This window comes from Callospermophilus lateralis, chromosome 2, assembly GCF_048772815.1.
Source record: "Callospermophilus lateralis isolate mCalLat2 chromosome 2, mCalLat2.hap1, whole genome shotgun sequence".
NCBI classification, from domain to species: Eukaryota; Metazoa; Chordata; class Mammalia; order Rodentia; family Sciuridae; genus Callospermophilus; species Callospermophilus lateralis.
The window spans coordinates 183,262,732-183,397,447 of NC_135306.1; the positions used below are offsets into that span (position 1 = coordinate 183,262,732).

The 134,716-nt window shown below is 47.8% G+C and overlaps 1 protein-coding gene across 1 annotated transcript; it reads left to right on the forward strand.

Annotated features, from left to right (window-relative positions):
- Positions 1–40,138: 40,138 nt before the first annotated feature.
- Positions 40,139–119,825, forward strand: Prr5l (proline rich 5 like). The gene is made up of 9 exons (XM_076844346.2): positions 40,139–40,293; positions 59,591–59,878; positions 61,246–61,326; positions 73,906–73,954; positions 87,190–87,247; positions 91,533–91,624; positions 102,194–102,337; positions 106,348–106,474; positions 117,235–119,825. Exons 2-9 carry the CDS (start codon positions 59,715–59,717, stop codon positions 117,627–117,629), a joined length of 1,110 nt encoding a protein of 369 aa, XP_076700461.2. The 5' UTR covers positions 40,139–40,293; positions 59,591–59,714; the 3' UTR covers positions 117,630–119,825.
- The last annotated feature ends 14,891 nt before the right edge of the window (positions 119,826–134,716 follow it).

Here is a 134,716-nt window from a genome sequence, read left to right on the forward strand (position 1 = left end):
CGAACCCAGTGCCTCACTTGAGGTAAGGCAAGCGCTCTAGCACTGAGCTACAACCTCAGTCCAAGACTCCACCTCTTAATACCACTGCACTGGTGATTGATCTTCATCATAAATTTTGGAGGGGACACAAATATTGCAATCAGAGCCGCAGAGTAGCCAATGGTGGAAAGGAAAAGTTGTCCTTCTTTCAGCTTTTGTTCTGTTCAGGCCCTCAATGGATTGGATGATGTCCACCCACATCAGAGAAAACATCTATTCCAATGTTAATCTCATCTGAAAACACAGTGACACGCCCAGAAATCATGTGTAGCCAGGTATCTCTGCACCTGTGATCAAGTCAAGTTGATACATAAAATTAACCATCACAGGACGCATATCCCTCTTAACCGGGGAAGGAAAGGGGGAAGAAGAACACCCATTAGGAAATGAATGACTTTTAGCAAAGATAAACAGACCCTATGAGAACAGATGGAAGATTTGATGGTTTTGTGACAACGCGTGGTTGGATGATTTCTAAACCCGTTGCCATCCCTGCTGATAGGGATGAATCTTCCCTGGTTGCAAAATTCTTGAGGGGATTTTGATGGTTGAATTCTTTTGAGAGGTTCTTATGATGGGGTAGATAAGAGAGTTCAGAAGAAAGAGTCTTCAAAATAATATATATTGAATGAAATAGAGGTATGGTATCTATCTGCACCTAAAAATATTTTTTTAAAATTTTTTGCTCTTACCTTTTTCTCCATTCACTCTTTTTTTGTGTGTGTGATTCTTGGTACTAAGGGTTGAACCCAGGGGCACTTAACCACTGAGCCACACCCCCAGACCTTTTTTGTTTTATTTTGAGACAGGTCTCCCTAAATTGCTTAGGGCCTCCCTAAGTTGCCAAGTCTGGCTTTGAACTCATGATCCTCCTGTCTCGGTCTCCAGAGTCAATGGGATTACAGGTGTGTGTCACCGCGCCTGGCTCCATTTGCTCTTACTCATAACCCAATAAAGGTTTTTTTTTTTTTTTCTTATTTTACAGGTTGGGAAACTAAGGCTTGGCAACACTAAGGAATTTACATGAAGTCACAAAGCTAGGAAGTGGGGTGCGGGTTTGTATCTTGGCCCCATGTGACTGTGGGTTCATCTTCCTACCAGGCTGGTTTGCAAATAGGTATGGACAGCCTGAGGATCCAACCAATCCTTCCTAGGCTGTTTAGTTTTAATCCTAGTGAGTAGTATTTCTTTATAAAAACAAGTATGGATAATTTGTGGAGGAGAATGCAACATGTACAAGAATTTTAAAGAAATTTTCCCATGGTTGAACCTGTGTTTGGGTTGATGGATGGTCATCTTGTATTCTTCCTACTTATCCTAATTCTAACATATCACTATATGTAATTCTCCATTTTGGAATAAAAGTTCCAAAATATCAGAAATACCACTTCTTACTAGCTGTGTGACCTTGGGAAAGTTACTTAATCTCTCTGAGTCTTAGTTTCCTTATCTGCAACATGCGAAAAACACAGGATTGCTTTGAATGAGATAGGAACCATTCACCTAAAGCCCTTAATTTAATTTTTGTTTTAGGTAGCTCATTCTTATTTCCTCGCCCCCCTTTTGCCCCCGCCCAGGGCAGAGGACAGAACTCAGTGCCTTGCACGTGCCAGGCAAGCGCTCTGCCACTGAGCTACATCCCCAACCCCCACATTCTTATTTAAGTGCTTTGATTCTACACCCCACACCTGCAATTAGAATTAGAAGAAGATAACCATCATTTCTTGAGTAGTAATAAAAGTAAAAATAGTATTATAAAAAAATTCCTCAGTGTTTGCTCATCTTCCTCACACACTGGCAACTGTACCATCCAAACCACAGGTTCACCAGGGCCAAAGGGGGTTCAATTTCCAGTTCTACATGTGACTCTGGCATTGGGGGGCAAAAAGCAGGGGTTGGGAGTATTCACCAGCCCTAAAGAAGCCTGAGTCGGAGGCCAACTCCTCTGCTGTGTGACCTGAGTGATTCTCTTAACCCTAATCCATTGCCAGACTCCAAATCCCTTCTTTCCTAAATACCTTGTCAATCTATCATTTCTCTGCATCCCACTGCCCTCCCCACTACAATCCACCATCACCTAATGGTCTTCTTCCTTCTGATCTTGTTTTCATTATTTTGCATGATCAACTTTGGGAGTGAAAGAAAATCCAAAACGACAAGGCTTAAACACAATTAAGAAGCCCCTCCCCTTCAATATAAAAAGGTAGGTAGCTCACTGAGAACTCATTAAAATATCTAAAATTCAAAAGACTGACAATACTATTGAGGGGTGAGGATGTGGTGCAACTGGCACTCTCGTTCAATTCCTGTGGGAGTGGAAAATTCTTACGTTGTTAAACAGACATATGTGTAATTTGTTATATTTTATCAATGACTGAGCCAGTTATTCTCAGGTATTTACCTACAAAAATAAAACATATGTCTACACCAAAGCTGTACATAGCTTTGTTCACAATACCCATCCACTGGTGAGTGGATTGAACAAACTGTGGTTATCTAGGCAACAGGGTAAGAGTACAATAAAAAGAAATTTAAAAATTTGACGGGACCCAGGGTTGGTAAAGCATCCCACAAGGTCGGGATCATGGAAGACAGTAAAGAGCGCCCTGGCTCCCTCCTGCCCAAGGCCTTAGAAGCCCCGCCCACCTGACAACTCTGCTTACCTGCCATTGGCCATGATTTAGTCGGGAGTAGGACCTAGTTGCAGAGGAGGCTGGGAATTGTAGTCCTTTCCCTGGATGGCTTCCCCAGAGGGGCAAATTTCGTGACTATGGAAGGGGAAGATGGAGATTTGTCTGCCTTTTGCACCTTGTTTCAAGATAAGCGTCTGATCATATTGTTTTCTCTGCTCAGAGCTCTTCTGTGGTTTCAGTTGCTCCCCAAACCTGCCCAATCTGGCCTCCGTTCCTTCTGCACCTCTATTTGGACCTTCTGCCAGCATTTACTGCCCTTAGCTCCACGCAGGCCAGAGGGGTGGTTCTGCTTCCCTCTGCTTGGAATTCCTCCCCTCCCTTCTGTCTGTCAACCGCTCTTCAGCTCTCAGGTCATCCCGACTCTTTGGCCTGAGTCAGATTCCTTTCCTTGTTTTGTTTTGTTTTAGATTTACCTTTCCTGCATGGCACTCCCGACGGTTTGTAATTTTATATTTGTGTGACAGTCTGACTAAGAGCTTTCTCACACGCTAGATTCATCTTTTTGTCCACCTTAGTGTTGCAGAACTGCACAAGGCAGCCAGGCAGCGGGAGCTAGAGGAGCCTTTGTTGAGTGAGGGAGCCAGAGAGCTAGCTCTCTAGGTAGCACTGCAACTGAAGGAAGGTTGCTGAGGCACAGCTCCCCGTTCCCCCAGACCTGGCCGCAAACACCGAACTCACTGATGGTCACCCTTAGGCGTCAGTTTTTAAAATGCTTCATAGTATTTCATTTGGTCATATTTGCCTTCCACTTGATGTCCACTTAAGTCACCATCTGTGCACTAAGCAGAGATCTTTGTAAGAATAGTACCTGTTTGAGAGCCAGGCATGGTTCTCAAAGTAATTTCATTTACTCTGGAGGCTGAGGAAGGAGGATAAAAAGTTCGAGGACAGCCTGGGCAACTTCTCTAGACCCTGTTTCAAAATTAATAATAATAATAATAATAATAATAATAATAATAATGCTGAGGATGTACCTTAGCGGTAGAGCATTCTTGGGTTCAATCCCCAGTACAGAGAGAGAGAGAGAGAGAGAGAGAGAGAGACAGAGAGACAGAGAGAAAGAGAGATAGCTTGAGTGTTGGATGGGTAATGTGAAATGAATTTATGGAAATAAAAGTCACCGTCTAGTTCCTTAACTCCTGTTCTCCTGTTTCCCTGTGGGAGGAGTCAAAAGCATTCAGGTAGAGCAGCAGCACATGGGGACACATATCCATTGTTCATTGAACTGCTGAGGCCAGGTGACATTGATATACAAATTGTTCTCAAATATGTGGCATTGATGTAGGATGCAGGAATGATGTGGCCTACTCACATGGGTGTTTTGACAGATAATTGTGGGATATCAGTAAATTCAAAACACTAGGCTCTCTGTAGTGCAACTCATGATTCGCCAACTGTATCATAAGAAAAAGTGAAAAAACACGTTCCTTCTAAATATTCTTTCTTCGAGATTTCCTGGATTCATGGATCTTTGCCTCTGCGATTTCTATTAGGAGGTCTCTTGTAATTGTGCAGTGGGCATCCTCTGATTTCCTGTGGGTAAGCCTCAAAACATAGTCAAAGAAAGAGACAGAGTCGAGATGGAAACTGGAAGGGGCCAGCAGAGGCCAGCAGATCCCAGAGGGAGGGAATGAGACAGCACCTGCAGACCCTCCTCCTCCTGCCATGCAGGGAGCTGTGTGGGCCCAGCACATCCTGCAACAGGCTCATGTTTTGTCACCATCAGCACTTGACCAAATCTGCCCACCAACCAGCACTGTTTGCTTAATGAGGAAGATTGCATTTTTCAAACTTAAGCTTATTTAAAAAGGAAAACTAGATTAACTGAAAAAGAAAATGCATAATGCCAGCTGCAGCAGAACGGGGTATTTTCTGCTTTGCTCTCTATTGTAGTCCCTCCATGCGTAATAGAGTGCCTGGCAGAGACTCAAGGAATGTTTGTTGAATGCATAAACGTCATTATTAGTCATAGAGATATGGCTATTTTTCTAAGTTTTAAATATGTACCTGTCACAAATAATGGAAAATGTCCTTTACTGCCAATGTAGAGGCCTCTTGCCTGCCAGCATGCTTTACCAAGTTGTATGACAGTCATCACTGCGGAATGAGCTCATTTCATTGTTTATTGTCTTTCTTGCTCCCTGGAGAGGTACTTCTGACCCTTAACAGTGTGTCCACCTCTGATTCCCTATCACCTAATTCGGTGTGGGGCCCATAACAGGTCTTCAGCAGACATCTAATACTCAGTGAGTGGCATGCCTACCTTAATCTTTATAGTCATCCTAGCATGGGAATTGTTATCTCCATTGTCTTATAAATGTAGAAGAAATGTGGACATCGAGGATTTAAGTGGCTTGACAAGGTCCCAGAGCTTATGGTTGGTTAATGATGTCAATTTTAAAGGCAGACAGTCTAACTCAAGAGTCCCCCTTTATATGTATTTTACTATGTTACATGGTAATCTCTGCTCCAGCCCAAGTCACCAAACATGTCAATTTAGATAGATCAATGAAAAAACAACAATTGTTTTCAACATTATTGAAGTGCATTACAGCAGCCGTAAGTCTGAATGTTGATTTTCCCCAAAATTCATATGTTGAAAGTTGTATGTTTTTCACAATCTAAGATGGCTGCTAAAGGTCCAGACATCACGTCCACATTCCAGCATTTTGCACAGAGGACTTTCCTTTAAATCCCATTTGTAAGATGGCCACACCTAGCCACTAGTGAATCTGAAAAATACAGTCCTCTCTGGGCAAATATATAGTTTAAAATGAAGAATGGGAGATATCTAGTGGTTTCTACCACAGCCTGGCATTGAAAGTCTTTTTCAAGCAAGTTTAGCCTCCCTCTCAAGGGTTCCTTCACCTTGTAGTTCTGAATTCCGTCCCCCTTGACCTCCTTTACTCACTGATCGTGAAACACGCCTGGCACCTGCCGCCTGCTTCCATGCCCTGGGCCCCCTGGAACGCGTCCATCCCAGTTCCCTGGTGAGTCTAAGAGGTTCTCCCTGACCCCTCCCTCCCACACCGAGCTCCTCTGGCGAGCAGCTTGGATGTGGTTCCTGAGATCCTCACACTCCCTGGCCTTGGGTTGCTCTTTTTTGAATGACCTGAGCAGCTGAACTCTTTCACTGTTAGTTTTTTACTCACTGAAGCCCTATCCCCATCCTGCTCTGGTTCCAGCTTCCCTGAGGACTGAGCCCCTTCCTCAATGAACACTTATTGGCCTCCTGTCTCACTTTCGGCATTGCGCTCTGTGTTGGGGACTTCATACTACAAAAGAAGCAAGACCTTTCCTCAAAACCTGATTTCCCACAGCATCTGGTTTTAAAGCTTGTGCCTGTCACTAAATACTCCATCAATTTCAGTTGCTTTATTGAGGAATAAAAGCTGACATTTATTTAAATAATTATTACTTACATTCATAGCACTTATTAAGTATTGACTGTGTGAGGCGCAGTGCTAGACTTTTCCTTTCTTTCTTTCTTTCAACAGCTATGAGGCAGGCACTGTTGATTTTTACAGTTGCAGAAGAGGCACAGAGAAGAGAAGTTACTTGACCAATGTCACATAAGCTAGTAAGGGGTGGAGCCAGGATTCAAGCCAGGGGACTTGATTCCCGAGCCCAGGCTCTTAGTCACTATGTTAAAAAGGTAATTGGAGACCAGGCACGGTGGTGCACACCTATAATCTCAGCGGCTCGGGAGGCTGAGGCAGGAGGATTGTGAGTTCAAAGCCAGTCTCAGCAAAAGTGAGGCTGCAAGCAACTCAGTGAGATCTTGTCTCTAAATGAAATACAAAAAGGGCTGGGGATGTGGCTCGGTGGTCGAGTGCCTCTGAGTTCAATCCCCAGTACCTCCCCCCAAAAAAGGGTAATTGGAAAGCAGGGTTAGCCTCATGATTCAAAGATGTAATGGCAACATGGACTGTGCTGCCACCCAGCCCCAACAGGAAGCTTTGCTGGGCTGAAATGCCCTTGGCCTGGGCACTGCCACCCTGTCACTCCCCATCCGAGTCTCAGCTGCCACTCTTCCCCTACCTTCCCTTTTGATGACCAAATCCCACTTGGAAGTGGTAAAAACCAATTTGTCTGCCTCTGTGTCCCGTGGAGGCTGAGTCGCTTGATCTCCTCTGGGGTGGCCGCAGGGTGGAGTGACTGAGCCAAGTCTACAGTCTGGGGGTCCCACCTGGATCCGGCTGCTGACACGTTTTACTTAGTCCTCCACAATGTTCAACACTGCATTTTAATTCACAGTCGGCATTTACAAATTAGAAGATGTCACATAGAGTCTGGATTTCGGGCATCTCTTGAAAAATCAAAGACTTTGGAAATGCTGGGTCTGTGCGCTGTGGGTCCAGGCTGCCAGTTGAGGAGGAGCTCTGCTGTGTGGGTTGGCACAGTCCCCTCCTCCCTACTGCACCACCCATAATAGCAATAAGATCAAGTTCACATGCATTTGACTCTGTGTCAGGAACGGTTTTAAGTGCTTTGCCTTTTTTAAAAAAAAATACTTTTTAGAATTTGTTCTTTTTAGTTATACATGACAGTATATATATTATGTATACATGGAATATAACTTCTCATTCTTGTGATTGTACATGATGTGGAGTTTCACTAGTTGTGGAGTCATATATGAGCCCAGGAAAGTTATGTCTGATTCATTCTACTGTCTTTCCTATTCTGTTCTCCACCCCGTTCCCTTCTTTCCCCTTTGTCTAATCCAATGAACTTCTACTCTTCCCCTACCCCTTACTGTGTGTTAGCATTGCATTTCAGAGAGAACACTCAGCCTTTGTTTTTTGGGGACTGGCTTATTTCACTTAGCATGGTAGTCTCCAGTTCCATGCATTTACTGACAAATGCCATCGTTTCATTTTTCTTTATGGTTGAGTAATAGTCTATTGTGTATATACCACATTTTCTTTATCCATTCGTTTGTTGAAGGGCACCTAGATTGGTTCCATAGCTTAACTATTGTGAATTGAATCTGCTATGAGCATTGATGTGGCTGTGTCACTGTAGTATGCTGATTTTAAGTCCTTTGGGTGTATGCTGAGGAGTGGGACAGCAGGGTCATATGGTGGTTCCATTCCAAGTTTTCTGAGGAATCTCCATACTGCTTTCCATAGTGGTGGCACCAATTTGCAGTCCTACCAGCAATGTGCAAGTGTCTTTTCCCCCACAATATTGTCAATATTTATTGTTGCTTGTATTCTTATTAATTGCCATTCTGACTGGAGTAAGATGGAATCTCAGTGTAGTTTCAATTTACATTTCTCTAATTGCTAATGATGTTGGACATTTTTCCACATGTTTGTTGACCATCCATATATCCTCCTCTGTGAAGTAGTGCTTGGCCTTTTAATTCACCACTGTCACCTTGGCAAGTTTCCCATGCTCTACAGATGAGGACACGGAGCCCGCATTAGTAAGTGGAAGGTCTGGGACCCACACCCACATTCTGGCTTCATAGCCTTTGTTTCTCAGTCCCTCACTGTCACCTTTCCATGCAGGCGTTGTGTCCCTGCTCTAAAAGGAGATGGGAACAGGGAGGGGACCTGCCCCTGTCCCTGTGCTGCCTAAAGCCAACACATTGAAAATATAAACCATGCTGCTGATTTCCTAGGCACAGAGCAGACAGGCAGGAAAAGGCGGTTTTTCCTTTTTGTGCTGAACAAAGTTGAACTTGCACTCGGGAGCAGGGTGCTGAGAGGACCCTGGTGAGCACTTGGCAGTGTCTCGGGGGCCATCTCAGAGCCAGCTGTGGTGGAGACAGCCTCCCCTTATCTTTCTTGGAAGGGAGAAAATTAATTAGTTCTGTTCGGCCTCCATCCAACCCTAGCTTGAAACATTAGCCCATAAACAAGTGTAATCCGTCTCAGTCCCCGAGTCTCTCCGGGGAGCTGGTGGGGTGGGAGGCAGGTGGGACTGTGATATCAGGCCAGGCAAGTATCTTGGTCCTCATCCTGGTGTCCACGGTGGTCGTCCCAGCCTGCCTGAGTCCCCCCTGGGCTGCCAAGTGCACAGCGTGATAAATGGAACCTGTCACACACGGAGAGATTAATTTGGTCCAGTTATTTGCCCGATGGCCTCGGGAAACTAAGCCCTGTTCCTATGCAGGTCAGGTAAGTTTCATTTGCAACGCTCCCTAATTCATAGGCAGCTGGAGTATGGCTGGTTCAGTGGGTGGTGGCTGTGCTGAGACCTTGAGCACTCACTTCCATGTGTCAGGAGCTCTGGATGCCACAGTGGGCCTGCCTGGAGCGTAGTTGGGGTGACCGTAAGATCCCAGACCAGGGAGCTTGGATGTGAAGAACACAGGCTGAACCCTGACTCTCCGGGGCTCACTGGGACTAGGGTCACAATAAACTGGGTCATTAAGACTACCCACATCCCTGGAGCTCCCAAGTCTGAACCTGGCAAGTGACTGTGGGCAAGTTAACCTCTGAGCCTGTTGTGTGATATGCAAAGTGGGGAGGTTAACATCCCAGAGTTTCTGCCTCTCGAGAATGTCCTGAAGAGTCTCTGAGATCAGGTGATGGCTGGAATTGGCCAGAACCCCTCTCCATGAGGTGGACTTGAAGCCAAGTGGCCTGGCTTTGTGGACTGCCCTGCCTTTTCTTGAGCTGAGAGTCTAGTGGGCTTAGCGGGGTGCTCTGGAAACTTGGGGTTCTTATAGAGGTTGAGGGTGGAGAAGAGAGCTCAAAGAGGGGAAGACACCTGGAAGAAGAAGGAAATATTGAATGATGTTGGGAGGAGTCAGTTAATAGGAAACGGTTTGAGTTACTGCTGTGCGGTCGACACTGTGGTTCCCTGTCTCCCTGTCCATCTCTGCTTCACATCTTCAGGAATGTCCCTGAGTGCCTGGGTAGAGGCAGATCTCTTGGGAGGATGCAGAAGACTCTGAGGACAGGCAGTGAATGCACTGTGCTGAGCCTAGTCCCAGTCCTAGGCTAGAGAGTCCCCATAATGATGGCTCCTGTTTTTCTTGTCATTTTCTTATCATTACCATTATCAGGCTGGTTTGGTCTGTATTGTGGTTTAGATCTGGAAGGTCACTCAAAGGCCCATGGGTTGAAGGCTTGTTTCCAAATGCAGCATTGTTTAGATGTGGGGATTTGGGAAGAGATTGGATCACGAGAGCTCTGGACACCTGGTCCCAGTGACCCAGAGAGCTTCTGGCTCACGTGATCCAATCTCTTCCCAAATCCCCACATCTAAACAATCAACTCATTGAGGGATTTGAAGCTGAGTGGGTCACTGGGAGGTAGTGGAAACTGTAGAAGGGAGAACCTGGTTGGAGGAGTATGTCCTTGGGGGCTATATCTTGTCCCTGGCCTCTCTCTTTCTCTGCTTCTGGCTTCCACAAACTGAGTAGCTTTCTTCTGTCAGACCGTTCTGCCATAATATTCTGCCTCAGCCCAGGCTCAGGACAATAAAGCCAGCGATCATGGACTGAAACCAGGAGCCAAAATATATCTTTGCTTTTCTAAGTTGATTTTCTCAAGTCTTTGTCACAATAACAAAAGATCTGTCAACACCAACCTGGAATCCCAAAGCTGAAAACCAGTGGGACAGTCGGCAGGGAAACATCTGCCCCATGAGAACAGAGAGGATGGTTGTTCCAGCACCCCGTGCCTGGAGATGCTCTGAGTTCAACAGAAAGAAATCACTTCAGGAAATGCCAGGCGAGCCTCCGGCAGCCCTCAGTGACCACCAGGCCTACCTCAGGAAGATGTGGCTGGTCCTCTGCCCTGTTCAGTTCCTTGCAGAATGCGAAGAATGTCAACCGTGTTATCTGAGCTGAATACTTTCTACTTTAATTTCTCGATAAATCCCCTGAATGGAGGCTTCTCAAACACCAAAGTAAGCTGCTTTCTGGAATTCCTCAGGGGTGGTGAGACTTACGGGGGCCAGAATGGGCATCCTTTCTTGTCCTCAGAACCTGAGGTGCAGTGCTGTGTCCTCTGTGTTTTCTGACTGGAGACCCTTTACCACCCTGTCTTTCCCCTATTTAACATGGCCACATACTGGAAGGAATGGAAAATAAAATAAATTCATGACACACAAAATAAACTCTTCTTCTAATATTGGGTCATTCCAGCACCTTGTTTTTTCCTATAGTCTCTCTTTAAAATCCTGCCGGTATTTTGTTTTAATGCCAATCATGCACCAGGGACTGAGGGGTGGGCACTGGTTACAGTGGCTTTAAAACAGAATTCAGAAAGTGAGGAACTGGGGGGGAAGGCAGAACAGTTTTATGTTTGGAGAGACAGAATGGTTTTGCAAAAGGGATTCCTAAAATGTCTGGCAGCTCACAACTAAGACTCACTGGTTCCCTTTGAAGGACTGATGACTTCAAAGGGGACCAGTCCCCAGGACAATTCCCTCCAGGTTGTGACCAGCTTGTATGACTTGGCTCAGAATGCCACATCCATCAGAAATAGATGTAGAAAGGAGGGAAGGGAGGAAGGAAAGAAAGAAATTCTAGTTCAAAAATCTATAAAGAAGTATGTGTAGGAAATGCAAAATTTAAAATATGAAGCTCCCTGTAATCTTATGTGCGTTGATTCTAAAGTCTTGTTCTTTCACCATGCAGAAATAAGTTTTGTGATTTTTTTCTTTTATTTTTAATTGATCTGCCACATAGTTGTTGAGTGCTTGCCTGTGACAAGACTGTCTTTCTTGCTTTACAGACATTATGTGTATATGACTTAGAAACAGCTCAACACAGACTGTTAAGTAGTAGTGAAGGTTATTTGAAATTGCACCCATGGGCAGCTCCCATTCTAAGCCCCAAGGTGGTCAGCTAGCATTGTCTGAGGAAAGCCTCACTCCAGAAGAGCCTAGTTTAAATTCTTCAGGGATTTTAACCTTCCAGAAAAATCTAATGCTTTGCTAATTAGCAAACCAAATGTCAGAAATGGTTTTTCATTGGTGAAATTAGTAGCAAGCTAATGGGATAAGAGATGTTAAAAGGGGGCTCTCAATCGCTATCTGTGAGTGATATTCAAGACTTGTATATTGGCTGATTTGTTTTATTACTGATACTTCCACTGGTGTGCGAAGTACTTGGGAAGTCTAGACCCCCACATGGCCCTCTAGATATTTAGAAAATCTCTTGGACCCTGAAGCCAAGGGTCTGCAATTCAGCTTCTGAAAAGTTCAATTGCCTTGAAGACTCTTCCATACAAGGAGGAGGTTGGTCTAAGCAGATAACAGGCAGTAAGTAAGGACTTCACTGAGCAAGCAGAACAGGCTGTAGAGACCCACATTATCCCTGCTCACTTAAAAAAAAAAATTAGCTGATGTTGGTAGAAGATTTTGTCCAAGGTTTGCTTCCTGGGGATATGAAAGCAGCTAACACCCGCCCATTAAACTTGAAAGTAGATTTTATCACTTACCAAAGTGAACCTAAAGATTGTACATGCATGTGACATGCATGATCCTCACAGTGACTCTGTGACGTAGGTATTATTAGTAGTATGTCCATTTGCTGTTGGGGAACCAGATCTGGAGAGCTTGAGTCACCTGTCCAAGGACACAGAATCAGGATGTAAATCTAAATCCTTCGATTCTAAAGCCTTGTTCTTTCACCATGCAGAAATAAGTTTTGTGATGTTTTTCATTTATTTTTAATTACTCTTTGTGAAGATTCAACCCAGGGCACTATACCTCTGAGCTACACCCCTGACCCTTTTTATTTTGAGACAAAGTTTCACAAAGTTGCTGAGGCTGGATTTGAACTTGTGATTCTCTTGCATCAGTTTCCCAAGTCATTGGTAATATAATTGTGCACCACTGCTGCCTGGCTTTTTCTTGATTTTAAATGTATCACATGCTCACAGGAACGTTGGAAGATGTGCAAACATATAAAATAGCCTAATTGCATTATTCCAGCAAGATCAAATGGAGCTTTGCTATGTTGCTTCCAGACTTATTTTCATGCATATGGAGTTGAGGTGGTTCAGCACTCATGGGGCTGAGTCTTGCTTACTTAACATATTATACTCATTTCTTCATATTGAAGCCAGAGTTAAAAGAGGCAGTCAGTAGAGATAGGTAAATCAGGTCAGTTCAGATCAAGGAGGCCAACTGGGGTCTGGGAAGTCGGAGAGGGATTGAAGTGTTAATGCTTTCAGAGCCCTTCCTCCACCCTGATCAAGAAAACCTGCCCCTGATGTAACCTGTCCCAAGGATTGTCCCTCCCTACAGGAGTTATAAAATTTGTTAGTGCACCCTGGGCCTCCTTTCCTGCCCGGATCACTCCACCTGGACCTTTGCTGTCCATCTGCTTCTCACCTTTTGGCCATCCCACCGGAAGCATCTCCTGGGCCTCCTCATATATGCAGGAAGGAGAGGATAAGGGGGAAGAGAGCAGGCGAACAAAGAAAATCTAGCATGTATAAAAGAGGCAGAATGTTCTCCCTTCTTGAGATACCAGGATTCCAGCTAAATGGCCCTCTTCTCCCTCCCAGGAGAAGTCTGCATTACCCTCTTTTAAATAAACCCTGCTTTATATGCTTGCCTTGGCGTGTAGCATTCTCTAATGTTATATACTTCAACATGTGAGGAAGCAGAACTCGTCACTGACAACCGGCGATGTCACTAGAACAAAAGATTCTTCATTAACGTCATTTTTAAGGTGAACATAATATTTCATCTGGTGACTACATCACGCCACCTGTTGTTGGACATTTTACCTCCTGATTTTTTTTGATATCTCCAGCAGCAACAAGGTGGTCATCTCTGAGGGTAGTTGTTTGTTTACTTGCTTCATCACATGAGAGAAGATTTTGGAAAGAATACTTACTGGGTCAAAGAGCAAGAACACTTTAATGGAATTTATGAGACATTAAACTAGAACACAGTGGATTCTGCCTTTGTAAATAACAGGATGAGCACGACTTTCCAGGACTGAGATCAAAAGTCAGCAAAAATTAAAACTATGAACATTTTGACCAAGAATGGACTGACCAGTAGTTGCTTTATATAGTACTAGCTTTCTAACCAGTAGGGGGCAGCACAAACACCAACGGAGTCCCTCCTTGGCCATTGGATTTATCAATTTTGTAGCATTTTTGCCAAGCTTGCATTGTTAAAATTTAGCAACAACAGAGTCATCAAACTTACCGGCAGGAGCTAGAAAGGAAAATCCAGTTTGCAGAGATTTACAGCTTTCAGAAACATTCCGGAAGACTGTTCCAGATGGCAAAGGGCTAGAGAGAAAGGGTCTTTCCAGTGTGCCTTGCACCGGAGGCTAGGAAAGCAGGTCAGGGTGAGAGCAGTGACAGGAAGAAATGTGTCTGCGGGTGGGATTGATGGCGGTGTCCTGTGCCCAGTGAGCGCTGGCCCAAGGGCTCGGAAGTGAGTTTAATTTCCCAAACAGGATGGCCAAGGAAAAAGGGGGCATGTGACTGCCAGCCTGGGGAAGACCTTTGGCACAGCAGGCACAAGGTCAATGATGCAAAGAAGGGAAGTATTAATGAATCACAGAGAAATATGCAGTGCCTTGAACTTGAGGGGCAGGAGAACCTCTGTAGGAAGCATGATGGCCGTGCACCTGGAGCTGGGCTTCTAACCAGGATTGTGCACCCCTGATCGCATCTTTGTGACATCTGTGTACATCCTGACTCAGGCAGAATTTATACAGAAAGACAGACATTTTATATGAAGGGAGAAGCTCTATAGTTGTCAGGAGTCTGTGACTCCCAAGAAAAATCACGCACAAGTGATGGTGTATTTTCTTTCTTTCTCCAGGAGCAAAAGTCTCTTCTCCCTGGAGCCTCACTTCTGTCTGTCTCAAGAGACCTTTGGTCCTGTCAGTGGCAGAAAACCCTTCTGGATACTCTGGTGGGTGGTGAAGTTGAACAGAGGCTCAGGAAAAGCTCTACAGCACAGCAGAACTGGGAAGCTTCCAAGTGCATCTGTGAGGACTTCCAGGTGGAGACCAACCCTCTTTCCTTAGGAGTCTGGCCACAGCCCGGGCCACCTATACAACTGCCTCTTGGAGAAGTTTATAGTGAGGGCAGCACATTTGTGATTCGGGCTGTATTTCTCTTTGGGGACCCAGGTGGCTTCATCATTCCACTTTCTTCCAAAGGATTCAAAAAATAGATGCATATTACAGCATTGTACGTAGTGGGATGAACTCTGAAAACAGCCTAGATGTTCATCAATAATGAAGTCATGGAATAAGTAGTAGTTCATTTATATTATAGGAGAGCATGCAGCTCTTAAAAGAGCTTGATCTGTATGTAGGGACCTCAAGGGTATCTATGATATTCCTGAAGTGAAAACTCAAGTTGAAGGGCAGTGTGTAGGACAGGGGTGGGCAACCATTTTCTATAAAGGGCCAAATGGTAAATATCTTAGGCTCTGAGTATCACATGGTTGTGATGTATGACTACTTACCTCTGCCATCGTACAAAAGCCGTACAGACAATATAAAAAGAATAGGAGTGGCTGTGTGCCAATAAAACTTTATTTACAAAAGCAGGCAGTGGACCAGATTAAATCTGCAGCCCATAATGTGCTGACACTTGGCATAGATTGTGATGTTTTTTGAAGAGAACCTTTGTATATTGTGGATGTTTTGTAAGGATAGGCTCCAAGCTGCTAATCTGGCTACCCTGGGGAGTAAGAGGGTGGGATGAGGAACCAGTGATGATTCATTTCTCTCTTTATTCATTTCTGATTTCTTTGATTTGAAATGGAACACATGTATGTATTGCTTTTGTATTTTCTTTTTCCAATTCCTAAAATGATGTCCTCCAGCCTCGGGAGTTCCCAGTCGTATAGACATGACTCTGCCCATGGAGTGGGGAAGTTTCAACTTGATTTAAGGGGGTTTTGGTTCACCACAAGCTCTAGAGAAACTAGATGTTGCTAAAAACCCAACCCAGTTTGAGAAGATGGTAACAGGTCACGATTTTCTGATTAAAAGGGACAGTCCCACTGAGTTCTGCACCATTCAAGCCACATCCAGGACTGTGTTTGGTGTTGGATGTGCTCTGAGCCCCTGCTGTCAGTGACCTTCCATTGAGCAGGTTACTGGAGGAAATAAGATCTGTGTATGGCCCCCTTTCTAGAATATTCCAGAAGGAGCTGGTTTCTGCAGGACTCAGGAGGTTCTGTTTATTTCACAGTTTCTATTTATTTCAAAGACAGAGCTTTGTTGTGAACAGACCTAAATCTGCACCTTAGGGAAAATTTCTGACTCCATTCATTTCTCTGCGTTTCCTCTGTGAAACGGAGATGATCAGAATAGGAAGATTGTGATGGTGATGGTGATGTTGGTGATGATGGTGATGATGAGTTGAGGCTGTAATTAGGTAGTACAGCACTTGCCTAGTGTGCTCTGGGCCTTTGGTTCTATCCCCAGCATGTCATATGTGAAAACAAAAACAATTAACAAGAACAAAAAAACTCTCATTACTTGGTTTTTATAAGAATCGAATGTATCACTACACATTTAGCATTTTTCATGATGCTTGAAACAAAGAATAAATGCTTCATAAAAGCTAAGTTTGTCACTGGGCTGGTTCTTACTGCGATGGCTACTGCAATGGCCACATTATCCTTTCATTTAACTCCCTACCTGTTTGGATAGGTTCATCCCCATAACCCAACAACATTTTGCTTCATGGTCTTGGATAAAACCAAGCTGATGCTGTGGCTGCATGGCTCACTCTGAACCTCAGTTTTCTCATCTGTAAACAGACTTCACCAATCTGTTGTTCCCACCTTCCAGGGCAGGATGCTGCCCCATGGACTCCACTAATATGTCCCTGGAGAGTAAACTGCAGCCTGCAAATTGGAGGTAACGCGAAACCCCAAACCTGGAGTTCTCGCCCCGCATTCTGCATGCATGTCTGGCTCCTTTTCCCATTAACTTGAGCCCCGCCTCTTTTGACCACATGATGTCTCTGCTCAGAACCTCGGGGTACTTCCATCTGCCTTGCCGGTTTGGGCTGGTGATTCTATGCTGTGTGGCTCTACATGGTAAATGGACCATTTTGCATATATGCATCATGGCCAAAATTGAAAGAAAGATCTTAGAGACATAGGATTTTGTCTTGTACATTTTCATGTGAATAAGTCATTCAAAGCTAGCAAGGAATACCCAGTTCAAGGAGATTTCTGCATGTCAGATATAGAGCTAGGCGTCCTCACATAGAATTAATATTTAATAATGTCAAAACATCCTATGAGATAGGTCACCATGTCCCCACTCTGCTGGTGAGCAGTGGGGCTCAGGAAAGGAACCAAGTAGCTCAGGACCACTCAACTATAGGGAGAGGACCATGTCAGCTCATGCTGAATTTAGGGTAAATATGAAGTAAAATACTGTTATCACTTCTCTTTCATGAACTGGAGGGTTTAAAAAATGTTATTTTTAAATGTGAATAAGTTTAAAAAAAAAAATCTATCTGAGCCCGCACTTACCCCTTTCTGGTGTCTGTTTACCAAACAGGCTGGACCTCACCTGGAACTGAACCAGGGCCGGCGAGGGAGGGGAAGCTGGAGGCCTAGTTGGACCCTGGCTTCCTGTGGGGAAGTCCTGGGGCTGAACGTCCCACTTCCTTCTGGTCGATTGTTCACGGGAAGGAAGGCAAGGGGGGCTTCTATTCTTTCTCTGGAGCCCTCGAGGTGCCCTCTTTGGAAGCAGGAAAAATGTGCTCTCCCCACCCCGACCCTAGCATGTTGAAGGCAGATCTCCCCCTTCTATGTGGATGAGGGGCCAGTAAGGGGTTTGGGGACTCCGGTGCAAGTTCATACAATTTCCTTTTCTCCTACTTGATGGTGAGGATGCACAGCTTCGGAACATCACTTTTTAAATTTTTACTTTTTAGCTATTTTTTGACTCCCTTTTTTACAGGGGACTCTCGGGTGGTCCAGATGGCAACAGGAGCACCACCCCCCCATGCCTCTAGGTTTCTGGGCTCACTCTTCCCTTTAATAACCAGAAAACTATTATGAGACCTGCCCATTCCCTCAAAGGATTCAGCAAAGGGGAGAGCCTGTCTCCATCCTGAACTCCTGCAGTCTGCTTTTCTCCATCACCTCGAGCCCCATCTTCACAGAGCTCTCTGGACCTCTTGCCCCCACCCCTTCCCTGGGCAAAGGGGAGAAATTGAGTTCCCATTTATGTCTGGGCTAATGAGATTGCACAGCAAGCTCCCTTGTGGTTGAAGCACAGACCTTCAAATTCGACTATCAAGGTTCAAGTCCCAACTGTGCCTCTTGCCCACTGTGTGACCTTAAGCAAGTCACTCAGCCTCTCTGTGCCTCAGTGTCTTCACCTGTAAATGGGAGATAATAAATAGTACCTGTCAATAGGGTTGTTGTGAGGATTAAACGACCTAACTTCCAAGGCATTAGAGGCACAGTGTAAGCATTAGATAATCAGCTATCCAGTGACACCACAGGGTCGTAGGTATCTCGGCCTTTGACCTGGCTGGCTTCCACATGGCTGGAGCCCATGACCACCCTTACCCCAGAGAGTAACTTCTTTCATTTCTCTTTTCTTTTGTGATTCCAGAGCTTTTCAATATGCCTATGGCATAAAGCTGAAAGGGGAAACATGGAAAATTCTTGTTACATTATTTTAGACAATACTTTTACCTTCTTTTATTTCTATGTCCTCATTCTGGTCTGAATCTGAGAACTATTCTTGCCTAAAAGCTTATCACTTCGTTTTACCAAACAAAAGACTGTGGCTCTCCTCCCCAGCCCAGGGGACAATTTGGTACCCCCTGCCATGTACACGCAATGTAGAAATGACTGTGGCCATTTTTTTTTTAATAATAGCATTCACTTTCTTACTACACAAAGATGAATCACAGCCACAGCCTTTAAAGAACTTCAGATGAAATGGGAGAGAGAAGGCACACACACTCCGTCAGGCATCAGACAGACGTGTTCTTGGTCGAAATAATATGGAAAGACAAGTCCTCAACTAGCTCACTCTGGGGAGGGGGTGTAGGTCATGAGGCCATCGAATGTGAACTCCATCCTTCTACGTCCAACCACCTGTCAGAGTTAGCATGGTGAAACACACAGACAGATGGACAGGCCCACACCTCCTCACCCCACTGCACCTCTGAGAAGCAATGCAAAAGCTTTCACTGTCACAGTCCTTGAAGTCCCCTTGGCCTGTGTGATGCTCAAACACACTGTACCCTTGGGGCTGGGGTTGTGGCTCAGTGGCAGAGCGCTCGCCTAGCATGCCCAAGGCACTGGGTTCAGTCCTCAGCACCGCATAAATGTAAAATAAAGATATTATGTCCACCTAAAACTTAAGAATAAATATTTTTTTAAAAACCCCACACTGTACCCTCACAGACATTTAGATTGTTTTTCTCTCCCTAAAACCTGTGGCCTGCTGGCTGACGGGAATCCAGGACTTGTAAACTGTACTAGTTAAATGCTGAGTGTCCGGGATAGTCCCCCAGGGCTAGCACCTCTCCTAGCTGCAGGGAAGGGGTGGTGGGAAAGTGTAACAGGAAACTGGGAGCCAGCACTGGTGGAAGCACAGAAGAGGCCCTGATGCCAACTTCAGAGAAACTTCCACAAGGAAGGACACCGCAGCGTGAGTTCTCCAAGACGATGGAGAGAAAACACACCTCGACCACATGTTAGGGGCTGTGGGAATCCACACCACGCTCCGGAATCTCTCAAGGCCCTGGCAAAACAGAAGTCATTGGGAATTTCTTACATTTGGGGTGGTAAGAGCGAGGGCCTGGGGCCCGGGGAGTTGGTGAGGAAATGAAAGGAGCAATCACTGGATATGATGCAGAAGAATGGGTTTACAAAGTAGTTCAAGTTTTAGAACCAGAAGGGCTTACAAGTCCCCTTTCTCTACCCCTTTTCCAGATGAAAAATTGAGCCCAGGGAGGTGAAGCAACCTGCCCGTAGAGGTAACTCATGTTAGTAGCTGGTTTCAGGGCCAGAAATCTGATCCTGGACCCCTGGTCCTTCCATTCAGCCAAGAGGGCAATGCTAACCCTGGGCTACAGAGCTTGGTTCTCAGTGGGGCTTATTCATCCCTGGTCTGCCTCAGCCACCAGGATACTAATTTCAGTGAGGAAAATAAACAAACTTACCTGAGCTTTCTCAACCTTAACATTACTGATGTTTGGGACCAGACAATTGTTTGTCATGAGTGATGGTCAGGAGCATGGTAGGATGTTTAGCTGATGGACATCTTCTCTCCCCGTCTCTGACACGACAAGTTGTGACATTTAAAAATGTTTCCAGCTAAATGTTCCTGGTAAGAGGGCATGAAACTGCCCTTAGTTGAAAACCCATGTCTTATGTCACCGTGCCTGTAGTGGGCCTCGGCATCCAGTGGGTGGAAGAAAACCCGAAAATTATAAAAATCACAGCTTTTTTGTCATTTGCTGAGAATTAAAATAATGAATATCTTTCCAAATAGTCTTCAGAAAGGTGATTTGTTTTTATTCCACAAATAGGTGGTGTTCGTGTACCACATGCAGAACAGCAGGAGATATTAAGGGGGACTGGAATAGATGACAGGGTCTCAACAGGGTCAGGTTCAGTGACACTGTGACAAGGAATGGCCAGGGCTTCTAGATTCCCACTGGGAAGGGAAGCGACCAGAGAAGACAGAGGATTCACCGTGGAAGTGACTACAAGACCAAGAGGGTTCTTTGCCATGGTCAGCCTAGGAACTGAGGGACCAAGCCCAGACCTTGGGGGTGAGGTGCACTTGTGGTGGGATTTAGGCTTACTGTGAGTTGGGCAAATCGCTTCTGACTCTCAGTTTCCTTGTCTGTTGAAGGGATTGTGACAACAGTCATCTCTTGATTGTTTGCTGGGGATTCAGTGAATGATGCGTGACACCATGCAGGGCCTAGGACCTGGTCTGTGCTCAACAAACCTGTAGAAACTTCTCTGGTTCTTAGCATTTTAAAACTAGGAGCAAAGTTTTGCTTTCAGCACAAGCACATCGATACCACCAAAGCTTGGAGCAGGTCACCGGATGGGGCAGTTCTTTGAGTTTTGGCCATCTGTTGTCCCTTATTAATGGCATGCGGATTGTGTCTGTGGTCAGTTTTAAAGTATCATAAATATTACTAAGCCTGTTATTTCCGGTATGTGCAAGGGCAGTGAGAGAAATGTGCCAGTTGAAAGAGAGGTTCTCTCATCCTGAGAGTGGAGGTCATTTTTTAAAATCAAAAGTGAGAAAACCCCTAAAGTTTCACGTGCCTTTAAGGGGGAAGCTTTGGATGTGGAGATGATCACACAAATAAAACGCTTAGAAATGAGCTGGTGCACGGTGAACACCCAAGAAAAGTCTCCTGTTATGATTATGATCATGAGAACAAAAAGGGTATGTCCAGTACATGAAGAGTCTGAGCTGAAGGCCAAGGTGGTTGTAAACACATTGCAAGGACTTTTACCAAGACCCCGTGAGCTGGACAGAGTTAGGTCCCCATTTTATAGATATGGAAGCTCAGACACAACTTCCTCTTGGGACCCAGCTAGTCAGGGGTGGAAGCAAGACTTGGGCCAGGAGTCTGGCTCCAGAGCCCGTCCTATTTTTAAGTGGAAAAAAAAAAAAGTTTCTGTATTATTTTACAATGACTTCACTGTTAGGGGAGTAGGTCCATTGGCCTGGAGGAGAATGACAACCAAGTGAAAGCTCTATGATTTAATGACAAGCACATCATTGACCTTTAATTGGATGGTTTCTGTGAAGCTGGGATGGCAGCCAGCAGGCAAGGGCTTCAGGGAGTGAATGGAGGTGAGAAAAGGGAAATCTCCAATGCATACATCACTCCCAATGCTGTAGTAACAGGTAAAAAAGAAAGAAAATCACCACTGCAAGGAGCAGCCTCTGTGTTGAAGGTTTGGCTTTTTCTTCTCCCCAAAGTGATGAATATGCATTGGAAGTAAGAAAATGGGGCTGGTGGGGGGAAGAGGTTGAAGATGTTGAAAAGGGAAGAAAGTTATTTCAACAGGCATTGGCTCACTGGTCCTGATTGGAGGATTTGGAGGAGCCATTTGGGGCTTTTCTTATTAATTGTCCCCAATAAGTTGGTGGTGATCTGGTAATCTGGAGCTGCACTGTCCAGCAGCCCCCCATTTTCTTGGTGTGGGTGGTCCATTATCTAGTTGTTAGGTTTGATCCCAGGGCTGCTATTCAAGAGCTGTGTGGTCTTAGGCAAAGAAATCATTTCATGTCTCTGAACCTATTTCCTCATCTGTAAAGTGGTGAATTTGAAATAAAATCATAGAGTATTTTGCATTTGCAGCAGTGTTAGCTTCTAATGTGGACAGAAGGCTGTCTTGCCATGTTAGGGGAAGGATTGATTAATCCTGTTGGGGAGATTTGTCTTAGAGTAGGAGAGCGGCCACATTGACTTTCCTCTGTGTAGGTGAGAGAGGTGATTTGACCACAACAGTAACAGAGTCTTATATTTATAAATGTGTATAAGGTTAATTGAAATGGATTCACTGGTTATCTGGGTTCTAAGGGCATTTTCCTCAATACTATAAAAACCTTACATCCTTTACATGTCACATACACGTCTGAGTCTCGGGGATGTCATGAAATGTGGCCAGCATGTTATTGCAGAGTCATGTATTGCTGTACTTTGAAAACACGCAGGTCTGTTACCAGTGGTATTTCTGATCTACCAAGTGCCTAGTTCCCAGGAAAGAGGGTCAAGTGTGCATTGGTGTTGCCTGCCATCAGCAGTTAATGGGGTTTAGTGGAATTTTCCCTCGCCACCAGATCTGTGCAGTTCAACTCAGCCAGTGCTCAGTGCCTGCCAAGGGTAAGGCACCAAACAGGAAAATGGGGAGTATAGATGTCAGTTTTGCTGATCAAAGCCTGTGACCACAAAAAAACCCAGAGCAGGAAACCGTGACAAATATCTGACTATCTGGTGTGCAGCCACTTGGAACCCAGTAGTGCAACTCATCAGCTTAAGAAGCGTGCATGTGTGCACGGGCGTGTGTATATGTGAGGTCTGTGTGGAGTAACAGGTTGAATAAGGGGAGAAGGTTTTATGGTAGACACCTGGGGGAAACCTGCCTAAGTTATGCTTTTATCTTCTTGTGTGTATGTTATCACTCAGGAACACTTAGGCCTAGTGGTCCAGCAGTGTGGGCTCTCTCCTCCTACCCCAACTTGTATCACCTTGTGAACACCAGTTGATTCAGGATGCAGGTAGAACTCTTCAGCAACAGTTTAGCTGTGGTCCGGGACTCCTAGGTGCCCCGTGGAAAGTGCAGTTACACAGGGCCCCCTGCTCAGAGCGTCTCTGGGTTCTTTAATGCTCTGCTATAGCCATCTTAAAATTCCTAGTGACTTTTGAGACTAGAACTTTACGTTTCTTCTTTGTATTGGTCCTCACACATAATGTAGCTGATCTGGGTTGCCTGAGACCCTTTCAAGGGGTCCATGAGCTCAGAACTATTTTAGTAAGAATAATAATGTTATTTGCCTTTTCCACTCTCATTCTCTCCCACTAGTATACAGTGGACTTTTCCAGAGGCTACCTGATTGCAACAGATTGAATGCAGAAGCTGCTGGGAATCCAGTTGTCCTTTCTGAAGTCAGACAGTCAAGAGATTTGCAGGAATGGAAAAACAGTGCTGTTCTTCTTGCTAGATATATTTTGCTTTTGGAAAGTCTAACTCTTTCTCATTTAAAAAACATCACTTATGCTGAAATGTGATGTGTTTTCAATTTTATTTTTAAATGAATTAATAAGTCACCATTTAAATTTTTTCTCCATCGGCTAGGGAGGTAGCATGTGAGAGAGGTCCTGGGTTAGATCCCAGCTCCAGAATAAATAAATAAGTGAATGAAGGAGTAAATAAGCATTTTCTTGATTTTAGTTTCTGATATGTTACATATTAATAGATACAACTCAGGAAAGCAGAAGCCTTCAGGCCTCCCCGTAATGTTTAAGACTGTAATGGAGTACAGTCAAGTTTGACAGTCATTGCTCTCCAGGTATTTATTATTTCTACTGGAGGAAAATTGGTTGTGGGAATGTGATTGAAAGATACAGTGTGTTTCTCTATATTTGTTTATTTGTGTAGAGAAACCAACATCTACTAAAGAAATGAGAGGAAGAGACAGCCTTGGCTGTAACCTTGAACTTGTGCAGGATTTCCCATGCTGTGGCCTAGCACAAATCTCGTTGTTACTTGCTTTTCTTTGCTGTAGAAGTTTCCGAGGGGCCAACTCTGGGTTCCACCAGCCCTTGGAGCTGTCCAGGATGGGAATTTGCTTGAGAGGTGTCTAGCTCTTCTTCTCTTCCCTCTAGAGCTTCTTGCTTCCTAGAGGGGTGGGGCGGTACGGGACCGAGGACTCCCCTGGCAGAGTTGGATAGGAGGTTTCTTCCACTTTGCGGATGCCAGAGGCTGGTAAAGAATCTTCCTTTACCAAGTCCAAAGGCACAGGGCTAAAGTCACAAGGAACAAGTACATAAAAGGAGTAAATAAGAAAGCATAATGGCTTCAGCCTGGAAGCAGGGAGCAGTCACTAGAGATTCCTGTCCTGTGCAGGAGAAGCAGCCCACCAGCCACAGCCTGAAAAGAGAACTTTCTCCCAGTGATGTCCACCAGGGAGGGGCTGCTTCCAACAGGGACGGCAGGGCAGGGTGGGAATGGGAATCACTTGTTCTCCTTCTCATGACTCTGACTCATTGAAACTGATCCTTCCCTTCCCTTTTTGGGGACACTTTATCCACTTTCAGCACCAAAGTGCTGACCTGACTTTCCCCCACTTATCTTTTGAAAACTCATCTTGTAAATGAATGAATGATAGTTGCGTGGCTGTTAATGGCACACCACATTGCCCTCGGAAAAGAAACGAGGAGACTCCAGAGACAAGACCTTGACCCAGGGAAATACATATCCAAGGCAGGACGTTTTAGATGCTGTGCAAATGGAACAGACATTTTAAGGAAAGCATGTTTTTCTAGCATTTCTCACACCATGCCTGTGATTTTAAAGGGGGAACCAATTAGATTCCTCTATTCATCTTTCCTTCTTCTTTCCCACTTTTCCTCCTTCCCACTGTAGAAGGCTTTCTGGGTCTTCTGTTATATCCCAGGGGTTGCCTAGTTATGTTATTGGGGATTCAAAGATAAATAATGTGGTATCATTAATTTTATAATCTGTGAGTGGAGACAGGAAAACTGATCGTTGAGACAGGCTGAGGCCAATACCGTGAGGGAGGGCATGCCAAGTACCTGAGCAGCCTCCCCGGGATGGAGGGGCAGGACTGGTCCTTTGACCTGGCTCATGGGGGGAATGTGGGTGTTTTAAAGTGGGAGCAAGAGGGCTGGGTGCAGTGGCACACACCTGTAATCCCAGCGGCTCGGGAGGCTGAGGCAGAAGGATTGTGAGTTCAAAGCCAGCCTCAGCAATTTAGCGAAGCCCAAAGCAATTCAGAGAGACCCTGTCTCTAAATAAAATATAAAAAAGGCTGTGGATGTGGCTCCATGGTTAAGCACCCCTGGGCTCAGTCCCTGGTACCAAAAACCAAAACAAAACAAAATTTGGGGTGGGGAGCAAGAGAACAAGATGCTGCAGGCCCAGAGAGGTTAAGCAACTGTGTGGTCCCCTTGGTGTTTGGGCATGACAGCCTAGAGGCACCTGGGACAAGTCGCAGCTGGGGCGGGAGTGGAGAAAGAGCAGCTGAGACGAGGCTGTGGTCAACTCCACTGGCCATTCCTATCCTCATCCCAGAAAACAGGAAAGGGAAGCAGACATCTATGGGCCAGGAGAAAAGCAAAGCCAGCTCTGAGCCATTAGCTTATATTCATGCTGCAAGTTCTGCAGCATGTGCTCATGGAGCACCTGTTGTGTGCCAAGACCGGCGTCTGGACAGACCATGCCGTGCAGGGTTCACTGATAACAGCTCCACGCATTTCTGCAGAGGCTGCACATGAAGGTCCTCTTTGCTTCCTTAGAGGCCCATCTGCTAATAAATGATCTGACTCAGGTCTTTCTCCTCTCCTTCCTCTTGCTCCCTCGGTCAAAGGTGCAAAAGAGCAGGGCACTGACCCCCAGGCAGGTTTCCTGCACAGAGAGAAGGGGCCCAGCTCCCAGATCAGAAGAATAAGCAGGAGCTGACCCATTTCCACCAAGAACAGGGGACCAAGGGATTGGGACCCCTAACTTGCCAGCCTTCCTTCACCTGCTGACAAAGGCTGAGTGCTTAGTCTTCCAGAAACAGCTGGGCCAAAGGAAAATGGCCCACCCACTCCTGCAAGAATGCCAAGAAACAATTGGCTATTAAATTCCGGTAGGATGAACAGGAACCCATTCAGCCAGGAAATCTAAATTGAACAGTGATTAAGTCATTCAGCTGGCTGGCCCCGATTAATGTCTAGGACTACAGAGGGCCCTGCTTTCCTCTTAGAGGCCATTTTTAGCCACTGGACTTTGGAGGGTATTTTACTTTTAAAGGAATCACCTGTATGTTCTTGTCAGGGATGAGTAAGCCACAGACAGGGAGGCAGGATGCCTGGGTTTGACTCAGCTTTGCCACTTGCTGTGTGGCTTTGGGCAAGTTGCTTAACTCTCAGTGCCTCCGTTTCTTCATCTATGGAATAGGAATAATAATAGCAATAGTAGTGGCCCGGTGGTGATGTTGATTATTTTAGGAGAAGAAAATGAGATGACATTTGTGATTAGAACTAGTGCTTAGAACTATGCATAGTAAGAATTTTTAAAAATTAAATTAATAAAATGTACATGTTTAATTTTCTAGATAGGGGTAGAGTACTTGCCTTCTGTCCTTCCCTTCTATCAGAATGTCTGCCATTGATCCAAAAGTGAAAAGCAGAACTGTGGGGTGGGGTGGGGGGTCAGATTGCCTCTGTTCAAAGCCTGATTCTACCACTTAGAGGCCAATTCCCCTGACCTCTCTGCTCCTTAGTTTCCTCATCTGGAATATAGGTTATAATTATTATCTGTTTCCTAGGATGGTTGTGGGGAAGGAGTGCTGTAAAGTTATTAGTGCATGCTTGGCACTTAGTGCTCAATACATTTTAGCAATTGTCATTGTTAGGCCCTCAAAAAAAAGTGTCACATAAACACAGCAATTTTCATTATGCAAGCTACACTCTGGCCAAAGTTAACCACTGAGACGTGCGGCCAGATCCTTGTGCTGTTTACCACAAAGCTTGGTGGCTAGTCAGGGTGCCAGGAGCTCGGCGGCTCTGGGTTTGAGGTCTACACTCCTTGCTGGAGGTGTGATGTTGGGTAAGTTAACATAGCCAAAATCTAATTGGTTTCCTGCTTCTCTGCCTTCCTTGCTTTCAGAAGCATTCATGGAGCAGCTACTTGGTGGAGTCATCGTGTGAGGTTCTGAATGTCCCTGATAGACAGCTCAGTCCTGCTGCATCATGGGTAGACTGTGAGAATTAAATGGGTTACTGTCTGCTGGTGCCTGGGCTGGTTGGTGCATTCAGTAAGCAATGGCTGCTCCTGCTGATTTACTCTCAAATGTCCTTTGATCACATCTAGATTAGGCCTTGTCTTTTCCTCTCCTGGAGGAGGTGGCTGATTCTTACCATGCAGTACTTGAGCAGGGCACAGGGAATAATTGTTCAAGGTCACTCATTCTGTTTCTGCAGTGCAAAGTGAAGCAGGAATATTTTTTTCCTCTGTAAATTTGGGATACTATCAGCAGACTAGTCATCCAGGAAATTAAAAAGCAGAAAGCAGAATCTACCAAGTAGACTCAATTAAGATCTCCCCTTGATCTTATACAGTCCTGAGTCTTTTTCAAAGCAAATTTCACTGACATGGAAGTCTTTTTGACTGAACACATTTCCCCAGGTTGTGGTCTACAGGATGCTGTTTTCTTAAGCTCATACTAGTATTCCATGAAAAAAAAAATTAACTAATGCAAGTTTGTTTTCAGCAGACTACCTCCAAGGTCTTAATATACTAATGCATATCATAATTTTGCATGCTGTATTTCTGAAAATTATTTGATGAGGGAGACTTTCTCCAGTAACACAAGCACCACCTTGCAGGATTATCCCATCTTAGAAATGTCCATCTAGAGGGCTAGCTGGATGTCACTGGTGAAAGCCAGGCCAAGACATTCAAACTCCAGGAACCTGAGTGGGATGCGGAGGAGCAGGAACAGAGCAGACGTTGAGTGATGGACGGGTCTGTGTCCCGGCCAGATGAGAACTGTCCCCAGTTAAAGCTAGAGAAAGAACAGAGAGTTCTTTGTGAAGGGTGGCCATGCGCTTGGCCAGCGTGGCTCACCTTGACCTGGTTGGTCACGCCAGCATTGCTGGGTACAGTCGTTCCCCAGGGAGGGGGCATCTTTGCTCTGCTCACTTTCTGCTCTTGCAAATTTTTCCTGATTTACAGTGGGTGGATTGAATGAGGAAATTTATCTTCCCCCAACAGTTTGGTAACTTCCTCTTCCTAAATTGAGAAGTCAAGATGACTGAAATTGGGAAAGTACTAACAATAGGAAATAAAGCTGTACAATTTGTGGTTATTTTTACCTATGAGAAGCTAGGTGACCTTGGAAAAGAACTGAACCGTGTATTTGAACCTCAACTTCTGCTTCTGTAAAATGGGGGTCTTGGCACATTGTCTGTCTGAGATTAATATTCATATCAATTGTAATTGTTGCATATGCATTTCATATTTGTGTGTGTGTGTGTGTGTGTGTGTGTGTGAGAGAGAGAGAGAGAGAGAGAGAGAGAGAGCGCAGGGGAGGGAGAGAAGAAAAAGGGACGGAGACATATGCAGTGCTTAAAGTATAATATAGATTCCACTTTGCAAAGAAAGATTTAGATTAAAATAGAAAAAGGATGCATTTCCTACGAATGGTTTCTCTTTCACTTAAAGAGATAATTTATAAATGTGATTCTAGGCAGAGATTTCTAGAAATCGATATCACTGATTATACAACATACATTAGTATCTTAATGTATACATATACATCAGTCTCTAAAGAATTTAGCTAGCAAAGCTTACTTGGTATGGGATGTATCTGGTGGGTGTATTTTGGTACCCAAGACACTAAATCAGTGTTCAGAGGGTTGTGTGGTGGGCTTTGACTCTGAGATAAGAGATCTATATTACCTGAGAGATTTTTGATCAGGGTCCTTGACCATAGCCCTTAGTGGATTAAAAAAAAAAAAAAAAAGGTGGTGGAGGGGAGAAGATCAGTAAAACTATGTGCTTGAATGCCCTCTTTTTGTCCCTCAAACCTAGCCAAGTTAAGGGAACAAGGAGAGCAAGTCTGGATTGGAATGTCCAGGTACGCATTATCTCAAAGGACGCTGGGACCTGGGACAAGTCCGTGTTATCTGTAGAAAGCTACATTCTTGCATGTATACCGGGACAGTTAGTTGCTCCTTGGGATGCTGGTCAGACAAGCAAACTAAGCAAGCTAATTCTGATCATGTCACATTTCTGTCACTTGTCTGGAGCCTAACATATGAAACCCCTGTCTCAGAGGCGATTGGCATGGAATTGAGGGCACTGTGGAAAGGATCCAGGTCACCCATACAGCCAGCTGCCACTGGACTAAGGGCACTGAGGGAAAGGGGCACTGGTTGGCAGAGCAGGGCGAGGGCTGGACCTCACCCATAAGCATTTCTCGATAAAGCCTTGAGTTTGTGGTGTGCCATCTCTGGGTATTTTCTCTGGTTTGTCAGCAACCTGTCCCATTGCCCTGGCCCAGCTGGACTGTGATTGTGACACTTTCACAGTGGATTTCAGAACTCCTCCTTATTTTCTTCTTCCTTTCTCCCTTCTTTCACAGATAGTAAATATAGATGCATTCTTACTTATTCTTGTTTACCCCGTCTACATGTGTATGCATCCAGTGCAGATTTGCATCTTCTGTCATGGTTCATGCTATATTTGTGTGATTATTCCCCTTATTCTCCCCCAGTAGGCAGGTACAAGTGCTAAGCTTTACTTTCATGATTACATTTTATTTTCATATTTGTGGTCTACTTACTGAAGTCTCTTTTATATTCAATGGTATACAGTATTACAACTCATGTGAGAGTATGAAGAAAGGCTAAAATATATGTTAACCAAATTAAGAATAGGGTGTATTAATAGGCTTTTCCATAAAGGAATTGAGGTTATTCATCAGGGGAAACAACATTATGGGCAATAAACATACAAAGATTTCTTGTTTTGAATGTTTCTCTTAATTATTTTTCTTTTGCTACCTAAAAAACAACAACAACAAAAAATGAACTACCATGTGCCAAGCACCATGCCATATTATATTACAAAAGCTTTCATAAGGCCTCATTTAGGTCTCTCAAAATCACCAAGAGACAGGTTGTTTCTGCAGGCAAGATTAGAATGAGTCCAATGGAGAGGAACTGCTCCTGAATGCAGATCTCAATTGAAAGCTGAGGCTTGGTCCCTACAGGAAACCATTATTAACTCTAAGGTCTGGTTCATGCAAAAAGAGTTGACTGCTATGGTCAAAATATATGGGTTTTGAAGGTCAACCTTACCTGGACCCTGGGTCCTACCACCTCACATAAAATGGGCTTTTCAGACCTCACGGGAGCTGAGCCCAGGAACTTCTTTCTCCTCTCCCAGTCTCTATCTCTGTGTGTGTGTGTGTGTGTGTGCACACCTGGGGGTATGGCTTTTGCTGTAGGATCCTCACTATCTGAGAATTCTTTCATGGAAAGAGCAAAGAAAGAAAAAGAAAGAGAAATTGGGGGTAAAGACCATGGCTAGCTCAGGTATTTTGCTTTACGCACACTGATAGGGTAGAGTGAGACTCCTGCATGCCCCACATGGGAAGGAAAGAGAGGACAGGACAGGATCTGGTGACAATGGAAGGCTGGCCTCAGATTTGGCCCAGTGGCAGGAGGGAGGCAGAGGGGAGCTCCAAGTTCAGTGGCAGCCCATTTGTGGTGAGATGGTCTTATATTCTCAGGAAAACAGGTAAGGGAAGGGTCTCAAGTGAAAGTGAGGATGTGGGAGAAAATTTGAATGGTATAAAATAGATGATGTGAAAGGGGAGTGTGGACTAGATACATAAGGTGGTGTTGAGGGACACTGGGCCCAGGAGAGTGTGAGTTGATTTTTTTTGTTGGGGGTGCCGTACTGGGGACTGAACTCAGGGGCACTCAACCACTGAGCCACATCCCCAGCCCTAGTTTGTATTTTATTTACAGACAGGGTCTCACTGAGTTGCTTAGTGCTTCACTGTTGCTGAGACTGGCTTTGAACCCGTGAGCCTCCTGCCTCAGCCTCCTGAGCTGCTGGGATTACAGGCATGGGCTACTGCACCCGGCCATGTGAGTTGAATTTAAAGTAAAATTAGGTAGTGTGTTTTATGAATGTTTTCAGTTATGTCTGTACCAGGGTGTATACGGGATGGAATAGGAGGAGAACCTGTCTGAGCAAGGCTTTGACTTAGCAAAGCAAACACAACCGAGTGAACTAAGGGGCAAGGGAACCCAGCGCACATGTGAGGGTGTTCATGTCATAGTGGAGTCTCATCCAGGTGAGGCGGGAAGTGAGACCAGGAGTGGGGTGAGCAGCTGTGGGCTAAGGTAGGGTACCCCAGGGGAAAGGAGGTTAATGGGGTTCAGAGTACTAGAGGGAGCAACCTGGAGAAGGGAGGTGTGGTTCGAGAGTGGGAGAGGGTGTCAATAGGAAATGACAATGTCAGGCCCCACCATTAGAGTAAGCCGTGACTGTAGATGAGATCAGATCATTGGGGCTGAGGTCCAGGATCTCAGCGGCCAGGGCATTGGGAAGATTTTTCCATGGATATTGAAACCACCAGGAATTATGGCAGGAGCAATATCTGAGACACTGACCATGAAACAAGAGTGACCACGCAGGGATCTCCAGTGACCACAAGGGGAGGTAGTGAGTAGCAGACCCTGATGGTTTCCTGGGAATCTCTAAGGAGGGACTGTGGAAGACAAGGAAGACAAACACTCTACTCTCCATTTCAGGGAAACAAGGAATATAGAGGAGAAATTCCCACCATCTGAGCGGACCTTGGGAGATGGGTCCTCAGGGCAGAGCAGAGTTCAATTAGAACTGTGCTTCTCAAGGTGTGGTTCAGGGGCCATAGGGAGTCTCTGGAACCCCAATCAGAGGTCCACCAACCCCAAAACTGTCTCATAGAAATATTAAAATAATATTCGTCTTTTCCCATAAGTATTCAGTCCTTCCTTAGGTGACATGAAACATGATAATGCAATGGACTGAATGCAGAAATAGAAAGGAGAATTCAACTGTCTTCTTACTTAATCATTGAGCCACATCCCCAGCCCTTTTTATTTTTCACTTTGAGACAGGGCCTCACGAAGTTGCTTAGGGCCTTGCTAAGTTGCTGAGACTGGCTTTGAACTTGGCCACCTTCCTGCCCCAGCCTCCTGAGCCACTGGGATTCTAAGACTGTGCCACTGTGCCCGGATCACCTCATTTTTGAGTGTTATGAGATCCAACTGTTTGAGAACTGAGTTAGGGCACAAGGCCAAGGAAATGTTCCAATAAGAAGCTGAAGTATGGACTGAGGTTGTAGCTAAGTGGTAGAGGGCTTGTCTAGGTGTGTGAGGCCCTGGGTTCGATCCCCAGCACCATATAAAACTAAATAAACAAAATAAAGGTGTTGTGTCCATCGACAACTAAAAATATTAAAAAGAAGAAGCAGCAGCAGCTGAAGTCTAGGGACTTTTGCTGGTGGTGGACTTTAGGTTCCAGAGAACACAGTAGAATGTTTTTTTGAGAATGGGTATGGACTGAGAGGCAGGTCAGAATGGATATAGAAGAGAAGCCCACCATGATGACAATCTAGGGAGATCGAGAGATCTGTTTACTCTGGGGTTTTTTTTTTTGTTTGTTTGTTTGTTTTTTGGGTTTTTTTTGCGTTGATTGACCGCAACAGAGAGGAAGGTCACAAGGGGTTAGTTCTGATGACCTCATGGCAGAGAGGTGATGAGACTATGAGTGTTCCAGGAATCATGTGGAACCACTTCTGCTGGGGCAGGATAAAGCCAGGAGGCCACTCATCTTGCACACTCTTTGAGTCCCTTTGCTTCAGTTCTTTAAGGGGATTCTGATGGGCAAACTTGACACAAGTCATGGGACGATCCGCTGCTCCACCCTGAAGAGTCAGAGAAATGTGATCATTCCTGGAGAAGGGGATATGATGAAGGAAGTTATGCCCAAATGCCTTCTGTAATGATTGAGAAAGATTAAAACACGTCTTTTGGATAACTTTCTTATTTATTTGGAATAGTTTCCATTCAGTCCAGTGCGGAGATGAATTAAGTATGTGCTGACCTGACATTGTAACAATCCACTGTTGCTCCAGCAAAAACCAAACAAACAAACAAACAAACAAACAAACAAAAAAACAAAACAGAACAACTGAAGCATCACCCAAGCCTACTTACCTTTCCTTGCCCACCCAATCCATCATGTAGTCCTAGCATTTCCAATTCTATAATGGATCAAAGTCATCATTGCTCCAAAGCTAGCTATGCATCACGATGTTATCCCTGGTCTACCATAACCACCCCCTTAAAGAGATCCATGGTCCTCATGGCTGCCTTTTTTCTAGCTCATCTAGCACACACATCAGTCACTGGGGTCTTTCTAATGCAGAAATCAGGTTGCATTAGAGTAGTCCCCCATTATTTGCAGGGGACATATTCCAAGACACCAGAAGATCCTGGAAAGTCCTGATAGTACTGAACCCTGTGGTTTTGTCATAATTGAAGACTAGCTATGGATGGTTCCTTTTCTCCTTACTCAACTCTTCATCTCTGCCAGAAATGTGGCCACAGCTTCTTTACTGGCAGATACAGCCTCTCACATAATTATTATATTTTTCAGCCCAAAGCTATTCTTGAATCTTTGAGATCAGCCGTTACTTGCAGTAAATAGCTTAGTGTCACTCAATTTAGGGATCCCTTGCCAAAGTCACTTATGGGCTTAATGCTTTCTGGTCACACACTGTTGTCAGTTGGGACTTGTTTTCTATTCTTGTCTTCTACCTACAAACTCAATCACTTTTCCATCTTAACTAAGCATTTAACATATACCATGGCCATAACTTTTTTGGTTTGAGGTACAACAGCATATGAAAACAATTTTTGCCCTTTTCTTCAGAAGTTCACAGAGAGAAGATTCATATTTACTATGGATCTTGGCAACCTCATCATACAATTTTTTTTTCTTTCCCTATTAAGGTTGAGAACTTCTATCTTTTCACTTCAAGAAAGCACTTTATGACTTCGCTTTGGCATATCCAAATAGCCAGGATCCCTAATCTTGTGCTTTGGTCAAGGGTTTCTTGAAAACAAGCATTGACTGTCCATTTCATAACAGAGCCAGCTGCTAAACGACTAGCGGGCGGGTAGTACATACAGAATGTATCCTTTGCTATGCAAAGGGACGGTTCATGTCCTGGGTGCAATGGAGCAGGAGAATTCTACATTTCATTACGTTACTAAAAATAATATGTGCAACCCAAAATTTATGACTCGTTTATTTCTGGAATTTTCCAATTAATGTTTTTGGACCTTGGTTCACTGAAACCGTGGAAAGAGAAACCACACATAAGGATCACTGTACTTCCTACCTGTGTTAGTCACTGTTCTGTGACTATAACAAATGCCTGGAACAGTTGACTTATAGAGAAAAAAGATTTATTTTGGCTCATGGTTTCCTTGGTTGACACCATTGCTTTTGGGCTTGTGGTAAGGTAAGGTATCAGATCATGGCGGCGGCATACGGCAGGGCAAAAGTGCTCACTTCATGGTTGGGGTATGAAAAGAGAAAGAGGAAGGGACTGAAGTCCAACAGTCCCCTGTAAGGGCATGTCCCCAGTTTCCCAAGGACCTACCCTTAAGCCCTACCTCTTAGCATCACACGAAGCCCAATAGCACCACACTGGGTGCCAACCTTAACCACATGGACTTTGGGGAACACTCAAGATCCAAACCATAGCATCACCCAAAACCCACCATGACCTGCAGGGTCCTCTCTGATCTGCCCTTGATCTGTTCCTCAGACCTCATCTGTTTGCTCTGCTCCAACCACATGGTCCTTCCTCCTCCCACTCTAACTTGCCCAACTTCTTCCTGACTCAGGGACCCTCTGTCCCCCTTCCTGTCTCATCATTTAAGTCTCACCCCAAAGTCGCCTTCTAGGGAGACCACCCCTGATGATGCCAGGCGGAGCGCTTCTCTGTTTCTTCCCCTCTAGCCTTCACTTTATCCTCTTCATAGCACGTATCTGTGCTTCACATGATCTCCTTTGTGTATTTCCTTCCATGTCAATTGTTTTGACTTCTGTTCCTTGAAGGTAGGGAACTTGTCCTTTGCTGTTGGCATCTGTAGTATTTGACACAAATAAGTAACCAGCCAATATTTGCTGACCACTTACCAAATTTGCAACTGTGGAAAGGGGTAATTAAATTTTGGATTTTCCAAGGAAAGTTCATGTTAAGACCACCAAATTTCTTTTCACTTTAAGATTGCTTAGTCAAGTTATTCTCAAAATACATGCTGATTGGGCTGGGGATGTGGCTCAAGTGGTAGCGAGCTCGCCTGGCATGCACGGGGTGCTGGGTTCGATCCTCAGCACCACATAAAAATAAAGATGTCGTGTCTACCGAAAACTAAAAAATAAATATTAAAAAATTCTCTCTCTCTTAAAAAAAATACATGCTGATTTAATTAAATACCAATTCCTTTAGAATGGAGGGAAGATAGTCCTCAATACCAAAAGGCAAGAAGGATAGTAAAAACCAACATACTGCAAAGACCCCATTGCTATCAAGAAAAGAATAAGAGGGACCAAAATAATTCTGTTTTTGTTTAAGTCACCTAAATGACTCCCCTTTAAAAAAAAAAAAAAAGGCACTCAGTTTTTCTACTAGATATTGGAAGGAGGGCAGAAGGAAGGAAAGTTTTTTCCAGTTGTGTGCTAGATCTTCTTGCTGTACCAAAGGTCACTGATTTCACACCCCGGTGTTAGATCAGACGCTGAACTTGTTTCTCCGATGGTCCTGTTTTTATGGCTGGTGCTGTGCTGTGGATGTGTATTGAATGCTGATGCAAGTTCTGTATCTAGATTGGCATGTATCATGAGTCACCATATTAACTTCGTTTATCACTGGGCTCTGAGGACCTGAACAACTGTGTTCTCGAGTGCTCATGCCTAGGAGCCCTCCCAGTGCTCCTCGTGAACGCTGACTTAGGCTGCAACAGAGGCTCTTGGATTTTCAAGGTCTCCTGTTTCCCATCTATAGAAAGACAAACATGTAGGGGTGGCTATAATGCCTTGGTGTTGGAATAATTTTATGACATGGCATGAGACATCGAGGACATTGAGGCTTCGTGGAAGCTGGTCTGAATGGGACATCAGATCTTCAATACATAAACTTGGCAGATAGTTTCACTCCTATGTGATGCCAGACCCTAAGGTATTGAATGACACCATAATTCTGTAATCTGAAGTCATTTGCATTATTATTCAGAGAGGGAAGCAGTTAATCAGTTCAGTGTCAGAGAAGGACACCGAATCGTTAGCAGGGGTCCCCTGTCCTGCTCTTTCTTGCCTGTGTACAACTTTGGTCAAGTCACTCACCCCTTCTGAACTTGATCTGGTTAAGCTCCTTGGGGGTGGAAATGAGTAATGGGGATGAGGAGCGAGGCCTTGTTAAGGGAACAAAGGAGAAGTGGAGCAACAGGCCTCCGAAAGAGCAAGCCCTGAAAGGTGGTTCTGCCTCCAAGGCCGCTGCAGAGCCCCCGCTTCTCCCTCTCCTGACTGATGCCCAGCTGCCCCCTGGTCTGCCCTGTGGCTTCCTTGACCTCTGAGGTGCTCAAACTGTAGGACTCCAACAAAGTTTTGGTTGAAAACTGGGTTCTCTTGCTAGGAGAAAAAATTGGTTTGAGCCCATGCCATTCCGTTGCATAATTTCTGATTGCTCATAGCTCCAGCCCCTCCTAACATTGGCCAGCACCCCTCTCTAGCTGCATCGGGAGTGGCAGGGAAATGGTGGGCTGGCCCGAAACAAGAGAAGCAGGGAGGGGCCGGAATTGTGGCAAGCTGGAAACCGAGTGTCCTCCCTAAAAGGGAAAAGAGCATTGCTGACTTAGCCCACTCTGGTCCTGAAGCCCGCAGTGAGAGGATGCCAGGTCTTTCCGAGTTTTCAAGGCAAGCTGAAAATTCATTGTTTTTTTTTTTTAAAGTTATTTTTGCATGAAGCTTTCTGATATTTGAATATTGGCAAGACATTCAAAAAATGTTCAACATAGGTCTCAAGTAATACACATCTTTCTGGTCCACAGGCAGCCAGCCTGAAGCTTCTAGAATCTAGAATTCAGATAAAATCATGACTTTGCTTTGTTCTACATATGAGTGTGCTCCCTCCCATCCCTGCCACCTCTTTCTCCCTCTCTTTCTTTCACTGTCTTTATACATATATTCACATTCCTGAAGTGGAATCTGATTTACTCAGTACATTTGGGGGTCAGTGTATGTCATAGGACAACTCTGTGGATTGGCTACTTAGGTCAGGTATCTTATCCTTAGTTCTAAAAGGGCTGCCTAAAGCTTACCCTTTCAACAGCAGCCTTGATTGGGCCAACTTTCATTTTAGAGACTGGACATGGCAAGCTGTGTACTTCATACGTCAAATATTAAGATCTAAAATTTCCTCCTCCATAATTGACTATTTAGTAAGAATTATCTATATTGGTTTCTTCTAATAAGATTCTGTTCCTTAATAAGAAAAGTCAATGTTCTATTGGTATTTAGTTAGAGTTGTGGTCAAAATTTGAGTGGTGACAAGCATACTATATTCATATCAGAGAAGCTCTAATTTACACCAAAGTATTGGCTATTTCTCACTTTAAGAATATTATGTTTACTAAATCAGTGACCCTTAGTGTTAGAGAAGGTTTTAACTTCTTTTTATTTGAGGGAGGTGCTAGGAATTGAATCCAGGGCCTCACACATGCCAGGCAAAAACTCTACATCTCCAGCTCTTTTTAAAATTTTGAGACAAGGTCTCATTTGTCCAGGGTGGCTTCAAACTTGCAATCCTCTCACCTCAGCCTCCAAAATACTGGGATTACAGGACTGTGTCACTGTGCCCAGCTGACTTAAGTTTTTCAAACCTCCCTTCCAGGCTTTGAATATTCTTGAATGGTGCTCCAACTAAGTTGGCTCCGCCCACATTGTGAATATTTTCATTACCAGGAAGTACCCTTTGTCCAGAGGGAGCCTTCTTCATCCTGGGCTAGCTTAGTGATTATTACATTTTCTTATTGCATAAAACCCACCCACTGCAGGTGGTCTTATGGAATAAATTTGCTAAGTGAATTTATTCATGGATTCACTCATATAATTTTTAGTGGGTGCATGCTATGCTAATACCTGACACTAGAAACTTGGGACACATCAGTGGATATCTGTCGACAAAATGAATCTGTGCCTTATAGAGCCAAATGGGTATATCCTGGAACTAGGAGGTAGTGAGAGAGAGAGAGAGAGAGAGAGAGAGAGAGAGAGAGAGAGACAATATGTTAAGAACAACAACAAAAAAAGTATTTCATGTTACAAGCTGACAGATACTACAGAAAAAAAAGAAAATGTAGAATACAAGGGGGATTTGGAAGGAAGAATGAATTACAATTCTAAGTAGATAGAATGTGGAAGGCCTCATTGAACAAAGACTTGAAGGAGAAAAGAGAGTTAGCAAAGTGAAATGGATGTTCTCAAATGGATTTCCCTGCAACCCTGCAGAACTAGCTCTCTTTTTACTTCCCAGACCCCAGGGATAATAATAAAAATCATATTGGCTTACTATCTTTTGACTCACAGCAGAAGTCCTATGAATTCCTTAAATATAACAAAAACCCTAAGGAATACTTTTTTTTTTTTTTTTTTTTTTTTTTGGTGGTGGTGGTGCTGAGGATTGAGCCCAGGGTCTTGTGCATGTGAGGCAAGCACTCTACCAACTGAGCTATATCCCCAGCCCCTAGGGAATACTTTTGTCCCCATTTTTATATGCGTAAACTGAGGCACCGCAGTCTTAAGTTAACTGGCTACTATCTGGAGATTGGGAAGAAGAAGAGGCATATCTAAACCTTGCCCTTAGGGCTGCAGACTTTGGCTCTCCTCCTCTAAGACCTCCCTTAAACCACCTGCCTGCCTTGCACTGTATGAGATTCCTGGAGTGAGATTCAAAGGCACTTCATTCTAGAGATTGTTTTGAGAATCCTTTAGCTTTATCTAATATCCCTGGGCAAGTGAGCCGCTCAGACACTCATCCACCGCAGCACCCCCAGAGCAACCCCAAAGCATTGGTTTTGTAAGGTCACAGTGCCCAAAACTAAATCAAATTATGCTCAGTTTTGGCCAAAAAAGAAACATACATCCTTTCCTCAGCAAATGTCACTGTGGTTTCAAAGCCTAAGTGTGATATGAGATCGGGGCAGCATTTTAAAAGTATTTCCTGCTCAACCATAGGGTGAAATTGTGCAAGCCATTGAGTCCTGCGAACAGCTGCATCAAATTCTTAACACCTGCCAAAGAGAAAAACATTTTGAAAATAGTTTTACATTGTTTTTAATTTTCAGATTGGTTGGTTTTCTGTTGATTTCAGCGTCTGACGAATTCGTTACAAAGTCAGCTGGAGATTTGGGAGCTTGAAACGAATTTTGCAAACCTAAGGGAGAGACTTCTCTTGAATTATATATTTCACTAATGCACTTAAAACAACTTCTGGAGTGGGTCTGGGAACATCTCCTTTAAATAAGAAAAAGAAAGAAAAAATAAGGAAGGAAGGAAGCAGGAGAAAGTGTGTGTGTGTGTGTGTGTGTGTGTGTGTGTGTGTGTGTGAGTTCCAGTCTGTAGTCCTCTGTTCTGCTGGGCCCTGCTCCAAAAGCGAGCCCCAGAATCACCTCTCGGCTTCTTGGCAGTCTCTCATCCTGGGGTAGAGGCGGGAGGCAGAGCTGCTCTGGGGTGAAAGAAACGCAGCCCAGAGCTGCCTTGATGTGCTGCATCCTCCCGGGCTTTTTAAGTCAAAGAACTTGGATTTCCTGAAATTGTTGAATTGCATCTAAGCGCAGGGGCCCCCTCGCGCCCTTTACCCAGCAGGGTGAGAGTCGCTGCTAGAGGAGTGGAATGGGGTGAAGTGGGGCGGGGGTCGCTGGAGAGAGAATAAAGCCTTGTGAACAGGACAGGAAAAGTGGGAGGAGGGACGGCGGGGAGGAGGCGGCCGTAAGCTGAGCGAGGAGGGAAACGTGTCACCAGCCCGGCGCTGGGAGCTCCGCGCCCGCAGCGTTTGCGGACTGGGCGCGGGAGAGGAGCCGAGGCTGGCTGCGCGGCAGAGGAGGGCAGGACTGGGAGAGGAGGGAGGGAGCGCGGGAGGTCGGGCAGAGCAGGCAGAGCGCGGCGCCCAGAACCGTCCCGGTCGCGCGTCTCTCTCCAGTGAGAAAACGTCCTTCCTAACACCGGAAACTTTTTCCCGGGCGCGCGGAGTCCGGGACCGAGGCGAGCGGTGGGTATGCGCGGCCGCGGGTGACTCACGCCGGGTACCCCAAGGGGTGAGTGGGGAAGTCCCCGGGAGGGGCCGCAGTCCTAGGCTCAGAAACGGCCCAGGATTGAGAAGACAATCGCCGCGCACTCTCAGGCGGGGGACGCGGGTGGAAGGAGTAGGGGAAAGCGTCCTTTGGGGGCAACAGTGTGGGGACCCCGCATGGTTAAGAATCCCTCGATCGGACGCTGCAGGTGGGCGTAGGGGACCAGACTTGCGACCACCGAGGTGTGGGCGGGGACGGGGGAGACCGCGATCGGCGCCTGCGGGTGGCGAGGGACCGCTGTGAGTGGGACTGGGGGATGCTGCTGCTCGTGGGACTCAGACCGAGTCAAAAGGTCGAAAGAGAAAGTTTTCTTGGTTGCTGGGTCCCCTCGGCCGGCGGGGCCCATCTAGTGAGCCGCCTCTGCTCAGGCCCTGGAGACTGAGAGCCCCCGAAACAGCCCTTTTCAGGCAGTCCCCTATTTTCTGGAAGGTGGCATGGAAGCAGAGGGAAGGCAGCCACTTTGTCCCGCGCCGCTGGGCGCTCACGCTTCGCAGTGGGCGGACAGGAGAGCAGCCCGAGGGAGACGGAGCCGGGGAGGACTGCGGGAAGGACCCAGGGCCGGCCGACCGACGCGCGGTGGTCTGCTCCCTGGTGTCCGGTTTTGACTTGGTCTTTCGCGCTCCCACCACTTTGGCCAGACTTTCCTCTCGCGCCTGCTGTGCGCGCACGGCATGCTTCTGCGCGTAGGGGGCGCTCGGGAGCCCCAGCCCGCCGGCGCGGACCTTCCCTTCCTAGGACTGCCGCCCGGGGTTGACCCAAACAGCTTCAGAAACAGGGTGCCTCCCTGGTTGGCAGTAGGGGTTTCCCCAGCTCTACCAGTCCCCTGTCCTAGATCACATGCCGCCGCTTCTTCCCCCGCGGTGCCGGGAGCCCGCGTTTTGTTTGTCAGCAGTAAGGCAGTGAGTATTTATAGACGCCACTGCAATCCTGCGGTGTGCAAGGTTTCAATTACAGCAGTGAGATGCGCCCCACAAGACGGGAGGTTCAAGCGAGGCGGTCCAGCAGACTGTCTGCTCCAGAGACCCGCATGGACAAAGCTCTGGGCTCGGCTAGTCTCCGGGCATTCCTATTCGCGCGGAGCTCTGGACCTGTTGCCCAGGCAATATGTGCAGAATCAGATGACTCCTGTTAAGGACCACAGCAGTCCACGGAAGGCCACGGTCCTGATTGCCTCCATCCTTCCATCGCACCCCCATTATACAGATAGATGAGTTGGAGACTGCCCCCGCTCCCCCGACGCTTTTACCTCCCTTCGGCGATTCTGATCACTGCAGGTTTGCAGCCCTCACATTTCATTGCCCTAAATACTGCAAAATGTTATAGTGCTGAGCTCTGGTAAATGTCTTTCGAGGTGGAAGGTGCTTTGCTGACAATGCGGAGCACCAAGTGGGTCAGGAGGGGAAACGGAGCTCACAGAAACAAACTTGGCCACATTCTAAAGTTAGTCCCTGCTGGGATTCCCAGTGCACTTGAGCGAGGTTCCTCTCAGTGGAACCTGGCAGATGGGTCTTCTCTGGTGGCCATATTGAGCCCTAGAATTGATTAACGGAGCTGTTGAGAATGGTTTCTATCGAATGTAACCTTGCAGGTAAGGAAGGGATGCTTGGTCATCCTCAAAGTTGTCTTCAGTTTTTCCATCTTCAGACACAGTCTTTTCAGGTTTGTGTGTGTGTGTGTGTGTGTGTGTGTGTGTGTGTGTGTGTGTGAGAGAGAGAGAGAGAGAGAGAGAGAGAGAGAGAGAGAGAAAGAGAGATGTTGCCAACAGCTGGAACTATTCATGTATAAAGGAAGAAAGGCACCAGAAATAGGTCAGTTAGACTAGCTCTTACCTCAGTCTAGGGTGTTTCTCAAGAGTGGAGCCTCATTTCTTTCAGGTCCAGAGAGCCAGGGTGTATATTTATTTCAAAGGGTGTGATTTCAATAATGTTCTGTGTTGGAGCATTACAAAAATATTTCCCTTCTTAAAAAAAGGGGGGGGGGGTGTTACGAACACCTCTCCAAATCTTACTATACCAAACTTTGCACTTTGATAACCTATGATCCACACTGAAAAACTGATGTAAGCACTATCACATCTCTGTTCTATAGGTGAGCTCACTGAGGCTCAGGGAATTTAAATAATTTGTCTAAGACTCCACACACAGGCATGGAACTCAAAATGGATTTCGAGTTGTTACTCCAGGCTTAGAGACTGGAGATGTCTTGATTCCCCGGTTGTTGATTAGATCATCTTATAGGTGATTGCATTGGTGGGCTTTTATTTATTTTTTTAATATCAAGAAATATCACAAAGTGGCACAATTATTGAAAAAGCCCCCAATCTTGTCTTTAGAATAGTTACACTGAGTATCTGAAAATTTCATGCTGACGGTTCAGACCTAAATGTCATATTACTTAGCTTTCTTGTTGACTTAAAGTATGTTCACTAAGTTAACCTATTTTTTCCAGATTTCTCCATCCTAATGATTTGTAGGTGTGTATGTGGTTACCTATTTCCCTGGCTTCATTCTTTTTGTACTACCCTCATACAGATAAAATATGCAGGAATCTTTCTTAAATTGTGAACTTTTTTCCTAATCCTTTTTTTTCAGGGCTAGATTTTGAGAAATAGCATAGAGGTTCCTCTGAAAGGGCCCTATGATGTCTATCATGAAAGGTTTGTTCCCAGAGTTGCCTGTCTATATGCAAAAATGTAAATACTTGTTAAAGGCAATGCTTATAGATATGATCATCTGTCAATAAGCCAGTGTGTGAATTGATATCTCACTTGATGAAATTCTGGAGCATGATACTTTGTGGATTTTGTACAGGACATGAGGTTTGGAATTTGGAACAGAGAGAGCAGAATAGACCTGATAAGCAGAAGGCACTGTTTTGTAAGGGGAGATTCCACATTGGAGCCAAGAAGGAGGCTGTTGGTCTAGAGGATGCAAGACAGTAATAGGCCATCAGAGGCCACCTTGAGTTAATTCACATTTTCAGTAGGGCCTGGGGATCCAAGGTTTCCTTTAAACTTGAATGATTAGAGCAAAAGAGCTAATTTATTGAGTAATTACAGTGAACCAGGTATAGCTATAGTAATGGTATTTTAGCCTCCCAACAATCCGGGAAGGTAGATATTATTTTATCTGCATTAGGATAGGAAAACAGCCTCAGAGAGGTTTGTTACTTTCCCAGTGTCACACAGTCATTACCTTAAGCCTCTCATTCTTCTTAACATAGTTGTTTGTTCTAATCCTGGGGATACAACCTAGGGCCCTTTACCACTGATCTATATTCCCAGCCCTTTTAATTTTGAATTTTGAGACAGGGTCTCACTAGTTGCCCAGGCTGGCCTCAGACTTGAGATCCTCTTGCCTCAGCCTCCCAAGTAGTTGGGATTATGGCAAGTACCACCATACCAGTCTCCAGTCCATTTTGACATATACCTTTGAAAGCCTTTCATGAAGAACCCAGTGTCCTAAGTTCTCAAGAAGGTCCTAATGATTCACATGGAAGTTTCTAGATCAGAAGTCAAAGCCAGAGCAGTGTGGAAAGTCTAAAATGAGGGGATAGGAGGTGGTGGAACAATGGGGGCTGAAGCAACGGTCTGGATAATTCTTGCAGCAGTTCCATAAAAGGAGACACTAAGCCTGAAGATACTGTGAATACAGAGAGTTATTAGCACTGGTCTGGGAAGGGACAGTGGTCACACTGCAGAGCAAGACCTGTTGATCAATGTGCTGAATGAGGCTCCCAGTGAGGAAAAATCAGGAGTACCTCCTCTTTCCTCAGAAGACCTCCTATTATTTGATGCCAGCTTATAGTCCACCTAAATTAGAGAGCCTGTGGGACCTGTTTCCGTGTTAATTGGACTTGGCCCTTTGAGGTAAGAGTCATTCCAATCTCTCTCTTTAAATATTCTTTTCTTATGCTTTGCCAGTTTATGGCCTTTGTAGATCAATCCTTGGATTTCATTGAAGGGTGAGAGAAAGAGAGAGACGAAAAAGCAAAGGTTAGTGATTACCTAAATTGGATTAAGTTCTCTCTAGCAGAGTTTAAAGAAATACTTTTTGCTCTCTAATTACTGTCAACTAGGAATTTTAAAGTCTATTAAACTTAAGCTGACTTTTATTTTAACTGCGATATTTCCAGCTGTAACAGAGTCAAGAATTTTTAGAGATCCTTACTTATTCTTCAAATGTATAGAGGACAGTCTCTGTCCCCCCATTTAAAAATATTACATTTCTAGAGCAGGAAAATACATGACATTATTATACATTATTCACTGGCTTCGTTAAGAAACAGAGGCTCATGGGTATGTTCAGCCAGCTCCGGCAGCCTCTGCAGAGCTCTGATGGAATCCAGAAGGGCTGTGAAGAGGGATGGGACACATCAGATTGCTCTTCCTCTTTTGACCATGGACTGTGGGAAGAATGATGCCCACTATCTGCCGCTATCTGACCTATCATAATTATTTGTGCAGCTTATTTTGCATGGAATTATGTGGTACATAAGCTCATGTATTTACTCGTGTATCTCTCTCTCTGGGTTTTCATCCTCCTTCCCTTTCTTCAATTTTGAGTATAGAGAGTTACTAGCACTGGCCTGGGAAGGGACAGTGGTCACACTGTCACTCAATCTCTCACCTACCCATCAGTATTGTTGCCAAACACAGCAAACACCTCCAATTTCTTGCTTCTCTGCTTGCTTCCCGCCTTACAGAACTTTCTCCAACTTTGCTGGTTCTTTTCAACACTGATTGAGTTCTGTGTTTGGTTTAGGGCAGTTGGGTTCCTTGCAAATACAAGGATTAAGGGACTGGTTTGGGCTCCTTTGGAGGTTGGTTTAGGGCCCTGGAGTTATGTCAATGTAAGTGGATCCTGGAAGAATAGCTCAGAGAATTTGTTTTTGTCTTCTTCCCAAGGGCCAGGGGCAGAAATCTCCCCCTGGCTCTGATGTGTGTCTGTATTAGTCTGAGCTAAGCTGCTTCAGACCCTGTCACAACCTGCTCATGACCTCAGCTGCGTAAATCCTGGGGGTAAACCGTTTTACGCTTGCTGTTTAATTCTAAAGCCTCCTTTGGAACTGGTTCAGCATCATTCTCCAGATGTCTTTGGGGGAGACCGCACTGGCTGCTGCCGTCATTTTGGAGAGCTTTGGCTGCATCTTGCTGACTGCTGGCCCCCCCACTGGGGAGCCATAAGGCTGTTTTCCTTGTAAAGTATCTGGAGGCAAAATTAGTGGGTAAACATGGTAATCCTCCATGGTGTTTGAGATAATTTTTTTTTTTTTTTTTAATTCTTCACCAGCAGGACAATAGATTTCTTTCAGGCATCAAAAAAAAAAAAAAAAAAAAAAAAAATCCTCGTCCTTCACCCACTTCTCTCTCTCTCTCTCACACACACACACACACACACACACCTTCCAAGGTCAGCATCAGCTTTCCAGGGGAGCAGAGTTGTTGAATGAGCCCATGTTGGGTCCCAGTTAACATCTGGGAGATAACACAGGTCAGAGAGTTGAGACCTGGACTCCGATTCAGCTCTGATATGAGCTAGCTCCAGGCCCGTGGGCAGCTTGCTCAATTACTTTAGACCTCAGTTTTTCTATCTATAAAACGGTGAGACCAGCCTGCCATTGAGGATCCTTTCCACCACGGCTAAGGAAGCATGCTCTGGACCCATGCTTCTCAAAATGCCCACCAATCATCTGGAGGTCCTACTACACCACAGAATACCAGTCACTGGGGCTGGGCTGGGGCCTGAACATCTAACACACTCCCAGGTGATGTTGATTGGGCCGATTCTCAGCCTCCAGTGTGAGTTCCCAGTCACAAGGGTTTTAATGCAGGTTCTCAGCCTTGGCTCTTTTGACATTTGGAGCTGAAGAATTCTTTGTTGTGAGACCGTCCTGTACACTGTAGGATGTTTAGCAGCAGCCTTGGTAACTACCCACTAGACACCTATAGCTCTTTCCGCCCTTACCCCCAACAGGGGTGACAATCAAAAATGTATTCATACGTGCTGAACATCTCCTGGGGAATGGGGAACAAAATTACCCATGGTTGAGAACATTGATCTAGACCAGAATTATTTAGCTTGGTTGTACATCAGATTTTCAGGAAGAAATTTGGTACATATTTCTGTACCAAACCTCAGGCCTTATGTGTCAGAATCACCAGAGGAAGGGCCTAGGAATCTATCCAGTATCTCTCTCCCCCTTATCTGTGGTTTTACTTTCCTCAGTTTCAGTTAACCACAATCAATCATGGTTGGAAAGTATTAAATAGAAAATTCCAGAAATAAAATATTCATGTTTTATATCATGCACCCCTCTGAGCAGTGTGGTATAATCTTGTGCTGTTCTGGCCAGTCCTGCTCAAGATCAAATCATCTCTTCGTCCAGTGGATCCTTGCTGTATATACTACCTGCCTATTAATCACCCAGTAGCCATTAAGATTATTGGATGGGCTGTCACAGCATTGCTGTTCTTGTGTTCAATTTTAACCCTTATTTTACTTAATGGCCCCAATGTGCAAACTTTTATTACAGTATATTGTTGCACTTATGTTTTATTGTTAATGTCTTACTTTGTTTGCTTCATAAGTTAAACTTTATCATATGTATGTACGCATAGGAAAAAGTATAGTGCATACAGGGTTTGCCACTACCTGCGGTTTCAGGCATCCACTGGGGTTTTGGAATGTGTCCTCTAGGGACACTACTTGTTCACTAAGAAGTTGACAGAGATATCCCAGAGTGCTCCCTTTTGAGATTCTGAAAAAGTACAGGTCCTAGACTGGAGTTCTGGTGCTATAGCTGTGGTACCACAGGTAAGTTGCTTAAATGCTCTGATTAGAATTTCTTCCCTTCTAAAATAGAGGTGACAGCAACACCTATCTCTTGGACTGTTGAGAGGAAGAGCTATAGAAACTCTAAAGTGCTGTGCAGATGTTTGTGGTGAGTGGAATGCCCTGGGCCTCTGGAGATCATTTTATTGATTCATTCACTTTATTTATTTTTCCAAGTACTTCATTCATTTACCCCCAGGCCTCAGTCAGAAGCCTTCACAACATCTGTCTTTACTGTTCCTTTAGCCTTCAAGGTCACCAACTGTTTACATTTTTTTCCACCCACCCTAACATGAGGGTCTCAAACTGGTAGCCTGTGGGCCAGACTTTGGCACGAGACATATGTTCATCTATTGCTTGGCTTGCATCCTATTTTGAAGAGAAACAAAAGAAAAATATTTTCAGTTTTTAAAAGTTGGGAGAGTCAGATTGTAAACTTGGTTTCTCACCTTTTTCTTTAAAAAAACAAAGACTGGGGATGCTCCTGGGTTTGCCCCAGACCCCACCGGGCCCTTTAATCTCGGTCACGTTCTTGACCTTGGCCCTTGTAGACATTGAGGAGTTTGCCATCCTTTCTTTGGGCTTTCCTGTCTTTTTAATTCTTGTTTTTAAGATAATTAATTTAAGATAACTCCCCCTTTTCTCCCCCTTTTATCATTATTTTTAGGAGTCAAATCTTCACTCCTCCAGCCAATACAAGTAGGTGCTTCCTAGGTGTTAAAATGAGATGTTTTCATCCTACCCTGGACTCTCATGAAGACCTTGTGTACTCCTCACCTTTTTCTAAATATTTATTTTTTAGTTGTAATTGGAAACAAAACCTTTATTTTACTTATTTTTGTGTGGTTCTGAGGATGGACCCAGGGCCTCGCATGGGCTAGGTGAGTGCTCTACCACTGAGCCACAACCCCAGCCTCACTGCTTAGTTCTTAAATCTCTTGCCTACTAAAGTTTGCTTTTCCTTCTAGAAATTTCCTTTGCAGGCCCCAGTGCCTGTGTTCTGTAGAGTCACTGGCAAGGAAACGGAGAACCCAAGAAGAGTTGACCTTTCATTAGCTTTGCCTTGTAATTCTAGAATGTGATTTAATCTTTCTGCCTCGGTCCTGTCTCAACGGCCCGTCTTCAGTTATAGCCCTGGGTGTGGAGTTGCATTTTCAGTATGACTTCTGGATATTGCTGTGAGACTCTGAGCTCCCTGGAAGCAGGTACTTCCTTCCTCTGAGGTTTTCTTTACTCGGATCCTGGCACTCGCTGGACCTTCATGCCTTTGGTTGAGTGGATTTGCACGGGACTCGCGGCCTTCAGGAAGTGATCTGTGTTGGGTTAGCCCTCTTTAAACACTCTACACCTGGCTACACCACCTGGGGGGAATTTTCCTTTCCTTCACTCCTTCTCTCACGGAAAAGCATTTCTGCAATGAGAGAGTAAAGCTGATTTTTAACAAAATGGAACATTTTAATCTAGAGCCCGTTTTTCCCACACTTGAAACTCTTACTGGCTGGCCACCATGGTGTTAACTCTCTTACCCACCAGGGTTTTGTATGCGTGATGTGTCAAAAATGTAATTTCCCCACAATGGTCAGTCTTAGCTAGCACTTGTGTCTAGACATTCTGGCTTATCATCTGGTAGGCACAGCAGAATCACTTGAGATGGTACTTATGGGCCACACCCAAACAATTTGCACTCCGAGAAACTTGATACTTAAAGTGGGGCTTATGGGGAGTAAATAAGATGTGTGGCATTTCCCACAGTTTTGCTTAACTTGTTCCAAAGAAGGGGATGTTTTTGTTGATTATACAGTGGTTTGCAGATCCAAATGGTGATGTGATCATATAATTACTTCTAGGTGAAGATAAATCGTTCTGAATCCTGGGGACACTTAGTGAATGCTGTTGAGCAGAGATAAACCTCGGACTTGCATCCTGTTTGCTGTGATATTTACTGCTGCCCAAATTTGGACTCCCAGACTCTTCTGTCTGCGTTTGGTTTCCAGGGGAGTGCTGAGAAAGTTGTCTCATGCTTCCTGTCGAGCCTTTTCCATGGTCCACACTTGACCCTTAACATTTATTTGTTTGGAAGAGTCAGTATTTGTCCCTTGGCTGGCTTTTGTCTCCTAAGACTTGTGAAGTTTGCTCCTTAATAAAAATAAACGGGCCCTGTGAGGCAGCCCACTCCTCTGCCCTGCTGTGTTTGTAGGTTCTGCAAAACAGACCTGGGGTTCCTTGCCCGTGTGACTTAGGTCCACATCCCTGCATGCAATAGTGTCTAGGTGGACCTGAGCTAGGTGGGCCCTGAAGATTATTCTTTTGGTCCTTCAGAAATGAAGGCTGCTCTTCCTGAGGCTTGAAAGACCACTTTTCTTCCCATCATTTAAAAATATTTGTCAGGTGCTTTTTATGTGCACCGCTGTGCTCAGCATCAGGATACAGTAGCAGACAAGACAGGCCAAGCCTTTGTTTTTGAAGAGTGAGTAAACAAACCCAGTGACCTCAGCCTCTTGGGTAAGTGCCCTGCAGAAACAAAGCCTCCTTCCTGGAAGGGACAATGTGCTGCCCCAGAGAGGTAAGGGGCTGTTGGTGATGCTCATGAAGAGAAGCAGTGCTCAGTGCCCAGTCTCTGGCCTCAGTGTGTGGCAGACCTGAGTGTTGTGTAAAGCAGGGGCGTTGGGAGCTCAGACTCTGGAATCACATAGGATGTGACTCTTGGTCCCTCTTCGTGGTTTTCTGCCTTTGGAATCACGGTGCTTCAGTTTCTTTATCTGAAAAATGGGAATAATAAAACTTACTACGTTGGTTTGGAGTAGAAATTAACTGAGATAATAAATGCAAATAGAGGATGGGCCCAATCCTGCTCATCGTCACCAGCCTCTGGTGGCAGTGGATATGATGCTGATCAGCTATAATGATGTCAAAGAAACAGCCATGAGAGGCAGTTGATTTGACCAGGTGGCCCACTGCTCTTTGAACCTACTTCGACCTGGTGTCCATCCAGTGGGGCTGGGGGGTGTGCAAGGAGTCCAGATCTGGTTTCCTGTATTGGCGTGGAGGGCTGTGCTTGGCGTGAGTGTCTGATGCCTGTACCTTGGGTGCTGCTGGCCTGTCTCTTGGTTGTATGGTTGACTGGATGTGTGTGTGTATGTGTGTGTGTGTGAATAAGAGGGGTGTCTGGGGCTCTGTGGAAGAGCCAGCGATGGGGTGAGGGTGAGCTTTGAGTCAAGAGGTGAGTCAGCTAGGTGATGGGAGGTGGAGTGGAAGCATTGTCTGGGTGCTGGGTCTGGGTTAGTGCTGTGTTAGGGTCCAAGGGCCCCACCCAGTCTCAGAGGTGACCAGTGTGCCCAGTTGGCAATGCTGATTGTCATCCTGGCCATCCGCTAGGCCAAGTCCTTAATTAACTGATTAGTCCACAGACCCAGGGAAGTGAACTGACTTCCCCTGGCCACAGAGGCTGGTGAGTTCAGGCTTACGCCTGGCTTAGGCTCTGGGTCAATGGTCCGAGAAGCCTACGTGTCATAGCTGTGATGCGATAGAATAAAAGTCACAAACCTATATGTTTGTTTCCAAAAGTGGCAACCCGCTGGCTGAACCAGTTACCAACACTTACAGACCAGGAGGTTTCACATTTTAAAAAAAAATATGAATTTGAATCGTCTCAGGAAAAAATCAGGTCTGGCAAAAATGGGCTTGTAACCTGAGATGGCAGCAGCCAGCTTGGATTGAGTATTGGTGCCTGGTTTAGGCTGGGGAGGGGCTGGTGACAAAGGTATCGTCCATTCCCTCACTGTGAGGCTCAAACCCAGTTTCTCTGGCCCCTTCGTGGTGTATGCTGCCCAAAAGGGGGAAAGAAATTAGTTCTTCCTTTCATCTTCTTTTCCACCAATCTTTATTTCCTGGCTCCTGTGTCCCTACACAAGTCAGCCCTGTTGTGGAGTAAGTGCTGAGTAAGTACGTTTGTATTAAGTATATGAATGAACGAGTGATGGGCTGTAATCGATAGCCCTGTTTTGGGATCAAAAATCAAGTTTCAGTCCTGACCCTCCTGAATTTGAGTAAATCCTAGAGGCTTATTTATTTTTGTCTTTCTTTTTTTTTTTTTTATTTGGTTGGGGGGGAGCACTGTTGTCTTTATTTATTTATTTGAATAGTAATGCAGGTTCGAAATTCAGAAGGCACAGAAGGGCTTGCAGAGAAAGGCTCTCTCCTCAGTGGCCCTGCCACCCAGCTGCCTGCTGGGGGAAACCAGTGTTCCCAGTGTTACCAGTTTGTCCTCCTGGAGATCCCTGTGTGCGTGCAGTAGAGTTTGTAAATGGTCTTTCTTGTGTTTTACGTAGGTGGCAGCATCAGATACACTTGGCTTATCCTGTTTCTTTGCTCAAAGTCTCCCCTGAAAAACACCCCAGCTGATGCACACAGAGCTTTCTCTTCTCTAGAGCTCCTGGGGTTCCAGCTTTTGGATCTCTGGGGTATCATGGCCAGCCTCCGTTAGTGAGCATTAATGTCATTGCCAGTCCACTGCTTGCGTAAGGAAGGCTGCAGTGGAAACCCTTGTTCCATAAGCCGCTCGACATGCCTGGGGTAATATTCCTGGAAGTAGCAGAGGTGGGTCAGAGGGTATGGCCTTTGTCATTTTGGTAGCGCCTGTCAAATTTTCCTCCCTCTGTGGCAATTGCCCCAGACTGCAGCAGAGCGCCCATCTCCCCACACCCTGCCCACACACCACCTTTTGGAGCCTGAGAGGGTTTTGTGAAGAATACAGTGTTGAACACAAATAATAATGCTAGTTACAACATCGCTGGCCCTTATTCTGCGCCAGGCCATGATCTAAGGGATCTCGTTTTTAATCTGAATGACACTGAGATAAGTGTAATGGGTATAGGGCTCATCTGACAGAGGAGAAAAGTGAACTTACCCAGGTCCCCAGCTGAGAAGTTGTAGACCTGGACTTGAACCAGGGTTGGACAGATTTCAACAGCACGGTGTTTGGGTATTTGTATGTGTAACGTTATGTGTGGATATTCTGAGCTGACACTGGCTTACGGTTCCTGGGCACCCAGCAGGAGTGCCTCATGTAGCTGGCTCATCCCCTCCTTAGTGACCACTTGCTACACTCAGTGCTATAGTCAGACCTGGGGATGTACCTGAGAACAAGACAGACATAGTGCCTGCCTGTGGGCCTTGCAAACACTATGACCAATAATTCTGTTGTTCTTGGGTGAGATAGTTTGTGATAAGACTACAAACAAGGTGGGGATGGGAACTAATCAAAATTGAAAGGAAAGGAGGGCTTTTCTGAACAAGAAGAAGATGAATGATAAACAGTGTGTGGGTTTGAGCACTGAGAATTGGGTGGAAAATATTTCATGCAAAGGGTATGGCATATGTAAATGTCCTGGGGCAGGGAAGGAGGAGGTCGTGGTGCAGGAAAGGAAGGCCAACAAGCTGGCATGCAGAGGGGTGGGAGGCCAGGGTGCTAGGCTGGGGCTTGGGGATTCTTTCTAAGAGCTGGGGGAGCCCTGGAGAGTCCTGGAGCGACAGAGTGGTGGGAGTGTTGTGGGCCCTGGACTGTTGGACTTTTGCTCCAGCACCCTCCCTCACAAACCCTTAGGCAAGTTAACGTCTAGGGACTGGTAGCTGCAGCCAGCCTGGGTGGTGGCAAGGGTGAGACCCAGGGGCCTCGGTGGAGTTTGAAGCGCTACAGGCTATAGCTTTGACTGAAAGTAAACCTGGGCGCACACTCCATGCGCGATTTCCCTGAAATGCCAGGCACTTTGCCACCTTGTTCTCTTCTGTTTCGTTACAGGTCACGGTGCCCTTGGTCTGTTTTTAGAGTACTGAGGGAATTCGTGTCACATGTCTGCTGTGCAGTGCTGCGGTGGTCATCGTCCTTAGAAAGACCCTTCTGGCTGTCATTAAGTAGGTAGCTAGGGCCTGCCCGAGGGTGCAGAAGGACGTCTGGGCCTCACCTCTGGGCTCAGGACCCTGGGAAGCCTCCCTGCACAGGCCCTGGCTGCGGAGCTCCCGAGGGGCGGGTGTCCATGGCCATCTCGCTCATTTCCCTGGGAACTGTCCTCTCCCCGGGTTCTGGGCAGTCACTTCAGGCCGCGTGGCTCAGTTTTCTCTGTTATTTACACTCAGAATGGCCTTTTCCTGGAAGCCTCAGGGTTATTCTAAGCCGCCCACTTCTTGATTTCATGTTGTTGTGCCATGACTCTACTTCCCTTTTCAGAGTCAGAGGTTGGAGCCTTAGTGGAATTAATTTGCATTTTCCACTGAGGGCACCATTGTCCTCCTCTACCCCAGGCTGGGCAGGCCAGGCTGTGCCCCCGTGCCCTGCCCGCTCCCTGGCAGCTGTGAGGAGAAACTGAGACAACAGCCTTTTTCTCCAACAAACACATCCTGGATCCCGAGTGCAGAGATTTTCCAAGAAACCCATGGGAGGTGAGTCTCTCGAGCTGGGTCAGGAACCCCCAGGAACCCTGCAGCCACCTCGGAGCTCCGTGGATCCAGGACCCTGCTGTCCACATAACCTCAGCAAACCCTTCAGCACCCAAACCAACCACCTCAACTCTCTAGAAGGACATTCTCGCCTTTCAGGAGAGAATTCCCACCTATATTCTAATTTCTTGAAGGCACAGAAAGACCGTAGGCCTCAAATATATTGGGATGGTGGTGACGGTGGCCCTGGGCTGAACCGTGCCCCCCTCCAGATTCCTATGTTGAAGCTTAACTCCCACCACCTTTGAATGTGATTGTATTGAGGAAGGGGCCTTTAGAGAGGGGAGTAAGGTGAACCGAGGTTGTGAGGGTGGCCCTAATCCAATCTGACTAGTGTCCTTGGAAGAAGAGGCCATTTGGGCACAAAGACACCAGGGCTGTGAATGCACAGAGCAAAGAACAAGAAGAGAGAGTTGTCTGTCAGTCAAGGAGGGAGGCCCAGAAGGAACCAGACCTGCTGGCACCTGACCTTGCGCTTCCAGCCTCCAGAACTGTGAGAATATGTATTTCTGTCATGTTAGCCACCTGGGCCATGGTATTTTGTTATTTTGGCTCCGACAGACCAGTACAGTGGTGGTAGGGGTGGTGGCAATAAAAACAAATATTAGGCAGTGTTTATCAAACCCCTACTGTGTGCCTTTGTTGAATCTAATCCTCATACCAATCTCAAGTCACTGGTTCAGGGACCTCACAGGAAGTGATGACACAGGCTGGCTTTGGTACCTATACCCTGAAACTCCACAGTACCTGGCCTAGCACTTGTACAGTCTCAGGAATTAAGACAGACACCTCACAGCCAGTCTTTCCGGTCTTTGCAACTCTAAAGATAACTCCCCCTTTTTCCACTTCTTTGATATAGAAACTGTAGTTCAGAGTGGTCCAAGGCTACTTAGTGAGTGAATAAGTTTCTGGTAGCTGCTGTAACAAATTATCACAACTGTTATGGCTTAAAACAACAGAAATGTATTCTCTCAGAGTTCTGGAGGTCCAAAGTCCAGAACCAAGGTGTTTTAGGGCTGTTCATCCTCTGGAGATTATAGGGGAAAGATCTTCCCTCTTCATCTTCTGGTGGTTGCTAGCATTCCTGGGCTTGGATCTGCATTGTCCTAGTTTCACCTGCCTTTACATTGCCTCCCCTCCCCCCATGCTTGTTTCTTTTCTCTGCTGTCCTTCTATAGCCCCATCCCCCAGGGGGTGTATTTGATTGCATTCTGGAGCTTACTTGGACAATCCAAGGCTCAAGGTCTTTAACTTTGTCACGTGTTTTTGCCATATAAGGTAAAATTCACTGGTGTGGGGGGGTTAAGAAGTGAAGGATTTCTTAGGACACTTATTCTGCCTATCACAGTGAGTCAGTGACAGAGCAAGCCTGATGCCTGAGTGACAGCCAGTGCTGCCTCTCTTGGGAGCTAGGGGCCTAGCCTCTCAACCTCTTTCCTGCGGTGCTACATCTGGGCTGTGGTGGGGGCAGGGATCAGAGCCACAAAGTGAAGAGCGACTGGCCCTTTGACCCACTGCTGAGTACATACTCTGCAAAAACAGTCACCGGTCCTTAAGACATTCAGATGTGCGTGTTCTTTGCCATAACAAACAACTGAACACTTCCTAAACATGCGTCCAGAGGGGACTGGCTAAATAAACATACATTCCCTAGGTGGAATAGTTAGGCTACCGTTCAAAATAATGAAATTGATTGATCTATACTGATGCGAGAAGATAGTCCTGATGTATTATAAAAAGGGAAGGAAAAAATAGCCCACCCTGGCCACAGTATTGTATGTGCCCAGGTGTGTGGCTGTTCAAAATTAAATATAAAGTGGAAATTCCGTCTCAGTGGCACCAGCCACACTTCAGGTACTTGTTCCTCGAGGGGCCGGTGGCCATGGCATTGGTGAGCCCAGCTGAGGATCACTGCCGTCCTCTCAGAAAGGACTCCTGGGCCCAGCTGTACTCTCTGCTGTTAAGTGGCTCTACAGAGGCCTTTCACATGATGTGATAGACTTGGGTGAATATTTGCATTTTTTATAATAAATAAGCACGTGTGCAATTATCCCAACAGGAGCACACGGGGTTGCCAAGGTAGCAGTCTATTTCTGAAGCTGGTGGTGATTTATTGTCATTCTTTAAATGTGTGTTTATGTGTGCATATGCTTTCCAAGTATGTTTTATAATGGAAATATTTTTTAAATATTCCAGGAAAAAAGACAAAAGGAATCTCTTGGTTAGGTTGGAGCTTCTCAGCTGGGCTGGGTCCTTGACCAACTGGCTTTCCAGGCTTGGCCAGGTCACCTCGCCTGCTTGGGCCTCATCTGTGGGAGGTTGCCTGCTCTGCCTGCCTTACAGGGTTGGAGTGAGATATAGAAGCTCCCAGAGGTATGGGCCTTAGGACATGCTACTAGAATAAAGTCCTGAGGTACCTCAGGCCTGAGAGGCTAGCTGTGAATGTGCTGGGACCACCGCAGGGCTCGGAGGCCTCACCTGCTCCCCAGGCACCAGAAGCAGACGGAAGTGTTTCCCTACCATGGTCAGGTCTTGGCGATTTAGAAACAACAAAAATGTTATTTATTTAGCCAGAGCTTATGAGCACTTGCTATTTGCCTGATACTGAGAGATATATTTGTATATCTACAATCCCAAGGCAGTCATTATCAGCATGCTTATTTCATGTGGAAGAAAATCAGACCTCAGAGAGATCAAGTAACTTGCCCAGGGCCACCCAGCCAGTAATAAATGATTGTTTAACTAAAGCAGTCTGAGCTTTCTCCTGTCATTCTTTTTCCTCACTGTTCTCAATTGTGGCCATAGAATTCCTTATACCAGTTTATTTATCTCAGGGGCGTGATATGTAGTTTTGATATGAACTTTTTGACTGATGTTCCTAACTTACTAGCTTTGATTCTGGTTGGATGAGTTTGACAGCATTGCCAAGTGGGAATGGTCTGGAGAGTTGGGCTGATCCTGGCCCCCGTCAATGATTCACCGCCTATTAGCTGTGCCACTGCAGGGAATTTACTTAACTGCTCTCATCTTCAAATGGCATGTTGTGAGGGCGAGTAAGTTCACCTGTTGCCACAGCACCTGGCATCATGTCAGGCAGGCAGCTGAAGCTGTCTTCTTATCTTTCTTTTAGGAAGTGAGTTCAGGCTTGGGGTCAGAGGTAAATAAACCCATCTGATCTCTTAGAATTTACAGAGTGGCCTCCAAGGGGCCTGGGGAACTTTCTGGATCAGGCATTAGGGAACCTGAGTTCTCTACACCTTGGAGATCTTGGACAAGTTTCTTTCCTCCTTCGCTCCACTTCTGTCCTGTGTAAGTGGGGCCTGACCAGGCTGGACTCTTGGCATTTCCCGATTTGTCATATTTGCTTGGGACCAGCAACAGGTCCGTTCCTTAGCCCTCCTTGCCTGCGCTCCCAGCGCCCTCCTCTGGGGGGCGCTCTGGTGATGCCGCGTGGCTCGGTCCTCAGCTAGGAACCCCCGGCCGCCACCTCCATCCCCCCACCTCCGCCGGCGCCGTCACTCTTCAAACAGTTGGGATCTGAGAAACAAGTCAGAGGTCACTCGTGCTGTGTGGGGCTCTTGTCTCCAAGCGTGGGAGCTGCGGCCATCGTCCTTTGGGCTGAGGATCACCTTGTTTGCAAGGTGGCCCTGTGGACCTGCCACCAGGTGCTTTGCTGGGTCCTGGGAAGGCTGGGAGGAGCCCGCGGTGCGCGATCCGATCGTGGAGGGGGTCAGGATTCTCAGAGACCCTCAGAGTCTCAGTGTCCCCGGGCAAGTGGGTGTTGGGCGGGAAGGTGGAAGGTGAACATAGAGATGTCCATTCTGCCCACCATCTGCTTCCCTGTGCTAGGACCTTGGAGAGGCTCCTCCCACACCTGGGGTTTAAGATCCTTGTAAAGGGAGTTAATGTCCTATGATTCCACAGATGAGCCACATCCACAGGCCCCTTGAAAGAAGGACATCCAGACGAGTCCTGTCTTGACAAAGGGACTTTGCTGGCAAATGAAATCCCCAGAGGGACCCGCTTAAGGATCCTGAAGGAGAATCTGCTTTTTTTTTCATCCTGTCTCTGTGGGCGTAGGTCTTGACGAATTCTGTGGCACTTGGGGCATTACTGAGACCTTCTCAGAAGCTCACAGGCCTATCATGACTACCCCTGCATCTCTTGATCAATTTTACTAACCACTGACTCATTCTGAGCTTGGGGTGAAGGGGTGAAGACAATCAGAGAAAATGGTACACAAGACTCCTGTCCCTCAAGAAAAAAGTTAAAAGGCTGGAGCAGCCATGCCTCTTTTGGCCCTTGCTATGATAGGTGCTTTGTCACTGTGTCCACTGTGTACAGACGGCCACTAGTACCTCTCTGCCCTTCCAGTTGTCTCACCCTGGGGCCTGCTCCAGCCGCCTAGCTCCTCTGCCAACCCCAGTGCCTTGTTTGATTTGGACCTGGCCACGTCTGTTCTCTTTCTTCAAAGGCTACAGCTGGGGCTGCAAAACTGTCTCCCCCTGCCAACCTGAAGCTTGACACTGTCGGCTGGATCTCGCTTTCATCATTAGTTTCTGGAGCATCCTCAGAGTTAGCTGATGAGAAGGGCGGCTGACACTAAGCCGACTACCTTAAGAGAAAAGCAACTACAGATAGAACCTCACAGCGTCTGCTTTTGTCTTTCACTCAGATTCTTTCAAGTCATGAACTCAGACTTTGGCTTCATTAAACAGTGATGTGGAAATTATAGATCTGAAAGTGCCAAGGAGAGGAAGATAGGTCTGGGGGAAATGGCCAGCCCTTGAGGCCCTTGGGTCTGCTGGGCATGACACCTGATCTCATTTCATCTCTCCCCCAAGTCCTGTGAGGTTGGCACTGTCAACGCCTGCGGACTTTAGATTCTGTGTGTCCAAAGTCACACAACTTGGGAGCGGCCAAGTTAAGACTTGAACCCAGGGTCATACCCTCTAACCACAAAACCATAAAAATCTCTCCTGGGCTGCTACAGGGAAACAGTATTCTGGGACCCAGCCCTGCAGAACAAGTTGGATTTAGATAAGCAAAGAGCAAAAGAAAGACAATTCTGGGCCAGGGGTGGGGGGTGGGGGGTGGTGATAGATAAGATCTAGAGCCAGGAAGCAGGAGTAAGTGTGGAACAATTCCTGGTGGCGGAAAGCTCACGGGGCAGGCACGTGGTCTCAGGGCCATCCTTGTATCTCCCAGTGCCCGAGCGAGTGCCTGGTACATATGGAGGCTCAATAAATCTTCATTGCAGGAGGAGCACACAGATAGATATACGTGGATATCTTTTCCATGGACCATGAGTAGAGGCAGGAACTAGGTCTTAAGAGACCTTTGGATCTTCCCATCTTACCGTGGTTAATCAAGAGTAAGCACTCGGTAGCTCTATCCTGATGAGGAGACGGGTGTGAAGGAGGAGGCCCTGGTACTTTGGGAAATACTGAACAATACCTGTAGACCGACAGGACACGTCAAGGAAGGTTTTCCGTGCTGGGATGTGAGCTCTTGTGTTCTCCTGAACTCCTTGTCTTCAAAGCCATCACTTAGTGCATGACACTGTGGGGTCTGCAGAAACCCGGGTGGTGCTCAGACTGATCCACATGCGTGGGAACCAGAGTCAGGCACAGCGAGGGGTTTCCTCGGGACTGCTATCATGGGCCCTGGGATCACTGCTTTCCCACCCTGGGGTGACCACATGGTTATCGCCAAAATAAATAAAGGCTGTAAAAACTTGTGAATGGGAACAAGAGGCAAATAGAGGCTCTTTCTGGGTCTCCTATTTGTTTTCGGGAGAGTTTGGCGGGACAGTCCCGGCCAGTGTCCCGTTGAGATGTGGTCTCCTCGGCCCCAGGAGTTCTGGATAAAGGCTGCCCTCTCTTTCCAGGTGTTGGCCGAGTCTGTGGTGTTAAGGAAGACTGAGGGCCAGGAGGCAGCCCTGGCAGAAGCCCTTCTGTGGGCAGCTGGAACGCTCTGGTCCTACAGGTGAAGCTGACCCCTCACCAGGACTTATGACCCGTGGCCTCACTCCCATCCTGCCCCTCGAGTTCCACAAGATGGGCTCCTTCCGCAGGCCAAGACCGCGCTTCATGAGCTCCCCAGTGCTCAGCGACCTGCCCCGGTTCCAAGCTGCCCGGCAGGCCCTGCAGCTGAGCTCCAACTCGGCCTGGAACAGGTAAAGAGCGCAGGGAGGGCCGGAGGGCAGGCCAGGACCAGGGGACCTTTGGGGACTGTGTGAGTTTCTGCTGCTTCTGGATCTCTGCTCTGGAAGGTGGTGGTGATGGATGGGACAAATGACAAAGAGGACGAGCTTCCTGGCGTTTCACGCATCTGTGAGCTTGCTTTGTTTGAGGTGATAAAGTAGACTCCTGCAAGCCCTGGCCTGTCAGAGTCAGTTGACCAGCCAGGACAGTTGGATTGGAATTTACAGTTACTGTCCACATCCCTCAGTCACACCTAGACGGAGTCACATGTGAGTCAACCTGCTACCCATTGGTGAAGATTGGACGTGTGTCTGTGAAAAGCTGAGTGATGGCATGAGACAAAGGTGGTCATACCTACGAGCCACAGGTGCCCAGGAGAGGGGACACTGAGAGCTTTTAGCAGGTGTCCAGCTGACCTTGCACACCAAGCAGGGTTCACCAGTACTGTCTTATGTGTCTGTGGGCTGCTTAGTATCCACACCTATACAGATACTCTTTGGAGAAATTAAATGCATTGGTCTTTCAGCACATTACTAAAGTCTACATAGTTTGGGTCTGTGTGGAGTTTTTTAATGAGTGGACACAGGAAGTTCGGCTCCACAGATGGGGGTAAAGTGGGGGATCAGCAATGTTTTGGTGCCAAGTGGCCCCCTGTGCTTTAAAACAGGCCCGGATCTCCTGGCACAGACGAGATTACAATCAGCTCCTGGCTGTCAGAGTAGGCTGTGGTCCCTGAGAATGTGGCCTCAAGCCCTAACTGTGGCCCTCAAGGACCTACCTCTAGTGCCTTCTCACCTCGAGGGGACAGTGACGGGCAAGAAGGCTAGCACACAGGAAATTCTCCCAGAGAAAGACAGGGAACCTTCATTTCACATTAACCTCAGGCCACCAAGCTGCCCTGGGGAGACAGGGGCCCCCTGGCTGAAAGCACCCCGGCTCGGGACAGCTCCTGCTGGCCTCAGGTGCCACTTTGGACTCTCCCAGGCCTAGTGGTGCTGTCCACAGTTTCCTGAGTACAGACCCCACTGCCTGCCCTTTGCCTTTGCTGCTCACCAGCAGGCTCTCAGTGGGGCGAGGAAGGAAGACCCACTTGTCCTGCAAGAAGGTGACGACTGCTCTTGAGTCCTCTGGGCTTCAGTCATCCTTCCTCCCCAAGGACCCTGAGAAGGACCCTGGGAAGGACCCTGGGAAGGAAGTGCTGGATTCCAGAGAGAGAAGGCATAGCCCTGTTAGTGCATGGGCTCCCTGGCCCTGCCACCTGCCTTCGGCTCCCAGCCACTTGTGGAAATGGCCCCAGGAAACAGATTATCTAACCAGGAGTTGTCTCTGTTTCTTGCAGTGTCCAGACAGCCGTGATCAACGTTTTCAAAGGGGGCGGCTTGCAAAGCAACGAGCTGTATGTCCTGAATGAGAACATCAGGTACGTGGCCGGACACACCCAGGCCTTGTGGACCTGAGCTGGGGCCTTCGCTTGTATTTCTTGTTTTGTTTTATTTCCTGTTTGGTTCTTGTTGGTTTTTCTCTCAGCTATTATCTTGCTCCCATGGCAATCAAGTTCTGAGACCCTTATCTGTCTAGACTTATGATGCAGAGAAGGTTCATGCATCTAGCGTGTTTTGGGGGGCTGGGGTTAGAGTCTGGTAGATGGTAGCTGTGATTTATAGCTGTGAGCACTTTCTGTGCTCTGAGCCCTTAGGCACCGTAGTAGGCCATGTGACTTGGTGGTTGGAACCAGACTGCTCGGAATTTATTGCCATTCCTCCTTTCAATAAGGAAGTCATTTGAGTGCCCCACTGATGGCCAGGTACGATAGAGCAAAGACAGATGTGAACCCTGCTTTCCTTTATGTTCAGTTGGGGAGATAATCATTAGTGTCAACTAATCACACATGTAAAATGTAAATATGTAACAATGAAAGCTGCTACAACAGGGCTGATGTGATCTTGCCAGGGAGTCCAGGGATGGTGGAGGTGATGTTTATGCTGTGATCTGAGGGTCAGCAGCAGTTCACTAGGAAAACAGGGTTCCAGGTGGTGGATACCAGAGATGCAAAGGTCCTGTGGTTGCAGTGAGCAAGGAACTGAAAGAGGGCCCATGTGCAGAAAGCACAAGAAGTTGGGTAGTGTGGTTGGGTTTGTGTCTTGAAGTGGGGGCAGAAAATCAGGTGGGGCTCATCAGACTCTGCTAAAGATAGAAGGTTGAACCAGTTGGTCTTTATTTTTATATCATTTTATTTTTGAGACGGGGCTCTCTCTATGTTGCCCAGGCTGGCCTTGAACTCATGATCCTGCCACTTCAGCTCTCAGGTAGCTGGGATTACAGGCGTGTGACATTGCGCCTGGCTTCCAGCCCATCTTTTAATGCCCTGGTGCCCATTTCCCTCTGGGTATGTTAAGCCTAGAACGTCAAGGGTAATGACCCAACCCCGGAGTGGGCACAGCAGTAGACAGACTCCTGTGGGGGCCTGATTCCATTTAGTTCAGGCCTGTGTCCAGGTCCTCTCATGAAAACCTTCGAAGCTCATCAGTGAACAGAGTTGTTTTACATTTCTATCCATGTGCTTGAATCTCAAGTCATAATTACATAAATGTGAAAAGAGACAGAGGAAAGAGAATCCAGCCCCAAGGCCTCATTTTATTGGGGAGGAAACTGAGACCTGAGAAGGTAAGTGACAGGGGCAGAGCTGGTCACCAACCCCTGTTGCAAGAGCTCATTTTACTCCAAGGACTGAGAGTCTGGCCTTTCCTAAGCTTCTTCAGCTCCCAATAGAAGTATAAATAAATAAAACAGCGACTTAGGAATGTGCTAATTGTTCCTCACTTTGGGAGACTGATCCTGAAATTGTACTTAAAAGCTCTATTTATGAGCTGCAAGGAAAAGTCCAGGTCACGCCAGATTTCACCAGCCCTGGGATCTCTTGAGGTGCCAAGCATGTCTTGTAAGTGGGTGGAGCTGGCCTGGGTGCATGGAGCGGGGTCCTGCCCTTGGTCCAGAGGGGATTCTCCTGTGGGAACCTAGGTCCAGTGATGTTTCATCTTATTTCTCAAGAAGAACCGGAAATTGAGATTTTTATGTGAAATTTCCTGACTTTCAAGTGTTCGTAAATAGTCCAAACTTCTCCAAACATTGATGCAGGCCAAACAAAATACATCTGTGGGCTGAGTGTGGCCAACAAGCTACCCGTTGCATAAGGTGCCAGGGGCGGCTTTGCTGGTGGGGGTGCTGCGTCCCGGACAGCTCCAGACACCAGCACATCCAGCCCTTTGCTATCAGTGGTTTACAGACAAGAAGATTGTGGATGACAGAAATGAAATAGCTTGTCCAGGGTCACACAGCTGTAGAGCTGGGGTCGGGATGTGGTCACCTGCCTGACGTCGGCACCTGTATGAGTGTCTCATTCTGCTACAACATATTCCGAAGACCAGGTGGATGACGCAGCGGAAGTTTTTTCTTGATGTTCTGAGGCTGGGAAGTCCAAGGTCAAGTTGCTGGCCAATTCGGGACCTGGGAGAGGGTCCACTTTCTGTCTCTTGGGTGGCTACCATCTCACTGGAGAGAGAGGAAGTTCTTTGGTGTCCCTTCCTATAAGGACACTAGTCCAGCATGATGGCCGTGCACTCAGGACCCTCCTATGAACCCAATCACTTCCCAAGGTGATTTGGAGGCAGGGACCTCTAGATGCCATTCCACTGGGAATCAGGGCTTCAACACAGGAATCTGAGGGGAACATGGTTCAGTCCATGGCCCCACTCTTGTAGAGTCGGTGGGAAGCTGGTTAAGCTGATGGTTCCTGGTCTTTCTTTCTGCCATCATTCCTTTTATGAGGCCTCTGTGAGCCCGTCTCTCGCTGTGTGCTGATTCTTAACTCCCCACCGAGGAGTGGTCCTCCTCCAGCCCTCCTGTTATGGTTTAGATATGACGTGTCCCCCCAAACCTCCAGTGTTAAGGCAGGAATACTCAGAGGTAAATGATTGGATTAGAAGAGCTGATTCAGTCCATCCTAGTTTGAATGGACTCACACGGTGGTCATTGTAGGCAGGTGGGGCACGGCCAGAGGTGGTGAGTCACTGGGGCTATGACCTGCAAGGGTTCATCTTCCCTGTGGCCCCTGCTCACCTCTTCTCTGCCTCCTGACTTCTCCATTGAGCTTTCTTCTGCCAAAACCCTCACACCATGATGTTCTGCCTCACCCTGGGCCCCGAGCAATGGAATCGGCTGACCACAGACTGAACCTCTGAAACCATGAACCGAAATAAACTTTTCCTCCTCTAAGTTGTTCTCATTGGGTATTTTGATCACAGTGGCAAAAACCTGACTAATGCTTCTCCTTTCCAGTGTTGGGGTACCACTGGATGCACCTCTGTGTTTTCATTTTCAGACTGGTGGGAACTACGGATGGTTGGGTTGATGCTATCTGGCCATATGGGAATTGAGCTCAGAATAAGTCATTGCCTTTAGAAACCAGGGCTTGGGCTTCCTTTGCATCTGGGCCTTCCATCCTCTGGCCTTCTCTTCCTGAGTGGCTCAAGTAGAGACAGGTTTTACATCACAGGGCCTCAGAGTATAACTGGGAACCTGCCTATATGGGACCTGGATGTCTCAGGATGCATACAGCAACCTGAACCACATGTGCCCCCACATCTGCAAGTACTTCTGTGGGAACAAACACAGCTGCCCGCATTTCAGGATCTAAAACACTGAAGCGAACATGCTCTCCGGCCATATTATAATGGATGCTTTGGTTTGGGCTTGTCCTTTTGCAGAATAGATCCATAATCAGGCTGAAGCATGAGGACAGAGACACAGGACAGTGGGAAAGTCTGAAAATGTGGGAGGAGCGAAGGCTAAGTTGTTCCTGAGCTTATTTTTCAATCCATTGTGACAGCCCTGCTATGTGCCAGAAGGTCTCTTCAGTAGAATGTTTTCATTGAAGAGAGCAGTTTCTGACTCAGATCCTGGGGCTCAATAGTGGTTTATCCATGTGACCTTGGACAAATTGCTTCATTTTCCTGTCTTTTTTTTTTCCCCCTCTGGAAAAATGAGGAGGATAAAAAAAAATGGCACCAACCTCATGGTGGGGGGGGGGGAGAATTGAGACACTGAAGTGTCCTTAGGAGAGGACCCAGTGCAAAATAAATGGTTACTCAATGCTAGTCATTATTATTCTTATTATTGGGAACACTTAGGAACAGTAAAGTGACACACAATACTCATGTGGGCACAATTAGTGTGACTAATTGCCTCATGAATAGCACCACATAAAGACTTTCCCAGCAGTTTGGATGAGGTGAGCTCACTTTGAACTGGGGAGTCAGACGGGCTCCATCGAGGGTGTTCTTGGAATTGAAGATTGGGTGAGGCAAGGTTCTTACAAGGAGAGCAGCGGCTTCTCCCTTCTGCAGAGACAAGAGGAAATGCCTCTCTCAGTTCTTGGTGCTACTCAAGCCAGACGGTAATAAACTTCTTGATGGTTTATCCAAGTCCAGTGTCAAAGCTGAATCATCTTCTCCCATCACCTGTCCCAGCCAGCCCTTCTAACTGCGGACTTGGGATGGACCAGGGAGTGTGAATTTATGTAAAGGTTAGCCCAGGCAGAGGACAGCTGGGAAGGCAGATGTTTTGTGTAACTGGGTCTTATACTGTATTCATTACAAAAATGGACCTTTTCTCTTCAAATGTGTCATTGAGAATGAACTCTGATTTGTATTTTAGCAGATAACCTTCAAGGTAGCTATGAGGAAGAGCTCTGGACTGAGGATAGTTAACTTCTGGAATGGAATATTGAATTTAGAGACAAGTGTTTCCACACTTGGAGAATAAGTCCATCAGAAACCTCACCCCTCAACAACAGGGTGGCCAGTTTTCCCCAAATAAAAATCAAGGCACATGGTCTGTCGATATGAAAACCATAAATTAGAATATTTTCTACTGAAACTACCTTAGGAAGCAGAGTTTGCTTGTGTTATGTCCCTAAAGTCAAGCAAGTGACCTTTCCAAGTAGACACGTTCTGTGAAATCGCCAGTCATCACAATCCACAACTCTGGCTCCCCCGAGTTCCATCAGCCTGGACTTGGGCTGGTCCTGGGCACTCCTGTGTGGATTCTCTTTGGGCCTTGATGTGGTTCCTAACACCCCTCTGCAGCCTCACCTCTGATGTGGCTACTGTTGGCTGGGGCCAGGTCTGGCTTCGAGGTGGGGCCTTCAGTTAACTGGGGGTGGCTGAACTTTGACACAGGGACCTCGCTCTTCCTAAACTGGCACCTCTGCTGCTGACTGATGTGACCAGGAAGAGTTAGAAAAGCATGGAAAGATCTATGCTAACTGGTTCTAGTGAGGACCTCTGCACATAGATGGTTAGGGGTGCCTTCCCTTTTTGATTGGTTGACGGTGTGGAAGGAAGGGTGATTGATTCTGTTACTGAGTCACTTAATGACATGCGCTGCCAGGTCCTGGGCTGTGATCTGGGGTAGCCATTGAGGCAGATGGTTCTTGCTCTGGGAGCTTACGGCAGTGAGGGAGGGCGACTGAGCAGGCAGCCACGTCTGATGTTTGAAATGGGGTGGCAGCAGAATCTGGAATGCTGAGGTGTGCAGAGATTGGGCACATGCTTAGATTTAGGGGGACATGATCCCTAAGTTGAAATCTGAAGGATGCGCAGATAGGAATCAGGGGGAAAGGCAGCTGAGGATAGAGCTGTCTTGCTACCACTAGCTCCGTGCCCTCGACTCCCTAGAAGGGCTTTTCCCTGCAGAAATAAAAGCTCAGAGGTGAGGTTTCTGGGAAGTCAGAGATGAGTTATCTACAGCTGGCCTGAGGCAGGAAACACACATTTTCCTTTCCTCTCCAACCACCCTGCTTCTGTTCTTGGGGGAGGGAGAGGTGCTGTGAAGGAAACCCCAGAGATTTTCAAGGAAAGAGGAGGTTCCAGGAATTTTGCTTGATCTCTGACAGGGCTGAGGTGGAACATCCTCCTCCTGACTCAGCTGGCTGCCGGAACCCCAAAGGGAAATCCACCCCAGGTTTTTCCATGTCTCTCTTAGGGTCTGTCCACTGGGGTGGGAGCCATAGCTACGGAGGAGCTGGGGGAAGATGAGAAGGGCTGGCAGAGGACGTCAACTCATGTGGGGCACGGTGGAGCCATGAGGTCATGGTCACAGCAGACACTTGGCATGGGCCGCGAGCCTGGCTCTCCTGGGGGCTTGGTGTGTATAACTCTGTAGGACTCCCCACAGCCCCCAGGAGATATTCGACGTCCCCATTTACGGAGGAGAAGGTGCGGCCCATGGAAGTGGAATGGCCCACTGGGAGTCATCTGGCCTGGGCTGGGATTGGAACCGGAACCTTCTGGTCTTGAGCAGGCTTCAGGAGGAACACAGGGCTCGCCTTGGGAGCACCCGGGCATGAGTTCCCAACAGACCTTGAGGGGAGTGGAGGCATCGTCTTCAGAGGACCCCAAGTGGGCAGGAGTTAAGATGTGGTCTTCTGCAGGGTTTTATTCTGATAGGCTCTGCCTGCTGTGGTTGAGAAACAGACCTGCCTTGGAAGGGAAGAAGGGTAACCGGAAGAGGGAAGTGGCAACCGGAAACCTATGGGGTCAGCCCAAGTGGGGCATGGCCTACGTGTTTAGAAATCTGGACACCCCCAAAACTCCAGGTTTCTGGCCTCTCTGGAAAGTTCGGATCTGGCCACACTGGCTTGGACTTGACCATGGACCCCAGGCCTGGCTGCTGGCACTAGAGGGGTTTTCACTGTTTATATACCACTTCCCCAGACTCATCTTCCTGGCCTGCCCCATGGGCCTGGGACACCACTGCCTAACGTTCAGGGAGGCCTCCATTTGAACACTGAGCACCATTCTCCTCATTTGCAAAGCGAGAATCAACTCTTGGAGAATTCAGGATATTATGTGCAAACTGCGCAGCACAGCATGAGCCACAGAGCTAGGAGCTCAGTATATCCCCACTTGAGGCTTTGTCCCCGTTTCCCACTGTCCCTACTAGGGTGCAGACAGCAGAGAGCTGGGGCAGCTAGTGTCACACCTGACTGCAAGGGAATGGGCCAAGGGAGTAAAGGCGTATTTTCATGGGTCACTGCCTAAAAGATGCTGCCGCCTTGAACCCCCTGCTGCTGCTGAAGTGAGGAGGGGCATCTTCAGAGAGTGGAGCCATCAGGTTGGTTGGCCACCACCCGGCTGTTGGGCATGCCCCCCACCCGCCACAGGGACCCCCTGCTGTTCCTAGATTTTTTTTGAGGTGGTCTGAGTGGATCCCATAAAGGAGCCGTACTTAGAGGGTCCTGGGACCCCCCTACTTGTTAACAGACAGATACATTGATATAGCCGTCAATACTGCTGTCCCTCCTCATCCCGGACGACCATCCACACTGCCTCATCCTCTTAACCTGCCAGGAGCAGCACAGCCAGTGGAGAGATTTGCTGCCTTGGATCTTCCCTTATGTGCAAGGGGGATTGCAGCTGGTGCCTGAGGTGGTTTCTAAGTCCTCTCTGTCCCCGCCCAGCTCAGCCTGTGTCCCTGCACCTTTCCACCCTCTGGAATCCAACGTCGGTCGGGCCTCCTTGACCTTCGATGGCAAGGAGTGAAATGATGTTTCCGTATAAATAACAGGAAATCCCATCAACTGGGGTGGCGACGTGGCTGGTCAGTCTGGGGGCAGCAGCGGTGAGATGATACAGGCCAGTGAGTCATTACCCCTTTTTTCCCTCGTGTGGCTCCTTTTCACTTCTGACTGAACTTCAGGCCGTTTCCCTTTTTGGTTGGGTCCCATCCCATGAGTCTCAGTTCCCCAGCTTCCTTCTCCTTCTAGCTCGGTGGCTTGTGGTAGGGCTGGTGTTAGCAGAATTCTGTTTTCAAATGAAACTAGGTATGGAAGTTCAACGTGTCGTTTCACCGACCGCAGGGAGCAGCCTGGGCCCAAGGGGTTACTCTCATGTCAGCCCCAACCCCAGCAACCCTTTTCTCCAGCGCTGTCTCCAGTGTTCCACCTTTGAACCCTTTGGTCAGGATGGTCTGGCCCCGCTAGACTTCCTCCTTTATGATTTTCTCCACCGTCCTTCATTCCAAGCTCAGGAAATGCTGGTCTGGCTGTACTGGGAAGAAAACGCTGAGGAGCTGGAGGAGGGTGGAGTCCTTAGGGATGTGGGCTTTGGAGTGCAGCAGACCCGTGTAGAACGCCGGGGCCCATGCTTGCTGAGCCTTGCTATGTGCCAGGTGCCGTTCTAGGAACTTTGTGGGATGTAACTCATTTGGCCCTTGCGGTAATCCTGTGGAGTAAGTTTCCTTATTATCCCCACATTCTGACTGGGGAAATGGAGGTGGGAAGGAGCAAAATGTTTGCTCAGGTTATTGCTCACGACAGCTATGAAGCAGCTGTGGGGGTTCAGACCCAGGTAAGCTGCCTCCAGGCTTCTTGCACTCAGCAAGATGCTGGGGTCAGTGTCCTTGCATATTGAAAGCAGAGGTATCACTGTGGTTCAGGCTAAATGTAGAAACACATGTTATTGACCTTGGTGCCTGGTGCCTAGCGAGTGCTCAGTAAACTTGAACTGGAAAAAAAAGTCAGGCTCCACCCTAGGAGGAATCTGTTTCTTATGCCTTATTATTTTATTTTTTATTTTTGGTAAGTAATTGCTTTTCTGCTCACAGGGAAGAAACCCTAGGAAAGAGTGGAAAAAGTAGACGGGAGGCAGCTGAATTCTAGGCCTCTGAGCCTCGAGGGAACCTAGGTGCTCAGAAATGGGAATCAGAATTTTCATCTTTTTCCACATCTGGGGAACTATAAACCATGCTCTTTTAAATTTGTCTTTCTCCTGCTTTTCTCTTCTTTCTTGTGCTTTTCAAATGAAGTGGGCAAACTTAGTGAGCCAGATTACGATGCGGGAAAAGTATCCCTCTGTGATTCGGGTCTGTGTGTCTCTGATGCCTTGATACTTTTTACTCTCAACTTCTGAGGGTAATCGTTGATAAGATGAACCTCCTGTGCCCTGGGGAGGAGAAAGTCATTGAGTTCTGTCTCGTCCTTGTCTCCTTGCATCAAACTCCACGTCTAACCCATAGCAGGTTTCCAAAGAATTAACTAGTGGGGTTCCTGCTCTCAGTTACTCTTTCCTTTTTTTCCTGGTGAGGGGTTTTGTGGAGAAGTGTCTGCCAAGTTCCCCTGGAGATGGCATCATCAAGACAGAGGTGTGGGGACCCCTTCCTCTCAGTTCAGCTGAGGCAAGAGTAGGGTTGTCCAAACTTGGTTTCCTTGTACACCAAGTACAAGCAGAATGGATTAGATGGGGAGTGTGGAAGTGGCCCTGGCCCCCTTTCCTCACCTCCTCCTGTTCTCTGTCACCTTAGGACAAAGGTTCTCAGGTGACCAGCCTGGATGGGCGGGTTCCCAGGGCTTTCTGAATTCTCTGTCACCCTGACCCCAGCCTACTTCCTGATGTGCCCTGCTGGGGACTCCCTCCTGCCATTCCTTCTCAGGCTTCAGGCCATCCATGGTGACCTTGGCAGTGGTTATTGTTCATGTTAGAATCTTTGGGACTTGTTTTTGAATAGGACTCTATTCATGTGGTTCCAACCGTTAAACCTCTAACAAGGTACACAGTGGATAATCTCTCGCCCGCTTCCCAGAAGCCCAGTTCCCATAACCTCCTCCTCAAACATAAGTATTGTAACAGTGGCTAATAATTCCAGAGTTTCTTCCTGCCCTTGTGAGGAGTTCATCTGGAAACACAGCTGACAACATGGGTCCCTATATATGAGGTCCCCGGCCTGGACTGGGGTCTGATGGGGTGGGATATCTGTGGGCCAGCATCTCCCTCTAACTTCAGGAAATACCGTTTGCTAAAGTGTTGCCTTGTTTAAATTTCAGTGACAGCTTCAACCTTCTCCAATTCCTTGCCTGGGGGCACCGAGAGGACACACGATCCAGTGCTTTTATATGTGATTTTTAAAAACACATGTGTTTTTTGTGTTAAAAAAAAAAATCAAAGTGTCATCTATTTTGGTTTGAAGGGCCTACTGGAAACCAAATTATACAGCTCATCCAGACTCAAACAGCAGGTTGTAAGAGCAGAATTAACCAATGAATTTCCAGGTATTATGTAAATAAAAATACATATTCTTGTTTTTATCCTCTCTTTCCACAAGGCCCCTTGGTGTACACACTGTTCTACATCTTATTGTCTTTATGCTTAATATAAATTACATATTTTCATATTGTTGCTTACAGTACTTCTTGTTTTTTTTTTTTTTTAACAATTGCAAAGAATTGCAAAGAATGTGTGTATGGATAAACCATGATTTTTAAATTAGCTCTTTACTTGATTCCTATTTGGCTACAGTGAAAGCTGTATATATATATGCGGTGACCCTGCCTCATAACCTGCTCAGACAGAAGATAGGGTTTTGTAAGGGACAGAGAAACTGGGCATATTGATTTGCCACCCAGGAAAGTAAAGTCTTGACATAGGTTCTCAGATGGGTCTTTTCTGCTCAGACAACTCTATCCATCACTCTGGAGAGGGTCTTGAACTCAGGGTTGGTTAATAGGATGAGCATGTGGTTCTACTGTAGTCCACTACATTTCAAGTGTCTAAAGCAGGTCCCCACCTCTGTGTCTGGCTCTGGAGTAGTAAAGAAGTAATTGTCACAGTATCCGGGTGGCGGAGAAGTTCTCTTCCCACTCCACTGTGTTCTTGTCCACCATCCCTTCGCCCCTGGGACAGCTGATTCTAGCTCCAGGGCCCTTTGACTAAGTCTGTCTTGGCAGTTGTATCAAATCCATTCTTGACTTCTTTCCTGTATCAGCGGATCTGACCTACAGCTTGGCCTTCCTGTGGCGCTCTGTGGCTTGCTGCAGCCCTGGCAACCGTGAGTGGGTGCTGCACCCACACCCCCCCACAGGGAGCAGCTTCTTCTGCTCTCCCTGGAGGGAGCCAGGGAGGCCGCTGGGGATCTTCAACTGGGTGGCATCACACACTCCCTGAGTACCACTGTGCATGTCCCAGGACAGCTGTCACTTATGAAGCCATGTCCAGCTCCAAGTCACAATCATCATGCCAGCCAAGATCCTGCCGCCCTGTTGCTCCAAGAAGTGCCCCCATTCTGGATCTTGAAGGTCTCTCCTTCTCCTCGACCGCCTTCTCTTTCCGTCTTCCCCACAGCATCAGGGGCACAGTGCTTTCTGAGCCCAGGTTCCAGGACCCCGGTTCCACAGTGTGCCCTTAGCATGGTGAGCGCCCAAACCAACCTTGGAAACCTCCACGGCAAGGGGCCATTACTAGGACTTGTTTTTCCACTTTTTCATGAGCTTGGCTTCTTTGTGGTTTTGGGACTTCCCAGTAGCCACCATGGCTTTGTTAGGAGGCGTTTCTCTCTCCTGTGGTCAGAAGCAGACTCCTTATCTCTTCTTCCTCCCTCTCTGTGGGGCTGTTTCCTAGGGTGCTGGTTCCTGTCCTAGCCTCAGCCTGGAAGACCAGCAGGGACCCACGGGCTCTTAGTGCAGTGACTTTGGATGACGATTTCCCCATCCCTGACCAGATCCGGGAGAACCCCTGGGGTGTGTCAAGAGGGTAGCTCTCTAGGGACCTGCCATTAACTTGAATCTCAAAGTGTTCCATCTTCCATGGGACATATTTTCCGCTGAGGCAAAAGGAAGATATTTTTCTTGTTCAACACGTGTTTGCATCTTTCCGGGGCTCACTCTTAAAATTTTAGATCATGAGTGTGTCTCTCTTTTCTCAGTATTCTTTTGCTTGTTTTCTGCACATAACAACTTCTGGCTGTAACAACCTCCCGTTCAGCCTTCAGTGACATGTGCCAGCATGTTTTGGGGGAGTTAGTTCATACTCAGGGTTGTCAGAAGTTTGAGCATTTGCTCTTCAAGACCCAGAGCTGGTGGGGTGAGCAAAGGAAATCATTTGAAGTCGTGATGATCTGATTCCCACAAGAACACATTGGACCTTGGGAACCAGTTATTCTTGTTTTTAGCTTCTTCATCTTCTCTGGATTGATGTATCGACGCAATAGTAGGATGATCCCTTTATTTGTCATAGGGAAATGAGATCGGATGCCAAACTCCCAATTTTTTATTTTCATATTTTAGCACTTAAGATTTTGGAAATACCTTGTGAGTATATTTATTGAAATGCTATTTATCTCTACCCCTCTCCACACACCCATGAATAGAAACAGAAACTCCACGGGGGTCTTGTCTGTCTTGTTTACCTTTGGTGCCATGATGTTATGTGGCAAATACAGGACAGCACAGTAAATGTTTTGCCTGGGTCAGTAGAATCTCTGTTCTTTCCTTTGTGGTCCATTTTGAAAACTGCCTCAGACCCTCTGTGATCAGTGGTGAAACTGCCCGAACCATGGTGCCCAGTTGAATGTCAAGTCTGGGTATCTCTGGTGGATTTGGAGGAGAGACGATGGGGTTTTGGGAAAAGATGTTGCAGAAGGTCTGGGCTCCAGTTTTGGCTCTGCCCCTATCTGGGGCATGTCTCTGAGGCCCAATTTCCTTATGGGTACAGAGGAATAATAATTACACCCTCCCACATACACACCAAATCATCGGTTGAAGAATGTGTGAAGAGCACGTCTTACACTATGAAGGGCTCTATAAACGTGGAAGGTTGCAAAATGCTGTGTCTGTCTTCTTGCTTTTTTCTTTTTTCTTTTTTTCACCAAAGTCAGGTGTCCTGGCCTTTCCCAGGCAGCTCTGTTAGAATTAGGGCTTCCTGCAGCTGCCCTCTGCTGACGGTCACCCTTACAGAGCAAACTAAGGAGCAAATCTCCTTCTAAGATTTCACAGCTGTGATGACCTTGGGGGTGGAGGGCATTACTGGGACCCAGGAAAGTGCCCTCCCTGCTCAGGCTGGGCCTCAGCCCTTATGCCACTGGTGAGCACATTGTCATGGCCCTGCATTGGGAACTGGTCACTGTGAGCTGTGTCACCAAGGCCTGCTTGACCGTGTTTCTCTCTCCCCAGGCGCTTGCTGAAGAGTGAACTTGGGTCGTTCATTACAGACTATTTCCAGGTAAGCTGGGTGCGTCGGAGCATGCATCACTATCACACATGTGGGGCCATGCAGCTGAAGGGCCACGTACTGTACACCTGGGTGTTCTTCAACACCCACACCCACACCCACATACACACCACGTCATGCAGGGCACCAGGTGGCCGCTGCAGGTAATGGAGACTCCAGCCACCCCCCTTCAGTTGTACTCGGGCTATTTGGTCCCAGAACCCCTTTATGCTCTTAGAAATTGCTGCTTATTCAGGTTATATCTGTCAATCTTTACCATACTGGAAATTAAGCCCAAGAAGCTTTAAAATAGGTCTTAATTCATTGAAACTGATTACAATTGTCATATAAATATCACTTTTATGAAAAATAGCTTTTTCAGGATTAAAAAATAGTGAGAGGATGGACACCATTTTCTGTGTTGGGAAATCTCAGTGCCATCTGGCTTCCTGGAAGATGGATGGATTCTCCTGTCTGCTTCCCCTTCAGTCTGTTGGGATAGCGCAGGTCACGTAGTCTCCGGGAAACTCCACTGTGCCGGCAGGGAGACGCAAAGGCAGCTAATAGCTGTGACCATGTGGGTCCCTTGAAAGGGTCTGGAGGAGCCCCCCAGGGTCCCCAACCACACCCTGAGAATCTCTGCTCTCAGGGTATCCCCTCCCACTCCTGTGGGTGACAGCTAGTTGGGTGTAAGAGCATGTGCCCTTCAGCCAGCCATTTCCTGTCACAGCCTCCTGGGCTGCTCTGTTGAAGGCAGGATTGGATTAGATGTCAATCTTCCCCCCTGCCTACACAGTCTTGTGAGGCTAATGAGTTAAAGGTTCCAGATCCACTTAGAGGATCATTTTTAATCCACAGACACAAGCTGCTTTCCTGAATAACCCAAGGCAAGTATGGGGGGCGGGGCGCAGTGGTGGAGACATGAACAACAGTGACTGAGTGGGTGACACTTCAGTGAAGTTGGAGTCCCCACCTCTCACTGTGTGCTGAGTGGGCTGGAAAAGCTGCTTTATCTCTCTGTGCCCCAGTTTCCTCATCTGTGAAACAGGAATAAAATACAGCTTACCTCATAAGGTTACTGCATGGTTTGCATGCAATGACACACTTGAAGCGCTGGGCACCTAGCATGTCAGGAGCTGAAGCTAGTGATCAAGATTATGGACCTTTGAGGCAGACTACATGAGTTCAGAGCCCAGCATAATTGTTCACTAGCTGTGTGGCCCTGAGCAGGTTGCTTCACCTCTCTGTGTTTTAGTTTCCTTTTCTGTAAAAAAAGGGGTAATAGGACCTAACCTTATAGGGTTGTGATAAAGACTAAAGATAAGTTATTTATAAAGTGCTTAGTTACTGCCAAAAAGCAGGAGAGAGAGTAATCATGTTTATTATATGAGTCGTGTGTGTGTGTGTGTGTGTGTGTGTGTGTGTGTGTGTATGTGTTTTGTACCAGGGATTGAACTCAGGGGCACTTAACCACTGAGCCACATCCCCAATCCTTTTTAAAAATATTTTATTTAGAGACAGAGTCTTGTTGAGTTACTTAGGACCTCACTAAATTGTCGAAGCTGGCTTTGAACTCGCGATCCTCCTGCCTCAGTCACCAAAGCTGTTGGGATTCTGGGAGTGTGCCAATGTGCCCAGGTTAACGCCTTCTTTTTAGTGGAAAAATAAGAGCAGTGCTTAAGGATCTTGGTTTCAGGTGGGTTCCAAGTGGAGCATACTTTTTAAGAAAGTTTAAAGACATTTCAAATTTTAAAAAACAGTGCAGTCTCCATTATATTATTTTTCTTTCCAAGATTCAGGAAGCTTAAACTTTTATGTACGCTTCAAAAGAATGACAAATATCAGCCAAAAAATGCCTCCTCTAAATGGAGACAAACCAGGACCCAACAGAAGCCTGGAATTTGATGGGGTCAGACTCCTGTGCAGGGGGAGAGAGGCATGAAGAGGAAGAACCAGACAGAGAATTAGTTGCAGATGTGAATCATTTTTGCCCTTGACCCGAAGGTCAGCCTTGGGCTCACTGCCTGCTGCCTCTGTGGATTGACTTCTCGTCCAGTTACAGAGAGTGGTTTTTCACAGTCTTGGAGGGGCCCTCTGGGCTGGGCTGCCTTCCTCCTTGACCTTTGAAGGAGACGGGTTTGGTGTGGTTTCAATCAGGTTTTAAATGTCAGCGTCTCTTGGCGTTGGGGGCTACCCTGGTTCGGGTGGGGAGGGATGTTTGGGTGGGGACTTTATCTGGGAAGCCCTGAGGTTTTTGGGGGCGGTTAATACTGCTTACAAAGCATGCCAGGCATTGAAAAACTAATAACCACTTGTGACTTCCTATCAGGGGCTTAATCAGAGAGGCTGCTTGGTGAATATCTACCGAATCTCTTTCTGGGTGTGGGGGTTGGGGGCTGGGTTTAGTAGGGTTTTAAAAAAAAAAAATTATAATTTTGGGTACCAGAAATTGAACTTAGGGGCACTCAACCACTGAGCCACATCCCCAGCCCTATGTTTTATATTTTATTTAGAGACAGGGTCTCACTGAATTGCTTAGTGCTTTGCTTTTGCTGAGGCTGGCTTTGAACTCACGATCCTCCTGTCTCCGCCTCCCAACCCTCTAGGATTAGGTGTGCACCATTGTACTCAGCATGGGTTTTGTAATTTTGAATCTGAGATTTTTCTTATTTAAGGAAAGAAGGCTCTTGAAGACAAGGTTTCTCAAAATGTGGGTGCAGAACCTTTGGTTGCTTTTTAAATATTTGGTTCCCCACTCTCTGAAGAGTGCATAATAGATTCTTAGAAGAGAAGGGAGGGGCTGTTTACCAGAGATACCCAAAATGATTACAGGTGACACAACACACAGTGGCACTGGATAATGTTAGAGCTTGTGTTTCAAAATTATTCCCATTTTTAAATTTTCCTTTAGCCCTTATGATTGTGCCGGAGATTCTTGGGCCATGTCATGTGTCTTGTGCCCTTCTCTGGGACTCCGCAATCTCCTGTGTTTAAGGAGGGAGCAGGAGCAGGCCTCAAATGTGGTGCCTGTGCTAGGGACATGGTCTAGTTAGGATTTTGTAACATTATTTGTTTGCATTAAGTTGATCATTGAATGATACTGTGCTTATGGTAAATGACGTGCCTACAATTTCCTTTTTAAACACAGTGACATTTAAAAAATGGCTTGATGGTGCACACCTGTAATCCCAGCTTTGTAGGAGACTGAGGCAGGAGGATTCCAAGTTTGAGGTCAGCCTGGGCAACTTAATGAGACCCTGTCTCAAAATAAAATAAAAAGGGCTGGGGAAGTAGCTTAGAGATAGACTGTTCCTGGGTTCCATCCCCGGTAACAACACACACACACACACACACACACACACACACACACACACACCCATGCACCCACATACAAAGTGACTGGATTTAAGAAAAACAGTATGCAAAGAATAATAGGCCCCGACTACAGCCCCATCTGCGAAAGTGGTTCAAGAGAGTTGGGTTAGAGCCCAGTGCCAGGTGCTACTTGAAAAGGAGCTGGTTCAAAGCCATTCCCATTTCAGGAGAAATCTCCATGTGAGGAGGGCAATCCAGGCTCATAGGGGCAAGCTGGCCTTCAGCTACCATTGAGAGTGTCAGGAAGGAAAGCTAATAAGGGCTCAGGAAAGAACTTCCCCCAGCAAGAGGCAAGAGGAAGGTGTAGGGCAGAGGAGCAGCAGAGCCCAGGGTGGGCAGGGGAGTCACCCCAGCTGTGGATATGGCTTCGTGGGAAGGTGAAGAGTGGGTGCTGGGCTCCTCAGTGCAGATGGGCGCCCCCCAGGCTCATGCATTCAGCAGTGAGGTCTGTCCCCCTCGGGGACCCGCCTTCCAGCTCAGCTCACCACCTGCAGAGCCACAGAGAGGCTCTGCGCATTTTCATTTTGCAGTTTTTAAGAAAGATTCATAGAAAGAATATCCGCGTGTGAAGAATAATGAAAATGACCCGAGGTGAGAGCACGGGAAGCAGGTAAAAAAAATGGTACTTATCTTGGGTCCGCACACAGAGAAGTCAGGCTGTTTGATCCACAGAAGCCTGGAAAGATTTCCACGAGACACTGGCTGGAAAAATCTCTGACATTTCCAGTATCGATTTTTTCTTTTCCTTCTGTCTGTTTTGAATTGTGCCCGGAAGGAAAATTAGGGCTTCCAAGTGGAACTCTATATCCGAGCGCCAGCTCCGGAGGATAATTGGTCCCTTATAACTTTTGAAACTGATGATGTGAAACGTTCTGCATTATTTTATTTTATTTTTTTTAATTTCCTAGCTGGGTATCTTGGTGCTTCAGGCATGAGGGGTGGGCCTGGGCGACACAGAACACTGGCTGCCGTCAGCAGGCTGCGTTGTTTGTTAAAGGCCTCTCTTCTGCCCCAGAAAGTTCCATCCCTTTTGTTGAAACTAGAGTTTTGTTGGTACAGAAACTTGTGTAGAGTCTGAGTGAGCTAGTTCTAGGAAGAAGAGAAATTTAGTCACCCATTTGCCAGTAGGTCATAGGTGCCATGTGGTGTGTGGTATATATATATGTGTGTGTGTGTGTGTGTGTGTGCGCCTATGTGTGCATATATAACCCATACACAAACACATAGTATTTTTTTCAATTTGCTTCTCACATCTGCAAGAGTCCCAGGAAGCCATCACCAAAGAATATTAAGGACATATGGCACCTGGCATGGAGCTAAAGGAGGAGACCCCTAGGAAGCATCCTGGTGACCATGGAGTTAAAATTGGAGACAGCACAGGGGTAAAGATGCACCTTCATGGGTAACGCACAGCACAGCCTGAATTGAAGAGCAGATTGGGTGGCAAAGATGTAAAAACAGGTCCAGCAAAACCCTGGCTACAAAGCCTCCCTGTTCACGGAGGAGGAGGCAAGCAGTACAGGCAGGATCTAATCAGGGAGCTAGAAATACTGAATTCTACCTCAGAGGACACAGCCGCCTCCGATGGCTGTGACTCAGGCCCCCATTGTGACACTCTGGCGGAGGGGAGAGCCTGTGGTTGTTGGTGGCCAGGTGGAGGGGTGAGACGGGCTGGAGAGGCTGCTCGAAGACAGTGCTACCTGGAGGAGGAGGTGTTGGAGCACAGCTGCGACCCACTGGTCTAGTGGAACCTCAAGCGGTCATCCTGGCCTGGGCTGTCCACTTTGGCCGTCAGATTTTTTGGCCCTCAGAAGTCACCATCCCTTCGGAAAAGCTGTTCAGCACGCCCACGGAGAATGGCAGCCTTGGCCAGCCCCGGCTCATGATGGAGCATTTTGAAAAACTTATCTTTTTGAAAGTGAATCTTCCCTTGATCTACTTTCAGTATTGAACTCACTCTCGGCAGTGCTGGCTGGCTGTCGTACCAGGGCTGTGACCTGCCCAACAGGGCCATGTGGGACACCAAGCCAGCAGCCGGGGCCACCTGCCAGCTTGCACCGTAATGTCACACGTGCCTTACTCCTGTTGGGCCAGGTCACAGCATGTTGGGGAGCCCACTAGAAGCAACTCGTTGGTTATGAAGTGGGGTGATTAAAAAGTGGGGTGATTTTTTAAAAGTTAGAGATCAGAAATGAGTTTTCCTTGAATGGAGACAAGATGTAAACAGTTTTATCCTGTAGGCTTTTTGTTCAATTGTGTAAAAACCATGAACCAGGTACTGTTTTTTAGTTAAATATTGCTTTAATTGCAACAAAACAGCTTTTGTGGCTGTGAAATGAAACCTGTAAATAGGAGGTGGAGCCTAAGCCATCCTGATGGGGCAGGCTCTTAAATGTGTTGAGGAGTGGAGAGAATATTCTGGAAGCTAAGTGTTTACCCAGAGACAAAGTGTTTGAAAACAAAATTGTACTTGGGTGAGTCATGGAGTGTGCAGTTGCAGTGACGTGGTCACAGACATGTTCCATTTCAGGTCTTTGCATTCTGAGTTGCACAGTCCGTTCATCCACTCAGAGGTCCCTAACTGTCTGTCCTGACTCCTGGAGATCGGAGTCCCGTGTGTGTCTATGCTGAGGATTCAGCCGGTGCAGAGTGTGGCAGTTGACCTCGTCTGGCGCCTCTGACCAAGCGTCCCTGAGCAGTGGAGCTCTGTGTGTGCTGACCCAGGTGCTGGGACCACAGCTGGGCCCTGGAGGCTGTAGTGACCAACGGGGGCATCTGGCAGGCTACAGCGGTGAGACTAGCCTTAGGCATTTAGATTTTTCTTTTTTTATAATAAGGGAAGATTCAACCATCACTGGGGTATTTTAGAATCCCGAGGACATCAGAGTGAAATTATCAGTTGTCAGATTCTTCTAAGTGTTTGCTTTAACATCTGAAAAAGGTTCCTGCTCTACGTCATTTCAGACCATTAGGTGCTGTGGGTGAGGTGACTGGCTCCTCTGCCATGGCCCCCTAGGAGACTGCCCTTCTATTCTATTAATACTATAACTACGCTCGCTCTCAATTTGAGTAGACTTTGCTTTAGTGTATTTACAAATGATGGTTTCAGTTTCTAAAATTAAACTTTTTATTTGCAGTTAAAAAAAAAACAAAAAACAGGTCCAGCATAAGTGGACATTTCTTGTAGGGACACAGATAGGACTCAGGGCACATGGGGTGGAGAGCGGACAGAGTGGCCAAAGTAATTTCCGAACACAAGTTGAACAAGGGAGAAAAATGTTGGCTCTTCTTTGATCAACTTGGGAAGCCTTCTCTAATAAGCAGGATTCCCCCAGTGGAGGGAGGTCATTTGGTGGACTCAAGGAGTGAAGGGAATTCCACATTTGCTCTGCTTGGAAGATAGAATTGGGGCCCATTTACAATGGGGCTGTGGATGCACAGAGCTGGGCTCCAGCGAGAGGACGGGGATGGGTGAGCCTTGTGTTCTGTTTGGGTGGGAAGGTCATGAAGGTTGCATTGTGGATTTGGACAGTACTTGGAACCAAGGTCGGTGGAGGCTGTAAACTTTGAGGTGGCCCAGAAAGTTCCCATTGGCCACTGGAGGGAGAAAATGGGATTGAGCTCACCAGGGCTGAGAGGGAGCTTACCCTGCTTGCTGGTGGCCCCCATCCCCTAGAGGCTGCCCACCAGCCAGCGGTCACTCAGAGGTGGCTTCACTGTGCTTAGTCTCCTCAGCAGTTACTTGAATTTGAGCAATTATTTGCAACTTTTATTGCGATTTTCTCATCCTTGATGAAGCTAAGTGGGAAAATGGGTTTTGAAATGGACAGCCACGGCCTTAACATGTTTGAGACAAAGGTGAAAATCAATAGGCACGCCGAAATGTCAAATCTTCCGCCTCACTGCGTTGAGGTTATCGCACATTCAATTGTGAGAGAAAGGAGTGTATAGGTACGAAACGCTGAGATGCCATCCAGAGATGGGCGCCGGAGACAGGTGATGAGGGAGTTTACTGTGCTCTGTGGAAAGGACTTGCCCTGTGTCAGGTGAGTGTGTTCTTCCATATCAGGATGCATTTCAGAAACCCACTATATATGAAATTGGCTGATTTATTGTACACCAGGCAAGGGATGGTAAGATCCAGGTCTAGGGCATCAAGGGAGAGAGAGGCCTAGAAGGTGGGGGGAGATATTGCAAATCTAGTCCTAAAAAAAGAGTAGATCTGCATGAGGAGCAAAGGCTGCCCTGGGAACCTTTGCTCACTCTGGAGAGCCCTTTCTCTGAAGTCCTTTCAGAGCTGCAGGGAGGAGAAAGTCACAGCAGTGATGTCAGCCCGTGTTTTCAAGTAGTCCTGTGCCAGGTGCCGGGCTGAGACCACGGTTCTCAAAGTGTGGTCCCCGGTCCAGCAGCTGCAGCATCACCTGTGAACATGTGGAAAAGCAGAATCTCAGGCCCTCCCTCAGACCACCTGAGTGAGGAACGCAGGGTTGGGACCCAGCATTGTGGGCTTTCATGAGCGTCCGGGATCCTGGTGCATCTTGAGTATGTCAACCCGCTTCCTGAGTCACCTCCGTTATCCCTCCTGACGACCCAGGACGGAGAGATCCTGTTATTATATATACCCCCTTCTTATAGCCGTTTACTAAGGCTCAGGGAGGCGGGAGGTTCTTTGAGATCATAGTCAATTACAGAGCAGAGATCCAGCCCAGGTCGTCTGACCACAGGAGAAAAGCCTCTTTCTAAATGTAAAAATGCCCTCCAGGCATCCCTTGAGAAAAGACCCTGGGGGAGGAGGCTCAGGGATTTGGCTGGTTTGTTTGAGTGTCTGACAAATCAGATATGGTCTGTTTTCCTGATTCCTGATTAAAAAATAATAATTTTTAGAAGCCCCACTTCCCCGTTTCATGGTGGCTGAAACGGTACTCAGTGGAGAACCAGGACTACTGCTGAGTGACTGATCTTCCCAGTCTCTGTCTTGGGTTTTCGCTCCACCTCATCCCACCCGCCCACACCAGGACTGGTTTATTAAGAACTCTCTGGGCCTGGGGGTGATGTGTTTGTGAGACTTTTATTGCTTGCTCAGGAGGGCGACCAGGTTCACAGGAAATGCAGACGACATCAGAGATCACGCTGGCCTTTCCAAGTCGTGCCGGCTAGAAATGGGGGTGACCTGTGATTTCCATCCCTGGGTCCTCGCCAATAGCAGGAGCCTTTGAAGACACGGATATCACCGGAAACACATGCCTGGGTGGAACTGTTGGCTCACATATGTTCTCCGTAGGCAGAGCAGCACAGCCACCAGGCCCCTCTGGGGTGGGAAGGAATGTCTTGTTTGGGAATGGGATCCACCTGGGCTGGACACGGAATGTGGTAGTGGAGAGGAGGGCCCTGGAAGAGTCCTTTCGGAGAGATGGGAGTTGGAAAGCTGATAGCAAGACTGGGCTGCAGAAGAACCCAGGTGGATGGAAGGCCTGGGGTAGAATCTAGTTACGTGGCCTGCGATGGCTGGGCCAGCTGTCCCCAGGGTCTAGACCTGAAGCGGATTCCATCTGCTTCTTCTGTGGGCAAGGACACAAGAAAGCTCTTCAGGGCAGACAGCATGATGGCAAAAAGCACCAACCCTTCTGCCAGGTGGGTCTGGAGTCCAATCCACTGTGTGAACTTAGGCTTGTTTCTTAACCTATTTGAGCCTCGTTTCCCTTAGCAATAACCTAGTTGTGATCATGGTACCCACTTCATAAGGTTGATGTGGTCACTAAGGGAGGTGACAGACACAAAGTGCTTGGTACATAGTGAGCCGACAACACAGCATGGCTATGCATCTTAGCTTTTATCTATTTATTTTTTGCTTTGTTTTGCTAAGGTAAGCCAGAGGAATATGCTGTAATGGGGGAAATACATGGATTTGGGGTTCAGAGCCATCTGGGTAGAAATTCTGACCCCACATTTGCTGCCTGCTTCTCTGAGTCTCAGTTTCTTTTGTTAAAAGGGAATAGGTGCATGGTAGAGGTAAGATGAGGTAATGCATGAGAGACATTTGGAGCCTGATAGTGAAAACAGTCAATGACCCCACGGCCATTCTTACTGTGGTCACCATCAGGGCTGAGGCAGGGGACACTGCAGTTGCCGGCAGCCGCAGCATGCAGAGTCCCTGCTCTGTGTTGAAAGTCCCTCCTGCAAGAAGAGGTGGTTGGGGCTACCCTCACCCCTCTGTGCTCCCTGGTTGTGGGGGTGTCTGCTTCACAGGAGGTGCACGAGGCCGAGGAGCCCCACCCTGCTCTCCTGGTCTCCTCCCCGCCTCGGCTTCCCCGGATGGGCTGGGTTTTCTCTCCTCCTGCAGGCCGGGTGGTGGTGGCCGGGGCGTTCCCAAGGCGACTTTGTTTGCATTTTTCTAACTGAGCCTCATGTCTCTGTTTACAGCCCACTTTTTTAGGTCTTAGAAAAAATGCCAGTCATTTCTTCCCTTCCGGACCACTCTGCCTCTTCATTAGAGGGCTGTTTAGTCCATGCCTGAGTTCACTGAGGGGCAGGAGGAGGGTGCCCTAAGCAACGCGGGCCCTTCCAGAGGCCCAAGGTGTTTCCGAGGTGGCCGCTGTATAACGTGACCGCTTCTGGGCTGAGGGCTCTCTGGCTGGGGAGGTGATGGGTCTGCAGTTTCACTAGGGAAAAGGGGGTCTTGTCTCACTCTGTGGCTATGGGCTCCCTCACCCCTGCTCAGAACCTTCTGGAATCAGCACTCGACAGGGGTGAGAGTACTGAGAAGTGGGATCTGGAAAGAACAGGCACTTAGACTGAATATGCAGGACTGGTGCCTGCCCGAGGCCAGGCTTCCTTCCTCCCCTCTCTCTGTCTCAGGACCTGTGAGCAGGCTTAAGCCCCTTAGAGGCCTCTGCCCTAGGCACACAGCCAACCCTGAGCCTCCCTGCACCAGCAGCTGGGCCAACATGACCCTGTCACCACCCAGGAGGAGAGGGACATGGGTGGTAGGATGGAGAGGGGGGTGACGAGCAGGCCCAGGGAGGTCGAGGGAGGCAGGACCACCAGGAGCTGAGGCCCAGCCACAGTGCTCGTCGCAGGGTCTCCTCAGACTTCGCTTAGAAAGCACAGACTGAAAGTCAACTTGTGGAGTGGGCAGTGGGCAGTGCTAGGCCCCAGCTGGGGGTCCTTCAGAGCACAAGGCCTTTGGAAGGAGGACCCTTTGGCCACAGGAAACTGTGAGACTGGGCTCCTAGGAGGAGAGCCAGGCAGCTCAGCTTAAGGGCCAGGATGGGGTAGGGTGGGAGGGGGCCCCTCAGGCAGCCAGAGCTGCACCTGTGGGTGCGCTGGTGTGAGGACAGGCAGGGGCAGCTCGGTCGGGTTGTTGTACAGGTCTGCAGAAAAAGGGGTTGCGGGAAGCCGACTGAAGGTCCTTACTCCTGATAGCCTGTACTGAAATGAAGGCCAAGTCGGGGAGGCTGAGCCTCACCTCCACGTGTTAGAATCTGAGGGAGGGAGACCCTACTTCTATGGCTAGGGATGTGACTCAGTGGTACCAAACAACAACAACAACAACAACAACAAAACCTGTGTGTGTGTGACCACAGGACTGGGGAGAGGGGAGGATGACTAAATGACACCTAAGGCCCCTTCAACCCTAAGCAGAGACTCCAGACCACAACTGGGACTGTGTCAGAAACGTTTGGACAGAGCGATTGACATCACTGGACCCCTGAGCAATCCTGGCACATCCTGCTCAGCTGTCACAAGGTCCTGCCAGTCTGATTTTGTTGCTGCGGAGTTTTCTTGCTTTCTGACCCGGAAGCTGCCAGGATTCATTTGCTTAGCTGGGGACTAGGGCACGGATTAGGGCTACATCCTAATCCTATCTCTTCTTTTAATTCTTGGTGAAGGAATTGGTTTTTGTTTGCCTTAGCAAAGTCCTCCTACACCGTGTGCTTCCAACTTTGATCTGGGATTCCAGCCGCCATCTTGAAACCAACTGGTGGCCAAATCACTTCTCCAAATTTAGGTCATATCTTGCAAATCTTGATAGGATTATGAAGTTCAGTTTATGTGTCCCAGCCACAAAAAGGGCATGGTGTCTTTGATAAACTCTAAGCACATGTGATAAGGTCCATTCATTACTGACTCTCTTTACCTCCCACTTCTTTTGTGAAGTGGTTGGGCTGAGATAGTAACTATTACCATCACCACCACCACCACTGATTACTGAAGACATGAGATACTGTGTGTGTGTATTTATAATCATTGGTTTGCAAGAACTTTATGACATTGCTGATATTGTGCCATTTTATAGATGAGGAACTTATTACTCAGGGAAATTAAGCTCCAACTCACAAAGCTAGAAATAGCCAAGCCATAGGGGTACCGCTAGATTGGAGGGCTAGCTTCTAACGTTCTGTAGCTCTGTAGAGTGACTATGGTTGAAAACAACTAACTGTACCCTTTAAAATAGCTAGTAGAGAGGATGTGCAATGTTCCTTGCACAAAGTCATGGTAAATATCTGAGGTGACAGGTAGGCTAGTTACCCTCATCTGATCATTACACATTGTACACAGGTATTGGAATGTCACTGTTCTCCAAAAGTAGGTCCCACTAGTATGTGTCAATTAAAAATACAAATATATAGTTGAGTGCAGTGGTGCATGTCTGTAATCCCGGCAGCTCAGGAGGCTGACGGAGGAGGATCCCAAATTCAAAGTCAGTCTCAGCAAAAGCAAGGCGTTAAGCCACTCAGTGAGACCCTGTCTCCAAATAAAATACAAAATAGGGCTGGTGATGTGGCTCAGTGGTCGAGTGCCCCTGAGTTCAATCCCTGGTACCCTCCCCCCAAAATACAAATTAAAAACAGAATAAAGTAATACAGTAAGTGGGGGGAAAAAAAGTAGTTGAGCTGGAACTTGAACTTTCTGGTGTCCAGGCTCTTTCCACTGTGCTATGTTCTCATCACTGTTGTGGGAGGGCCTTAGGGTTTTGTAAAGGCCAGTGTTAAAGACTACACTGTTTTTTTCATAAGCATGCACGCCCTCGTTGTTCACCTCCCCACAAGCACAGGCCTCCAGTAATCTCAGGAGAGGTGAGTGGAGAGGCACCAGCTATCACTGAGCCTTGAGCATCTGTGACTCACAGAGGGACCAGCTGTAGCCCTGGGAGGGTAGGAGGGGGTCTGGGTGGGAAGACGTGCTGGAACACGGAGAAGCAGAGTGGGAAGAGCCTATCTCCCAGAAGCAGGAAGGTCCGCCGTGTCCTGTGGGCCCAGCTGGCTGACCACCAGTAGGTGAGGCTAATAGTTCACTCATTCAGCCTCGCAGGATGGAATGAAATGACTTGAAAGAGCCTGGGATAGATGCAGGACCTTCGCCCATGGCCAGCTGCCATGGCAGGAGGACTTGGCCATCTGTCCACAGCTTCCCCAGGCCCTGGGGCACTCACGACCCCCACTTGCTGCTGCGCAGGATTTTGCCTGTGATCTCTTTTGTGCTAGTGTGACAGTCTTTTTTAAAGGTCTATTTCAGCATATTTTCCCATGGCCTCAAAGCTCCCTTTTGTGAGTTTAGATCATTGGGGATCTCAGGACATGGGGTGGCAGCAGTAGTGACTTCAGCAGAGGCTGTGCCGTCTCTCTTCCCACGGTGGAGGGGTGGCGGCTGCGTTCGGCTCTGGCTCCCTTGCTCGCTTGCTCACTGCTCTGGCTCTGGGGTGTCTCCTGGTTCTCCCAGGCCTCGGCCTTCCAAGAGGACAGAAGCCTCCTTGGCCTTGAAGGCAGGACTTGCGCCCAGGCAGGGCCAGGCCTCTGTTGGAGGTGGAGGAGGGCTGCTTGCTGGTTGCTCCAGAGTCTCCAATTCTTGTGTCCTTTGTTCTCTTTTGGCAGAACCAGCTGCTTGCAAAGGGACTGTCGTTTGTGGAGGAGAAGATCAAGCTGTGCGAAGGCAAGTACAAGGCGGCCCTGGTGGAGTGGGGCCCCTGTGACTCAGCCTTTGATGTTGGGACAGCTGAGACGCTTCTGTCCAAAAGGAGCAGGCTGCACGCGAGTGAGTCACCCTGTCCCCCGGCTCTGCTGTGGCACTTGGGTCTGAGTCAGCCGCTCATGCAGTGCAATCAGAAGGTGTTTTGAAGAGCGAGGGGACACGGGTGGCGGCTCTGGAGACCTTGTTAAGGGATTTCACGGGGCACATCCTGATGGTCTCCCTGGAAGGGCTGCGGTTGTCTGTGGACTCCGCCATGCTAGTCCCTTGGCTCTGCCTCTGGCTGTTTCCTGTTGGCCTTTGTAATATTTCTTGGGATCCTGGTAGACAGCAGTGTCCCCCTTATTTGGAGGACATTAGGGTGAGCAGGCGCACACTCAATGGGGTGGGATTTGATAGATAATGGAATGTCCTGGTCTATGCTGATTTTAGAAGCCAGCTGACAGGATTAAGAAGAACCGGGTTGAGCTGGCATGAGAGGCAGGGAAGGCCCGCCCTGTGCCTGTCCTGGGGGCTGGCCTGGGCTCCCCCGACCCGGGGCCTGATCTGAGCTCTGACTTCTCGGGCAACTTGACAAGTTGCCAGGTTCTTGAGTTTGTTTTCATCCTATTTAAAGCGATGACGTGGGTTGAGGGCTTGCAGGGAGTACAAGGCCCATAACTGGAGTAGCACTGTATGTGGCGCATAGTAGGATGTCTACTGGGGCTTTTTTCCCCCCTGCTCAAGTCTAAGGACCTTGATCTTGACTTACAGTCAAGCTGGTTTCTGGACCCAGACCCAATAGGCATCATATTGTCCCTTTTTTCTTCTATTTTTTTAAAGGCCAAATACTACTCCAGCACAGCTGCACTGTGCTGCCTTTATCCGTTCTCCCGTCAGTGGAGGCTAGACTTTGAGGTGGCTCTGACCAGGAACCTGTGCGGTTGTGCATCTTGAGTCTCATGAATGCATAGGTAGAGGAGGCAGCTACCCAGACAAGAAGCATGGTCCCTGGCCACATTCCTCATCTGTCAGACACTGAGGGAGTTACTCCAAGCTCTTGGAAATGCAGGGAACCATATGAAAGAGGTACTCAGTAAAACTTGGATGTTCACAGGAAGTTGACGTCCCTCCTCCAGGTCATCCTCAATGTAGAGCCAAAATCCAGAAATGGATGGAGGCAGAGTAAAAAGATCATCCTGGATCCTGGCCTGCACCCCAAGGCGTAGCCAGAGTGCACCGGCCAGGGCGTCCCCTGGGATCTCCTCTAGTTCCAGGGTTCTGGGCGCCAGGGGCCTCTCTGCACAAGGAATGGGCTCCTGGGAACTTCAAGGGACTTTCCCATCTCCAACTAGAACATCTCTACTTTTATGCATTAGAACCCCCAAGAAAGATTTTGTCTGGATAAAAGAATTCTCTGGCTATCCAGCGAAGTTTGGGAAAAACAAATATGATCTCTCCGGTTGCCCCATGAACCTTACTTTATTGCACACCCCTGCTGGATGGCTGCAGAAAGGACAGGTGGCCCTCCGTGTCCATTGGTGGCACTTTTGTAGCAGGAGACAGGTGCTCCCGGTGGGTGATCTTTTCTAGAGTTTCGTGACCTTGACCTTAGGAAGCTTCTTGTACCTTCCTATAATCTTCTGGGATCTCAGCTCTGGTGGTCCGTTAGCGGAGACACTTAGGACCTTCCACTGCAAACCCCCTTCCCCTTTACAGGGAACTAGGTCCTTGGCTCCTGGGTCTTTCCCCTCAGTCCCTGTTTCCTCTAACTCTTTCTTCCCCAGGGCCTTCCTGTCCTGCTGGCCTGTGTGGTCCTAAGCCTTCATTATTCTCTGAAGTTTGCAGCCAGCAGCTAGGGAGCTGCTTGCTACTCCCTGGCCCAGCTTCCCCCGTGGGCTCAAGGCTCCCCTCACATGCCAGGCACGGAAGCAGGCACAGCTGAGCCCCGGGGGTCTGCTCCTGCCCATCCAAAGTCAGGAGCGTGTCTTTGTTGTGGAGGGCTCAAGAGAAGGCCCATCAACGGAGGAGCCTCTTGTCCTGTGGGGTACACCCTTTAGGTGCTGGAGTTCACCTTGGTTTTAGGAGTAGTGGTGACCTGACGTTTATATGGCTCTTTTGACTTCCTGCCTCCTCCTGAGGTGAGTGTGCCCAACCTACATTTGAAAGAGGGTGGTATTTGAGTCAATCAGACATTTATTGATGACGTACTAGATACCGGGTTCTTTGCTAGGTTCTGTGGACACTGTGATGAATGAAACCTCATAGACTCCCATGGAGCTCATAAACAGGTAGTGGAGACAGGTATTAATCAAGTCGTCACCAAATATAGAATTGTGACTAGATCGTAGAGGGATTGGAACCAGGGGGAAAGAGTTTTCTGTAGAAGTAAAATTTCACTTGAAACAGAAAGATAAACAGAAGTAGGTGAGGCAAGAGAAACTGGCATGTGTAAAGGCCCTGTGGCATGAGGAAGCACAGTGACAGTGAACGGCTAAGATAAAATCCACAAGGAGCCCAAAGGCTAAGGTATTCCAAAGGATGAAGATACAGAGAGTAGGCCACACGTAGACATTTTCTTTATCCGAGGAGCATTTTATTTCCACTGTGACTAAGTCCCTCTCCGTATTGCCTCGTATTTGGGCTAATGGTCCCTGCTTCCACTCACGGGGCCAAGCGCCTGCACAGACCTTTACACCTGGCACTCGCCTCAGTCCCGAGGAGGTTTCTAGAATAGATTTGTCCGTGTATCTGGCACTGTGCCCAACACTGTTGGTACAGCAGTACAGTGTGGCCTGCCAGCTCTAGGGGAGGGGACAGGGAGTGACAAAGTGAGGATTCCAAGTGGCCAGGGGAGTGGAGGCTCCCGGGCTGCCCCTCCACCACCGTGTGTCACCTGACCTCAGAGGTCTGCAGTCTCCGGGCCCCTGAGCCACTCCTCAGCCCCCGCTCTCTTCCTTCTCCACAGCGACGGCTTTTATTGTCCATTAAATTAATAGACGCGGGAGGCTCCATCGGCCTTTCAGGACTTGCCCCGAGAAACGAGCGGGGTTTTGCCAAACGGTGTCTGGTCTTGGCTGACCCAGTTTCTCTGCGGGGACGAGCAGACAGTGCCCAGTCAGCTCTGATATCTAGGTCATTTGCAGCCACCGCCAAGCCGGCTGCTTCTGCCAGCGCCTGCCTCTCCCGCAGGTGCAAATTCCTCTCTCTGTCCCCACCCCGTGGCATCAGGTGACAGGTGTGCCCCAGCCTGCAGGTGGCACTCAGCCACAGCCTAGGCTGCCTGGCCCCGGGGTGAGTGGGCACAGAATCAGGAGAGGGGACCCGTGTTTCCCAGGTGACCTCTGAGAAATGCTGCCCTCTGACTGTGAAGCCGTGGGCGGAGTCCACAGTTTCCAGAATCCTCTTTCCACCTCTCACAACTGACAGCTCAATCCCAGAATAAGGCCAGTGTGTTGGTGACTAATAAAACAAAACAATACATGGCTGTACATGTGATTACCCAGGTGAGGGTGGTAAAGAGCATGGCTTCTGGAGTTATAGCTCTGCCTTCAAGCTGTATGACTTTACACCGGGTACTTGGCCTCTCTGAACCTGTGAAACAGGGGTAACAGAGTCTATTCATGAGATAGCTTGTTAATAAGCAACTTAACACACTGTCTGATAATGTAACCATTCACATGATGATAGCAATTATTATGTGATTTTAAATTTTCAGCCACCTATTTTGAATCCAGGGATAGAAAGTCATGTTTACATAGTTTGAGTTGATTCTTCCCACCAGTATCAATCCATTTTCCATTGCTACGACAAAGTGTCCAGGATTGGGTACTTTATAATGAAAAAAGGTCATTTAGCTCACTGTTTCAGAGGCTGGAAATCCAAACTCTGGTGGGCCCGTTGGTTCAGCCTCTGGTAAGGGCTTTCTGGTGGGTGGCATCACAACAGCAGAAGAGATCACCAGCCAGGACAGGAGGCAGGATTCAGGAGTCTGACTCACTCTTAGGATAATCCACTCTGCCCCGCCAGCCTGAATCCCTTCCAAGGGCAAAGCCTGCCATGACCTGGCCATGACCTTCCACGAGGCCCCACCTCCTAGGCCAGGGGCCCAGACCCTGCAGCCCCACAGCTCTGGCCTCCGGGTCCCAACGGCTCCGGCTGCAAGTCGTCCAGCACTTGGGACTTCCCCTGGGAGGTGGGGCTGTCTCTGGCCTCTGTGGGACTAACCCCAGCTCTGCCTTCCCCCCCTCCCGTCTTCTCGCCCCTGCAGGTGAGAGCCTCGTGCAGGCTCTGGCTGACGTCTGGGACCACTTCTTCACTGAGACCCTGCCCACCCTGCAGGCCATCTTCCACCCAGTTCAGGTCAGTGTCTCCGCCCTCGGCCTCCTGCCGGCCTCTGACTTGTCCTTTGGAAGCTGGGGGCAGGTGACCGGGGGAGACCCGGAGGTGGCTGCTTGAGTTGGCCGAGGGCCGTGGGGCCCTTTGAGAGCCCTGTGGGGCCACCTTCAGCCCTTGGAGCAGGTGTCCGCAGGCTCCTGTTGCCCTCCTGGCGTTGAGGGTGCTTTCCTGCTTTGGAGGAGTTTGCTTTCCACTTTCCCAAAGTAGAGGAGCCGGGTGGGGAAGGGCTTTTCTGTTTTCTTCCCTTTCTTCCCTCCCATCCCTGCTGCTTTTCTTTCCTCTCCCTCCTCCCTTCCTTTCTTTCTCCCTTTCTTCCGTCCTTACTTTTCTTTTTGAAGCATAATTTCTAAGCAAGTTTGCTGTTGTCCCCGGATGGTGGGGAAGAAGTACTGCTCCCTGTCCTCGTAAGGAGCCATAGGATGGGCGCGCAGGGTGGGCAAAGATCGAGGATGGGCAGACCTGGGTTCAGGATGGCTTGAGCCGTCGTGAACTTCCGCTTGCGCAACTCCCCCCACCTCCTGCAAAATGAAGAATCTGGAGTAAAAGGAACACTCTCTCCTTTGTGTTCTAATTGTAGGACCTCAGCTCATTTGACCACTTGTATCAGTTTCCTTCCTCTTTCTTTGTTTGGTTTTTGGTCCTGGGGATTGAACCCAGGAGTGCTTAACCCCTGAGCCTCTTCCCAGCCCTTTTTATATTTTATTTATCTCACCGAGTTGCTCAGGGCCTCGCTAAGTAGCTGAGGCTGGCTTTGAACTCGCGATCCTCCTGCCTCAGCCTCCCAAGCCCCTGGGATTATAGATATTCACCACGGCCCTGGGCTTTCTTCCTCTTTCTACAGAGGTTAATACCACTGCTGATGGTGCCAGGTCAGAGCAGTGCCCCACCCCAGGAAGCCTGGCACAGCTGTCCCTCTCCCCGGCACCCTCTCTCACATAGGTGGCACCGAGCTCACCGGTACTCTCACTCCTGGGATTGGGGCTTCTTACACAGTCTGGCTGTGTTGAAGTGTATAATACGCAGAGTCGGAACAGAGCCATGAGCAATGATGGAGGGTTTCCTCCTACCAGGGGAAAGGCCCACGGAGACTGTTTGGTCTGATGGTATTTTAAAGGAACTTGGAAGTGCATCTAATATTTAAAACCTGGGAGGCTGTGCTTGCAGATTTCATTACCCATTTGAGTCCCGTCCCTGATGTTTCTAGTAAAACAGAAGAGCCAGGAGCCCCTAGCCCACAGCTCGCCCCTCTCTCTCAACCCGTCCCCAGCCAGTGCAGTGCTGTGTCTGCTTCCTTTTCTGCAACCGTCGCCCAACTGCCATCAGTGAATCCTATACTAGGAAGACAGACCTGGGGGTCAGGGTTGCCTGATTTAGCAAATAAAAACACAAGATGCCAAGTTATATTTGAATTTCATATAAACAAGTAACACAGCACTCGGGGCATAGTTATATTTTTAAAAGATTCGGATTTAGCTGGACATTCTGTATTTATCTGGCAACTCTGCAGGAGAGGGCGTGCAGACCTGGGTCTCTGTAAGGGCCATTGGGCAGGGAACTGGCGTGGTTCTAGAATGGGGACTGTGGGATCCGGGAGGACATGGCCCCGGTGCAGTCAGAGGTGGGCAGCGAGGGGCCTCTGAGTCCTTCAGGTCCAACGCTGGCTGCCCTGATTCGCTTGAAAACCTGTAAGGTCTGGCGATCGTCGTCTTGGCTGTTCTCCCTTCTCCTCTCCTGACCAGACTTGAAGTCTGCTTCTGCTCTGGTTTGCCCCAGTCTCCCCTGGCAGGCTGCTCCCCTGCCGGCCAGCCTCTGCGGACATTTGCGCGTGCCGGCCCTTCTTCTTCAGTTCGCTGAGACTGGGCAGGGCACTGACAGAGTCACCCTGTGGACTGGGGAGATGGGAGCCAAGGGGCACCCGGGTAGGGGTCCCGGGAAGGAGGGAGCTGTGCTTCCTGCCCACTTTTTGGTCTCAGCTGACCCAGGGTCACATAGGCATGGCTTTCTGGAATGGTGTGCCTTCAGGTTGGTTAAGCCCAGACAAAAAGGATGGAACCTTGGTTACCGTGGACATGAGTCTTGTTTGTCCTCTGTTGGTGGAGGACAGTGGTTAGGAGGAGAGAGGCCTGGATTGGGCGCTCTCCCACCCCAACCTAAAACAAGAAGGGGAAAGAGAATTCTGGGCGAGCATGACTTCCCTCTAATTCATGACGAACTGAAGTCAGTGTCCCCAATGGTCCTCTAAGAAAGCAGTGACTAACTTGTTTACAGGACAGGGTCTTCCACATGGCCCCATAAACACATTTTGTGCCCGTGTCAGAGGCCAGATCTTAGATGCAGAAAAGGCCTTTGTGGCTTTGGGCACCAGTGAGGTTCTCAGGGAAAAAAAAAAAGCCCCCTATTTGGGGCAGGCAGCAGCCATGGCATGGGATGTTGGAGCCCTGGCCATGTCAATGGTGGCACCGCGTAGCTGTCCTGAGCCTGCTTCAGTTTGCCTTTTAACACGGGAGGTGTCCCGCTGGTCATTTTGAATCTGGGCTGTTCTTCCCGCATATGGAGGTTCCCCCAGGCTGGGAAGCCCTGAAGGCGGAATCTTTCACCTTCTGCAGACAGATGCTCTAACTCCATGCTCCACGATTGTGGGTGTTGTAGAAGAGGTGGCAGAGCTCACTGGGGAGGACGCGGGGCAGGGGGTCAGCCAAGAGGAGTGGTTCAGGTCCTGAGCAACGGCGCCCCGGCCGCCCTGTGCTCAGTCCTCAGCCCACCAGGCACATGTCCATCTCCTGGAAGGTAGCCTCACCTCTCTGAGCCTCCGGGTTCTTCTATAAAACAATAAAGCCGACTCCAGAGGGGTGAGGAGGGGGAGAGTGATGATAGGGAAGCAGCTGGGTTAGCATAGGACGACCGTCAGGGCTTCAGAACAGCCGCTGTGGCCATCGGCCTGGCTAGTATTCTCTGTCCATCAAAAGGTGTCAGAGTCTTAGCTGGTAGGCCCAAGTATCTGGACCTACTTCTCACATGTCATGGACTAAGCTAACGAGTTTGGAATGGGTGCGTCTTTTTTGTTTGTTTGCTTTTGGAACATATTATTTTTGAATGTCCATGTAATCGTCATTCTTTCTAAAAAACCCCATCCTTTTCTTCATTGCTGTGACACAGTAGGCTCTCATCCATTGTCAGCAGGTGTGTGAATCAGTGCAGTCTTTTCAGAAGACAACATGGAGGTATCTGTAAGACTTTGGGGGGGATACCAGGGATTGAACTCAGGGGCACTCAACCACTGAGGCACATCCCCAGCTCTATTTTGGATTTTATTTAGAGACAGGCTTTCACTGAGTTGCCTAGCACCTCACCGTTGCTGAGGTTGGCTTTAAACTCTTGATCCTCTGGTCTCAGCCTCCAGAGCTGCTGGGATTAAGAATTTTTAAAGGTATATTTTGATCACACAACTTTGTTTTGAATTGCTAATCTGAATACACTGATAAAAGTGCTCAGAGAGACATGGATGAACGTGTTTATTATAGCATTGTTTGTCGGCAAAAAAAAAAAAAAAAGCCTTTTGGTGTAGGTGATGTCAGTTAAATACAGCCTGTTCATGCAGTGGATTACTATGCAGCCTTGAAAAGGGGGTGAGGAGAAGAAGCAATATGTGCTGGTATGAAAAGATGTCCAACATATACTACATTAAACAAAAGCAGGTGGCAGAACAGTAGAAAGCATACAATCCCCATGTGTGTTTAAAGATTATATATGTAATTTCACAGATGTAGAAACTTTCTGGAAAAATAAGAGACTATAAGAAAAGTTCTTCTGTTCAGTCTTTGCCCATAAATATCTATGACCTTGATGAGAATGAAACAAAAAATGAAAAGGCAAAGGAAACAGAAGTTGTCTCTATTGGGGTGCAGCACTAGGGGTGAAAGGCCTCTGAGCACCCGGCTGGCCTTGGAGGGACCGTCTGGGAAACCATTCTGTGAAGTTTTCTGGCAGTTGCTGGGTGGGGCTCTTGGAATCGCCTCCTCTTACCCTGCAGTCTTTCCACCAGATTGCTGTTCCCGAGTAGTTCCTAGAACCTGACCTGCCTGGTCTGCCTTCTGCTCTTCCCTGTGTTCTTTCATTTGAATCACAGAGTTCTATTGTTCACAGGAGGGCGGGGAATAAGTGGATAGATCCTATCACCTCCCGGCATCGTAGGGCCTGAACAGAATAATGGGGTCTGGTACTAGTTCCTTTGCACCCCTGTCCATCAATCCATCATACAGAGATAATACCAACCGTCCAACTTTTCAGAGATATGAGAATAATAAAATAAAGCAAAAGTGCTTTGCAATTAAGACCACTTATTTGAAACATGCAACATAGTGTTTGCTCTATTTGAAGTTATTATTTTAATGTTAACAGAAAAAAAAACTGTAAAGATATGAAATAGATATTGTTCTAGTCAACTTTTTCACTTCTGTGACCAAAAAACCTGATAAGAACAATTTTAGAGGAGGAGAAGTTGACTTGGGGGTCACAGTTTTGGAGGTCTTGGTCCACAGATGGCCGACTCCAGGCCTTGGGGCCTGAGGTGAGGCAGAACATCGTAGAAGAAGAGTGTGGCAAAAACAAGCAGCTGAGAACACGGCACCAGGAAACAGAGTTCTAGTCAACAAGGACAAAATACATACCCCAATGGCACCCCCCCAGGGACCCACCTCCTCCAGCCACACCCTTGCTGTCCAGTAACCACCCAGTTAATCCGCATCAGGGGATTAATGCACTGATTAGGTTCAGGCTCTCAGAACCCCAGAACCTGATCACTTCACCTCTAAACCTTCGTGCATTGTCTCATGCATGAGCTTTTGGGGGACGCCTAATATTTAAACCATAACATTTCGCTCTTAGTCCCCCAAATCTCATGCCTACCTCACAATGCAAAAATACCTTTAGTTGTTTTCCAAGAATCCCCAGGTCGTAACGGTTCCAGGACTTCTGAAAAGTCCAAGTTCAAAGTCTCATTCTGAGACTCAGGGCAAACTTTAAGCACGAGCCTCTGTAAAAATTAAAAACAAGCTCCATACATACATCCAGGGTATAAAGGCACAGAGTAAGTATTTTCACGAGAAGAAATAGGTGACATGGAAAGAAGGGATGGGGCCAAAGCAAGACAGAAATCTAACTGGTCCTGTAGCTCCACGTCCAGCATCTGGGCATGTGGCATCCTGAAGCTCTCTCCAAAGGGCTTTGGTAGCTCCACCCCTGTGGCCTTGCCGGTTGCAGCCTGTGTGGCCTCTCCGCTGGCTTGTCACTGCCCGTTCCTGCAGCCTTCCTCAGAGATGTCACAGTACGGGCATTTCTTAATCTCGGGGGTCTCCACGGCTGCTGTGGCTTCCTGCTCACATCTCCACACATCTCCCTCTCAGGGAGAGCCTGCAGGGACCCTGCCTTACCTCGCTTGGCTTCCGAGGCCTTCCTTGGACATCTCCGTGGAAGCCTCCATGCACCCCTGGCTCCGGCATCCTGCATTCCTGCAGAACCGGTAGTATGTGGTCCCCACCAAGTTCTCCATCTCGACAGTAGCCCAGCCTCGGGGACCTGGCTGCAGCAGCCTCTGAGTGCTTGGGGCTCAGCACGTTGAAAAACTTCCTAGGCCCCCTGTGCAAGCAGCTTGCCCCACTGGTTTCTTCTCAAGGGAATATCTACTTCTACATCCTGGAGCCTGAGATGGGCGTGGTCTTGCCAACTCCTGATGCCCTCGAACCATCTTTCCTGTGGTTTCCGAGGAGAGCGTTCACTTCTTTACTGACTGTAATAGCTTTAACCACCACACTTTCCTTAGTCCCAGTTTTACTCACAGTCTTCTGGCCCAAAGACACATTTTTCGGATTTTTCTGCTTGGCTCTCCGCTTCAGATTATCACAATAAACTTGGCAAAAAGCCCCCATTAATATTCATGCCACCGCCTGAATGTCACACTGCCTGGCAGTTTCTTCTGCTAGACTAAGGAGTCCATTGCCGTCAACTTAGCCCCACAGAGAGTCTCGGTTCAGGGCAAAATGCAGACAGCTTCTCAGTCAGGACATAATGAATGGCCTCTGGTCCACTTTCCCGTAGAGTCCTCCTCCCCTGAGACCTCATGAGCCCTGTCACAGCCTCCTTGTCATCTGGTCTCTGCCGCCCGCCAGAATTGCCCGTTCAGCTCCGCTTACCACAACCTACAGATTTTCCAGCTTGTCGCTTTAAACTTTCCAAAAAATTCCTCCCACAATTTCCAAAAAGCTCCCCAAGCTTCTGAGCCACATGGTCAGGGTTGTCACAGCAATGACCCCACCTCTCCCTACCAATTGCTGTTTTATTCATATTTAGTTTTTTCATTGCTATGATTTAAAAAAAAGAACAATTTTCCAGGGGGGTGGAATTTATTTGGGGGCTCATGGTTTCAGAAGTCTTAGTCCATAGACAGCCAGCTCCATTCCTTGGGGCTCGAGGTGAGACTGGACATCATGGCAGAAGAATGTGGAGGAGGAGAGCAGCTGAGAACAGGGAACCAGGAAGCAGAGAGAGAGCTCTGCTCAACAGGAACAGAATAAATACCCCCAAAGCACACCCCCAGGGACCCGTCTCCTCTTGCACACCCTACCTGCCTATAGTTACCACCCAGTTATCCCTGCCAGGGGATTAACACCCTGATTAGTGCATTCATTAGTGCATTAGTGCATTCATGACCTTTCTTGCATTGGCTCATACATGAACTGTGGTGGAACGCCTTACATCTAAACCATGGCAGATATAAAACTATAAAATATAGCTATGGTACCTCGGGACGCTTTACAGATATGGATGTTTATAATGCCTGAACGTGTTACTTTCATAACAGGACGTGATAAAGCTTCACTAAAACATGCTCTTGGGCTGGGGTTGTGGCTTAGTGGTAGAGCACTTGCCTAGCGAGTGTGATGCACTGGGTTTGATTCTCAGCACCACATATAAATAAATAAATAGATAAATAAATAAGATCCATCAACAACTAAAAAAATATTTAAAAAAAACCATGCTCTTGAAGAGAACAAATGTGTCTAAGTCAGCACTATTTATTGAGCACATACAGTATGCCGGGCTCTGTGCCCCTTCGCTTCATCCGCAGGATTCCTTCCAGCAGTCTCCCATGCAGCAGGCATTACAGTGTCCGGTCTCCACAGAAGGTGCTGAAGAAGTGGCTGGTTGTCCTTCTCAGAGCCCACTTAGGTTAGTCAGCTTTTTGCTGCTGTGACCAAAATACTTGCAAGAACAACTTAGAGGAGGAAAAGTGCATTTTGGCTCCCAGTTCCAGAGGTCTCGGTTTGTGATTGGTTGACTCGATTGCCCAGGGCCTGGGTCAGGCAGTACACCTCGGAGGGAGGGTGTGGAGGAAGAGAGCAGCTCAGCTCGGCTGATAGGAAGGGGGACGGGAGAGAAGGAGGAAGGAGCCAGGGGACAGATATAATCCAGGCCATAATCCCCAGTGACCTGCTTCCTCCAACCACACCCACCTGCCTACAGTAACCACCCAGGAGCCCTTTCAAATGATTAAGCCATCAAATGGCTTAATCCGCGGATGGGCTTCCAGCCCTCACAGTCCAGTGTTTTCACCCCTGAACATTTCTTCCTTGCCTAATGCCTGAGCTTTTGCAGGGATCCTTCAAGATTCAAACCCTAATGCTGTGTATTATTATTGCTAAATAATTTTTATCCAAATCCAGAATGACTTCATCCTGGGGCCTTCATCACATGACTTGATCAGAGCCAGGAAGAGCATCAGAGTAACCTGGAAGGCTCCTTTAAACCCAGATTCCTGCAGAGTCTCTGCTCTAGTGTATCTAGAGGGGAGCCTGAGAGTTCTGCATTTTTACCAGCTTTCCCAGCAACAGTGATGCTGCTGATTCAGGCTTTGGTAGGCGTTCTCCAGAGAAACAGAACCAGTAGTGTGTGTGTGTGTGTGTGTGTGTGTGTGTGTGTGTGCACGTGTGTGTGTGTGCAGGCACGCACACACACACTCCTGAGAAACATTTCAGTCAACAACAAACTGCATGTACTGTGGCAGGTCCGGTGAGATGGTATCACCTGGGGACAGGCCACCTTAGTCTGTGTAAGTACACTGTGATATTTGCACAGTGATGAAATTGCCTGACTCACTTCTCAGAAGCACCCTTGTCAGTAGGTGACGTTGGGTATCATGAAGTATTGGCTGCTGTGGCTGTGGAGGCCATGTGAGCTTTCCATTTCTGTGACAAAATACCTTCAATAATCAACTTTCTTAAAAGGGGGAAAGATTGTTTGTTTCAGAGGTTTTGGTCCATGCTGTCTTTGGGACGGTGGGGGCACAGTATATCGTGGCAGCAGGAGCAGTGGGAGAGGTGGCCTGTTCACCTCAGGGTGGCCAAGAAGCCAAGAGGAGACAGAAAGTGCTGGGGTCCCAATATTCCCTCGTGGGCGTGCCCCCCAATGGCCTAACTTCCTTCTATTGGGCTCTGCCTCCTCCCAGTCATGCCCCAAGCTGATGACCAAGCCCTCAACTCGTGGCCTTTGGAAGCTTTCCAGATCCACACTATGGCGGAGGCTGAGCCCCACAGTCTGCTTCTGCAAATGGGAGACCCAGAAAGCCAGGGGTGTATTCAGTCTGAGTCCAGAGGCCTGAGGACCCGGGGCTGCTGGTGTCAGTCTATCCAAGGGCTGGGGGTGAGGCCAGATGCCTTGTTCCCACTCAGGCCAGAAGCAAGAGGGCCAGGGCCTCCTTCCTCCTCCTTTTGTTCTATTCGGCACCTCAACTAATTGGACGGGGCCCACCCAGGTGGGCGAGAGCAGCCTGCTTTCTCTCTCCAGCATTTACCAAACACCCTCCAGACACACCAGAAACCATGCTTCATCTGGGCACCCATGGCCAGTCAAGTTTATACCAAAATTAACAGCAATTCAGACCCCGACTCTGTGAACACCAAGTCAGGACTCGTGGTGTGCATGTGTGTCTGTGTGAGGCCTGCTTCCTGCCTGGATGGGACTTGGCCCTCATTCTCCTACCTTGGCACAGGGAAAGGAGTCCTGGAAATGAAGCAAGGCACAAGTAACTGTGAGTGCTGGGACGTAGTTTGAGAAATGGAAACTCTAAGACATGGGGGACGCGGCCACTGGGGGTGATCAGGAAGGCAATCCCAGGTGGTTGAATTGAGCCCATGGGAGGGGGTCGTGTGTGTTCCTTGGGGGAGGGGGCTGCAGCGATGGCAAGGGTTCCTATAAACCCCAAGGGTTACAGGGAATATAAAATTTCCTTAAGCCTTGGGGCATGGACTACACATCCTGTTTGGAATGATACCTCTGGCTTATTCAGGAGCAAGACATTTTTGACATGTGCTGTGTGAGAGCGTGTGTGTGTGTGTGTGTGTGTGTGTGTGCGCGCGCGCGCGTGCATGAGCATGAGTATGAGAGGGAGAATCTAAGAAATAAGCTCCTTTCCTCTTTGTCTTGGCAGTTTTCAGGAGCTCTTAAAATCAAATAATTTCAATTTGAATCTATCATTTTTTTATCTATGAAATGGATTTTATAATAGTACCTATCTCTGTGGGCGATTTTCTTAGTCTGTTCAGGCTGCTACAACAAAACACTACAGACTAGGTCGATTGTTAACCACAGAAGTGCATTCCTCACAGTTCTGGAGGCTGGAAGTCCAACTCAAGGTGCAGGCAGAGTACGTGTCTGTGAGGGCCTCCTTGCTGTGCCTCGCTTGGTGAAAGGGGTTCGGGGCTTTTCTGCAGCCTCTTTTCATAAAGATACTAATCCTGTGCCTAAGGGGCTCCACCCTCACGATCCTATCACCTCCCAAAAGTCCCCCCTCCAAACACCTGGACCTTGGGGTTAGGATTTCAACCTATGATTTGGGGGCGACACAAACCACACAGGTGGCCATGGGGATTAAATGTGTTCCTTCCACCTAAAGTGTCCATTCTCACACCCACCATGTAGTCGGAGGTTGCCAAAGGCCAGCTCTGGTGCGATGATCACTGTCATCCCTGGCCTGCCCCTCGCACAGATCCCTTCTACTTTTCCAATTATTTTTCTTCCTCCTTTACTTGGGTTTCCGTAAGAAACCTAGTATCTTATGGAAGCATCTGAGGACTGCTGTTTCCTTTGCCTGGCACCTGGTGGGCACCTCGGCGCTTAGCAGACGAGGTTTGGGAAGCAGCCTTGGACTGGGGAAGTGGATTTGAGCTTTGGTGTCTCCCCCCACTTCCTGGGTCCTCCCTCCTAACCATTGACGGCGGCGTTGACGGCGTGGCCCTGCTCCAGGTGTCTGTGTGGTCTTGGGGACATTTAAACGGGACGGACCCTGTCCTGACTTAAACAAAGCGTTAGTTCCCGGGGACAGGAGCTGGGTCTTCACCTCTGGTGGCCCCGCTGGATCTTGCAGACGTCTGGTCCTGTCCAGTCCCAGGTGCTGCGTAAGCACGTGCCCTCCACGGCACGTGGCTGGGGGCAGATGCAGCAAGTCGTCACCCCTCACCCTCCCTCCTCCCTCCTCTCCAGGGACAGGAGCTGACCATCCGCCAGATCTCCCTCCTGGGCTTCCGAGACCTGGTCCTGCTGAAGGTGAAGCTGGGCGACTTGCTGCTGCTGGGGCCGCCATCCAAGCTGCCCTCTTCCATCGTCCAGATGCTGCTCATCCTGCAGGTGAGGCCCCGGGGGAGGCCGAGGGAGGAGACAGCGCTGTGGGACTAACAGGAAGGGACCAAGTGACAAGCACCTGAGCTTAGTTGAGAATTGTTCTGAGCTTGTTTGGCCACGTCCCTGAGTTCATTTGTTTGATGTGCATTCACGGGGTCCCTGCTAGGTCCCTGGTCCTGTGCTCACTGCCGGAATTGTAGAGGGGCATGAAAAGAAGCGTGGTCCTTCATTCAGGAAGTGGACCCTCCCCAGTTATGTCAGGGAGCCGTGGGCTGCAGGGGACAACAAGGAATCCATTTTTGCCTAGCACAAGCCAGACCAGGTCCTCAACGGAAGGCTCACAAGGCAGATGGGTTTGTGACAAGGTGACACTGGTCAAGTTGCAAAGCCACCAGCGTTTCTTCACTTCCTGGCCTCTAGTTGTACCTGGTCTGCGCGTTTCTCTCTGATGCTCCCTGGCCTTGCAGACTCTCTTGGTCTTACTTGATCTGTGGGGTCGCGTCCAGTGCTTTGGTTCCCGCCTGATCCATGTGGCAGGCTGAAGTAAGAGACTAACCACCCAGATGGCTGCCCTGTGTCTCTTGATCCCAACTCTCAGTCAGTAACAGGACAGTGAGCCAACACTGTTGGTCCCTGGTGTTCGCAGCCTCAGGCCAAGGAATCAACCACCTCATGAGGTTGGCATTGTGTGTCACTCCCATCACAGACCAGGAAACTGAAACCTAGGAAGTTCACCAACATGTCTATTACCCGGTTAGTAAGGGGTAATAAAATTGAGAACTGCACACCCTGGTTCCTCTCCAAAGGAAAGAATCTGATTGGCTGGCCTTGGGCTAGATGACCTCTTTGCCTAGTGGACTTTGACCTTGAGTGGGATCAAGTAGTCCAAACCTGGCCTCAGCAAGCCCATTCCAGTGGGTGGGCACACACTTCTCCCAGAGCAGCACTGTTCTCCCAGGTTCCATCCTCCCTCAGGCTGAAGGGGACCCTAGGCTGCCCTCATAGCAGGCATGGAGCATCCAGCCAGGGGCCCCGACCTGCCTCCCCCAGCTGCTGTTCTCTTTCCCTTCTCTAAGCTGGAACATCCTTCTGGGTGTTGTCCCCTTCCCTGTAATCCCAGAGGAGGAAGGGCTGCCAATAGGAAGAGGGAGAGTGGAATTGGCTGGAATGCAGGTGTGCAGCTCGCACCTGATTGAACTTGACCTCTGCATAAGGAGTGAGCAGGACCTTTGTGCCCACTGTTCCCTGTGCCCACAGCCCCCTTCCATCAAGGCAGATCCTTGGGCTTCCATCTCACCCGGTGTCCCAGCACCCAGCCCAGTCCTTGGCACATAGTAGGTGCTAATTAAACACTCTTCACTGAGTGGTAACACCAACTAGCAAGAGACTGAGTGAGACTGACCCCAGGTCCCTGGCCCCAAAGATTACGATGGCTTGTGACCATCACACAGGGCTGAGAGAAGTGTGGCTGGAGCAGGTCCAGGGGCTCCGCAGTTTTCTGGAAAGCTGGGCGAGGAAATGGTCCCTCCTGTGACTACCCCATTGTTTGTTCCGTTTCAAGCAGAGAGGGAGGATGAGAGAAGCTGGCTCAGGGGCTCAGGACCACATACTAATTTGTAACCAGCTGACTGCTCGGCAGCTCCGGGGCCCCTGCTTTCTGCCTTGTCCTGCAGCCCCACCCCCCATGCTCAGAACCCCCTCAGCACCACCCTTCAGTTCCCTTAGGGCTTCCTGGAGTAGCTTACTCAGGAGCCTCAGGGCAGGGATGGTGACTGAAGGCAGGCCTTTCCCTCCTCCTGAGCAGCAGCCTGGGTCTGGGTGGCACTTCAGGTGGCGCTGCCCTGGGGCCATTCCTGTTGCGGGAACCCTGGCTCTCTGTACTTAGAATTGTCATTCTCTCCACAGGCCCCTACTTTCCCCAGGGTCATGAGGCCTGGGGCTGATTTTTCCAAAGCCACCTGACTGCTAGGAAAGAGCCCTTTCTCAGACTTCAACTCTCCCTTCTCCAAAATATTTTGGAGCCAACCCTTCCCCTCCTTCAATACACAGGGTGTTCTGCCAGCCGAGGGGTCTGTGCTCAGGCTGGCCTGGCCAGTGGCGGAACCAGAGACTTTAGCCATGTGCTGGACCCTGGAGGCCCGCCTTGCCGGGCAGGGTGTGTGACCTGTGCTTCGAGGACCCTGCGCCTGGCTCCATTGTCTCCCGTCACCCACTCGGCATTCGTGATAGCTTTTGGAGGAAGGGACCTTTATCTTCCCTTTGCTCTGGGTGACAAAATGGTCACAGCCAGTCTGCTGACCAACGGAGGGCAGAGAGCGGCACCCTGGCAGAGGGCACCTGCCAGCCCAGCTCTCGAGGCTGTGTCCTGGGAGAACCACCTGCCAGCTCCACGTCACGGGCCCCTGGCCCACTCTCTCCCACCTGTAGGCCTCTCCTTTTCCTGTCACCTCTTCCCAGTTAGTGCTCAGGAATTCTAGGGGGGAAGGGGCCATGAAGAACCCAGATGAGAACTCTCAGGGACAAAACAAGAGAGAGAGGATGGGAAAGCTTCCTGGACTCTGAGGCCCAGTCCAGGTGGTTTTGTGGCTGAAACCGCTCGGCTCTTGAGGCCTGGTGTGGTTCCTGGGGCGCCTGAACACAGGGCTCCCCTTTTTCCTTCTGCTGCCGCAAGGACTCCCTCCACCTGGGGCAGCTGAGCAGCTCGTTCGCTTTCCCTGTTCATTTCCACTGTGGAGTCTCCGGGTGCTTCTGTCTAGTATGGGTGGACTGGAGCAGAGGGTGTGGAGCACCCTGGCTGCCAGGCCCGGTGTGTGTCAGGCCCACCTATTTTCTGTCAGGACCCCTTCCCAGGCCCAACCTCCAAATCCTCTGCCCCTCCTCAACTGCCTTCTATTTTCTTAGGCAGCCCCTCCCTGCACCACTCCCAACACCCCCCCCCCACACCCCATCTCTGTGGGATGCAGGTGAGAAGGGCCAGGACCAGCTGTTTCTCTGGAAGGACCCCCCAGCCTATAGGAGTCGGCTCTTCCTGCCTCATTGCCTGGCCGTCTTCTTACATTTAGGTGAAAGTAATTGAAAATCTGTTTTGAGAATTTGACATGATAACCTTTCAGGCTGAGCACAGCCCCCCAGAACCTGGCTTCTTCCTGCTTAGGACTCTGTCCCTTGCTAGGTGGCCTCTACTTCCTCCCAGTCCCTCCAGGGAGAGCGTGCCTTCCCCTCTTTTGCAGGGAGAAGCTGAATTCCCAAGGAGTTTGCTGGGCTTCTAGAAAGTGCTGGTTACAGGCTTCTCTGTGGGTTTGGCCCTTGGAGTTATTAGGGTTGGTGTTTATTCGGGGTTCGATTGTGAGGACTCCTGACCTGCCAGGCTTTTGAACAGGCTCATCCTCTTGCTGCAAAACATCTGCCTGCTTCTAGAACCAGTCTTCCTTTCTTGTGCTGTTCTGGGCTTTTCCATATTCTTTTCCCCTTTTCTAGCCTGTTAACAAGTGATAGTAGGATAGGCTCAGAGACAGATAGCCTGGGTTCTGGCTCGGAGCTTTATCCACCAGCTGTGCTTGGCTAGGCAACTGACTTCAGCTCTCTGGGTCTGTAGAAGGGGGTTGATGGGGGCGCCTCCCCCGTGGTTGTCAGGAGACCTCTGCATTAATACATGTGAAGCGCTTATATAAAATGCATGTGCGCTGTAGGCAAACTGTCACGCCATTGTGGGTGGGGTTATCACGGGACCAGTGAGACTTTGGCCTTGGAGCTGGAGCTGGGTCTGTCCCACCCATGCTGCCTTGGAAGGGCCCCCTGGGAGAGGCCACCATGTATTCACCAGGTGCTGTTCTGACCCCTGTGATCTGAGACAAGTGATGAGGGCGCCAGGCCTCAGTTTCCTTTATTCTAATCTAAGAGGGTGCCTGCTGGCCACACTGCCTGTGCACGGCAGGAGGGCAGGGGGATGTGTTGACACGCGTCCACTGGCCAGTTTTCACTGACTGACCTTTGTGTGTCTCCGATGTTCTTTCCAGAGTGTTCATGAGCCCACTGGTCCAAGTGAGGGTTATCTGCAGCTGGAGGAGCTGGTGAAGCAAGTGGTTTCTCCTTTCCTGGGCATCAGTGGGGACCGAAGTTTCTCAGGACCCACGTACTCACTGGGTAAGGGCACAGCTGCCACATTGCCAGGGGCCTGGGCAGCATGGATGCCAGTGACCTTGTACCGTGCACTGACTGCACGCTGAGCACTTTGCTTTCAGTGTGGGTCAGTGCAAACCTGTGTATCTGAATCTCTCATGTCCCCAGCCTGGGTGGCAGTGACCTCCCCCCGGGTGATTCCTCCCCCAAGACTGAGCCAGCCTCCTCTGTGGTGGAGCCTGTCTGATCCACATCTTTGATCAGTGACTTTGATCTTTTTCATGACACAAAAAAAGACATGAATGTCTCTCTCGGATGTCAGAAACCCTGCCTTATTCCACCCTCCCAGGCTTGAGTGGGAAACCCACTGATGAAAGCACTCAGATGTGGAGCCAGATTGTCACATGCATAGCCAGGTGCTCTGGAGCTGCTGTCCCCCGCTCTGTTTCTGTGAGCACTACCAGGCCTGCACTGCAAGGAAAGGGGTTCCTGGGTGTGGGCACAAATCCTGGCTATTGATGGCTCTGAAGCTATATCGGCATCAGGCCCTGTACTAGGTCCCTTGGAGAACCTAGAGATGAATCAGGTCTGTTCCTTCTCAAACCACAGTCTAGATGGTCTCAGGAGAAATTGCTGGGTAATAGAATCTCGGGTAGCTCTCAGTGAAACCACCGTCGTGGTAGAAACAGCTCTGTGATAAGATTTGTAATAAAAGACATTCCTTAGTGACTGCCTGAAATGCAAACCCTTAAGATGCAGGAACTTGTTCAGTGTTCTGTCCCAGCAACTGGAATTGTGCCTGGCTGTACCCAAGCCCAGGCACTTGGCACCCACAGAGAGGTGTGGAAAAGGAAGCAGTACCTGTATCTGGAAACTGTTGCTCCTCTTTTCGTGGAAATGGAGTTGTAGCTGAGCTTCAAAGCCAAGGCGAAGTGCAGAGAGGCTCCTGCCCTCCCTGGGCCTCTCAACTGCAGAAAAAGGCAGGGCCTTTCGCCGGCATTTTCCCAGCCCTGGTCGTGTTTCTCTGGAGACACCAGCTTAACCACTGACACCACAGAGAGGAGGGTGCCGGCCCAGCCTGCTGCTGCCAGGTCCCCCCCACTCCTCACCCGACCCAGGAGCTGGAAATGACACAAAGGGAGACTCGCCTGCCCTCTCCAGCCCTGAGCCCGGCATGCTATTGCTGCGGTCTCCCTGGAACCCACCTTCCCGCTACTGGCTTGGCTCATGGAGTTTGGTGGGGGAGTGTGGGGGGGTCCCAGGGAGATGTCAGGACACCACCAGATTAGCTGGGCCCTGACCACTATCTGGGCCGAATGCCAGAGCAGGGAGAGAGAGAAAATCATTTTTCTTTAACTCTCCTACGTTCTTAGTTGGAAGAGACTCCTAGATCATATTAACAGAGAGAAAGAAAAAAAAAAAGGAATTTCTTAACATATATATTTCATATCTACATGGAAGACACCCAGGGAGCAAGTAGCTTTCAAATAGGCAGCTTTGAATCCTGGCTGTCCCAGTATCTTCAGTGACAGCACCTTGTGGGAAGCGAGTGAGTGGTGGCTAAGGGCCAGCTGGGAACGCCTGGGAGTGCAGACCGGGTCATCCCTGGATGGCAAGGTGTGAAGTCGTCTGTGGTGCTACCTTTGACTTTGGAGTCCGTTTCCTGCTTTCAGCCCACTGGACTGGGTGGGTGGAGTAGATTTGGAAGTGTATTCTGTGAGGACTCAATCTACAGAAAGAATAATATCCATTTTGTCCAATTAAAAGGCAGAGCTGGAGCTGGGCACCGTGGTGCACACCTGCAACTACACGGGAGGTTGAGGCAGGAGGATCGCAAGTTCAAGACCAGCCTCGGTAACTTAGTGAGACACTGACTCAAAATAAAAGGGCTGGGGATGTGGCTCAGTGATGAAGCATCTCTGAGTTCCATCCTCAGTACAAAAAAAAAAAAAAAACCCAACAACAACAAAAAAATGTATCAGTTGGTGGGCCTTTACTATACCAAGGACAGTGGCGCCCTGTGACCCTATCCCAGACACCTTGCATGGTGTTGCAGGTGCATCTGTGAACAAATAGGGCCCATCCTGCCCTCTAGGGAGGAAGTCAAACAAGGCACAGGGGCCTCCAAAACCTCAGCAGGAGCTTCCCCTGGGCCAGGAAACCAGAGGAGGCTTCCTGGAAGAGGCATTGATACCGCTGGTTATCCTGAGTCCTGCTTCCCCAGGACTCTAATGTTGAAGTTTGAACACTAGAGAAGCGCGCTGAGGCAAGTTTACAAAGCAGGGTTTACTTAAAAAGGGGTAGTATAGACTTCTCCCAGGAGGGAGGGGGGCCATAGCTGGCATGCTGGTATCCCCAGAAGTGAGGTGTTCTGCCCTTTTTATATGTCCCAGGCTTCCTTTGTTCTCCTGCCTTTCCCCCCTTGTCGTTCTCCTTCCTGGGCATGTGACTAGGCCCAGGAATGCTGGGTGGGAGGGCCCAGGGTGGGAAACAGGTGGGCTGAAGGGGGAAGGGCAGGATGGAGCAGCCAGGGACACATTATCAACCTTATAGTTCTCTGTAGGAGGGACGATTCCTAGGACAGGTCACCTCAACAACAGGTAGGTGCAGGGGCAGGTTCTTGATCAGGGTGGAGGAAGGGTTCTGAAGGCACTAACATTTCAATCCCCAGGGGACAGTCTCCAACTTCCAGGACCCACTCAAAATCGGCCTTCTTGATCCAACCTGACTTGATTCACCTACCTACACTGACCGCCCGTGTAATTCTGGCTTCAGCAATGTCTGTGATGGGAGCCAGACATGGCTGGAATAGGAGTTAGGTGAGGAAACAGGGAGAGACGCCAGCACCAGGCAGAGGGGTAGACCTCTGGGAGAACTCAAGGTGGTGAGTCAGCAGAGGGGGGACCATTTATGGACTGAAAGGCTTTAGAATTGCAGAGTGGGGGAGCAAGGGAAGCCACTGGGCACTGTGCCAGGTGAACTGGACACCATGCCGCCACGTAGGTGCTTCCGTTCCCATCTGACAGGTGAGGCACATGAGGATGAAGGCCACTTGCTGGTGGAGTCAGGATTCAAGCCCCAGCTGCCCCACACATTCCACCTCCACCCCGCCCTAGCCCCGTGGGCATGTGGGACTAGAGTTTACTAAGGGACAGGTGAGAGATGTCCTTCCCTTCTCTTCCTTAGTCTGAGGTAGCCTCAGCCAGACTTTCTCTGGATAGCAAAAAGCTGAGGTGCTTTTCCTCTCTGAGCCTACCTCTTCAGGTAGGAGGGTTCCCTCTGCCCCACCCCAGGAGGAGGATGGTCACCTTTCCCCAGCCTGGGCAAGAGGGCACTAAGAAAAACGGCCAAAATAACAACTGATAACAGTGGGCCTGAGAAATCCCTTCACCCACGGAGGGCTCAGCCAGGACTTGAGTGGGGTAGGAGTGGTCAGGGGCAGCTGTGGCCTTCATTCCAAAAGTCACTCCTCAAATGCCCACCACACTGTGTGTGGACCAGGCTCTGGGCAGCCACTCCTTCCTCCCTCGCACAGCCCTGCCCCCCCAGGGGCCTGCTGTGGTCACCTCAGACTCGAGGGGCACCCCCAGCATCCCAGGCCAGAGCAGTGTGTCACACACTTCAGAGGTGTGTCTCCCTGTCCCACGGTCCCTGAATCCTGAGTCCTGGAGAAGTCCTTTTCCTGCAGGTCCCTGCCCTGCATATGTGAGGCTGGCTTCGGAGAGAACCAAGGGGCCCTCCCAGGTCCCAGAGGGAGAGCGTGTGTGCCCTCCCCACCCCACAGCCACCTCTTCTAGAGCGGTGGTAGCAGAGCGGGGAGGGGAGGGGAGGGAATCTTACTTTAAAAGCAGGTTTGTCAGAGGCCGGGCCCTGTCCTACCTTTCAGGTTCCTGAGCTGCCCATGGGGCCCCCCAGCAAACACTCAGGCTGCTGGCTTGATTTCACAGACGCCCTGGCCTCCCACAAGCCACCCCCCATGGTGTCTGGGCGGCCCTTCTCCTGAGTGCAGTGCTGGACGCTGGTACTTCCCTGCATGACAAGGAGGGGTTCTTGGGGTTTCAGGTGCGGGGCCTGGGGCCTGGAGAAGGAGCCCACAAAGGGCCTCGTGTGCAGGGGTCACAATGGCCGCATTATGGAGAGCCTGGGGATCAAAGGCCTGGGAGCCAGTCCCCAGCCAGGGCCCCAGCCAGCCCTCTAGGCTTTGCTTCTCTGTAGGGATTTGAAAGGAGCTGCCATTGTTGGCTCCCTGGGGATGAATGCCAGAGCTCAGCAGGGAGCCAGGAGTGCTCCAGGACAGGCCTCTGCAGCTCAGAGAAGTAAAGTAACGCACTCCAGCCTCATGGCTGAGCCTGGCCCTTGTGGTTTCCAAGGCCCCGCTCCTTCCACGTTGCCTCCACAGAAGCCCCCGGCCCCACCCTGTGCGAAAGGCCAGGAGGAGGAAGCAGAGGGGGCCCGGAGGGCCTGGAGGTGGGCAAGGTGGAGGTGGGAACCCAGCCCTCTCCTGGCTGAGGGTGCACCCTGCACGGAAAAGACCAGTGTTTAGCCCTGGGGGGCACCTGACCCGCAGTCTAATTGACCTCTAACGTGAGCTGCCCCTCCTTGGGTGACTGAGCCTGCCTTTTCTGGCGCAAAGAGAAAAAGAGGGAGAGTGCAAGAAGCAAGTGTGGGCAGCTGTCCATCAGCCAGGCCTAGCAATTGGTTCGAAGGCTCCTATGGCGCCCAGCCGGGGTTGACCCTACCGGCACGCTGCTGACTCATTTGGCAGAGGGTTGACTCTGAGTGTGGCAGGAGCTTACCAGGGAAGCACTGTCTGCCCCGGGATTTGACTTAGCCATATGTCCCCTGTGGTCTCAGCTCTGCCCACACCCAATCTTGGGAACCAAAACATTCCTCCAGAAGGCAGAAGAAGAACTGTAGGCCTCACCTATGAGTCACTGCAGGGCGAGAGAGGTGGAGACAACGTGGAAGGAGCGGGGCCTTGGAAACCACAAGGGCCAGGCTCAGCCATGTGGCTGGAGTACATTACTTTACTCCTCTGAGCTGCAGAGGCCTGTCCTGGTGGGGCAGCCAGAGGAAGAAACGGCCCTGTCTCAGGCAAGGCCAGCAAGTGCTGCTACCTGCTGCATCACGGACCCCTGCAGATCATCCCAGGTGGGGGGCTGTGCGTGCCTCCTCTTCTCCCCTGAACCCCAAGCCACCTGCAGTCCCTGTCATGCTGTTGTCAGCCTGACTATTTGTTACCTTCCTCTTAGACTTTGAGTTTATGGAGGGCCTGGTGTATCCCAGGACCTAATACACACCTCTCCTGTGAGTGAGCGAGGAAGTGGCCAGTCTAGGTCCAGTCTGTGGGTCGCCCAAGGAACACAGCCCCTCTGGAAGATGTTCAGGAACCCCTTATGATTTTCCCCTCCTCTGAATTTCCAGTGTGCTGTCTGGAGCTCTGCCCTGACATTTGCAAATGCGATCTTGTTCTGGCAGTTCCTAGTGTGAAGCTCACAAGCAGGAGTTCTGCTGTTGGTTCTGGGCTCGGGTCCTGAGTTTGTCACTAATGACGACTTGTGGAGTCATTTGGCAGCTCGACTTCAGTGTCCTCTTCTGCATCTGAGAAGGAGATGGTGTTGCAACCTGCTTCCTTTCTGGTTTGGCACCTCGCACCTATTGGACACGCGGCACAAGATTGCTCCTGACACTGCAGACCCTGCCTCAGGGCTCACATGTGCTGTGGGCTGGGCCCCAGCCTCTGGTGGCCGCCCACACGCCACACTGACCTTTCTCTGCTCTCAGCAGCTCTGCAGCATCATGTGTGCTGCAGGTCAGGAAGCATTCATGGGAGGATGGGTGGGCACCATTGGGACCCTCTCCTCCAGGGCTGGCCACCCTCATGCTGGCTTCCGCTCTCAGCCCTGCTCAGTGTCATCCAGAGCAACCTCTTTTGTCCATTTGTAGCCCGTTGAATGCTCCGAGGACTTTGGCCTGTGACTAAAGTGAGGGATGGATGATGTCCAGGAACCCCTTAGAGACCTCTGCCGGACTCATTCTGTCAGGTTGGGGCCTGCGGAATTCGGTCAGCCAGTTCTCTCTTTCTCTGGGGATGCTTTGAGTGGGTCGGCCCTGTAAATCCCCTCCCTCTTAACTCACCCCCTGTCCAGACTTTGCCCAGCTCATTCCTGGGCAAAGGAGGATCATGACTTCAAAGCCAGCCTCAGCAACTTAGCGAGGTCCTAAGCAACTCAAGGACACCCTGTCTCTAAATAAAGTACACAAAAGGGCAGGGTTATGGCCTGATGAGCCCATTCTGGCCAGATGAGCCTTTCCCAGGTTTTAGCCATGTTGTAACATCTAACATCAACACTGCTGCTTTTCATATACCCCTTCCCCAAACAGAATGTTTCCCAGACCTCTACAAACCATCTGAGTCTCTACCAACAGTAGAAATGATGTAGCTCCTACCGCCTCTGGCTCTGCCCTCTGCACCCCTCTAGCAGATGGACCTGACCCTTAGGAGCACAACCATTTGCATGTAGTACCTGCTCCGTCCAGTCTGCACCTGGGCTGGTTGCAGTGTTCACCCCCAACACGGGTTTCTCTACAGCCAATCCCAGTGCTGGCTTTTAACAGCAGCGGGAGAGAAATGAGTTGTGTTCAAGGGCATTGTTTTTAAAGGATGGTTCTTTAATGGGGTCCTTGCTGCTTTGAACTCTTCCAGTGCTTCTGTTTTATGGGTATCGATTTTTTCTGATCATAAAAGTAATGTATGGTTATTGTTAGAATGTGGGGACAATTTAGAAATGTGTGGCTTGGAGGGGACAAGTGCTCATGCATAGACTCTGTCTTCTTGGTTCGCTCCCTGGCATTGTGTCTCCTGTCCTCAAAGGGGTGGGCAATGACCCTGACCCTGCCTGTGCTGGACATCCCCAGCCTCTTGTGCAGCAGCAGTGGGGATGGGTGGTGTTTGCTATTACTTGACTTGAGATGGGGGGCTGGCTCAAGGAGCTTGTCTTTGGAGTGTGACAGCAAAGCGCCTTGAATCGTAATGGTGTGTAGTAGGGAAAGTTTGGGCCTGCCATTGAGAACCCAAGAGAACGGGGGCTGCACCCTGGTCTTCCTCGCCTGCGTAGTGGGGATGACGAGCCCTCGCCCACCTGTTTCTGAGGGAGGAGCTTGGGATAAACAGTGGAGCTGTGGAAGGGAATATTCTAAGCTCTAAATTCTGCACATTGTCATTTGATTCAGAAAAATTCCTGTTACCACCAAACAGCTCCCTTATGGTTCTGAGCCAGTAGACTTGGGAATTTAGTCTTAGGGCTGGAATTTGGAATTTTATTCTCTTGTCATTATACGTGTGTGCTCACATGTGCTTGCATACACACACACACACACACACACCGCGATGCGAGCCGCTGTGAGCTTTGTGGGTGGCCATGTGCAGACCTCACTGTGGCACGCCTCCAGGAGCATGAGCTCTGGAAGAGGTGGGCCCATGCCCAGGCCCCTTGGGATCATGGGAGGAGCAGAGAGCAAACCAAAGCAGCCTGGGCCAAGTAAGTGTCCCCAAGGCCAGTCGATGAGCAGCACGGTGCGCCTTCCCTTTAGAGGGTGGGCACCCCATCCATTCGTGTGGGGTCCTAACGCTGTTCTCTGCTCTCTGCTGTGTCCCATGGTGTCACTCTGGCCTGCTTGGAGGGGGTGTGCTCTTTGGGGGTCTTCAGGGAAGGGCACTGTAGAAAGCGGTGACCAGTGAAGGCTGGGGAGAGCTGTGCTCTGGATGGGAGGAAGGTTGGAAAGAGAGAAGTCCCTGACCAGAACCTGCCTGACCCTCAGCCCTCCACCGTGCTTCTGGCCCCTCCACACCTACCTTCAAATTGGCTCTCTCCCAGGATAGACCTGCGACAGCGGGCACCTCCTGCCTCACCGAGACCTGCACCAACCCACGATGCCAGCTGTGGCCCCAGACTCGGGGCTTCTGGACCGACACGGTCCCAGTAAAGGTTGGGAGAGGAGAGGCCCCAGGAATTGGGGTGTCGGTGGCACGTTCACTTTCGCCTTTGAGACCTTGGCTACCCCACTGTTTAGTTCATTTCCAGCCTCTCACACCATCCTAGGGGGTCCTTCCTTCTGAAGAAGGCAGGGAGCTTCACTGGTGGAGATACCCCAATTTTTAATTTTTATTTCTTTTTTTTTTGGTACTGAAATTGAACTCAGGGGCCCTTAACCACTGAGCCATAACCCTGCCCTTTTGTGTACTTTATTTAGAGACAGGGTGTCTCTGAGTTGCTATGGCCTCGCTAAGTAGCTGAGGCTGGCCTTGAAGTCATGATCCTCCTGCCTCAGCCTCCCAAGCTGTTGGGATTACAGGCATGCGCCGTCACGCGGAGCTCGAGATACCCAAATTTCAGAGTCCAGTGCCTGTGTCTTGTGACATGTCAAGTTATCTAACCTCCTGGTACCCTGGTTTCCTCATCTGTGGAATGGTCATAATGATAATGGTCCCTCCTCCCTGGACTGGATGTTTGTATAGCTTGTATACACAAGGTGCTCAAAACGGTGCTCAGCACTCCATGTTAGCCACCAGTGCTCTTATTGTCATTTTAGGTGGCCCTTCTCATTTTATTCACCCTGCACACAGGCATACACAAGAATAATGTAGTCCTCGACCCCCTCTCCATTTTCAGAGAGGTCTCGGTCACGTCGAGGGCTCTGGCCATTACCAAGGTCCAGGTGACTGGCTCCGGAAAGCATGCCCATGGAATCAGATTTGTAAAACATCAAAAAGAGGATAAGGAAGAAATTTTAAAAGTTATTGATAACCTGTTTACTCAGAGGTAACTACAATTGGTATTTTCATGTGTAGTCTTACCAGCTCTGCGCGTGTGTGCGTGCGTGTGTGTGTGTGTGTGTGTGTAATACCCAGTATAATGTGTCGTTTAGAAAAAGAAAAAAAATACATATAATAGCATTGTTTATATTCTGCTTCTGTCACCCCAAACCATAACTGTGAACATTTTCTGATGTCCTAACTTTGAAAATACCCACATTTCTGAACGTCTCTTCCTATGTGTCTGCCCCGGGAGGCATTTCAGGGTCAAGGTCAGCGTGGCCAACGGGGGCTCACAAACTGCTTCCTCTGCCGCCTCCCATCCTCAGCCCCTTCCCCAGGTCAGCTTGTGCTGTGTCTGGCGCCGTCCTGTCCACCATTCAGTGCCATCACCCACCCCGACTCCTTCCTCCTGGCCCCGTCCTGTCCCACATCCCTCCTCTGTTGGGTTCTGTAGCATCAGGCTCTCTAGTGTCTCCATCCCGTCGTCTCCCTCACTCCCCGCCCCCATCACTGCCCCATGCTGGCTCCTGTCCTGGTATTCCCAGTCTCCCCTCCTCTTGACTCTGACATTATTTTTTCTCGCACGTGCAATCCAGATTTATGATAGAAAATGATGCCCGAGCCTGCTCCCTGGGTCTCCTCCCGCTGGGCCTCGCTGGCCATATCCCATGCTCACATCCCTGCCAGGGCAATCTTCTGCAAGCAACTGCATCCTGGCCCCCTACCCCCATGGCTGTGGTGCACCACAGATGTTTCCATCTGGCCCCCTAGGACATGCCCATCCTGCCCGTGTGGACGTAGCTCCATTGTTTCATGGACTCTGTGTCCCAGCCGGAGTTTGACCTGGGGGCTGTGCCGTCTCAGCAGCTTGCTCAGGCTGTTCCCATCAAATGCTGCCACCCTCTCCCCACTTGGTTCAGTGTTCTTCCACCCACAAGGTCTGTGTCTAGTGCCCATCCTCCCTGACAAGTTCCTGGGAGCTCCCAGATATTCTCCCCCCCCACACCTTTGAATGCCATATGCTGACTCGTCCTTCCCTTGAGGTGATTCTGTTAGAGCTTCGGTGCTCTTTGCATGGACATGAGGAAGAGCGGGGACTGAGGGGTGGGGGGACACAGAGCTTGTGTGAGTCTCAGCTTGACTGTATTCTAACTGAGGCTCAGTGTTCTCATCTGTAAAGTGGGAGCCAATAATATATCATAACTTAGGTCCCATTTCTAGGAGGATTCGAAAGATGCATGTCAAGGCTGAGTGCAGTTTCTAGAATATGGTGAGCATTCAAAAAATGGCAGTTTTATAGTATTCCTGTCCTGCCTTCCTCCTTGAGCCTGCCTGCTTGGGGGCATCCCTGAATCCTAGCTCATTCTCCAGTGGTGCCAAAGCTGTCTGAATCCAGGAGGTTTGGCCAGACTGGAACACAGGTCTCAGTTCATCCACCTGATGGGAGGCAAGGGACATTAGTGTCCCGACTTGGTGCAATTTGGAGGATGGTCCTACTGCCTGGCTGAGCACCCCCTGCCCCTCCTCCTCTGGATGGCAGTCTGTGAAGCCCCTCTTGCGTGATTGGTCGGCCCTGCAGAGGCCACATCCTGAACAAAGCCAGAGGCTTCTTTGGAGCTAACCCAGCCAAAGCCCAGGTCTTCAAAGATTGGTAGAAGGGGAATTTAGGGCACATCCAGCGGCTCAGGCAGCAGCTGGGAAAGAGAGCCCCTTCCCTAACCTATCAAGGACAGTCTTTTGGTGCCAGCTACTGTGGGGGTAGGGCAGATCAAGGGCAGTGTCTGGTGTAAACAGTAGTGGCAGGAGAGACATCTAGACACTGCCTGGTCTTCCCTGGGTCCTGCAGGGCTGCTCTTGAGGGGAGCCACCTGCTCACCCTCCCCACTGCTGGGGGGACAGTCCCCCAGCAGTTCCCCCAGCACCCGTCCCCCTCAGTTACAGCCTCTGCTGCTCTTTTCTCTTGTAGCCAGGCGGTACTCCAGGGTCCGGCCCAAGGTGACCCTCCTGAACTACGCCTCTCCAGTGACCACCGTCAGCCGGCCGCTGAACGAGATGGCCCTGACCCCACTGACGGAGCAGGAGGGAGAGGCCTACCTGGAGAAGTGCGGCAGCGTTCGGCGGCACACGGTGGCCAACGCCCACTCGGACATCCAGCTGCTGGCCATGGCCACCATGATGCACTCGGGCTTGGGGGAGGAGGCCGGCAGCGAGGACAAGTGCCTACTCCTGCCGCCCAGCTTCCCCCCGCCCCACCGGCAGTGCTCCAGTGAGCCCAACATCACCGACAGCCCTGACGAACTGGAGGAGGTGGCAGGGGACAGCCAGGAGGACTCGGAGCTCAACTGCGCTTCCCTCAGCTGAGTCGCCTCCCTACCAGGGCTTCCGAGCGCCTGCTTTGCCTCCAGGAGGAGGAGAGCCCTGCATGGACTCCTGAGGGGCTCTTCCTTTGGTTGCAGGTGCCTTATTTCTTTTAGGGTACAGCTCTGGTCTAGCTGCCCGAGGGGGGTCCCTTCATTTCAGTGACTGACCAGCTCCTCGCAGCCACACAGACCCAGTTGCGTCCTGCCCCCCTCACTTGGATCTTCAAGCCTGGGCCTTTTCCCCTGAGACTTGGACTGCCCGGGGCTCCCAATGCTGCATCCGTCCCTGGCAGAGGTTGTCAGGACCACACACAAAGCCATCAACAGTGGGCTGGCCTTTGCATTTCCCCTTGAGGCCCTTGATGCAGGCGAAAAGCAGTAGCAGGTTTGGCAGGAGTGAAAGTCAACTGCAGCCCGTGGCCCTGTGAACGCACCCTCCTTACTTTAGTTTTGTAATCACTGGGAAAGCGCCGCCCACTGGTGGCCGAGGGTCCATCCTCACCTGCACCCATGGGCTGCCCACACAGAGTCCTTTGGTTGGGCCCCGGAGGCCTCGGGCTGGCTGGTGTCTGTCTCCCATTAAACCTCAGCAGTTCCCTCTCAGGCTTCCTCCCAAGGTCAAGAAACTAACCTCCTTAGGAGTCACTGGTGCCTTAATCTCTCTCTCATTTCAAAGTGGACAGCTTTCCTCTAGTGCATGGGAGGGGCTGGCGGAAACCAACCAGTTAGTCTGGGCCTGGATTTGACTTGAATTTTTAAAAACGTGTATTGTTTCAAAACCTTGTTTGCAAATGTTTGCACGTAGGATCTTGCACTGTCCATTTCCAATGGGGTGTGACTCTTCAGACTGAAAATCTAGCAGACCCCCTGGGAAGGGAGACTGGGAGTGGCTCAGAATAGCCATCTGTGGTGAGCAGGGCGCAGGCCACTCTGGACCTGTGAGCGTTAGGGAGCACCAGGGTTTCTAGGCAGAGCCGTGTTGGGGTGCGGAGACTGTCGGCCTCTTGAGCAGAGGACTATAACAGACAGATCGTGGCCATGCTCCATAGTCGGCCGAGAAGACGGGCGTGGGGGCGAGATTTTCTGGAAGGATGTTTATTTGTTTTCATTCTGACCCGCCTCAATGCCATCTGAGGCAGCAGGTTTTGGTACTGTGTATGACTGCTCCCTCCAGGTCTCGGGGCTCCTATCGACCTGAGTCCCCATCCTCCTCTTCATGTTTGTCTGTTGGCCTCACTGATAGCAGCTCCAGGGGAACAAAAAAAAAAAAAAAAAAGTTCCTTCCACCAGTGTGTGGCGGGGCACATGGTGACCTTTCCGGATCTTGTTGGTCTTTGGAAGTTTTGTTTATGAAATCTTAAGATGTGAGCCACAAGGCAAGAGAGGACTGGGAGAGGGCGAGGATTTGTTGAAGCTGCCAGCTGGAGAAGAGACCTCCTCAGCTCATCTAAGCCTTCATGGTATTTCCCTTCTGGGCGAAGATCTGAAGTGTGTCTAGAGTTGTGCTTTTGATGGTTTGCAACTTGGAAGTTTTGTTTTAAAAGTTGATTCAATCTCATCCTTCGAAGAGAATGACAGAAGAGGAATGTCAAGGAGATCTTCCGAGCATGTGTTGTTTAAAGTCCACAAATTGACTAATATGCATTAGCAAATGGAACATCATGATTTATTTAACTGATGGCTTCTGTCCTCATTTAGTAGACACCTGAGACAGATATTTATTGATCCAGGCAAAGGAATTAATTGTGCTTGGGTTTGCTTTTTTAGTTTATAAGATTAATGATTTGTGTTTTTAAAAAGCCTTTTCCATATCTCAGATATCTCTGATGAGGCAAGCAGTCATCAGTTAAATATATAACCTCTCAGGGTGAGGATGGGAGTGTCAGTATAGACCAGTGTATACTTAATTGCTGCTGACTGGTAGCCAGTTTACAACTTCACCTTTGTACACACCTGATAGTATAGTAAATATTTCGGACTATACACATAAAAATTTTGTGGGTGTTTATGGGCATTTTAGCCTTCAGATCTATTGCAAGTATGATACCTGTGGCATTTTTAACCACTTTTCCTCTCCTCTGTTTAAAGAAGATTCATTTTATTTAAGCCAGGATTTTCCCATGGCTGAGGTTTAATGACAGGAAGCATTACAACTCTCGACTCTGAGTGAAAACAAACCAAAACCCTTTTTACATGTTGTCTGTTTCCAAAATGGATCCAATAAACATAATTTTGTACAAGTTACCCTGTTGCCATTGCCTGGTGCCTCAAATGTGTCTTGGTTGAATCTGCAAAGCACAGCAGTCAAATTGGATCTTGGCGCATCCTGTGCTCCCTGTATCCATGGGTTAGTCGGCTTTTCTTTGCTGTGACAAAATACCTGAGAAAAAGAACTTAAAGGAGGAAAGATTTGTTTGGGCTCATGGTTTCAGAGGTCATGGTTTCCATGGTCACTTGGTTCCATTATTTCAAAAAGAGGGCAGGAGAGAGAGAGAGAGAGACCCTTCAAAGCAGACCCCAGAGACCTACTTCCTCCAATTACATCCCAACTCCTAAAGTGTCCACCATCTCCCAACCCACCATTAAATTATGAATCCCTCCATGGATTCATCCATTGATGAGGTCCTTGACCTAAGGATCCAGTCACCTCCCCAAAACCTCACCTCTGAACACTGCTGCCTTGGGGACCAAGCCTTCAACACATGAGCTTTCAGGGAACATTTTAGATCCAAACCATAAAACCCCACTTGTCCTGCCATCTTCTCTCTTTTCCTGAGGCTTCCTCTCCAGAGTTAGGCAGTGGCCTTGCCTCTGCTAATCTACCCTGGGTTTTGTCGCCACCTGGACTGGATAGGCAAGTCACTTCCTAGAGAAGCAGCCTGTCAGTGCAGTTTAGGGAACACTAAAAATATCTGAGAAGGCGGGCCACTCCCCCACATCCACGTGGCCTCTCTTCCCAGAGCACTGGACCTTGACAGGGCACCCCCCCTATTTACTCGTGGACTCTCTCCTCACACTTCCCTCTGATACTGTTGGGCAGAGGAAATTTATGTTTACTCTCTGCATAAACACTCCTAGGAGGGCTGTAGCAGCATTAGTCTGAGCCCTCTGAAAGCTTAACAAGTGTTTGAAGAGATGTGATCTGAACTGATTAATAATCCCACATTTTTGCTGAGCCTCCGCAGGCCGTTGCTCTGGTAAACAGCCGCTGAGTATTGTGCCTTGGCGGATTTCATGCCATCAGTGCATCTGTGACATTAATGGGCCACCTTGCTCATCCGTCCACCCGCTCATCTCTCTGTCAGATCTTTTGTGGTGCTCCGACGGCATGGGGGCACTATTCTTGGTGCTGGGGATGGTAGTAGTGCCCGCTCCCTTGGATGTGGTGGGGAAGCTGGAAATCAAGTCAACAGGAGCATTTCAAAGAGTGAACAACGCTGGATGGTAAAGAGCCAGTGATGGGAGGTGACCAGAGGTGACTGGAGGTGACCAGAGGTGACCGGAGGGAAGGTGGAAGAGGTCCCTCTCCAAGTTGGCTTGAGCTGAGAGCCGAGGACAAGGGACCCAGCCTTACGATCTGCTTTCACTTCCTGTCACTTGTAACAGATGGTAAGAAACTGTGTGAAATCAAGGTGGTGTCGGGGCTGCATTAATATTCTGGGCGCTCTCATGGAGAGTCTCTCCCTTACCTCTGCCAGCCCACAGGGTGTGGGTGGTCCTTGGCTCTGGCCACCTTACTGCCCCTTCAAAGCCAGCACTGAAGGGAGGCTTGAGGCTCCCTGGTTGCATGACTCCAGCCCACATTCTGCCTCCCTCTTCACCTTTAAAGATCTTTGCCTTTGTCCCTCTGGGTAACCAGGCTAATCTCCCCTCTTGAGGTCCTCGTCACATTCATACAGTCCCTTTACCCTCATAACACTTATGGGTTCCAGAGATGACAATGTGACATCTTGGTGGTGGTGGTACTGGGGGGTATTATTCCTACCACAAAATCCTCAGGTTTTCTTCCTCCACTGATCACCTCTTTTTGTGGGTGAAAGGTTCCTAACAGACTCCCTTAGCTGCTCAGAAAACTCCTCGTCTACCTGGACACCTGTGGGGTCTCATTTCAGGGAGATCTTTTGTGAGAAGATTAGGAAAACCAGATGGGCCCAGAAAGCCTTCCCCACGGGTTCACCCTGTTTGTGCAGCCTACGGAGCTATAGTAAGTTAGCTCAAATGTCCCCAAATGCCCTTGAGCACCCCCAGCCCCATCAGCCCAATCCCCCAGAGATCTGCTGCTGTCTGGATCCCGCCCTCTGGACTCCAGCTGTCTGAGGATTCTGCCTTTGCTGCCCCCTCTGATGATTCAGTGGGAGAAAGGCCCGCCATGCAGTGTGCTGGGGTCCCCAGGAAGACCTGACCACAGGCTGTGGGTGCTGTCTCAATGTCCAGGAGGGATGGGGAGGCCTGGCACAGGAGCCAGGGGCCTGACCTCCACCCACCATGACCCGGACTCCCACAGCGGCCAATTTGCTCGAGACCCTGGCTCCAGCCTCTCCTTTCCCGTTCCACGTGCTTCTCGGGCGCAGCTTCCCTTGCCTGGGCTTGTACATCTTAGCACTGCTGTGCTTGTGTCCAGATTCCACTTCTCCCTTATGGACGTCCCAGGTGATCCTTCTGCTCAAAACTTGCACCAACTTTCAATAAAACCACACACCTGAACCTGAGCTGGTTGTGCCTTCAAGGGCTTTCACACTGGCCCCATTTCCCTTTCCAGTCTCGTGGCTGCTCTCTGGCTCCCTGTAAAGCAGAGGCCACCATCATCACCCTGGGAAGACACCTCCCCCCTTCTCATGTCCTGCCTGGCTCCTACTGTTCCCTCTCCCCAGACCCCCGCGGCTTCTCTGCTTGTACATTCTCTCCCAGGAAGGCAAGGATGTCCAGTGTTTGTATTTGCATGCCCGGGGCCTAGAGATACAGAGACGGTTCTGAGTCACATGGATTAAGCAAACTAATGGGAGGAAATCACCCTGATCTCCATGCCTTTCTCCCAGGTATGTGCAGAAACAACCTTCCTCCCTTCCTTTCTCTCTAGGTAGGGATCTCCCCCACCCCCCATGCTCTCCAAGCATGCTCCAAATGGACAAGAGAACCTGTGAACACAGGTAGGGCCCAGGATCTGAGCCCCTCCTGTTCCAGCCGGTGGAAGCTACTTTCCTGCAGAGAATTAACTCAGTCCACAGGGCTGCCGTTCTGCTCTGGAGTCTGCGGCCCCTTTCTTGGCCTGCCCTCTTTAGACCTGTGGTAAGACATTTCTTCAATGCCTGGAACATCTGTTTGAGGAAAAGGTAATCAGCCCTTATTGTTCACCTGGTTGAAGCCCATTTCTTTGAAGAAACCCCCTTGTCAAGAAAGACGGGGGTGTCCCAGGCCAATGTGCTCAGCTCCCTGCCCACAGGCAGCCAGCAGACAGTGAGGTTCAAATTCCTTTGCCCTGTTGTACGAGTGAGCTCTGTGCTGATGCTCACAACCTTGAGAGGCAGCCATCAACCTCATTTTGCAGATGAGGAAACTGAGGCTGGGTGGGACTCAACCCCAGGTTCTTCATCCAAGTGGTCCTGGGGAATTGTCAAGCCAGGAGCATAAATTGCTCAGCCTGCTACAAGGTTAGGGATGCTTTGACAGGTTCCAGAAACACCGAGGAGCAAAGCTACACCTCTTGCTCTTCCCTGGCCACTTCAAGAAAACTCACGGGGCAGGGAGCAGGGTGAGGAGATTCTGGTGTCCTGGACAGTAGATTTCTTAGGTAACTGATTTCAGTGGTTTTTATTTTCTCCTTAAAATTAAGTTTAAATTTGGCTTAACTTAAAAGGTAATATTTTAATGTTTACTAATCACTAATAATTTAATAAAAATATAATAATTTTGTCTTTAGAATATTCAAATTCAAAGACCTTTTGTAGGCTTTTAAGTTCAGCTTATGCGTCTAGCAGAGTTTAGCAATAACTTTAGTGAAAGCTTTGAATAATGCTTGGTCCCGTTTATAAGCTTAGCTCAGCCCTTCAAACACTTCTAAATGAACTTATAAATTTATCTATTTATTTATTTAAGTACTTCAGTTTTTCTGATGGCAAGCAAAAATCACCCCAAATCTTAAATAATTACAGATGCGAATGAGCTTATAAATCAAGAAAACTTACATGATTTTATAGTCTACTTAGGTGTCACCATAAAAATTCAACAAGTCTAAATTAATTCTCAATTACACATTTTAAAGTGGAGTTATAAAGCTGTCACTCTAGTAGGCTTTATTCTCTTAAATATCACACATATCTCAAACATCAAATATGCACAAGTTCCTTGATGACATAAAAATATTGGTATTTGGTTTGGCTTCTTTTAAGAGTTTCTACACTTACATTTATGTGCTCCTGGGAATTGGCTGGTCATTCTCTCTCTCTCTCTCTCTCTCTCTCTCTCTCTGTTCTAATTGGTTATACATGACAGTAGACTGCATTTTGACACACCGTACATAAATGGAGCGTAACTTCTCATTCTTCTGGTCGTACATGATGTAGAGTTACACAGGTCGTGTAATCATATGCACAAAGGGTAATAATGTCGGATTCATTCTACTGTCCTTCCTGCCCCCATTGCGAGGTTGTGACTGGGACTCTGCAAACCACTTTGGCTTTGTCAGCTGGGGCCCTGCCAGGGCCTGCAGTTCTAGGGGGAGCCTTGGAGGCTGGTAGAGTGAGAACAGAGAACTCCTCCTGTCCTTGCCACCTGCAGGGCATTGGGGTGCAGTAGCAGCAGGGGTTCCCACTGGCGGTTTTCCCACATTCTCAGAACCAGACTTCACCCCTCCCCTCAGACACCACCACCAGCTGGCCACAGCCCCTCTCAGACCTTATCAATGTCAACGACTCTTCTTTGTTTCCCCAGTTCTAAGGGTTGTATTTCCTTCCTGTAGTTTCCACCTAGGTGATTGCTCTCTGTGCCCTCTTGGCCATTTTCTTTGCCCAAAATCTGATGACTAATTCTTTTTTTTTTTTTTTTAATATTTGTTTTTAGTTTTAGGTGGATACAATATCTTTATTTTATTTTTATGTGGTGCTAGGATTGAACCCAGTGCCTCATGCATGCTGGGCGAACGTCCTACCACTGAGCCAGATGTTAAATCTTTTTAAAATAGCTGGTCTAGCTTTTGTCCTCTGATGAGACTCTGCCTGAAGAACAAGGGTTGAAAATACTCCCCGGAGAAGACAACAATCACTCCAGGTAGCCGAGATTGCACACTTGGGTGTGTAAACAGCTGGAGGCATTCAGATTGAATCTTCTCACCACCCCCAAAGAAACTGTAATATCATCTTAAATAATGCTGATGATTGCTCCCCAGCGTTCTGGAGTTCACAGGTGGAGTGCAATTGATTTTCGTGAGTCCCTGGGAGACAGTGGGTCCTATTTATGATTGCTGAGTCAGTGACTCCGTAACTTAGACCTACTCTTATAGCCCTTGTTCCCATATTGTGCAATTGCCCAGCTCTTAAGTCGATCTTCAGAAGATGCCTTTCTCACTGAATCACTCGTTAGATTGGGTTTTAGTTTCTTTGGCTCTTCCAGCCCAGGTCTAATGACCTTGAAGAGGAATTCTAAGCAATGTAAATATCTTCTACCTAACAGACTCCTGAATTCTTTCATTTTCTCAGGAGCACATAACTTTTTAAGAAAATACCTAAATTTCAGCCTGATATCAGTTAATGTCTCATAGAGCTTTGTGATCTGATTTATGGGGTCATTCCATTCTCTATAGGCTGCCAACAGACACTTCTGCTGTCCACTTGAACAGTTTTGAGAAGGGCTCAAAAATGGAAGACCTCTGGTTCTGGCCAGAGGGGAATGGCTTATATTATTCCTTGTGCCAAAATAATGATGGTAAAAGCTAGGCAAAATGTTTAAAGAACCTGCCTGAAGGAATCGGAGAGCTCACAATGCAGGCAGGACAGGAGAGGTTCTGATCCCAGAGAGAAAGCCAACATTACAAGACAAGCTTCACATTCTTCCTGGTTTTCCCCTGGGTGCATTCTCCCCAATAACTGGTTAGGAAGAGGGGGAGAGAGGTGATAATAGAAAGCTGCCATTTGATTGGGCTAAGAGGAGAGTTCAAGGTTACTAGAGGAGCTGAAACTTGAAGGTAAATTGACAGAAATGGCTGAATGAGAAATCTGCACACAAGTCCCTTTGCATGGGTGGTAGACTCCTAAGCTGAGCAAATACAGTGAGAACTAGTAGCAAAAAGGAAAGCAGCAGCTGAGATACTAAAGAGATTAATTGATTTCAGCTCCTACATCATGCCAAGGAGATGGAAATTCAAGTCTCATTGAAGTGGATGGCTTTTGCAAACATCCTCAGTTTTTAGATGAGACTCCCCAAACCGTCACACCCTAGGATATGGGTCACACCATAAGATGGTGGACTTTAATATAACTATATCAGAATTACATTAAATGTAAATGGACTAAATACACCCATGAGAAGACCAAAATAGTCAGACAAGATAAAAATAATAATATGCTGCTCATAGGCAACACACTTTAACTGTTAGGAATCAGAAAGATTGAAATTAAAAGGATGGAAAAAGATACACCATGTAAAAACTAGCCACAAAAACACAGTGTTGCTAATCAGAATTCTGCAAATTTCATTATGATAAAAGATTGAGTCAAAGGGATCCTATAAATTATAGCATATAATTGTTATTTATCAACTATATACCAAGCATCATCCAAAGCATTTCACATCGTTTTGCACAGTCTTCCTACCAAGTTTATAAAGTCAATTTTATCACTCCAATTTTACTAGATGAGGAAATTGAAGCTCAGAGACGTTTGCCTGAGGTCATACAACTGGAAAACAGTAGAGACAGGTTGTCTGATCTCTTGCCAAAGAGCTTTTAATCATTGCTTTGCTTTCTAAGCACCATACTGCCTGTGAAATACTTGCTTGAACTAGTTGGAGAGGGCCTGTGGGCACAGGACTACTACTTAACCTGAACGCAGGCTATTCAGCAGCAACTCCTGGAACTCTGGACTGGAAACCATTAAAAAAAAACAAAAAAAAGAAGGCTGTCTGATTTTATCTACACACACACACTCCGTGTAAATTCTCTGCTCTTCTGTACACTATATAATAAAAAGGCTATCTCAAGGAGAGTCTAGGGGACCTCCCCAGTTCATGGATCACAGCCTAACTTTTTAAAATTTCTTAGTCCAAATTTTCAAGCAAATTATGCCTTCCTGATAGGATTAGAAAGTATTTATAAACATTTATATATGAAGATATATGTACATAAATATATACACATTGTCAGTTAGTTTTCCATGACTGTGACAAAATACCTGAGAGAATCAACTTAAAAGGAGGAAGGATTTATTTTGACTCACAGTTTCAGAGGTTTCAGTCCATGGTCACTTGACCCCATTGCTTTGGGTCTTTGGTAGCCCAGTAGATCATGGCAGTAGAAATGTGTAGCAGAGGAGGCTGCTCACCTCACAACCACCAGGAAACAAAGTCAGAGGAAGAGCAAGGGACCAGAGTCCCCATAACTTCTTCATGGGCATACCCCAGTGACTTAGTTTTCTCCCACTGGGCCGCCTACCAATAGCACCACAGGCTGGTGACCAAGCTGTTAATCTTGAGCCTTTGGGGATACTTCAGATCCAAAGATTCAGGCCATCTGTGTGTACTAAAATCATGAGTCTCATACTGCTTTTTTGATTTGTCCATTGTGATTTTAATTTTGATATCTTTATTATTATAAACAGAAGTTAAAAATAAACTCCAAAAATCTAACACTCATTCATGATTTTTAATGTGAAAAGGCTAAACAACTTAACAACTTTGGAATAAAGGGATCTTTCTCAACTTGATAAAGGACATATGCAAAAACCTTCAGTGAACCTCCTACATGACGGAGAAGACGGAATGCTTTCCTCCAAAGATCAGAAATAGGGCAAGTGTATCTTTTCCTGCCTGTTCTGTACAATATATATAGACCTAGGGGTTTCCAACAGTCATGGAATCAAGCAAGAAAAAGAAATAGAAAGCATACAGATTGGAAAGGATGTAGTCTTTACTTTTTACTTTTTTACTTGAAGTTGGCATGATCTAGTAGAAAATCTTAAGGAACTGACTGAAAACAAACCAAAACAAAACAACAACCTTATTGAAACTTTTAAATAAATACAAGGCCATAGGATATAAGACTAATGTTAGAAAATTATCTGAAGATGAAATGAAGAATAAAATTTCACTCACATTCATAAAAAGAATAAAATGAAGGATAAATTTAACAAAAGGAGTACAAGTTCAAATTACAAAATGTTGCTAAGTAAAATCAGAGAACATGTAAATAACTGGAAACACGTTTAATGTCCATGGATTGGATGTCTCCATATTGGAGACGAAGCAGTTCTCCCTAATTCTGAGCTATAGCTTTCATGCAATTCTGATTACAATTTCAACAGGCTTTTTTTTTTTTTTTTTGCAGACATTGACACATAGATCCTAAAATTAACATGGACATGCAAAACAACTAAAATAACTAGAACAATTTTTGAAAAGGAAGAGCAAAGAGTTGGTGAACTTTCACTTCTCTATTTCAAAACTTAATGTAGCTCCATAGTAAGCAAGACAATATGCTACTACCATAAAGTCAGACACAGAGCTTGGTTGAACAGCACAGAGTCCAGGAATTAATCCTTATACTCAACTGAATTTGGACAAAGGTACAAGGCAATTGATCGGAGAATTGTTCAAAAACAGTTCAACAACTCATGGAGATACAGTTAGAAGCTCACAAGTGAAAAAAAAATTGTTAGATCCTCACTGTACACAAAAATTTGCTCAAGTACATCATAGGTTTAACATGAAAGCTAAAACAAAAAATTTTACAAGAAAACAGGAGAAAATAATCAAGACATTGAGTTAGGCAAGATTTCTTAGATATGATACCAAAGCATGGCCCATAAAAGAAAAACATTTCTATACTTCATTAAAATAAGAAAAACTTTTGAAGTTCAAAACAAACCACTATTAAGATCATGAAAGGGCTCAATGCAATTTGGATTACAGTTTCAACAGACATTATTTTTTTTGCAGAAATTGACAGATATATCCTTAAATTAATATGGTAATGCAAAACAACTAAAATAACTCGAACAATTTTTTAAAAAGGAAAAGAAAAGTTAGTGAGTTTGGAGTTTTCAACGGATTGGGAGAAAATATTTGCAAAATGCATATCTGATCAAGGACTTGCATCCAGAATTTACAAAGAACTCTTAAAAATTAAGAAGAAAGACAACCCAACCAAAACATGGGCCACAGATTTGAATAGACCTTTCATTAAAAATATGAATAGCTACCAAGCACATGAAAACATGCTCGACATCATCAGCTGTCGGTGAAGTGCAGATTCAAACCACACGATGCCATTTCACACCTGCTGGAATGACTGTCATAGATAAGACAGGTGATAACAAGTTTTGGCGAGGATGTGGAGACCGGGAAGCTGCTGACATTGCTGGTTGAAATGTGAAATGGGCAACCATTTTGAAAGTTTGGCAGTTTCTCAAAATTTTAAACCTCAAACTACCACATGACTCAGCAATTCCATTCCTAAGAGAAATGAAGTCATGTCCACAAAAATCCTTGCATGTGAATGTCCAAGCCGCATGATGCACAACAGCTCAAACTGGGAACAGCTTCACCAGCCATCCCTTTTTGAATGGATAGACAAATGCAATGACTATCCACATGGTAGAATTCTATTTGGCAACAACAAAAGAACAAACTACAGACACATGCTACAATTGTGGACGGACCTCAAAAACAGCTTGCTAAGTGAAAGAAGCTACACACAAGAGAAGACATATCACATGATTTAGATGAAACATCCAGGAAAAGCCAATTGAGGGAGACAGGAAGTTTATGGGTGATTGCCTGGGGCTGTAGGTGGGAATGGAGATTAATTATAAATGGCATCCTGGATCTTATTGCAGTGATGAAAAATGTTCTAAAACATTTAAAACTGACTTATGATTATAATTGTACTCCTTGGTAAAATTACTCAAAATTATTGAATTGTGCACCTGAAACTGCAGAATTTGTTTCCTTATTTTTTTTTATTGTGGTAAAATATATGTAGTACAAACCTTCCCACTTTAACCATGTTTAACTGCAGCTTTGTGGTGTTAAGTATAGTCACATGGTTGTCGGGTTATCACCACCATCCCTCTCCAACGGTTTCCTCTTCCTCAATTGATACTCCGTGCCCATAAACACTGGCTCTTCATTTTCTCTGTCCTAACCCCTGGCAGCCATCAATCTGCTTCCTGTCTAAATGAATTTGAGATTCTAGGTGTGTCACATAAAGGGAACCATACAACATTTGTCCTTTTGTGAGTGGCTCATTTCATAATATCTTTAAGGATCACCCATATTGGAGATTTGTCAAAATTCCCTTCCTTTTTAAGGCTGAATAGTATTCCATTGTATGTATATACCTATTTTGTATATTCCTCCATCCAGTGATGGGCATTGGGGTTGTTTCTACCTTTTTCTATTGTTAATAGTGCCATTGTGAATATTGATATATAAATATCTTGAAATTGGTTAATTTTATGATATGTAAGATATACCTCCATATAAGTACTTTAAATAAAACCAATCATTTTTAAAATTTAAGAAGTCAAAAAATGGTAGGTGCTGTTATTATAAATAAAGAATAATTAATTTGGTCAATAAAGTGAGTTTAATAAAATTAATTTAGGGAGCTGGGATTGAAGTTCAGCACTAGGGTATGGGCTTAACAGACATAAGCCCAGCATTCCATCTCTGTCACACACACACACACACACACAAAAAAAAAAAAAAAAAAAAGTTTTCAGGTTACTTTAATAAAAAAAAAAGTCTTGTTCTTGGTTAAAGAAAGAGGAAAACAACAAAAAAGCCCAAAGAAGAAAAATATTGGTAATATTGGTAATCCCACTTAGTGATAACCACTGAAAGATTATTATAAAAAAAGGTACTAAGTTTTAATTTTACTTGAAATTAGTAGAAGGAACTGAAATGAAGAAGTTGCTAAACTTTAGATATTTACTCACAACAGATATTCATTCCTAAACTATTCTCCAAAGGCAAAAAAAAAAAAAAAGTTACAAAAAAAATCATGAAGTTGAGTTGGAACACATGGGTTTTTTTTCACTTAAGTTCATGTTTTTTGGTGATCATAGCTTAATCCCCCAGGTAAACAATTGTTTCATAGAAATCAAAGGATATTTTTGATCTTTAGACAAACAGCCTGGATTTTTAGATTAAAAACAGAAGAACAAAGTTTAAAGCTGTAGCAAACTTTTATGATAAACTTCCAAGATAAGTTTTTAGGGAATAACTAGTTTTTAAGAAAAAAAAACTACAAAGATGAAAAAGCACTTATTAAAAAACTAAGAGGGGGTGACTGTAACTAGTGTCTAAATTAATTCTAAGATATATGAGTTCTGAATCTCGGTCAGTCCTTCTCCCTCTGAGTTAATTGGGTTTTATTTTTAAACACATCAGTTTCCGCCTGAATGTTCTCACCCAGAGGTATGGGGTCCACTCATTCCATGTTTATCTTTCTTCACTCTAAAAATAATTTTTTAAAACTCAAACATAAGGTTAAAAAAGAAAAACATTGAGCAGCATGTACTTTCAATGTCATACTGGGGTATGTTTTGAAAAGGGCCCCCCAAGGATTATTTGATTTTCTATAAGGATGTATCTGTGTATGACTTGGCAATTGATTACTTTAGAACTGTGAAGTTATGTGCTAATCTATCTGGTTAGAAAAGATATTCCAAAGGTTAGGATATAATTAGCCTGAAGTATATTAAATAGCTTTATCTGTAACCTCGTAATCTTTTTCTAATGTTCTTTCTTTTTGTTCTGACAATGCTTCTCCTGGTAGATTTCTCAAGTGTTCCTGGAGCCGGCAGCACCCACATAATGGTTCAAATTAATGAGCGGAACAAAATCTTTGACGTGTGCCAATAGTACATTTTAATGAGAGTCACAATTTCAACACTTTAACAAGTGCATTTTGATAGGTGATACATCTCAGCTCATGCTTTCTCTCCCATCTGCGGTGACTACTTACTCTTTAGACTCAGAAGAGTGTGGGAGCCTCCCTCGAATGCAGGTTCCTTAAGTGGCCCTGAGAGTCTAATTCAGAGAGTGAGAGGTGTGAAGCCTGATTGCATGTGTCTGGATAAGCACATCAGGAGATCCTAAGGCTGGTCATATCCCCTTGAAAAAGCCCCCCAGGGCACTGGGTGCTAGTGAGGACCCCAATGCCATATTGGTTCTCACTGTCCAGGGTGGACAGAGGTGGCTGTAGTTAAACATTGAAGCCTGGGAATAGAGTTTGGAATCCTAGAGTTCATTCTCCTAAACTTCACCTTGGACAAACCAGCTGATCTCAGATGTTCATGCGTCTATCAGTTCTATGGGAATGGGTGTGGGGGGGGGGCAACCATGCACCTGTGCACACAGGTCAAACCGTATATAGGTTGCCTAATACTCAACTCTTTATTGACCTTACAAGAATGCTGGTTTTGTATCCTTTGCTCTAATAACTCCTCAGGTGTTTCTAACTTGAGCTGATTTGCCATCCAATTTGTGGGTACAATTATTGGGATGAGTGATTTCTATCACTGGAGAGAAGTTCTTTGTAGCTTTTTTTTCAGATTTAAGGCAAAAAAAAAAAAAAAAAAAAGACTGGATTCCCAGAAAAATGAATCCAGTACAACTTTCTGCATGTATTCATCAGGGGATTTATAGACTCTTGAAAGCCCAGAGACTTGAGGTTAACTCTATTTCACAAATTTCTTTGAAGGCTGCATTCTTTAGGCATAGAGTTTTGCTGCCACCTACTGCCACATGGTTTTTAAACTAGTTTTGCTCTGTTTCCTTATCTGGAGTTTTGTAGAGCTCTAAGAAGGTATTTTCTCACAGTAACTGAGGAGTTCAGTTCTAAGCTGCAACAAGGACCCCAACTGAATTATCTTTAGTACAGCATGTGGGGAAAACTATGGGCATTATTGGACACTCGACATTGATTAGTGCAGACCTTTTAGGTTTATCTGGTTCTGATTGTAATGAAATTTATCTTATAACAGTCCTGTAGATAACAGATAGTAATAATGCTAAATAATTGTTATTTCAAGAAATGCAAATTATGTCCTACTCTCTTGACTTCCCTCCTCCACTGAGGAAGAAGCTAGTTTTGCCTTCATTTGCATATTTCTTTCAATATTTCTGGTCCATAAATGTGTGTGGTTTTTGGTTTCTCCTTTGACCTGGTTATAACATCTGCTTGGTTCTCTCCTTAAAAGTTAAATAAAATCTTCAACGCATACTCATTTGATATCTATATGAGCCAAGATATTGCTTTTTTTTAAAAATTATCCTTTCATAAGGACTGAAGTCAAATTAGATATCTCTGGTTTCCATCTAAGAGTACCACCTTTCCTTGGGAGCACACAGTCTAATTAAGGAGATGTTCAATGTTGTAATTTTTGAGATATAACACATTCCCCATCCTCCCTCTCCCAGCTGCTCCATCAAAACTGGTAAGACCCTCCCTACCTCATTACTTCAGGGGAGGTATGTGGCCAAACAAACAAAAACAAAGGAGCTTGTAAATCTGAATTTTGTTTTCCTAAAGTTTAAGTTCTTAGAAAAAAATCTAGAGAAGGGAGAAAGGTCCTCAGTCTTGGAGAATAGATGGGGGTTTTCCTATCACTAAACCATGAGGTTACCTCCAGGTGAAGGGAGGAGAGAGCAACAGGAATCACAGGACCAGGTCCTGAGAAGGCACTTGGCCACAGGGGCAGGACCGACTAGAGCCCAGCCAGAATGCATGGAACAGGAGCAAGGCCCCCAAACATAGAGTCCTAAAGGTTCCTTGGCAGTGTTAGTGTGTGTGTAGGGGCCAGGGATGGGGAGGAAGAAAGAGAATGAGTTTGGACTCTAACCTCTTCAGGATATACAAAGAACTCACAAAGTACCAAACAACCCAATTAATAAATGGGGAAAGGAACTAAACAGGTGTATGTATGCATTTGTAATAATAAATCCCACCATTTTGTACATATATTTTAAAAAGTGAAAAAAAATGAAATGATATATGCAAAAAGCTAAAAAAAAAAAAAAGGAGACTTGGGTTAACCCATAAAAGTTTTCTAAATGCTTTTAATAGCTCCTCAATGGTGAGTAAGAATAATCAATGATCAGGCAGTCAGGGTAGCATACCCGCTAAGGTCTTGTTCATATGTAGGGCCCACACCATGAGACTTACTAGTAGACACATTAATGGGCCCCCTCAACACTTTTTTCAAGTGTAAAGACCATGAGGCTTATGGATGGGAACATTTTAGCCAACTCCTTTGACCCAAAGTGGCAGGAAAAAGGAAGGTGGAGGTGAACCTGGACGGGAGTTACTGGAAGGATTAAAACTCAAAAACCAAAGGATACAGCCAACGCCTTGATACATTTTCAATGCCTGTTTAACAGGTTTTGGTCAATGCTCATACCCAAAACTATTTAAGCCCTTACAGTAGTATACCAGAGTGGTTTTCCTGTTATCAAGTCCCCTCCAGCATTGAGAGACTTCTGCCTATTCTCTTCTCAATTACATGAATCCTACTCTTTACTGTGGCTTCTATTATTCAAATCTGTGTGACAAGAACCCAGAAGGAAATTGGAGAAGCGGGGAATCTGATTTCATTTCAAAACTCCAGTTCAATGGGGGCAACTTTATTTAAAATTCCATTTGGGGCATTTGCTAAGGAGAGGGCAGGGATACCACAGCTACAGAACTGGGGAAAACAGAGGCTTTGCTTTATTTTTTGAGAAAGATTTCATGTTGTTATCTGATTTCACATTTTATTTACCTGTTGTTTTTTTTTCCATTGGACTTAAAGGGATTATAGAAGTTTCTCTCTCATTGGGCCTAAATGTGTTTCATAAAATGTAATAGTAACCCATTATGTCCTGGCATCCTGTATA

Bases quoted from the DNA above. Each gene is read 5' to 3' on its own strand.
- Prr5l (XM_076844346.2), top strand. From the start codon at position 59,715: ATGACCCGTGGCCTCACTCCCATCCTGCCCCTCGAGTTCCACAAGATG. The intron at 73,955-87,189 runs GTAAGCTGGGTG...CTCTTTTGGCAG, and splicing joins TCATTACAGACTATTTCCAG to AACCAGCTGCTTGCAAAGGG. The intron at 102,338-106,347 runs GTGAGGCCCCGG...TGTTCTTTCCAG, and splicing joins AGATGCTGCTCATCCTGCAG to AGTGTTCATGAGCCCACTGG.